Source organism: Chiloscyllium punctatum, chromosome 26 (assembly GCF_047496795.1).
Source record: "Chiloscyllium punctatum isolate Juve2018m chromosome 26, sChiPun1.3, whole genome shotgun sequence".
In the NCBI taxonomy this organism is placed as follows: Eukaryota; Metazoa; Chordata; class Chondrichthyes; order Orectolobiformes; family Hemiscylliidae; genus Chiloscyllium; species Chiloscyllium punctatum.
This window is the reverse complement of record NC_092764.1, coordinates 31,725,222-31,829,529: the sequence shown is the minus strand read 5'-3', so window position 1 is coordinate 31,829,529 and position 104,308 is coordinate 31,725,222. Positions and strand designations below refer to the sequence as shown.

Below are 104,308 nucleotides of genomic sequence, written 5' to 3'. Positions count from 1 at the left end.
CAATGAAGCTGGCTCAGCAGCCAATCCAATTGAACAACACTTTCAAACTGGAAAGCAGGTTAGCAGTGTCCCTTGTTTTCTGGATTGAAAAGGTCTGTGATGATCTGCCAGATTATATGTTTTAATTTTTAAAAAATTAAATCCTCTGAACTCTTGAACCTCTGGCAATGGTGGTAAATTTTGGAAGAGTCCGGTGAGGTGTCCAGTGAAGCCATTCTTGACATCAAGGCCAAAATGTCACTTTTTCAACCAAGTGTTTGCCTTTGAGATGAGATTCTCACTAGTGAGTATTGAGAGGTCTCTTGGCATGATTGTCACTCATTAACAGCCTAAACACACCTCATTAATCTGGAACCACCACTGGATGGAAACTATACACCAAGGATTCCTGAAAATCAAGTTAGTTTCCTAGTGACTCAAACTTCTCTTTCATTCCTCCCAACCTCTGACTTGGACACCTGGCACCAGCATCTGAGGGCATGGTCCATGGGTAATGCTTGCGTGTGTCCCATGTCCATGATCACTGGTTTTGATACATATCTGCCTCACTGCACAATCATGGCATATCCCTGATCCATCTGCAATAGTTTTCTGCACTTCAGAGCAATGCAGCTGCAAGGACAGTTTGCACACTGACAGGCATCCAGTTCATTCACTGAACAAATGTGTATCTCTGTTCTAGTTTCTGAGCGCTCGCATTGTTGCTTTATGCCTATTTGGATGCTCACAGCCTTGCCCTGCTTTCTGTTCTTTAGCCCCTCAGCCAGAGCCAACAGGGTGACTGTGCTGCTGTCCTTCCTTTTGTCTTTCAGCAGAGACACAAAGCTAGTCAGCTTGTCATGGTTTGTAGCAGTTATCTCGGACAGACATGGTCATATTGCTTTAGTCTAGATTAGAGAAGTGCTGGAAAAGCACAACAGGTCAGGCAGCATCCGAGGAGCAGGAAAATCGACATTTTGGGCAAAATCCCTTCATCAGGAATGAAGGCTTCATTCCTGCTGAAGGGCTTTTGCCCAAAACCTCCCTATTTCTTTTTTCCCTGCTCCTCAGATGCAGTTTGACCTGCTGTGCTTTTCCAGCACCACTCTAATCTTGACTATGATCTCCAGCATCTGCAGTCCTCACGTTTTTACCATGTTGCTTTACAGCACCATTCTACATCAGTGTTATGCAGTTGGGTTGGAGGGGCCCTTGCCCAAGGCCTGTTGACCTTTAGAATTTTGGTTGAGCAATCCTGGGATTGCTGGTTGGTACAGCACCCAGAAACAGGTGTGCCCTGCCCAGATTCTGTTCGATGGTGGCAATGGGAGAGCAGCATGGCCCTTTACAATGGATTTTACTTGGTTACTGGGACAGGAAGATCTCTGCATCACTACATTCACAGCCTGCTCCTGATCAGGTAAGGATGTTCTCCTTGATTAAATGGATGTCAGGCACCCCACATCCTGTCTTGGCTCCCACCACCATACTGTGGGCAATCAGCCAAAGGGAGGGATTGAGTGAGATGAAAATGGTTGGTACAGCTGTTAGTGTTGGTGCACCTCCCAGGGGGAGAGGGAAGCTAATGAGGTGTCCTGAGTGAGTAGGCATTGCACAGGGGATGCAGGGTAGGGACAAGGGTTGGTGATCCCAAGTGCTTGAAGAGGTTGCATATAACAGAGTGGTAGACTGTGAGCCTTGATGGGAGGTTGGTGTCGTGGCAGAAATGAGTATGAGGTAGCAGAGAGAAGATGGTGGCAGAAGGTCATCAGCCTTCCTGTACTGGTGGATCACCAGCAGGGACAGTGGTACTAGACCCTCCTACCCTGGTCTAAAATTGCCACAGGGGTTAGCAAAGTGTCCATTGTCTGGAGGAAAGATGACAGCTCTACTCTGTACCATCCCATCCACCAAGACCTCCCAGTCCCTGTCAGAAAAGCACTGTGCCAACTTCCTCCGCCATCTCTGAAACAACCCTTCAAAAGCAGGAACTGTGGGTAACTCCTGGCTGCCAGGGTTTGACCTGGTGCATGACTGCAGTTTAGAAATGGTGCTGGTGCGAGAACACTAGGAGATCCCAGTTGTCACTCTGCCATTGAGTACTCCATAGTGCCCGCAGAATGTGTTTGAGATGTGGTGCATACATAGAAGGGAACAATGGAGAATGGTATTAGATATAACATCCGATCTCATGGAGAAAAACCTCCACGAAACCCTGTCTATTTCTAAGCTTTACCCACGAGATTGAATTTGCTTATTATTAAGAATATTCTGATGGACGGGATAAAGGAGTTCTCTTGTTACTGTTTGTCACTATGCTGTCCCTAAGAATCCACTAGATTCAGGCCTTTTTGAACTGATATTTGGGCACGAGACGAGAGAACTTATTATGTTATCCAAAGCTCAGAGACTACATTTCCAATTGGTGTCAAATTTCTGAGAAACCAAGTAAACCTAACCTAATTATTTATGTTGGCTAAAATGCCCTTAAACTGCTCAACATACAACGAAACCTACTACAGATGCAAAGGTCAAAGGTTCGAATATTATTGATTGAGACATAGGTGTTAGTATGCCTTATCTACTTATGAGACTACAATAGACTATGTGTGTAGAAAGGGCAGGGGAAAATGACTGGTTATGTTTAATGCTAATGTAGGAAGTGTTACCCTAAGTAATATCATTACGTGTTTAGTTATTGAGTCAAAATAATAGTCAGCCCTTGTAACACAGTGTGAACTTTTATCAATGTAAAGTCATACTGTTTGGAATGAAAATAGACCAAAGACCTTTCAATAATTAACTAATAGTCACTGAAAGATTATCGAACTGTGTTTGATGATTGGGTTGTGTTCAGCCAAACCTGGGAAGAACGTGTAAGCCACTATAATGCATGGTTTGATGAGTTTCAAGGGCTTATTTGGGCTTTCATTTGCTCCTAAGTGAATTTGCCAAAGCAAAAGTGACTTATTTGGGCCACACTTTAGGACAAAACTAATTTTCACTGAGTAAATCTAAAATAAGATATCTTGCATTTTCCCATGACAAAATTTGTCACTAGCAGGGACAGTGGTACTAGACCCTCCTACCCTGGTCTAAAATTGCCACAGGGGTTAGTAAAGTGTCCATTGTCTGGAGGAAAGATGACCGCTCTACTTTGTACCATCCCATCCACCAATACCTCCCAGTCCCTGTCAGAAAAGCACTGTGCCAACTTCCTCCGCCATCTCGTGACAAAATTTGAAATTCTGCAATGTGTAGATTATTCAGAAATCCATTCCAAATTTCAATATTGTCCTTGCTCCTCTGATTAATTTACTATAGAAGGGCAAAACAATTCAGTAAACAAAAAAACATTAGAGTTCTTCTAACGATATGAAATCTGTGCTGACAACTTCACAAGTTTTATCAGCACTGAATTCAGAGCTTATTCATGCCAGTGACATTGATGTGAATGCAATATAGTCACAGAAGAATGAGGTGTGGATTGAACAGCCAATTATTTTTTTTAGGAAGTTTAATACAGAAGTATTGAGTAGAAAGAGATACTCAGCTGAGTGTTAGCTGTGGTTCAGTTTGAAAGTTAGATAGCCGTTAACTCTGCAGACATTATTTAAACAGATTGTACATTTTTGTTTATTTTTGGTCAGATTCAGTGACAAAATCTAAACCTGTTTCAGTTGAGTTTACTACTACAGCTATGCAGTTTTTTAAAAAATCATTCCATGTACAAAACAACAGCATAGCTTAAATTCATCAAGAGCAAATATCAGAAAATTTGACTTGTGTAAGTTATGGTTGTTATGGAAAATCATTGTTTCTTTATGTAAATTATCATTGTCAATGCAAAATAGGAATAAAAGTAGGGAAACGTTTTGGTAGACTTATCTTAAGGATACTTGTTTATATTTTGTTTGAGAGAGGGTGTGCTAAAACATAACTTGGAATATAAAGTAGAGACAAATGGGTATTTGGTTTATTTTCGTAAGGCAACTGTTTATTTTTAAGATGTCAGGAAGCCATTTGGAGCAGTGAACTAAGTACTTTATTTCCAAGAAAGTATGTGAATTAAGTGACAAGAATAGATGCTGCTAGACTTGCTGAGCTTTTCCAGTAATTTCTATTCTTGTCTCTGATTTGCAGCATCTACAGTTGTTTTTGGCTTTTATGTGACTTAAGTGCCTCACAGGAAAGCAGTGAAATTAATTTGAAGTGTTTTAAAGTTGAACTTTTATGAAAAGCAAGCCAAGACTATTAGCAATTTGAGTTCAGTTCAGATGAATCAGGTTTCAGTTTAGAATAAGTTTCATACCAGCAGAAGGACATTTAGTTTGTGAAGTCTCCACTATGTGAGGGTTTGTGTTGATGTTTTCAAGCTGTCAGAATTGGAATGAGGTTGAGGCCATCACAACTGGAAAGAAGAAAGAAAATAAAGAATTAAGATAGGATTGATGTCTCACTGGTGTGTTGCGCATGTATAAAGACTATTGCCAGAAAGATGTTAAATCTTCATTTTGCTGTTTAAGATCTTTCTAAATTGCCTTAGATAGTATTTTGTTCATTTTTTTTTCTTGCAGTAAACTTGCATTTTTATCTTAAGCACAGTGGTGTTTTCAATTAAGTATGTTCAGTGATTTAACCATCATGGTAATCAACTGCAAAAATTAAATTTATATCTATCACTCTGAATATGCTCTTGGGATCTGATTTGTTCAGAATTCCTATCAACTGGGATTAGAACATGGTTGTGATCTTCTGATGTTAAAAACATCCAAGATGCCTCTTATCCAGATGGCTTCTGTTTGTAAAGACTTCCAAAATTGTCAACCGTCAATATGGTAACAAAAAAAATCTCCTAAATGTTTGACATGGGTACTGACAAAGATGTTGTAAAAACAGTGTTAATTAAAATTGAAAAGGTGTTAAAGCTCCACAAAATGCATCCAAAATGCTCCTTTATTCCTTCAGGCAATTTCCTGAGTCTCAATTAACCTATGCTGCAGGTATTAAGTCCAAAGGGAAGTTACATTCCTGTGTAAATATTCTCATTTACATTCAATTATCAACTTTTTAATCATAATTACCTCATCAAATTAAAAACCAAAAGAGCGATGCTTCCCTGTGCTTTCATCCTGCCATCTGGTTACTCTCAGGCAGCTAAATACTCTGTGAAACCTGAAATTCAGCATTTTGGAGCAGAGTTGTGGTCAGAATTATTTGTTTTCTAACCAAGTTCTGGATCCAGCCCCAACTCCCCTGTTCATACTACTACAAGTTCCTAACAGGAAGTCAGTTAGGCTTTTAGACAGAATCTTGCAGGGTGGAGCAGCTATTATTTTTGCAAGGATTGGTTCCAAATGATCTTTTTGTGCTGGATGTGACAGTCCCCCGGAGGTAACATATGTTCTCACCTGCTCCAGATGACCATGTCATTGTGCTTTTCTCCACATTCCTATCTAGGATCAGTGTCTGTGTTCATTTGTTTTCCCTCCCATTGGGGATTTGGCTAGTGTCACAAATTCTGCGACTGAGCTCGAACTAGCTTTTAAAATCAATTTGGGACCAAAACAAATGTCCAGGATATTCTGTTGATCTACCGTGGCCACAAACAGTAATCATTTCGGATCAGAAGTCAGTGAGTCTTGAAGATCCCTGACCTACTGAATTCCCTGGGAGCTGACCATCTTTGAGTTTCTTCTTTAAGTTTGGTACGAAAGTTTACAATTTAAAAATAATCAACTCCAACAAGAAAGATCTAGCCATCACCCTGGACATTCAATGGCATTGCGATTTGCAAAATTCCCCTCTATCTATATCTTGGAGGTGACCATTGACCAGAAATTAAAGTGGGAGAGCCATATAAATACAATAGACCCAAGAGCCTATCAGAGGCCAGGAATATTTGTGGTTGAGTAACTCACCTCCTAACTCCTGAATTACATCTTGCAGAGTGATGGAGTACTCCCTACTTGCCTGGATGGGTGCAACTCCAACAACACTCAAGAAGCTTGATACTATCCAGGTCAAAGCAGCACGCTTGATTGGCCCTACAGCCTCTCCTCCTCCAATGCTCAGCAGTAGCAGTGTGTACCATCTAAAAGATGCACTGCAGAAATAAACTAAGGCTCCTCAGACAGCACCTTCCAAATCCATGGCCTATATCATTTAAAAGGACAAGAGTAGCAGATACATGCAAGCATCACCACCTGGAATCCACTCCTTTCCCCTCCCCACCTCCCCAAAAAAAGCAATTCACCTTCCTGACTTGGAAATATATATAGACCACCAGCAAGCCTCCATACCTCTACAGGAATGTCCATTACACAGTTAGCAATTCTTGTCTGCTTCCATCCCAGGGCCTGAGTGACAATTAGATTTTCAGTAATATTATCTGGCCGCCCCATAGGGAGTGGATAAACATAACTGATGATCAGGGTGAGGACTTGTTCCAAGTCCTTCTCAAGATGAAGCAAATGTCAATACTACTAGAACGTTGATGAAAAGTGGAGAGAGAGCCCAAACAACAGTGAAGCAATATTACTGAATCCAGCATGAGAGAATACGAAAACTGAACTGGAAGACATATTTCCCGGGACATTGTGATGGAAGTTTGCTGGCTGCTAGAGTGGAAATTGAGGGCTGCAGAGGGGCGAAGGTCATTTCTCTCCTGGTGGCTGTGAACGTGCCACAGCTTTGAACTTTTCTGCAACTGGCTCCGTTCAGGTACTGACGGGTGATCTGCATGGGATCTCTCAATCGTTCATCCACAGCTGGGTCAGGACAATGACCAAAGCCATTGTGCAAGAGCACACCAGTTCATTTTGTTTTCCCATGATGGGGTCAAAGCTGCAGCCTGGGCAGTAGGACTCGAGTCCCAGGTGTACGGTGCCACTGACTGAGAAAGCCATATCTCAACATTGCAGAATTCATCAATTGGGAGGGGTTCTATTCCATTGATGTTCGGGTGATTTGTGATCACAGTTACCACTATTTGCTCCTTGAAATAAATTTTTTGATCAATTTTATTTAATTAAGACACTGTCTATCTGGACCAACAAACACTGATGGCCTCAGTTTTGACTCACCGAGTTACATCGCTGATCTCAGCCTAGTTTGTTGCTGAGTTACTCCAAATACATGGGAGGAAGTAAAAAAAAAACAACTAGAGTTACAGTTTCTGATTGCCATCCAGAGATCTTTGTTAAAAAGTCAGTACAATCAGTTCTGCTATAACGCAGTAGTTCCTTTCTCCTGCAATCCCATGTTATAAGAACATTGTGGAATAGCAGCACCATTTTACGCTAATGGGGCCAGAATCGCATTATGACCAATACACCCTCTAACATTTTGTGGATTAGAAACAGTGTCCCCAATTCATCAATCATGGTGTAGCAAATTAGTATTAACAAAATGCTCATTATAGCAGAACGACCTGTATATGGTGAAGATATTTTCTTGCATTGGAACCACTGTTCTTGCTATTTCCACAGCTCCTAACTCCTGGAGCACCTGTTGTGTACCTGCTGCGTCCAGGAGTCTTACAAAAGTTGGTCCCAGGGCGATAAGGATTATCCCCTGTGACCAGGGCTGGCAACCAGGTGTCAGTAGATACAGGCATAAAATAAAGTCTTTACCCTATTTTGATCCCTAATTGTCCCAGAGTTGAGTGTCACTTGACAACAGTATTTTTTCTAGAAATTTCTTGAACTATGTATTTTCAATATAATCATTTACATGTGAAAATAGCAATCATGCGCCTGCATAATCTGCGTGGGCAAATGTTTTCTTAATCTGACATCCAATTTTCCCTAAAATGTTGATAGATATGAATAGAAAATATGTTTTTATGATTAGATGTATCAGTTTTCTGTGCCCAGTGGGCATTAACATAGAGTCATAGAGATGTACAGCATGGAAACAGACCCTTCGGTCCAACCCATCCAAGTTGACCAGATATCCCAACCCAATCTAGTCCCACCTGCCAGCACCCGGCCCATATCCTTCCAAAACCTTCCTATTCATATACCCATCCAAATGCCTCTTAAATGTTGCAATTGAACCAGCCTCTACCACTTCCTCTGGCAGCTCATTCCATACATGTACCATCCTCTGTGTGAAAAAGTTGCCCCTTAGGTCTCTTTTATATCTTTCCCCTCTCACCCTACACCTATGCCCTCTTGTTCTGGATGCTCCGACCCCAGGGAAAAGACTTTGTCTATTTATCCTATCCATACCCCTCATAATTTTGTAAACCTCTATAACGTCACCCTTGGCCTCTGACACTCCAGGGAAAACAGCCCCAGCCTGTTCAGCCTCTCCCAATAGCTCAAATCCTCCAACCCTGGGGGTGGGGAGAGAGTAGCATAGAGTACAATGGGTGAGTGGGGGAGGGGATGAAGGTGATAGGTCAAGGTGGAAAAGGAGCTAGGCAGTTCGGACAAGTCTGGACAAGTCAAGGAAACAGTGCTGAGCTGGAAGTTTGAAACTAGGATGAGGTGATACAGCCGCAACCTGTACTCCCAACTCCTGTACTCAATACTCTGACCAATAAAAGAAAGCATACCAAACGCCTTCTTCACTATCCTATCTACCTGCAATTCCGCATTCAAGGAGTTATGAATGTGCGCTCCAAGATCTCTTTGTTCAGCAACACTCCCTAGGACCTTACCATTAAGTGTATAAGTCCTGCTAAGATTTGCTTTCCCAAAATGCAGCACCTCGCATTTATCTGATTTAAACTCCATCTGCCAGTTCTCAGCCCATTGGCCCATCTGGTCAAGATTCTGTTGTAATCTGAGGTAACCCTCTTCACTGTCCACTACACGTCCAATTTTGGTGTCAGCTGCAAACGTATTAACTATACCTCTTATGCTCACAACCTAACATGTAATGATTTGGGATTTTGGTGCCTTCTGATATCTCAACAAATGCCACAACTTATGTCTGAAATAAGACAGCCAATTAATGGCCAATTCAAACATGGGACTAATATATATGAGCCCGAACTGCTTTTCACCAGTGCAAGAAAATATTTTCACCATATACTTTTTAACAAAGACCACTGGATGGCAATCAGAAGCTGTAACTTGGTTGTTTTTTTGACTTCCTCACAGAGATGGCTGAGGGTATTTGGAGTAATTCAACTATCAGATGAGGCTGAGATCAGCTATATAACTCTTGAGAATCAAAACTGAGGCTTAGTATGTGTTTTTCTAGATAGACACTGTCTGAACAAAATAAATTGATCAAAAAATTTATTTCAAGGAGCAAATAGTTAATGTAAATTAATCTAACAGGCAATTACACTACTTACTAAATATTATTAAGGTTGACATGGCAAAATGCGAAAAAAAGTTTCCTTGAACTATTTACCCTCCTATTTCTTGATCTGTTGCTTGCTCCAAATACAGAGATGAAAGGAACACAATTACGAACCAAAAAGAAAGGAAAAGGTCTGGGTGGTACAGTTGGTTGCCAAGCTGCTATTTAACTTCTGGAAACTGGGCTCGAGTCCAATGCAAGAAAATATCTTCAAGGTCTTTCTTTCTGATGGTTGTTAATCGGTTTTATTAATTGAGATGGAGCAATCTCAATCCAGCTCCAAAATTATGTAAACACTCAGAACTCATCATAATTTTCCAAAAGCTGGACCTGATTTAGGAATCTTGTCTGAATACTGATATCAGGGATCAGACAGGAAAATAAATAGTTGTACTGTTTGTAATGGGTACTGATTGACGCTGAGGTGCACAATGACAAAGAAGTAAAGGAGAATCTGTCGCTCGTCTAATCCGTTAATAAACTGTTAATAAATCATGATGCCAATAAAGTGGCAAGAGAATGGAAAGATCCATGAATAATTCTCAGATGAATTACGGGAATCTCTTATTTGATTAAGTGGCAAATTTTTTGTAGTATTGATTTGTCATGAAAGTGGTCTGTTTTCTAGAATATATCTTCATTTTCCAGAGAAGAATTTACTTAAACGTTAAAGTTTCTGACCGTTCCCTCGTTATTATTGAGGTGGCATTTAGAATGGAGCAGTGCACATTAAATTGTTCTTATTCCCTATTTTAATGCATGAATTAGAGACTTGGGTAATGACATATTCGGATCCCAGAACTCATGATTCTTTTTAACTCAGAGGATTCTCTGACTCCCCCTGTCTATAAGGGTAGACATTTCACCATCAGCTAATACCCCCTGTCATGGCACACCTAAAATTAGGAGATTCCATGCCCTGTCACTTGATAGTGTCTTACATCAGGCAAAATAACAAGAATGTGTAAATGATGCTTATTAGATTTATGGGCTATGCACTAATCAGGGATGATATTCTTGCGTCAGATTATAGAAACTTATTTCTGCAAAACATCTTAATGTTTTCCCACATTGATCAAGAGGTGATAATTGTTCTATGCCAAATTAGTTAATTGCTCTGACCAATGAGTATAGGAGTTGGGGATGTCATGTTGAGGTTGTATAGGGTGTTGGTGAGGCTACTTTTGGAGTACTGTGTACAGTTCTGGTTGCCTTGCTATAGAAAGGATCTAATATTGGTGAGGGTTCAGAAAAGATTTGCCAGGCTGTTGCCAAGACTGGAGGGTTTGCGTTATAAGGACAGGCTGGATCGGCTGTGACTTTTATCACTGGAATGTAGGAGGTTGAGGGCTGACCTTATGGAGGTTTATAAAATCATGAGGGGCATAGATAAGGTGAATAGCAAAGGTCTTTTTCTCTAGGGTGGGGGGTGTTCAAAACTAGGGGCCATATTTTTAAGAATAGAGTGGTGCTGGAAAAACACAGCAGGCTAGGCAGCAGAGGAGCAGGAAAATCAAAGTTTCGGGCAGGAGCCCTTCATCAGGAATGATGATGGGCTCATGCCGAAAACATCGATTTTCCTGCTCCTTGGATGCTGCCTGACCTGCTGTGCTTTTCCAGCACCAGTCTAATCTTGACTCTGATCTTCAGCATCTGCAGTCCTCACTTTCACCTCGCATAATGTTAAGATGAGAGAACTAAGAATTAAAAGGAACTCGAGGGGCAACCTTTTCACACAAGAGGGTGGTTCATTTGTGGAATGTACTGCCAGAGGAAGTGCTAGATAATACTTGAAAGACATTTGGGTAGGTACACGATTAGGTACAACCCACATTCCTGAAGAAGGGCTCATGCCCGAAACGTCGATTCTCCTGCTCCTTGGATGCTGCCTGACCTGCTGCGTGTTTCCAGCAACACATTTTCAGCTCTGATCTCCACCAACTGCAGTCCTCATTTTCTCCTAGGTACACGATTAGCAAAGGATATGGACCTAACGCAGGTAAGTGGAGATATTTCAGTTTGGGAAGCTTGGTGTTCTTGAACGAGTTGGACCGAAGGGCCTATTTTCATGCTGTATGATTCTGTGACTTTACAATTGTTGTCGCTTTTCAATTGATCGCCACAATTGACCTCAGTTAATTCTGGGTTATGGAAATCAATCATTTCCATGTATATCTGTAATCCTGCAACCCAGCTAGAAATATGATAAATGTGTTATTTGGTTGAAGAAAAGATTGCATTCAGCAGTACCTTGCTCACAGTCAAATAGCCTGTCAGGATTTGCTGCTGAAACCCACATGCCAATTCCAACAATCAATACCTGTAAGATATTAGAGAGTATGAAGTGTTGTGGGTGTGGTCGCATTGAAACAAAATTCCTAGATTTTGATCCGGAGGATTGATACTGTGAATTCAAATCTGACTGTGGAATTAAAATCAGTTCATTATATCTGAAATCAGTATCAGTAATGATGGCTATGATTCTGGATTAGTGGTGCTGGAAGAGCACAGCAGTTCAGGCAGCATCCAAGTAGCTTCGAAATCGACGTTTCGGGCAAAAGCCCTTCATCAGGAATAAAGGCAGTGAGCCTGAGGTGTGGAGAGATAAGCTAGAGGAGGGTGGGGGTGGGGAGAAAGTAGCATAAAGTACAATGGGTGAGTGGGGGAGGGGATGAAGGTGATAGGTCAGGGAGGAGAGGGTGGAGTGGATAGGTGGAAAAGGAGATATGCAGGTAGGACAAGTCCGGACAAGTCATGGGGACAGTGCTGAGCTGGAAGTTTAGAACTAGGGTGAGGTGGGGGAAGGGGAAATGAGGAAGCTGTTGAAGTCCAAATTGATGCCCTGGGGTTGAAGTGTTCCGAGGCGGAAGATGAGACGTTCTTCCGCCAGGCGTGTAGTGGTGAGGGAGCGGCGGTGAAGGAGGCCCAGGACCTCCATGTCCTCGGCAGAGTGGGAGGGGGAGTTTAAATGTTGGGCCACGGGGCGGTGTGGTTGATTGGTGCGGGTGTCCCGGAGATGTTCCCTAAAGCACTCTGCTAGGAGGCGCCCAGTCTCCCCAGTGTAGAGGAGACCGCATCGGGAGCAACAGATACAATAAATGATAATAGTGGATGTGCAAGTAAAACTTTGATGGATGTGGAATGCTCCTTTAGGGCCTTGGATAGAGGTAAGGGAGGAGGTGTGGGCGCAGGTTTTACAGTTCCTGCGGTGGCAGGGGAAAGTGCCAGGATGGGAGGGTGGGTTGTAGGGGGGCGTGGACCTGACCAGGTAGTCACGGAGGGAACGGTCTTTGTGGAAGGTGGAAAGGGGTGGGGAGCGAAATATATCCTTGGTGGTGGGGTCTGTTTGGAGGTGGCGGAAATTTCGGCGGATGATTTGGTTTATGCGAAGGTTGGTAGGGTGGAAGGTGAGCACCAGGGGCGTTCTGTCCTTGTTACGGTTGAAGGGGTGGGGTCTGAGGGCGGAAGTGCGGGATGTAGACGAGATGCGTTGGAGGGCATCTTTAACCACGTTGGAAGGGAAATTGCGGTCTCTAAAGAAAGAGGCCATCTGGTGTGTTCTGTGGTGGAACTGGTCCTCCTGGGAGCAGATCCGGTGGAGGCGGAGGAATTGGGAATACGGGATGGAATTTTTGCAAGAGGTAGAGTGGGAAGAGGTTTAATCCAGGTAGCTGTGGGAGTCGGTGGGTTTGTAAAAAAATGTCAGTGTCAAGTTGGTCGTCATTAATGGAGATGGAGAGGCCCAGGAAGGGGAGGGAGGTGTCAGAGATGGTCCAGGTAAATTTAAGGTCAGGGTGGAATGTGTTGGTGAAGTTGATGAATTGCTCAACCACCTCGTGGGAGCACGAGGTGGCGCCAATGCAGTCATCAATATAGCGGAGGAAGAGGTGGGGAGTGGTGCCGGTGTAATTACGGAAGATCAACTGCTCTACGTAGCCAACAAAGAGACAGGCATAGCTGGGGCCCATATGTGTGCCCATGGCTACCCCTTTGGTCTAGAGGAAGTGGGAGGATTCAAAGGAGAAATTGTTAAGGGTGAGGACCAGTTCGGCCAAACGAATGAGAGTGTCAGTGGAAGGGTACTGTTGGGGACGTCTGGAGAGGAAAAAACGGAGGGCTTGGAGGCCCTGGTCATGGCGGATGGAGGTGTAGAGGGATTGGATATCCATGGTGAAGATGAGGCGTTGCGTACCAGGGAAACGGAAGTCTTGGAGGAGGTGGAGGGCGTGGGTGGTGTCTCGAACGTATGTGGGGAGTTCCTGGACTGGGGGGAATAGGACAGTGTCGAGGTAGGTAGAGATGAGTTCAGTTGGGCAGGAGCATGCTGAGACAATGGGTCAGCCAGGGTGGTCAGGCTTGTGGATCTTGGGAAGGAGGTAGAACCGGGCAGTGCGGGGTTCCCGGACTATGAGGTTAGAAGCTGTGGGTGGGAGATCTCCTGAGGTGATGAGGTTCTGTATGGTCTGGGAGATGATGGTTTGGTGATGGGGGGTGGGGTCATGGTCGAGGGGGCAGTAGGAAGAGGTGCCCTTGAGTTGATGTTTGGCTTCAGCGGTGCAGAGGTCAGTGCGCCAGACTACCACTGCGCCCCCTTTATCCGCTGGCTTGATGGTGAGGTTGAGATTGGAGCAGAGGGATTGGAGGGCTGCGCGTTGTGAGGGTGAGAGGTTGGAGTGGGGGAGGGAGGTAGACAGGTTGAGGCAGTTAATGTCCCGGCGGCAGTTGGAAATGAAGTGGTCGAGGGCAGATAACAGGCCAGCGCGGGGTGTCCAGGTGGATGCAGTGTGTTGGAGGTGGGGGAAGGGGTCCTCTGAAGGTAGGCGGAAATCCTGATTGTGAAAGTAAGCTCGGAGGTGGAGGCGACGGAAGAATTGTTTGACATCACAGCATGTATTAAATTCATTGATGCGTGGATGGAGGGGGATGAAGGTGAGTCCTTTGCTGAGGACTGATCGTTCGTCCTCAGTGAGGGGGAGGTCTGGGGGGATGGTGAAAATTTGGCAGGGCTGGGAGCTGGGAGCTGGTGTGGGTGTAGAGCTGGGTGTGGGGGCGGAACCTGTAACTGGAGTGGGTGTGATGGTGGGGGGAATGAGGGTGGAGTCATGAGCAGGGGTAGTGTTCCCCTTGTGGTTCTGGGGGGTGGGGATAGTGACAGTGGGGTCTGTAGGGGGCATGTCAGCAGAATGCAGGTGAGTGGCGCTGGTGGGGGCGGAAGTGGTGGTGACCACGGCAGTAGGAGTGGCGGAAGTCACTGAGCATGTGGCATCAGCGATGATGTGAAAGGTGAAGTGATGTCAGGTGTGATGCATGAGGAATTGTGAGGGGTGGAAGTGGTTGTGGGAGTGGCCATGATGGGGCCGGAAGTGACATCATCAATCAGCGTGGGGGTGGTAGCTGCATCAGCCGCATGGCTAATGGTGGAATAGGTTTTGAGGCCAAAGGAATCTTCTGGAATGTTTGAGGAGCTCTGGTTATGGAGGTGGGTAGATAAAAGTTTGTTGTACTTACATTTTTTGATGTTTGAGATGGAGTTGAAGTATGAATTCATTGATGCATGGACGGAGGGGGATGAAGGTGAGTCCCTTGCTGAGGACTGATCGTTCGTCCTCAGTGAGGGGGAGGTCTGGGGGGATGGTGAAAACTCGGCAGGGCTGGGAGCTGGGATCTGGGATCTGGTGTAGGTGTAGAGCTGGGAGTGGGGGCGGAACCTGTAACTGGAGTGGGTGTGATGGTGGGGGGAATGGGGTTGGAGTCATGAGCTGAGAGTATGAATTCTCCTGAGGATGTAGTACAGAGTGGGTCCTTTGCAATTCTGAGAGAGTGTGGCCCTCAGCTGAGGCAGGGCTGACTGTAGAGAGGTTAGGTGCTGGCGCATAGCTGCAAGCGTGGAGCGGAGGATCTTGAAGGAGAATTGTTGCTGGTGTTTTTGAATCTGTAGTCTGTACTGTTTGTCCTGTTCGGGTCCGAACTCTGCTGGTTTAAAGGTGGTCCAGAGTCCGTGTGGGATGAGTCAGTTACGGAGGCAGGCACTGAGGAAGCGAATGTGGCAGCGGTAGCGAGTTTGTTTCATGACATGGTTGAAGAGAAACCAGCAGAGTTCAGACCCCAATGATGGCTATGAATCTACCAGATTATCATGACAAATTATCTGATTTACTAAATATGGAGAATTTAGTAAATGCCATCAAGTGTACCACAAATAAAACCAGGGAAGAAAAATAAGCATCCAATCCAGTTTCTGCGATGCCTTCCTAAGCAGAACTCTGCAAACACCAAGAGGGTTGTTGCACAGACTCATCAATAGTCTGATACAGTCAAGGTTTTCATTGTTGTTCCAAATCCCTACATCCCCAGTACTCAATTTGTTGTGACTCGTTGGTAAGGCATTCACAATAGTATCAGGAGGAGTGACTCTTAGACACCTCAACAATGATTTTGGAACTACGAAGTCTCAAAGCATCCGGTCAAATATGGTGAAGACTTATAGCTACCTACCACCCTCTCTCAACTGTTGAATCATTATTTCCCTATGTTGCACAACAAATGGAAGAAGCACTGAAGGTAGCAATGAGTGTATTCAGGTTGGTGAACTTCAACTTCCATCTTTAAGAATGGCTTGGTAGCACCACTACCTGTAGAAGTGGCTAAGTCCAGAAAACACATTTACCAGGGTAACGTTATGCTGAGATTAAAAAAAAACTATTTGACCTTGTCCTCACCAGGACAGTTCATTTTGACAAAGATAGAAGTGACACTGCACATTGAGGATAATTCTCATTTTGTTGTGTGGCACCTCCACTGTGTTAAATGTGAATAAATTCAGATCAGATCAAGTAGTTTAAACTAGGCATTGAGTCCCCTTGGATCAGCAACAGCAGGAGACTTCTATTCAACCCTAATCTGTAGTCTCACAGCCTGGCATATTTCTCACTCTGTCATAACCATCAAACCAACAGACAAGTGCAGTTCAATAAGGAGTACTGGAGCATATGCCGTGAGCAGCATCAGACCTATAAATGGAGTGCTAACATGACAAAGATCCAACACTGAACTGTAGATGTGCTAAACACCAGAAGCAGCATCCTGTGCAGTCCCGCTGCATTCAGTCGTGAAAGGTGGTGGGTAGCTAAATAACGAATGTGGGTAGCAGGCATCATAAACTAATGACAGCCCAGCACAAGTGCAAACATTCCCCTTCGAGTTAGATGTTTTTCTTACTTGGAAATATGTCACTCTTCCTTCAATGTTGTTGAATCAAAATGCTCAGTTGTATACCTAACAGCTCTGAAGACATTGGCTCTTTACTGTATTCTCTTAGGGTTGGGCAATAATGCTGACTTTCCAGCGATGTCAACATCCCAGGAGTGAACAATAAAACATGCAAAAATATTCCTGCATGGAATCAAGGAGAGCACTGGATGAAGTTTGTACATTCATGTTGAAAATCCAACTTCCCACAAAGCTGAAATATAATAGGCTGTAGTTAAATAAGGCAAGAGTGTATATATCTGATTTTGAGTACATCTGAAAAAAGACATATTTTGTCAAAGCTTTCATTTTGTACTCATCAGGGCAATCCAGGAGAATGCTAATATTTATACTGCATGTAAGTGTTGATTGGTTGGTAAGTGGATTCTGATTGATAGAGGTATTGCCATGGAGAATGCAATAGCTAATAAAAATTAACTGTTAACTATCAGGTATTGTTTAGGGTTCCAATCAGACAGTTTTACAATGATTGTGCAGGACAATTCCTGACAGCCATAGAATTCCCTACAGTGTTAAAGCAGGCCATTTGGCTCATTGAGTCTACACTGACCGTCCTAAGAGCATCCCACTCAGACCCACACCCCCTACCCTCTCCTGGCTTTTCCCATGGCTCATCCATCTAGCTTGCACATCTCTGGACACTATGGGCAATTTAGCATGGCCGATCCACCCAACCTGGACATGTTTGGACTATGAGAGGAAACTGGAGCACCCAGAGGAAATCAGCACAGACATGGGGAGAAAGTACAACTCCACACAGACATTCACCTGAGGGTGGAATCAAATCTGGGTCCCCCTATCCTCTGCTGTGGAGCAGCAGTGTTAACAACTAAGCATTGTTCCACCTCAAAGAAGGAGAAATGAAAGGAGGGAATGATTGTAACCTATTTTGTTGAGTTAAAACAAGTGTTGAATTTGTATTAATAATGTGATTTCCAGTAAATGCAAGTGCACCACAACGTAAACCCAAATGACAGTCCTAAATTGGCTGCCAATATAATTCTTCACACACTCAAGATTATCCAGCAAATGATCTTCAACTGCAGAATGACATTTAACTTTGGACACTATGTTGCAAGTTTTTCAACTACCATCTGTTTGGGTACAGTCAGCATCCTGTTTGTTCAAAAGTGATATGCTTCTGATATGATCCACTGAACATTGGGACTTATGGTCTGTCATCACACTAGCACTGAAATTCATATACCACAGTACCCATCTGTGTGATAGACAGCAAGTCTTTTTGACTTGACAGCATTCTGTTAGTGGTGAACACCACTCATGTTGCTACTGCCTAGTAGCAATGTGAAACAGCTAATGTCGTCTTATGCTCAAATGTTTGAGATATCCACCCTTTCAGGGTAATCTGAGGTAGGCTGAGCATGTTTCAGTACCAAGAGATACCATCTTAGGGCAGTTCATGAGTTTATGCAATATAGAGTGAGAAAAGATCTGACCTGGGTAGCCATTATCCTGTAAGATGGTTCTGATTCAGCACCAAACCTGCACAGTTAGCAAATGGTTCAGGACCTATTTGTGAGGTTATCTGGAGAGGCAAGTCTTATATGAAGTGGAAATGCAGCAATCCCAAATTATACGCTGACCTGTAAAGAAAGGTTTATGGTAAACAGCAATAAAGAACTGACTGGTGGATTTCACAAGTAAGACATTGAGGAAAAGGATTTTATTTGAGCATTCCATTCCAAACTGAATTTGAGCACAAGACGGAGTCCATTAAAACATGTAAGAAAATTATTCCATGCAGCTGGGAATTGAAATCTACTAAAGATATCATCTGCATATCTGAAATATGCAAAGTGTAGGAGATTTAGCAGTATTTCATTGAAGATGCGTTTCTCATGGAAACCATCAAAAGATATTTACAACAATTGGGTCTAACAAGAATGTCATGGCAACATCAACTAGTTTGGGATTAAAACTAAATGCACTCATTTGAGAGTTGATATTATAATCAGGTTTTATATACCTTCTTCAAACATGGTTTGTAAATTGTTGTCTTTAACTACTGTTTAGCTGCACATATATGCTTGGAACAAAGCACTTTGCACCAAGAAAGAAATCATCACTAGATAACCGAATGCAGTGAGGGTAGAAGAGACCAGAGTTGTGACATTGATATATCAGCAACTTTGACTGCCATTGCACCTCACTGTCTCTGAATTAATCTTGGCCTGAGTACCAGCTTAAACATTTTTCTTGTCTCCTTCCTGAAGGTGTTGACTCAAGATGAGACATCGATTTACAGGCAACAGGTACTTTCTGTTACTACAAGGTGGATATTGTGTAAGCATCAGTACATTGTAAGCCTCAACTTTGACATGCTGAGATACCATTTTCCACCATAAGTTGCTATTTAATGTCAAGAAATAGAAGCATCAACTGATCATTTTTCCTGTCTTGCCCAGAAAGATTGAGGCTAACCATAGTACACATTTTGTTGCTCTGACATCACAAAACAGGTGTTGGTCTTGTATGACATGTTGTGCAAGGTTAACTAAATAGACTAAGGCTAACTAAATAGACAGAAGTCTGAAGCTCAAGGGGACTTGAAGTCTTTGTTCAGGATACAGTTAAGGATAACATCCAGGTTTCGTTGACAGTTACGAAGGCAAATGCAATGTTAGCATTCATTTCAAGATGGCTGGAAAACAACAGCAGAAATGTACTGCTGAGGCTGCTACTTTTGGAATATAGTGAGCAGTGTTGGGCCCCATATCTAAAGAGGGGATGCTGGTGTTGGAGGGGGTCCAGAGGAGGTTTACAAGTATGGTCCAGGGGTTGAAGTGCTTGTCAGATGAGGAGTAATTGGGAACTCTGTTCTGTACTCGATGGAGTTTAGGAGGATGAGAGAGGATCCGATTGAAACATACAGAATACTGAGAAGCCTGGATAAAGTGGACGTGGAGAAGGTGATTTTCACTAGTAGGAGAGACTGAGACACAAGGACACAGTCTCAGGTAGAAGGGACAACCCATTAGAAATAAGATGAGGAGGTATTTCTTCAACCAGATTGTGATTAATCTGTGGAAGTCATTGAACTCATAGATAGGTTCTTGATTAGTAACGGATCAAGGGTTTGGGAGAAAGCAGGAGAAAGGGATTGAGCAACATGTCAGCCACGATTGAATGATGGAGCAGATCAGATGCGCCAAATGGCCTAATTATGCTCCTAAATCTTATGGTCTAAAGCACCTGGCCCTCTCATAGTGATCCAATTACTATTAGAATTTCATTGATGTAAGTCGTATTGGCTGTGAATAATCTTCTGAAAAATTAGGGGTGTAAATAGGTTCTAAATCACATGTGGGATAGTATTTTGATGAACACACTTACAACTTAATAATGAGATAAGCAAAAATCAGACCATTAATTTTCCCTTTGAAATATCATTGGCAAAGAATTTTGGTTAACATAAGACATAGAACAGAGAACAGTACAGGCCCTTCAGCCCATGATGTTGTGCCGAGCATTTATCTTAATGTAAGATCAACCTAACCTACACACCCCTCAATTTACTGCTGTCCATGTGCTTGTCCAGCAGTCGCTTAAATGCTCCTAATATCTCTGACCCTACTACCACCACTGGCACTGCATTTCATGCACCCACCACTCTCTGTGTAAAGAACCTTCCTCTGACATCTTCCCTATACCTTCCTCCAAACACCTTATAATTATGACCTCTCATGACAGCTATTTCTGCCCTGGGGAAAAGTCTCTGGCTATCTACTCTATCTATGCCTCTTATTACCTTGTGCACCTCTACACATTCTATCTATTCCTTCTTCTCTCCAGTGTGAAAAGCCCTAGCTCACTCAACCTATCTTCAAACATCAAGCCCTCCAATACAGGCAGCATCCTGGTAAATCTCTGCACCCTCTCTAAAGCATCTACATCCTTCCTATAATAAGGCAACCAGAAATGTACACAATATTCCAAGTGTTGTTTTAGCTAAGGTTTTATAGAGTTGCAGCAAAACCTCATGGCTCTTAAACTTAATCCCCTTGTTAATGAAACCCAAAACACCATTCACCTTCTTAAAAACCCTATCAACTTGGGTGGTAACTTTGAGGGATCTATGTATGTTCTAAGAATCCTCTCTTTAACCTTGTATTCAGCATTCAAGTTCGATCTTCCAAAATGAATCACTTCACATTTATCCAGGTTGAACTCCATCTGCTACTTCTCAGCCCAGCTCTGCGTCCTGTCAATGTCTTGTAGCCTGCAACAGCCCTCCACATTATCTATGACACCACTGATCTTTGTGTCCTCAGCAAACTTACGAACCCACCTATCCACTTCTTCATCCAAGTCATTTATAAAAACTACAAAGAGCAGAGAGCCAAGAACAGATCCCTGTGGGATACCGCTGTTTACCGACCTCCAGGCAGAATACTTTCCATCAATTACTATTCGCTGTCTTCTTTCGGCCAGTCAATTCTGTATCCAGGCAGCCAAATTTCCCTGTATCCCATACCTCATAACTTTCTGAATGAGCCTACCATGGGGAACCTTATCAAATGCCTTACTGAAATCCATGTACACCAAATCCACTGCTCGACCTTCGCCAACTTGTCCCATATATCCTTGAAGAGCTCAATAAGGCTTGTGAAGCATGACCTGTCCCTCACAAAGCCATGCTACCTTTAATCAAACTATGTTTTTGCAAATAGTTATAAATCCTATCTCTCAGAATCCTTTCCAGTACCTTGCTTACCACAGACCTAGGACTGATTGGTCTGTAATTCCCAGGGATTTCTCTATTCTCTTTCTTGGACAGAGGAACAGTATTCACCTCCCTTCAATTATTCAGTACCACCCCCTTGGAGAGAGAGGATGCAAAGATCATTGCCAGAGGTGCAGCAATCTCATTCCTCACTTCTCGTGGTAACCTTGGATATATCTGGTCTGACCCTGGGGACTTACCTATCTTGATGCTTTCCAGAATTTCCAGCACATCCACTTTCTTAATATCAATCTGTTCAAGCCTATTAACCTGGTCCACGGTGTTCTCACTGTCAACAAGGTCCCTTCCCTTAGTGAATACGAAGAAAAAAACTCATTTAGGGCCTCTCCTACCTCTTCAGACTCCAGGCACATGTTCCCTCCACTATCCCTGATCGGCTCTACTCTCTCTCTGATCATTCTCTTATTCCTCATGTAAGTGTAGAATGCCTTTGGGTTTTCCCTAATCTTTCCTGCCAAGGTTTTGTCATGCTCCCTCCTAAGTTCATTTTCAAGTTCTTTCCTAAGTACCCTGTAATTCTCTAAAGTTGTGCCAGATCTTTGCTTCCTTAACCTGAAGTGAGCTTCCTTCTTCTTCTTGACGAGAAGTTCCTCTGCTCTTGTCATCCAAAGCTCCTTCATCTTACCATTCCTTGCCTGTTTCAGTGGGACAAAGTTATCCAACACTCGCAACAGGTGCTCCTTAAACAGCCTCCACATTTGTGTTGTGCATTTCCCGTAGAATAATTGTTCACAATTTATACTCCACAGCTCCTGATCTAAAAGCATTACAATTTCCCCTCCCCCAATTAAGTATCTTCCCATATTGACTGTTCCTATCCCTCTCCATGGCTATGGTAAAGGTGAGGCAGTTGTGGTCACTGTCACCGAAATGCTTTCCCATCGAGAGATCTGACACCTGGCTTGGCACATTGCTTAGCACCAAATCCAATATGGTCTTCCCCATAGTGACTTATGTACATATTGAGTCAGGAATCCTTCCAGAACACATCTGACAAAATCGGTTCCATCCAAACCATCTGCACTAAGGAGGTTCCAATCAATATTGGGGAAGTTGAAGTCACCCATAACAACAACTTTGTTATATATGCATCTTTCCAAGATCTAATATCCAACCTGTTCTTCCACCCCTCTGCTGGTACTAGGGGAGCCTATAGAAAACACCTAAAAAAGTGACTGCTCCTTTCCTGGTTAGTGGCATCCATTTTGTTTGTTTCTATTTGAGAAATCTGATGTCCTCATTGAGCTGATACCCAAATGAGATGATACCCATAGTGACATGATGGCCTCAGTGCTGTTTGAAAGCTTTACTGCATTTAACCTAATGATGGTGCTTCACTGTACCATATGTGTTCAGACAGAGTCAACACTGTCACAGATTTTTTAAAAATCTTGATTGAATGTGTCACATGACACTGGTGCAACATCATAAACATTTCATATTCTATGTACCCATCCATATGTAATTTTTAATAATCACTGTTTCTCATACTAATAGAAAAAATATTGTGCTTTGAGGTATTTGACTTTGTTAGTTAGAACCTGATATATCTAGGACTATATCAATAGTGAGAATATTCTCCACATTGAAAAGTTTGAATTATTATTCTCTTGTTAACAGTGGCACTAAACTTTGTCATGGTTAAAACGCATTGGGTGCACAATGATATGAAAGACAATGCTGGGGCGTAAAATGGCTTTGAACCCATTCCCACTTTGTGGTGACTGGACTCCACAGATTGTAGTTTGAACTACAGGTTAGACCTGCTGATGTGAACTAAACTAAAGGGTGAAATAAAAATTGCAGTGGGCATAATTTAAAGGAATATGGAAATTCTGACGGAATGAGAACACCAGTTTTTAAAAAAAAAAAGACTTTCAAAGGCAGTTCAGTCTGATTTTAGCTATTGGAAAAACTGACGAGGGAGAAGGGAGAAGAGTAGTAAGCAGATTCAAAGAAACATACTATGGGGGCACGAATATGAGAAAGTTATTGAGTGGGTTATCTTGTGATGATTGCTGCATAGTCATGGTGCTGTTTACGGTGGTTGCAAGGTGAATGACCCAGTTTACATCTCTTGCAAGGCATCACCATAGGTCAGTACTTCAGCCTGCCAGGAAGAAACCTGATGAAGAATTTGAGCCTAACCATTGATGTCACTAGGCTTGAAGGTCTACAGTGTATGTGAGCTTCCAGTATCTGTGCAGTAGCTGGCATAGTTCCCTGGTTGTCTTTTCTGGTGGATGGAGAGCCTGCAAAACACTTTTTTTAAATTTCAAAAATATACTTTATTCATAAAAAAATTCTTTGTGTGTGTGTATATATATCTGCACAGTTGCATATCAAGTAAACACACAACACATTGGAGTTTGACCATCCACAAAATCAGAGACCTCTCTTACACATATGAGAACAACAACCAAATAAATATTAGTACTCTATCAGTCAAAGTAGTTTGGATAGAGTGATGGTATTCCTCTAAATGCTGCCAGTCAGACTATGCTGACAAGTGATGTTTGCCTATTGGACCCCTACTTGATCCTGGGGTGGGAGGAGGGATTGAAAAACAGCAGCCATGGAACAATTTCCACAAAGCCAAAAAACAAAGGACAAACTGCATGCTAAAGAACTGTGAATGCTGGGAAGGTGAAACATGCCCTTTCTAGTCTGGCGTCTTCTTTCTGACTGATGTCAGAGTCATGTGATCAGTTCCATCATTGTGATGTACATGAATATCAGCAAAATCGGTTCTGCTATAACATGTATTTCTTCAACATCGAATTGGCTTTAATGTGATTGAAGCATTTAGACCATTATTTGTAGCATGCAAACTTTCCTTATCTGTATTGGCTATAATGTGATTCCAGTCCATTAGCTTAAATGGTGCTGCTATTACACAATTTTTTTAGAACACAGCATTGCTGTAGAACGGAACTATTTTGTTACATCCTGAACAGACTGTATTACACAGGTACCATCACATGTTACTCTGAAAATAGGGCATAAAACTTTGAGGGCACATGAAACTCCTCATAGCCACATAAATATCTTACCCACCTTTAAGATTTAACTTCTGGCTCAGTTTCATTGAGAAGCTATCAAATTTCTCTCACTTGGTCTTGATAAACACATATTGAACACCTGCAGCTTGCTGAAAGATTTACATAAAGTGTAATACGTACATTGTTCAGGCCTGATGCGCACTCTTTAATGTGTGATTTGTCACTTGGCTCAGGAGAAATATTGCCAGATTTCCTGGCCTCTGCATTACAAAGGCCCAAAGGCTGAGGATTAATGGGCGGGCACTACACTTGCTTTGCCTAATATTCACCAAAAGTTAAAAATTGCTCCCTGTGTACCTTACATGGAGCAATATTTGGGTCTCTGTGTTTTGCTTTTGAAGTCAGTAAAAATCTCCTTATGGACTATTTCTAAACTACGTTCCTCAAAGAAGGAAAGAGCTGCTGTGATTTACTTTTATGAACATAAAACCATACTATTACTGTCATATGAAAGGTTTTCCCCGGGTCTACAACACAAATCAATGATGAAGCCAAAATAGTTGACAGAACAAGTGACTACATTTTGTTTTGAATGGTTCAAATGCAAAGACTAAAAAAGACCATTTCATTTCCAACCAGAGTTCAAAAATGGAGTAATGTGTTCACCAACTTCTTGCAAGGAAGACGCCAAAGGGCAGATAAAGCAATTATTTTTACCATTATGTTTGCTGCTTCCTTGGAATCCCCTGAATAATGTTTATTTTCGATGTACCAAAACACACATATTTATCCCAGTGAATCTACCATATTGAAAGGCTTCTTTGTGGGCAGTTGGGGAACTTAGTGTTAAGTAGCTAGTTTCAGTTCAACTGCACTTCAATACAAACTGTTAAAGGTCTGTGGCTTCATGCAATGTGCAAGTAGGATATTACATGTAGGGCTATCTATCTGCAATACCAAGGCAATGTTTTCATCAGTTTTTTTCTGAGACTGATACTCCTTATATACATAGAGGATGCATAAAATTAAAATAATGCAAAGTCTTACCAGGATAGTAATCTATTTTATTCAGAATAAGATCATCAGCATAGTAGAACTAAATTCAAAATTCTTAGTGGTTCAATTCAGCACTGTTGTTTACCCTGTTATAAATATGAGAGACGTAATTACCATTTAGAACTTCCATGTATTGTGGAAGTAATTCAGAAATGCAAATCAAAAATGAGCAAATACTGATCTCTCAGGCAATGCATCCAGAAAATTTGTTCAAGTAAATATGCATATTCTAAAAAGAATTGTCTTATGACTCATTTAAAAATAGCCATCATAGATGTGTTACACATGATACAAGTAATGTGAATGATGTAACCACCAACATATTAAGAGGAAGAAATGCCTAATTATTGTACTGCTTTAAGCAACACGTAAATGTAAATAACACATGAACTCACACATTCACTTAGACCTTTACATTATGCGACTGCATCACTCATTGAAAGAATCATCTTATTCAATGTGCATTTTAAATATTTTCACTATGGACTGATATTTCATATGAATGGGCAAAACTGGGTCATTATTATTCTCGTTCTTAATGCTAATAATGGATATAAAGTGTGAGACAAATGTTATTGCATGTATGGACCATCACGTTGCCTTTATTTGAATGCCCTCTACTGGGAACTACTAACTCACACATCTAAACAGTTCACGCCTTGCTTAAATAGAAATAATAGGCCATCAGTCCATTGAGACTCTGCCTCTATGCAATCAGATTACTGATCATTGCACAATTTTAGGGTGGAAGAAACATGCACCACCCATCATATTGTAAACTTGAGTGTTCATTTTATGCCACTTGGCTAATTTATTTATTTTCATAAGGTAGCAGAGGATTGCCTGGGGTAGTATGTTTCATATGATGTATATGGACTTTCAAAACGTGTTTGATTAAGTGTCATATAACATTAGCAAAGTTGAATTCTTGGAATAAAATGATTCACTGCAGCATGATTATGAAGTTGGTTAAGTGATCGGAAACATTGATAATGGTGGACAGCTGTTTCTATGACTGGAAGCAGGTATAGAATCATAGAATTCCTACAGTGCAGATAGAGGCCATTCAGCCCTTCAAGTCAGCACTGACCTTCTGGAAAGCATCCCACACAGATCCAGGCCCCCACATTTACTGTTGAGAGTGCGGTACTGGAAAAGCACAGCAGATCAAGTAGTATCTGAGGAGCAGGAGAGTCGACATTTCAGGCAAAAACCCTTCATCAGGAATGAGGCTGGGAGCCGAGGGGGTGAAGAGATAAATGGGAGGGGGTGGGGCTGGTGGGGAAGGTAGCTGAGAGTGTGATAGGTGGATGGACGTGGAGGTAATAGTGATAGGTCAGAGGGGAGGGTGGAGCGGATAGGTGGGACGGAAGATGGACAGGTCAGGAGGGCGGAGCCAAATTATAAGGTTGGATCTGGGATAAGGTTGGGGGGAGAGGACATGAGCAAACTGGTGAAATCCACATTGATGGCATGGGGTTGGAGGGTCCAAAGTCAGAAGATATGGTATTCTTCCTCCAGGTGTTGGGTGGTAAGGGAGTGGCAATGGACGAGGCCCAGGACCTGCATGTCCTTGGCAGAGTGGGAGGGGGAGTTGAAGTGTTCGGCCACAGGGCTGAGGTCCTCAGCCTATTCCATCACCACTCCCTTACCACCTGATGCCTGGAGGAAGAATATCTCATCTTCCGTCTCGGGACCCTTCAACCGCATGGCATCAATGTGGATTTCACCATTTCCTCATTTCCCCTCCCACTACCTTATCCCAGATCCTACCTTCCAATTCCGCACCCCCCCCCCCCACATCACCTGTCCCATCTGTCCATCTTCATTCCCATCTATCCGCTCCAACCTCCCCTCTGTCTATCACCATTATCCCCACCTCCACGCACCTATCAACTCTCAGCTGCATTCGCCCCTAAGACCCATCCACTCCCATTTATCTTTCCACCCCCAAGGCTCCCAGGCTCAATCCTGATGAAGGGCTTTTGCCTGAAACATCGACTCTCGATGCTCCTCAGATGCTGCCTAACCTGCTGTGCTTTTCCAGCATCACATCCTTGACTCTAATCTCCAGCATCTGCAGTCCTCACTTTCCCCACATATACTGTGGCTAATCTACCTTGCCTGCACATCCCTGGACACTATGGACAATTTAGCATAGCCAGTAATATGGTTCCCCAGGCTTTGATTTTGGGACATTGCAGTAAAGGTTTACTTGAATGGTTCTAGGGATTATGACAGATTAGCAATCTCTTTAGGAACAAGAGGTTGAGAGGGGATTTCATTGAGATGTTCAAAATCATGCCAGCTCTAGACAGAGTAAAAAAAGGAGAAATTGATGGAAATGTCAAGAATCAGACAACATCAATTTAAAGTGATTTGCAAAAAAGCCAGAGGTAAATGGAAAGTGGAGTCACAGGTAGATAGGATAGTGAAGAAGGCGTTTGGTATGCTCTCCTTTATTGGTCAGAGTATTGAGTACAGGAGTTGGGAGGTCATGTTTGCGGCTGTACAGGACATTGGTTAGGCCACTTTTGGAATATTGTGTGCAGTTCTTGTCTCCTTCCTATCGGAAAGATGTTGTGAAACTTGAAAGAGTTCAGAAAAGATTTACAAGGATGTTGCCAGGGTTGGAGGATTTGAGCAATAGGGAGAGGCTGAACAGGCTGGGGCTGTTTTCCCTCGAGTGTCGGAGGCTGAGGGGTGACCTTATATAGGTTTATAAAATTATGAGGGGCATAGATAGGACAAATAGACAAAGTATTTTCCTTGGGTTGGGGGGAGTCCAGAATTAGAGGTCAGAGGTTTAAGGTGCAGGCCTAAGGGGCAACTTATTCACGCAGAGGATGGCGCATGTGTGGAATGCGTTGCCAGAGGAACTGGTGGAGGCTGGTATAATTGCAACACTTAAAAGGCATTTGTATGGGTTTATGAATAGGAAGGGTTTGGAGGAATATGGGCCGGATGCTGGCAGGTGGGACTGGATTGAGTTGGGATAGCTGGTTGGAATGGACCAGTTGGACCGAAGGGTCTGTTTCTGTATTATACATTTCTATGACTCTAAATGAGAAAAACAAAAGTGAAGGTAAATTCAATGGTGGCTTTCAATAGAGGATTGGATAAGCAGCTAAAGTGAAAAACAATTTAGGGTAACAGGGAAAAGCCAGAGGAGTTAGGACAAACAGAGTTTCTCTCACCAAGAGCCAGCACCTGCACAATGGGCTTAATGGATTGTTCTGTGCTATAGCCATTCTATGATTCTACAAAGTGGCACCAACAAGTTTTAGACAATCTATTCCAAGATTGAGTTCCTGACAGAAATGATGACGCATATATTTCAAAAGATCTCCCTGAGCTAGTTCACTGCAACATTCCTACCAAGAGACTGTTAAAAGATTACAATGCGTGAATGCATTCATGACTTCTTGTCAAACCAGTTTTGTCTGTTTACAGAATGGCTGTCACATATTCACTCCCTCATCAGGACTACTTGGACATGGTTATGATTAGATTACATTACATTACATTACAGTGTGGAAACAGGCCCTTCGGCCCAACAAGTCCACACTGACCCGCCGAAGCGCAACCCACCCATACCCCTACATTTACCCCTTACCTAACACTACGGGCAATTTAGCATGGCCAATTCACCTGACCTGCACATCTTTGGACTGTGGGAGGAAACCCGCACAGACACTGGGAGAATGTGCAAACTCCACACAGTCAGTCGCCTGAGGCAGGCATTGAACCCAGGTCTCCGGCGCAGTGAGGCAGCAGTGCTAACCACTGTGCCACCATGCCGCCCAAACTTGGTTCTCTCTTCACCATCTGTCTTGTCAAAAAGTATACAGAATGTTTGGAAGGGTTTATCTATTGCATTTAACCAGGGTGCTGCTGTCAGTGACCAGGAAAATCAAAAACCTGTCTCATCCTAAATTTGAGGATATCAGTCAAGGAGGCAATAGAATTGCTACATACATGAGGGAAAACTAGGCCAGGATTTCAACTTCTGATCCCTATCCAATAATCTTGTCTAGAAATGTGTGTATGGATTACAGATAGATTGGTCAAATTACCTGCTGATAATATCAAGATTAACAAATAAATAAGCAACCTTTAGTATCTCTGTCTAGACCAGCATTCATTGCCCATCTGACAGTTAAGCGTTAACCACAGCACTGTCGGTCTGGAGTCACATGTAGGCTAGACCAGGTAAGGATGGTAGATTTCCTTCCCTAAATGATTTTAGTGGATCAGATGGATTTTGACAATTTACAGTGGATGCAAAACCATCTTTAGGCTATGCTTTTATTACATATCTTTACTGAATTTGAATTTCACCACCTGGGATTTGAACCCCTATCCCTAGAACACATTCTGAAGAAAAGGTGTCACTGGACTCAAAACATTAATTCTGTTTTTTCTCCACAGATGGTACCAGACCAGATGAGTTTCCCCAGCAATTTCTGATTTTGTCTCCTATACACTAGGCTGGAATATTAATCCAGTAATATTACCACTTTATCACTACCATCCACCTGTCTTAAATAGTGCACACAGCTTTGGTCTCCTCATCTTAAAAAAACAATAGAAGCTCTTCAGAGAAGATTCACTGAACTCATTTCTGGGATCAGGGGCTTACCTTAAGAATAAATGTTGAACAATGAACAATGTTGTAGCCATTGGCATTTAGAAGAGAGGTGATCCTATTGGCACATACAAGATCCTGGTTGCACTGCATTGGATAAATTGTCTCCCTTTTAAGACAAAGTTGATTTTGTTTTCAGTCATAGGTGAGTCACTGTATAGCATTTTCTTCCCCAGAAAGCGGCAGAGACTGGGTCAATGAATTTAAAACTGATTGTTAAAAGACAAGGGGGTCAAGAACTATGGGGTTTAAGATAGGAAATTAGAGTTGAGACCACAACAAAATTAGCTATGATCTTATCAAATGGTGGAGCAGGTTCAAGGAGCTTATTGGCCAACTCATATTCCTATGTCCAATACTCCTCTGTTCCTATTAACATGCCTGATAAGTGCCAGATTGCAATTTCAGTGCATCGGGCCTTCTGTACAGAAGATGTGAGGCTCTCACCCATTTTCCAAAAGGTAGGAGGGATGTTCTGTTCATTGTCTACCTCTGCCTTCATATTATTGTGTTCCAAACCCAGAGAATATAGCTTTGTGACCTTGACTCAAATGCTGTAATGATTTCCATCTGATATTTCCAACAGACTCCAATTAGCCTAATGGGGAGGCAATGGCCTAGTATTATCATTAGACTATCACAGAATCCCTACAGTGTGGAAACAGGCCATTGGGCCCAACAAGTCCACACCAACCCTCCAAAGAGTAATCCCCCCTGTCCCAATCCCCATTACCATACATTTACCCCTGTCTAATGCACATAACCTACACATCTCTAACACTATGGGCTATTTAGCATGGCCAATTCACCTAACCTGTACATCTTTGGATTGTGAGAGGAAACTGGAGCATGTGGAGAAAACCCACGCTGTCTGTTGATCCAACATGCCATTGGGGAGGGAATTCCAGGATTTTGACCCAGTGACGGTGAAAGCAATATATTTCCAAGTCAGGATGGTGAATAACTTGGAGTTGAACGTGCAGGAGGTGGTGCTTCCATGTATCTGCCGTCCTTGTCTCTCTAGATGGAGGTGGTTGCAGGTTTGGAAGTTGCTGTCTTGAGGACCTTTAGTGAATTTCTGCAGTGCATCTTACAGATAGTACACACTACTGAACTTCAGTGGTGGAAGGCATGGATGATTATGAATATAGAACTAATACCGCAGCCTGCTTTGTCCTGGATGGTTTCAAAATCCATGAGTGTTGTTGGAGCTGCAACCAACTAAGCAGGCAGGGAGTATTCCATCACATACCTGACTTGTGTATTTTTCCTAGCCTTTGAACTGCTCTTGTAGACAACGTGTTTATGTGGTGGGTTCAGTTGAGTTTCTGGTCAACGGTAATCCCCAGGATGTTGATAGTGGGGGAGTCCAATGAGTTTACTTTAAAATGTTTCAAAATCAATTTTCCGTATGCGGTTAAAAAAATTCCAATATCTACTGACAGATGGTGCAGACTCAAAGCTGGTAAATGAATGAGTATTTGGTTGAATTAGCACAAATCCTATATTTGCATGTTATCATATCTACTACTTAATGTTCATTACTGAGTATGAGACAATATCTCCAAAACATTGCTTCCCATGGAGTAATGACCAGAGTAGAGGTGTGTGGCACATACTGCTTAAAAATATAGTTGATAGTTGATCATACATGATTTCCAAGAATCATATCTTGTGACATTGGGTCTATTTAATGCTGTAACAGAAGACTGGAGTGATTAATGTTGTGCCATTGTTTAAGAAAGGCTGTAACAAGATACCTGGAGACAATAGACCTGTGAGTCCAAGGTCCGTAGTGGGTACGTTGTTGGAGGTGATTGTGAAAGAAAGAACTTACAAGCATTTGGAGAAATAAGGATTCATTAGGGCTAGTCAGCATAGTTTCCCTTGCACGGAACTGTCTCACAAACTTGACTTGAGTTTTTTTATTGAAGTAACCAAAAAGATTACTTTTTGAGAGCACAGTGATAGACATTGCAGAATGAGACTTCAGTAAAGACTTTGATAAGATTCCACGTGGTAGACAAATTGGTAAAGTTAGATCAAATGGGATTCCAGGTGAGCTTGCCAATTCAAAACTAAATTAGGCTTACAGTAGAAGATGGAGGGTGGGTGGTGGAGGATAGCTTTTCAGAATGGAGGCTTGTAACTAATGGTGTTCTGTATAGATCAGCATTGGACTCACTTTTGTTGCCATTTTATACAAATGATTTGGATAAGAATATGGCTGGGGGGGGTGGGGGGGATGCGGAGAGAAGAGACAGAGAGAGAGAGCTTTGAGGGAAGTAGATCAGTTCCCTCTGTTGTAATCACTTGGAATGCCATGATTCATCACTCAATTGTATTTGGGTTGTGAGATTTGTACATTAGAGCAAATGATTTCCTTCCTCTTTTACAAACCCAACAGTGAATTACTATTAATGTTTTAAGAGAATGGCATTTGCCAGCCCATTCTTTTACTTTATTAATACTTTACAAAGAACAAGTCTTATCAACAGCATAAATGAAAAGGAAGAACTTTAGGTAACAATATCACAGAAACATTAATGATAACAAATAAACAAAATAGCAGATTGTCTCTTGCTGTAAATGAGAAAACCCCTGCAGCAGAAAAAATGTTCACATTTCTTTCAAAGAAATCATAATTGATCTTATATGGGGTCTAAATACCACATTGCACCGTATTAACATGTTCAGTAAAATAGTAGGACAGATGAATAATTACTGTTGCATTGGAGTCACTTCAGTTTGAGTCAAGGTGTGGCAGTGACTTCAATAGCTCCAGTTCTTCCATCATCCATTTGTTTTCTTCGATGTTCAGCAGGAGGCCGTGGTGGAGGGTTTGTGGGTGGCTGATGGATACTCTTTCCAACGTGTCCTTTTTGAGTCTGCGCCGCCTGTATAGGTCTCCATTCTTCTTTTCGGAAGGCAGCCTAAATGGAGAAATACAATATTTTTTTTAAATGATGCCACCAGTCATTCGATCATCTCTCAGGACAGATTAATGTAACTTGTTCTCATAATATAACTCTTAAATGCTCTGGAATAATTATGCTGAATGAATGTATGCTTTCTGCAGTTAATATATTCTTTTGAGGTCTAACACCCAAAACTGAGTGTAGTGGAGCAGACTGTGATCTAACTTTCCCAAAGACAGATGTGCAACCTTAAAATCAGAACTTCACCATTCAGGAGTCTCAAATCAGAAAACACTACTTGCAACAATATGCATTTATATAACAGCTTTAATACGATGAACAACCAAGGTATGTTTCAGGGCCAAAAGGAAGAAAATGATTTTGGCACTAAGCTGCAAAAAATGATATCAAGAAGGATGAATAAGAGGTTGATCAAAGGCATTAAAAAAAGAGCGAGAAGAGAATGCGACAGTGAGAGCGCGCAAGTGGGAGACAGTGAAAAAGAAATTCCAGGGGGCGCATTCAAAAGTTTAGGGCATAGGCAGCTGAAAAGTACAGCCACAGATGGTGGTGAAATTTAAAACGGAGTCTGAAGGTGGAGTATGTAAAAGTTATAGATGTAGGAAGGGGCAAGGCATGGAGGGACATGGATAAGGAGTTGAATGGGATGGTCAAACTAATATCCATTATGTCTACACAAAGTGGAGTCAAAATATGGAATCGTCCATTCCTAAGAAATGAATAATAGACAAGGAGATAACAGATTTTATTGCACAAGGACATGAAGATTGATATGAAACTGAACTTTTTTTTAATCTATCATGTTCTGACTTCATGACAAGGAGGCTTGAGGGGTTGAATGGCCTATCCACTTTTTTGTGAACACAAGTTCAAAATTATTTTCTTTTACAAGGACTCCTTTTTAGCATCTTTCAAGGGGGACTTTTTGACTTTTTGTCAGGGGTATATTTTCATTCTCAGGAATTTATCAGTTATGTTGTGATGTAGTAACAACATCTTTCACATGTCTGTTGATAAATGGGTATTTGGACTCTCACATAACAGAATTAAAACAATACATTCAATGTCCTCAATAATGATCACCCCTCCATTACACTTAAAAGCCATAACAGACAAAAAAATGTAAGTTCCTGAACAATTTTGTATAAAACAAATAGGCAGAAAGTTAACAAAAATATTTTCTGCCAAACTATTGATACACACTTTGATGCACAAAAATCGATCGCCTTAAAAGACATCTGCTGAGGTCATTGCCAATGTTTTCCCATCACAAGGAGGGCACAAATCAGAAACATTTTATCCAGGTAGTTACAACCCTATTGACAGTATTCATTACGTAGAACTGCCTATATTTTCTCCAAAAGTGTGAGCTGCTGAACTTATACTAAACTAGAAAGGCCACTTTTTTTTTTGGCAAGGTATTAAATTACCTCAGTAATTTGAAACTTCCTTAGATTCTAGTTAAGAGTATTTCTTTGCTGACAGATTTAAAGCTGTACAGCTACCCTCTCACCTGATCCTTGAAACCTCCCTCTCCCACACACTATCTTTGCAGTCTCCTTCCCTGTCCAGAACCAGCCTGCAGCCACTTCACCCTCCCACCTCTGCCCTCCTCTGGCTGACTGAGGCCAGACCCAGCAGATGGAATTCCTGGACGCAATAAAAGCCCTCCCAGCCAAATATTTCTCTTGGCACTCACCTCCCACTGGATTTCATCATCATGTTGCTCCCAGACTTCACTACCTCCCCCACCATTCCTCCCATCATCCATGCTCTGTCCCCAGCTTCCGCTTTCAGCCCTTAAACCCTGGCTCTCAGCTTGTGGTCACTCGCTCTTTCCCTAGTACTGCCTTTAACTGCTCACTGCTATTCCAGTCATAAGCATGTGCTGCTGATCGGGTCAATGAACTTTTATTTGATAGGTCACACATTCTACCACTACCACAATCCACCCCCTCTCCAAAAACCCACCCACCGCCTCAAAAGCAAATGTGAACGTTCCCAGGTGGTTGAGAACTTTCAGGGTTCAATCCCTCCGCTGCCCCTACGTAGTTTGAGCATTGACTGTGTCTTTCTTTACACTATACAGACCTATCAGCACATTAGTCAGATATTCTCTGCAGCTTATACAGATTATTGTTACTAACCTTAAATTTGTGTACAACTTGTGTAAACCTAAGGTTATTAACCTTAAATTATGACCAAACACAATTTAATAAATATCATAATGTTAAATCTTAAGTCTTGTTCTAACGAAAAACATTATTGAAACAAAATAAAAGTATCTTAAATGAAACAAGCAAGGTCTTGGTCATTAAGGAACTGCCTCCCAGTGTTACTTGTCTGCATGTGGAATGGTGGTCAGTCAAAACAACCACTCCATGCAATAATTTCTGTCAATTTTTAGCATCTGTCTTTCTGAGATAGCAGCAAGACAATTAGACTGCTACTATGAGGGAACGTGAGGACTATAGATGCTCGAGATTAGAGTCGAGAGAGTGTATTGCTGGGAAAGCACAGCAGATCAGGCAACATCCGAGGAGCAGGAGAATCGATGTTTCGGGCATAAGTCTTTCATCAGGAATGAGACTTGTAGGCCAGGGCTGAGAGATTAATGGGAGGTGGGGGGGGGGGGGTTGTGGGAGGTTGTGGGAGGTGGAGTGGGTAGCTGACAAAAGTGATAGGTGGATGAAGGTGAGGGAGATGGTGATGGGTCAGAGGGGGGAGTGATGGACAGGTCCGGAGGGCAGTGCCGAGTTGGGGGCTTGGGACTGGGATAACGTGGGGGACGGGAAATGAGAAAGCTTTGAAATCCACATTTACCCAGTGTGGTTGCTGGGTCCCAAGACGGAATATGAGGCACTTTTCCTCCAGGCATCGGGTGGTAATGGTTTGGGCAGTGGAGGAGGCCTAGGACCTGCATGTCCTTGACACAGTGGGAGGGGGAGTTGAAGTGGGGTTGGTGGGTGTGGGTGTCCCAGGGATGTACTCTGCAAGATGATCTGCAAGAAGGCGTTCTGTCTCCCTGATTAGAGGAGACTACACCAGGTGCAACAGATACAGTAGATGACATTGATAGAGGTATAGGGAAAATTTCTGACAGAATGTGGGAGGATCCCTTAGGGCCTTGGACAGAGGTGAGGTGAGGTGAGTGGAGTGGGCGCAGGTTTTGCACTTCCTGCAGTGGCAGGGAAAGTGTTGGGGGGCATGGACCTGATGAGGGAGTAGCAGAGGGAATGGTTTCTCCAGAACGCTCATAAGGGTAGGGAGAGAAATATATCTTTAGTGGTGGGGTCCATTTGGAGGTGGCAGAAAATGATGCAATCCTCCACCAGCCCACACCCTATTCCTGGCACCTTTCCCTGCCACAGCAGGAAGTGCAAAACCTGCGCCCACATCACTCTCCTCACTTACCTCCAAGGCCCCAAGGGATCCTTCCACGTTCAGAGATTCACCTGTACCTCTACCAATGTCATCTATTGCATCCGTTGCACCCAATGTTGTTTCCTCTACATTGGGGAGACAGGGCACCTTGTTGAGGATCATTTGGGCTGAGAAGTGGCAGATGGAGTTTAATTCAGATAAATGCAAGATGCTGCATTTTTGGGAAAGCAAATCTTAGCAGGACTTATACACTTAATGGTAAGGCCCTAGGGAGTGTTGCTGAACAAAGAGACCTTGGGGTGCAGGTTCATAGCTCCTTGAAAGTGGAGTTGCAGGTAGATAGGATAGTGAAGAAGGCATTTGGTATGCTTTCCTTTATTGGTCAGAGTATTGAGTACAGGAGTTGGGAGGTCATGTTTGCGGCTGTACAGGACATTGGTTAGGCCACTGTTGGAATATTGCGTGCAATTCTGGTCTCCTTCCTATTGGAAAGATGTTGTGAAACTTGAAAGGGTTCAGAAAAGATTTACAAGGATGTTGCCAGGGTTGGAGGATTTGAGCTATAGGGAGAGGCTGAACAGGCTGGGGCTGTTTTCCCTGGAGTGTCGGAGGCTGAGGGGTGACCTTATAGAGGTTTACAAAATTATGAGGGGCATGGATAGGATAAATAGACAAAGTCTATTCCCTGGGGTTGGAGCGTCCAGAACTACAGGGCATAGGTTTAGGGTGAGAGGGGAAAGATATAAAAGAGACCTAAGGGGCAACATTTTCACGCAGAGGGTGGTACGTGTATGGAATGAGCTGCCAGAGGATGTGGTGGAGGCTGGTATAGTTGCAACATTTAAGAGGCATTTGGATGGACAGATGAATAGGAAGGGTTTGGAGGGATATGGGCCGGGTGCTGGCAGGTGGGACTAGATTGGGTTGGGATATCTGGTCTGTTTCCATGCTGTACATCTCTATGACTCTATTTCAGAGAACATCTCTGAGACACCCGCACCCACCAACCCCACCGCGCCGTGGCTGAACCCTTCAACTCCCCCTCCCACTCCGTCAAGGACGTGCAGGTCCTGGACCACCTCCACCGCCAAACCGTTACCATCCGACACCTGGAGGAAGAATGCCTCATATTCCGCCTTGAGGGATAAATCAAAAGGATAAATGTGGATTTCAACAGCTTCCTCATTCCCTCTCCCCCCCCCCCCCCCCCACCAAATTATCCCAGTCCCAAGCCTCCAACTCGGCACTACCCTCCGGACCAGTCCATCACTCCCCCCCCCCCCCAACTTATCACCGGTCTCCCTCATATTCATCCACTTATCGCTTTCTCAGTTACCCACCCCATGCCCCTCCCATTTATCTCTCAGCTCCCGCCCAGAAGCCTCATTCCTGATGAAAGGTTTATGCCCGAAACATAGATTCTCCTGCTCCTCAGATGCTGCCTGACCTGCCATGCTTTCCCAGAAACACACCCTTGAGGCTGCCACTATGAAACAACCACACAGTGTGCAACCAATCATATCTATTCTACACGTGCACTAAACTTCAGAATATATTTTTCTGCCAGTTTCCAGGCAGCAGTGCTGCAGTACAAATCAGGACACAATGAAACCTAATTTCTCCCACAATCTGGTAGTACAAGGAACTTCAATCTGGCAGATCAGTAATTATTCAGTTGGGGGATTGTTTGCTGCTCTTTATCAAATGTAAGTGTATTTATTCAAGGTGTTTTGTCAGAAAACACACAAAAATAGCTCAGTTTCACAGTACAACCCTACAAAGATATGCAACAGACTGAAAATGTGAAAAATCTTGATGCCCATTATTAGGGCACACATAGTGTTAAGAGATAGCTCCTATCATTTGCAATATTTTTATAAATATCCTAATGTAGCTGAGACATATGTCATTGGTGAAACTAGTATTATAAATTCAAGAAACATTTGTTGTCATTTTCCAGTTGAAAAGGTAGCATTTACTGTAGGTGTGAAATTCCTTCTCAAATGCAGTTACTCAACACCTCTTAGCACAGATACAAAGCCAAGACCTACCCCATCCATTGGCAGCCCAGAATAGAACAATTGCCTGTGCGTTTTGAGAAGATCTGTAGCTCAGGCTGAGGTTCTGGCTGAAGGTTTGCTCGCTGAGCTGGAAGGTGCGTTTTCAGACGTTTCATTACCATAATAGGTAACATCATTGGTGAGCCTCCAGATGAAGCACTGGTGGCATGGCCCGCTTTCTATTTATTTGTTTAGATCTTCTTTGGTTGGTGATGTCATTTCCTGTTCTTTTTCTCAGAGGGTGGTAAATGGGATCTGAGTCAATCTAACCGGACCTCTATCAACAAACACATTGACTTGGATCCCATCTACCACCCCCTGAGAAAAAGAACAGGAAATGACACCACCAACCCAAAGAAACCTAAACACAAACAGAAAGCAGGCCACACCACCAGTGCTTCATCTGGAGGCTCACTGATTATGTTACCTATTATGGTGACGAAACGTCTGAAATGAACCTTCCAGCCCAGCGAACAAACCTACATCCAGAACCATTGTCACTGCTATTTATAGTTCTATTCATATATTGGACATCTCTGACAACTATGGTTAATTTCATTTATTAATGAACTAAAACCACCAACCCAATATCTTCATATTTTACTTGCCAAGACTTTTCATCTCACCTTTCTCATTCAGCTATTCATATCATAGTGTGTTGTTCAAGTGGCTAATATTCACATGTGACCCTAAACAGCATGTATCAGCAGGTGATCTGATCTTGTTCTCAACTGATGCCAATAAGGATCAACTTTTAACAAATGCTTTCAAGTGGCAGACATTCACTCTCTAACTCAGAACTGTGGAAGAAAACATCAGTGTACCAAATGCTATCCTAGCTGAATTCAGCTACTTCAGCACAGGAATTAGATTTTGTCCTGGCTAATGCCTCTATTTATTAATTAGATAAAATGGCTGAATCAGCAAGAAGAAAGACTTGTATTTGTATAGTGCCACTCATGAGCTCATCTAATAGCATTTTACAGCCTATTAAATAGTTTTCAACCACACTGTGTTTTGGTGTGGGAAATATGGCAGCAAGGTCATGCACACAGTTTGTCCTAATGACCAGATGTTCTGTTTTTGTGATGCTGATTGATGGATAAATATTGGCTAAGACATGGAGGAAAAATACCACTCTTGGAAAAAGGGTACCTTTTACAGCCATCTTAGAAACCCTACATGGTTTTGTTTTAACATCTCATCTGAAAATCAGCATCTCTCACAATGCAGCACACCCCTTTAGTGTTGCACTGGAGTATCAGCGGAGATTTATGTCCTCCGGTCTCTGGAGTTGTTCAGTTCAATCTCCCATTGGGATTTTAAGAAAATCATTCAGTAATAAGAAACATTAATTACAGATTCTATACAAGTATGTAGCATTAACACAAGTGCAATATTTTTTCTGGTACCTAATGTATTCAAAAATATGTTCCTATTTTCTATAGCTTCAGTTGCACGGTCATAATTGTCTTTTTATTTATTTGGCAATCTCAAATCCAAACAATAATTGCTTTTGACCTTATAAACAAATGATTACTGTATGCAATCTGCCAGTCTTACCCAGTTTGATCTGCTTGTGAGTCTAGACCCACTGCAATGTGACCGACTTGATTGCCCTCTTCCCTAGCCAGCAATACCCACCTTCCATGAACAAAATTACAAAAAAAAATTGTCTCTCATTTCAAGAGAAAAGGATTGTTTTGAAAAGTAGTATTTAATCATTTAATGCACTAAGTCACAAAATAACCTCAATTGAAATGGTTATGGTTCAGAGTATTTATACTTCAAATACTACAAGAATAGGAACATGCACTTACAAGTAGGTAGATGAGGCTGGCAATGCCAAGGTTGACGGTGCCCAGGACTGTGGGTAATATAAAGCCTCCAGGTACTGCTAGGCTGGAGAAAATTAAATAAATAGCAAAATCCGTTAGACAAACACTTAGCAGCAGCAGCAGCAACATCACCCAGACATTCATAAATCTCTGATGTTTATGGAAAATATCACTATTTTGTACAAGTAAAAGATGAAGAAGACTGAACACTTGCAAACAAATATAAATTTAAAAGAATAAAGATGCAAAAGCAAATCTGCACAAAATCCCTTTCAGGAAAGTAACTGAGAATCTTTATAAGGATGAGTATTCCCTATTGTTTGATGGAACAGATTTCAAGTCATTCAAACCATTCATGTCCTCTCTACCGATGAGGTCATTCTGAGTCAGTCAGTCAGTCGGTCCATCCTGTCAGTCATTCTCTTTTAAAAATCAGTGAATGTTTCTTTATGGCTCAAATCTTGAATTCCTACAAAGAATCTGTGTTTGAAAATGTTAGCGACATTTGCTCTTCACAGATACGGTCAGACCTGCTGTACAATTCCATCATTTTCTCTAGCTGAAATAATATGAATGTTTCAACCCAGATAATGTAATTCACATTTTTACACCCCTACTCTTTTTTTGTTCTACCGTGCCTGCCAAATGGTCACTCTGAAGTAGACCGACGGTTACTGAAGAGCTTAGTTCAGTTATAGCTGAAGTTCAACCCATCCTGCAAGTAGTAAACTGTGTAGCATGACACTAGATATGGCACTGCCCTTAGCAGCAGAATTCCTCAGTAAGTAGGTATAGTAAATAAATGAATGCGCCAGCGCTGCTGTTTTGGAATTGTTGGTGGTTATAGAGTGTGTTTGGTGGAAAGGTGTGGGAATATCCGACCACAGGACTTCTGTAGCATAGGTAGCACTTAGTTATTAGCTTCAAATTTTCATGTGATTATTAATAAAGAAGATCAGTCAAAACTTCCTTTGAGATAAAGAATTCAAAAGACAGCTTCAAATTCAAATCATAATTATTTTGACAACAAAACAAAAAGAAACATATGAATCCTACCATGCGTGGAGAATAGCACGGACATAGTAATTCCGTGTTAAAGGTCCAAACAATTTCACAACAGCTGCCAAAAACCACTGACCCCTAGGAACAAAAAATTAACAGTAAATGAAACAAAGTATTGAAAATGCCCTGTAATTTAAAAAAACTCTTCCTATTAAAAATAACAATTTACTTCTTTCAATTATTTCCACTTGTTTTTATTCTGCTGCTTCTCTATCCTTCTTTGTACCAATCGTACTCCTTTTAAATAAATGACATATTCATAGCATTTTAAGTTCAATATAACTTCTTTATCATATTCTTTTCTCTGTCAATAATTTACTTACGGTCTCTCCATGGTTGTTCCCTTTCGTCTCTTTCCTCTGGGGTATTCCAACAAAATTACAAAGACACCTGCAGCACTGAATATTTCAAGTTAAAGAAAAAAAAAACACAATTGAATGCCACTATGATTCAGCTCAGTCAGCCTTCCATGGAGCCAGCAGTTACTTCTTCAATTTCACAACCTCCTCTCATGACCTTCAAAAGCTATCAAACTAGAAAAGATTACTTTTATTACAGCCACTACAGTCTAAACAGCTGCTAGAAATTCAGCATAAATATCAATCACAAAGTACACTCCACAAATCTACTGTAACTTTACAGTTTATTCAGTGACTTCTTGGAGAAAAAAGAAAATTATTTCCATCCTACCAAAACGTTCAGATAAACTACTGAGTTGATTCTTGTAATTAAGATGGTGACAATGGACTTAAGTTGGTATGCATTTTACTTTTGGATATCTTCATCACTTTAGTTTCCGCTCACTCCATATACCAATAAAAGTAGATCAAATGCAAAACTAAACATCTGCTTCCAAAGCCTGAAGATAGTTCAAAGCTTCACTAAAAAGTTACCATTACATTTTCATCAAAAACACCTTCTGTTCTTAAGATTACTCTATTAAAATAGGTAAAATCCAGCCATTTGATGCAGGGTCCATACATGCACAATACTGCCTTTCAAGTAAAGAAATGCTGATATAACTGAAAAAAGAGAGAATAAATAATGACTTACACATTCATCTTTTTCTAAATGTACTGTCTCCTAGTTTTGGCCAAGAGCTTTAGAGTCAGAAGAACTATTTTAAATATTTGTGCAACTATTTGGCTCACGGCTTAATATTATTGAGGGAGTTATGCATTGTCTCTTCAGTAACAACCTAAATTGAAACTTGAATTCTTCAAAGGAAAGCATGTGAATTTTCCTCCCAATATTCTGCCTGGAATTTCAACCTCAACTCCTCTAGAGTTTCTGGAGTACTACTTCTAGTTTTGATCTCCCTGTTAGAGGAAGGATATTATCATGCTAGAGAGAGAGTGTTCAGAAAAGATTTACCAGGATGTTGCCAGGTATGGAAGATTTGAGTTAAAGGGAGAGGCTGGATAGGCTGGGTCTTTTTTCAATGGAGCAGAGGAAGTCGAGGGGTTTTTCAAATAATGAGGGATACCAATATGGTGAATGGACCAATACGGTGAATGGCAGCTTTTTCCGATGGTGGGGGATTTCAAGATTTTTAAAGTGAGTGGAGAAAGACTTAAAAAGGACACGGGGAGCAATTTTTTTTTACACAAGTGTGAAATGAATTTCCAGAGGAATTGGTGGATGCAGGTACAGTTACAACATTTAAAAGATATTTGAATAAGTTCATGAATAGGAAAGGTGTGGGAAGATATCAACCAAGCACAGGCAGGCAGAACTAGGGGTACATGGTCAGCACAAATTAGTCGGACTGAAGGGTCTGTATGATTCTTTGACCCTGTAACAGCGAAGACATTGATGAGGTAATTGATCTTATTGCTGTTTGCATGTGCAAATTGGTGTTAAAATAGAACATGGAACATTTCAGCACAATGCAGGCCCTTCAGCCCGCGATGGTTCCACAAGCTGGCGCAACAATCTGAAGCCCATCTAACATGCACTATTCCATTATCATCCATATGTTTACTCAATGACCATTTAAAAATGCCCTTAAAGTTGGTGAGTCTACTACTGTTGCAGGCAGGGCATTCCGCGCCCCTACTACTCTGAGTAAAGAAATTACCTCTGACATCTGTCCTATGTCTATCGTGCCTCAATTGAACGCTATGTCCTTTTGTGTTAGCCATTATCATCCAAGGAAAAAGGCTCTCACTGTGCACCCTATCTAACTCTCTGATTATCTTACATCTAAATTAAGTCACCTCTTAACCTTCTTCTCTCTAATGAAAACAGCCTCAAGTCCCTTAGCCTTTCCTCATAAGACCTTCTCTCAATACCAGGTAACATCCTAGGAAATCATCTCTGAACCTTTTCCAAAGCTTCCACATCTCTCCTATAATGTGGTGACCAGCATTGTATGCAATACTCCAAGTGCAGCCGCAGCAGAGTTTTGTACAGCTGCAGGATGACCTTGTGGCTTTTGAAACTCAATCCCTCTACCAATAAAAGCTAACACACTGTAGGCCTTCTTAACAACCTTATCAGGCTGGATGGCAATTTTCAGGGATCTATGTACATGGACACCAAGATCTCCCTGCTCATCTACACTGCTCATCTTATTAGCCCAGTACTCTTTATTTCTGTTGCTCCTTCCAAACTAAATTAGCTCACACTTTTCCACATTAAACTCCATTTGCCACCTCTCAGCCTAGCTCTGCAGCTTATCTGTCTCTCTGTAACTTGCAACATTCTTCAGCGCTATCCAAAACTCCACTGACAGTAGTGTCATCCGCAAATTTACTAACCCATCCTTCTATGCCTTCATCCACATAATTTATAAAAATGACAAACAGCAGTGGACCCAAAACAGATCCTTGAAGTACACCACTAGTAACTGAACTCTAGGATGAACATTTCCCATCAACTACCACTCGCTATCTTCTTTCAGCTAGAAAATTTCTGATCCAAACCTCCAAATCACCCTCAATCCCATCTCTCCCTATTTTGTGCAATAACCTATCATGGGGAACCTTATCAAACACCTTACTGAAATTCATATATACCACATCAACCACTTTACCCTCATCCACCTGTTTGGTCACCTTCTCAAAAGAACTCTAAGATTTGTGAGGCACGATCTACCCTTCACAAAACTGTGTTGACTATCCCTAATCAACTTATTCCTTTCTAGATAATTATAAATCCTATCTCTTATAACCTTTTCCAACACTTTACCCACAACCAAAGTAAGGCTCACTGGTCTACAATTACTAGGGTTGTCCCTACTCCCCTTCTTGAACAAGGGGACAACATTTGCTATCGTCCAGTCTTCTTGCACTATTCCTGTAGACATTGATGACATAAAGATCAAAGGCAAAGGCTCTGCAATCTCCTCCTGCAATCTATTCCACTTCCATCAAACACAGATAATTCAATACCCTCCTCCTGCTCCTCCCCCCCCCCCCCCCCCCTCACCGGTCTTCAAAGGATGATGTATCTTCTGTCAATTGGGGAAGGTTACCATTTTTTTCACCCTCTGTTGTGATGTAAAAGAACTCCACCCAAGAATTAACCCATTCCAAAGTTGAAATTGTGTATTATCACTGGAGTAACTGGGCACCTTACTCTCTGATCAGAAATCAAAAAGCTGGCATCATTTTTCAACACATGCAACTGCTCCTCCTCAAGCAATTCACCTTTAATATAGAAGCAAACGCGTGAAGAATGTAAAAACAAAATTGAGATTGGAAATGGCAACCACAAGTTTGATCAAGGAAATAGGGAGAAAGCAGGATACTGGCAGTAGGTAACAATGTTCACTTGAAGAGCTGATATAGACTCAATGGGGCAAATGACCTCCTTCTGCACCACAACATTTCTGAACACTGATAAATTCACAGCACAAGGAAGGCTATCTGGCCCATCTCGCCCACACCATCCTGCCCTCAGCCCCTGGTGTGGCTTATAGCTACCCAGAATAGAGCTTCTCTTAAGCTGCTTACTGAAAATACATTTCTCAATGTTCAATGTAAGAGGTCTTTTTTTGTTTAAAGCCAGGACTAACATTTTGGGAGCTCTCCACGCTGAAAAGGATACACGCCATAAGCGGCAAATTCCCAATCTCTGAATTGTCCAGCCACTCCGACCACGCCTCCAATAAGCAGAACTAAAAAGGAGGAAATACAAGTCAAAAAAATCAGAGATGAAAATAATGAAGCAGCTCTAACTCATCGAAACTCTAAAACCGTCTCAATGATAGGGGATAGCACGGTTTTCAAAATGTATAAAATAAAATGGGATTTCTGTACTAGTTGATGCCAATTTGTTTTGAAAGCGATAAAATCAGCTTTAACTGACTAAAATTATGACCCCAAATGTTTCTCGCTAGTCAAAAGAAATACAAAAGCAGTAAGTGTACAATCGAGGTGATGGTGAGCATCTAAACAAACCCTGTCTATTCCGGCAGCTTGTCCATCAGTTCACAAGCGAAAAGTCCGTCCCAGAAAGTAGCATTTACAGAAGTTTCACTGTAGCACTGAGGGAAGCATACGTGGGGAAGTTTTGCAGAGTTTCGACAGTCTTTATGTTACTCACTGAGCCCCGATGCCAGAGCTTGTTCATTTGCCCACATCGCCCACTCGATCTGGCCCATGGTGCACACAACTCGCCCGACCCTGCTGAACCTCCGAATGCTCTGTATCTCAGATGCTCAAGAACTTTTGAGATCGATAAATACTCACGACCTCACGTCACTTCCTCTTTTGCACTGACTACGTGACCAATGGCGCAGCAACTGGTCTTGACCGTTTCTACGACTGCAGAAAGAGGAAGTTTAGAATAAAGATGTTGCTAGAAATTTTAAGCAGAGCTGGCAGTACCAGTGGTGATGGGGCTAGTTAATAGTTCCGCTCAGAACTGGTAATGGATAGATATGTAGTAGGTTCTAAGCAAGTAGGAGGAAGAACAACAACGAAGATCAGTGGTAACGTGGGGCAGGGAGAGATGAAATGACTAAACTGATGATGTAAGGCCAAAGGAGATGTTGCTCATAAGACAGATAAAGACACAAAGGAGTCTAGATGTAAGAAAGAAAACAGAATTGGCGCCATTAGTTGCCATTGGAAGAAATGGTAGCAATGGTTATTATCTTAAATTGTTGAGCACAAGATTGAGTTCAGAAGAATTGCCCAGCCAAAAGGTATGGAGCTTGAATTTAGGTTGAGCTTCATTGGAACAAAACAGGAAACTGAAGACAAGTCAGAGTTGGAGAATTATGGTGACAGATCATCAGAAAAGCTCAATGATTCAATTGAAATATTCCATTGAGCAGTATCTCTAATATAAATGATAAGGCATCATGAAGAGTGAATACAGTATAGTACACTGAATTGAAAGGAGTACATGTTAATCATTGTTTCACCTAGAAATATGCATTGCATCCTTGGCAGTGGCAGGGAAAAACGTGAAAGGACAAGAGATGCATCTCCTGTGTGAGATATGATTGCGCTGTGAACCAGGGTATGGTGAACGGAATAGTCCCTTCAGAATTTTGAAAGGGGAGGGGAAGGGAAATATGTGTTGATGTGACTTATTACTGGAGTTGGCAGAAAAGTAAGAATTGAATTTGGAGTCTTCTGATGTCAGTATTAAGGAGAAGAAGAACTCAGTTTTAGATTTGGGAGGAAATGGAAGTGTTGGATGGGGAAGTACTGGCAAAATAATGGACATGCTCAACAGTCCTATCCTTGTTGGGGAGAAATCTCTGTTGAGGAAAAAGGAAGATATATCAGAAGCATGGGTATGAAATGTCATCTGAATAGATATGATGAGCAAGTTTTGAGAAGATTTGTAGCTTAGGTTGAGGTTCTGGATGTAAGTTTGCTCGCTGACCTTCCAGATATGATGAGACTGAGTAACCAGTAGCGTGGAGAAGATTCCAACAGCAAACAGTGTGGGTGATGCAGGCAAGAGGGACCAAATGGCTTAATCCAGTTTTTATGTGTCAGCCAGATAGCTCTTGGTGTTAATGGGCTTGTAATGGTCATTTGTCATTGACCTATCTCCAGAAATGAGGCTAAAGAATTTGAGAAAATGAAGAGTCAGAGATGAACTATGTAAAGGTGAGGGAAGGTGGATATTGGAAGCTAAGTTGATATTTCCAGTTGACATTGAGAGCAAGAAATGGAATTGAAACAATGATCTGTGAATTGAAAAGATGTGAGGGTGGGGACCGGTTAGAACAGGAAGAAATGTTGCATATATCACTCAAAAAGGCAGCCATAGCCAGCACTCATTGATTTGCATAGCTTTATTTTGGAGGAAGTGAGTAGAGTCAAAGGGGGAAGTTCAATATGAGAACAAGCAGAGCCTGTCAGAATCTTTCAGCCAAGACAAAGGTTGAGTTTGAAAGTAGCAATGAACTTGAACACAGATCACACCAGCTTTGGGCGCAGCATGTCTTACCAACTCAGCTTTTGCATTCTAAATTCTAACCACATCAGGAGAAAATTATTTGTATTTGCTTCCTTGTTTTACTTCTCACAAATCTAATTATGACTTGTATGTAACAACATACAGCATCTGGTTTGACAATTATAGGAAGGCAAGGGTGAATTTCTCAGATTGCAAAATTTTCAATTTAGTGTGAAGTCATACATTTTGGTGGGAGGCAATATAAATAACATAGAACAATTTAAAAGGGCAGCAGGAAACTCAAGCGATGTGCACATAACTCTTTGAAAATGGCAGAACAAGTTGAAAGGGCTTTATAAAAAAACATAATAGCTTTTTTACTTTATTCTTCTATTAATAAAACCAAAGACATTATATAATTTCTTTATTAAAAAATTGTTATCACTCAGCTAAAGCACTGCGTTCAGTTTTGGGCACCACCCTTTGCAAGAATGTCAACATCTCAAGAGAAGGTGCAGAAAAAATTACGAAAATGAAGTCAGGATGAGGAACTTCAATTATGTGCAAAGACTGGAGAAACTGGCATTGTTCTTCACAGAACAAGAAGGGTTAAGAGATTTAATAAAGGTATTCAAAGACATGAATTGTTTTGATAGAGAAAATAAGGAGAAACTGTCCAGATGGTAGAGCGGTAGGTAAACAGAGGACACATTGAAGGTGGTTGACATAGGGACCAGAAGTGTCATGGGGAAATGTTTTTAAACAGCTAACCTTGAATATGTCTTGCAAAGAATCATAGAGCTATACAGCATGGAAACAGACCCTTCAGTCCATCAGATAGTCCCACCTGCCTGCGCTTGGCCCATATCCCTCCAAACCTTTCTTATTCATGTACTTATCCAAAAGTCTTTTAAACATTGTAACTGCACTTGCATCTACCACTTTCTCTGGCAGTTAATTCCACACACTAACGACTGTGTGAAAAAAGTTAGTCCTAATGTCCTCACCTTAAAAGTATGCCTCCTAGTTTTGAACTCCCCTACCCTTTTCACCTTATCTCTGCAAGACTTAGTTATACTGAAGCAATGAAGATTCAGGTCATAGAGATGAACAGCATGGAAGCAGACCCTTCGGTCTAACCCGTCCATGCTGACCAGATATCCCAACCCAATCTAGTCCCACCTGCCAGCACCCGGCCCATATCCCTCCAAACCCTTCCTATTCATATACCCATCCAAATGCCTCTTAAATGTTGCAATTATACCAGCCTCCACCACATCCTCTGGCAGCTCATTTCATACACATACCACCCTCTGCATGAAAAGGTTGCCCCTTAGGTCTCTTTTATATCTTACCCCTCTCACCCTAAATCTATGCCCTCTAGTTCTGGACTCCCCAACCCCAGGGAAAAAAACTTTGCCTATTTACCCTATCCATACCCCTCATAATTTTGCAAACCTCTATAAAGTCACCCCTCAACCTCCGATGCTCCAGGGAAATCAGCCCCAGCCTGTTCAGCCTCTCCCTGTAGCTCAGATCCTCCAACCCTGGCAACATCCTTGTAAATCCTTTTTGAATCCTTTCAAGTTTCATAAAATCATTCCGATAGGAAGGAGACCAGAATTGCACACAATATTCCAACAGTGGCCTAACCAATGTCCTGTACAGCCGATCTTTGGCAGTGCAGCAGCATTTTACATAGACCTTGGTCTGTTGCTACTTGGCACCAACCATGTTCTGAGCAGCTTCTTTGGGATTCAGTGGTATATGTTTAGGTGAGAACAATTGCTAAATGTCATTTTATATTAAGTACAGTTTGTTGTGGTTCTGTTCGCCGAGCTGGGAATTTCTGGTGCAGATGTTTCGTCCCCTGTCTTGGTGACAGCGTCAGTGCTTGGGAGCCTCCTGTGAAGCGCTTCTGTGATCTTTCCTCCGGCATTTGTAGTGGTTTGAATCTGCCACTTCCGGTTGTCAGTTCCAGCTGTCTGCTGCAGTGGTCGGTATATTGGGTCCAGGTCAATGTGCTTATTGATTGAATCTGTGGATGAGTGCCAAGCCGCTAGGAATTCCCTGGCTGTTCTCTGTTTGGTTTGGCCTATAATAGTAGTGTTGTCCTAGTCAAACTCATGTTGCTTGTCCTCTGCGTGTGTGGATACTAAGGATAGCTGGTCGTGTCGTTTCATGGCTAGTTGGTGTTCATGGATGCGGATCGTTAGCTGTCTTCCTGTTTGTCCTGTGTAGTGTTTTGTGTGTATCATTACCAGGGACACCATCACACAAACTGGCCAAAGAACTACAACAGAAACTGAAACACCTGAGCAGCGGATCCAGACACTCTATATTATCAACATAGGAATTCTTGGACATCATCAGAAATATACACATAGACAAGGAAGAAACCATGGTCTCATTCGATGTAATGGCACTGTTCACCTCTATCGACAAAACCCTAGCCAGAGAAACAATAGCCAACTTGCTGGACATACAGAACAGACAACAGGACATTGATCCTATCTACAAAGATGGCATACTCAAACTACTGGACCTGTGCCTCACAACACACTTCACATTCAACAACCAAATATATGAACAAATCAATGGCACACCCACGGGCTCACCCATCTCTGGACTCATAGCAGAAGCGGTAATGCAAAGGTTAGAACAAACAGTCGTACCGCAAATTCACCCCAAACTCTGGGTCAGATATGTGGATGACACCTTTGTAATTATTAAAAACACCGAAATAGAGAACACACACCAGATCATCAATGCCACCCTCACAGGAATCCGATTCACTAGAGAGGAAGAAAAGGACAACCAACTCCCATTCCTAGACGTGATGGTACAGAGAAGACCTAACGGAGAATTCACCACAAAGGTTTACAGGAAAGCCACACACACAGACCAAGTCCTGAACTACAAAAGCAATCACCCCAACACACACAAAAGAAGCTGCATCAAGACACTGTTCAAAAGGGCCACAACACACTGCAGTACACCAGAACTGCAAAAAGAGGAAGAAGAACACCTATACAATGTATTCGCCAAAAACGGATACCCCCGCAATTTCATCAACAGATGCCTAAGGGAAAGACAATGGGTAAGGAGGACATGCCACAACCCAAAGGACTAGCCAGATTACCATACATCAACAGCATTTCCGAACTGACAGCCAGACTACTGTGACCACTAGGACTCATAACAGCACACAAACCAACAGCCACACTCAGACAACAACTCACCAGGACAAAGGACCCAATACCCAGCATGAACAAAACCAATGTAGTGTACAAAATCCCATGCAAGGATTGCACAAAACTCTACACAGGACAAACAGGAAGACAGCTAACGATCCGCATCCATGAACACCAACTAGCCACGAAACGACACAACCAGCTATCCTTAGTATCCACCCATGCAGATGACAAGCAACATGAGTTTGACTGGAACACTACTATTATAGGCCAAACCAAACAGAGAACAGCCAGGGAATTCCTAGAGGCTTGGCACTCATCCACAGATTCAATCAATAAGCACATTGACCTGGACCCTATATACCGACCACTGCAGCGGACAGCTGAAACTGACAACCAGAAGCGGCAGATTCAAACCACTACAAATGCCGGAGGAAAGATCACAGAAGCGTTTCACAGGAGGGTCCCAAGCACTGAGGATGTCACCTAGACAGGGGACAAAACGTCTGCACCAGAAATTCCCAGCTCGGCGAACAGAACAACAACAACGAGCACCTGAGCTACAAATCTTCGCACAAACTTTAAGTAAAGTTTCTTTGACCTAAGCATACCCTATTTTTCTGTTACACTTGGTGTATGAAAAGTATAATTTGCATTAAAACTAGATTTCCTAAATTGTTCCTTATGGGTTTAAGCCTTTCCCGTTCACAGTAACAGCGTGTACTCACTGAGTTTCCCATTTAGGAGCCTATATCCCTCTATTAGAAGACTGAGAGTCCAACTACCCTGCAGGTCGTGAGCACACAACTAGGGTAATATTTCATTGCACTGCAATTACAACATTTAAAAGGCATCTGGCTAGGTATATGAATAGCAGGTGTTTAGAGGGATATTGGCCAAATGCTGGCAAATGGGACTGGATTTATTTAGGATGTTTGGTCGGTATGGACAAGTTGGACTGCAGAGTCTGTTTCCTTGCTGATCAGCTCTATGACTCTATGCCCTTCATGATTTTAGAAATCTCTACATAAACATCCCTTAACCTCCTACACTCCAGTGAAAATTGTCCCACCCTATTTTTATAATTTAAACCCACCATCCCAGAAACATCCTGATAAAACTTTTCTGAACCCTCTCCAGTTTAATAATATCCTTCCTATAACAGGGCAATCACCATTGCACTCAGTACTTCAGAAGAGGCCTCACCAATACCCTATACAACATGACGTCCCAACTCCTACATTCAAAAAGTCTATGTAATGAAAGCAAGCGTGCAGCACAGTGGCTCAGTGGTTAGCATTGCTGCCTCACAACTCCAGAGACCAGGGTTTGATTCCAGCCTCAGGTGTGGAATTTGCACATTCTTCCTGTGTCTGTGTGGGTTTCTGCTGGGTATTCTAGTTTCCTCCCACAGTCCAAAGATATGCAGGTTAGGTGGATGGCCATGCTAAATTGATCATAGTGTGCAGGCTAGGTGAGTTAGTCATGGGAAATGCAGAGTTTAAAGAGTGGGTCTTGGTGGAATGCTCTTTGGAGGGTCAGTGTGGACTCGATGGGTTCAATGGTCTGCTTCCACACTGTAGGGATTCTAAGAAAATTAACCATCCTGTCTATTTGTGATGCAAATTTCAAAGAATTATGTACCTGCATTCCTAGATCTCTCTTCTATAACACTCCCTAGGGTCCTACCCTTAACTGTATAAGTCCTGTCTTTGTTTGTATTACTAAAATGCAGCACCTCACATTTATCCAAATTAAACTCCATCTGCCACTCCTCAGCCCACTGACCCAATTGATCAAGATCTCTTTGTAATCTTTGATAGCCTTTTTCACTGTCCACTATACTCAATTTTGGTGTCATCTACACTTACTAACCATGCCTCCTATAATATCATCCAAATCATTTACACAACTGACAAAGAAAAATGGACCCAGTATTGATCCCTATGGAACACCACTGGTCACAGGCCTCCAGTCCAAAAAACAAACCTCCATCATCCCATCTCTCTCTGTCTCCTACCGTCAATCCAATTTTGCATCCAATTGGCAAACCTGAATCTCATGTGATCTAATGTTGTTAATTAGTCTACCGTGCGGAATCTTGTCAAAGGCTTTACTTTTAGCGCCTACCCTCCGGCAGGAGTAGCAGCTGTTGTTAGGGAGCCGTTGCTCAGGAATCTGCACCTCCGTATTCGCGGGTTCGAGTGGCTGTCAGAGGGGAGGGCTGTGGCAGTGAGGGTGACGAGGGTCGGGGACGTGATGGGTGATGGACGTGATTTGCACTCCCTTTTAGATTTTCTCAAAACCTCCTCCTCTGCTTTTGGTTGCACTTCAGTCCCACACTCCTGATCTTCGGGCACCCAGTACTGAGGAGAGAGGGTAGGTCTGAAGACCTCCACGTGGGTCTGCTCCTGGGCCCGGCCATAAATAGGTCCAGGCAGCGGGCCGTGGAGGGGGTCATTAGGGCCGTCTGCCTGCCCCTCTTCAGCAGTTACGTTAGAGCCCGGGTGTCTCTGGAAAAGGAGCACACGGTGTCCACCAACACCCTGAAGACGTTCAGGGAGAGGTGGGCGCCGCTGGGACTGGAGTGCATTATTTCCCCGTCCAACTCTATTTTGATTTAGTCCCTGCCCTCCCCTTCACTGTCTGATCACACAGCATTGCCCTTTGATGTGAAGGGTACTGCTTGTCACTGGTCACTTGGGTGTTTCTTTTCTCCCTGGTGGTGGAAATTTGAATAAAGATTCAGGAATAAAAAAAATTAAAGACTTTACTAAAGTCCAAGTAAACAAAGTCATCCGCTCTGCCTTCATCTACCTTTTTGGTTACTTCCTCAAAAAACTCAAATTTGCGAGACAGGATTTCCCTGGCACATAACCATGCTATCCCTGTTCATTCCTGATGTCTTCAAAGGGATATAAATCCTGTCACAATCACTTCCAAAAACCTACCCACTACCGATGTCAAACTCACATATCTTTGATTCCCAAGCTTCTCCTTCCAGACTTCCTTAAATACAGGCACAACATTAACCACCCTCCAGTCCTCTGACACCTCACCCATAGTTATAGATGATGCAAATATATCTGCTAGGGGCCTCCAATCTCCTCCCTAATATCCCCCAATGTCTTGGGATACACTTGATCAGGTCCCAGAGATTTATCCACCTTTATGTTTTCTAAGACATCTAGCATTTCCTCTTCTGGAATGTGAACTGTTTTCAAAATATTAATATTTATATTAGAGTTCTCTTGCCTCCATTTCCTTCTTCACAGTAAAACCCTGATGTGAAATATTCATTTAACATCTCTTGCCATCTTCTGAAGTTCAACACAAAAATGACCTTGTGGGTCTTTAAGGAATTCTACTTTCTCTCTAGTACCTCTTAATGTACTTGTAGAATCTCTTTAGATTATCTTGAACCTTATCTGCCAAGGCTATCACGTATCCCCTCTTTGTATTCCTGACTTCCCTCTTAAGAATGTCTACATCTAATAGATTTTTAAAATTCTTTAATAGAATCTCAATAACCTTCTTCATTCATTCTTCCTTAATCTTACCAGCCATACCTTCCACTCTAACAGTAATATAATGCCTTTGAGCTCTCATAATCACACTTTTGAAAGCCTCCCACTTGTCAGTTGCCTCTTTACCTCTGATCAGTCCACTCTAATCAACTTTTGAAAGTTGCGTCTCATATTAAAATTTGCCTTCCTCCAATTAAGGACTTTTAACTTTTATGGAAGGTTTATCCTTTTCCATAACAATTTTAAAATTAATAAATTATGATCGCTAGTCCCAAAATATTCCCCTAACATTTCAGGCACTTGCCCAGCCTTAGTTCCCAAGAGGTCAAGTTTTGCTGCTTTTCTAGTAGGTACATTTACATAATGAGAAAAAAAATGTTCCAAGAATTATGTTTATTCACAGAATCACAAAACCTACGTAGGAAAAACAATCTAGGTCAAGGTGAAAGAGCAAAACAATGGGACCAACTGGATAGTTTTTAAATAAAGGGCATTGAATAATTATCTGAAGAGAAAACAAAAAAAATACGGGGTTTAAGGAAAAGTCAGGAAAGTGGGACTGGCTGACTTAATTTGACAAAGAACTGCCTGCACATGACACCCAGAATTGTCTTCTTCTGTGCTGTAACCAATCTGATTCTAAGTGCTGCCATAGTAAATGGCCTCCTTTTTGTTCTCTATAATACGAAAGGATCAGCTTTAGTAATTAAGGAAGGAATTGTTTCAATAATAAAGGATAAAGAGGTAAACTGGCAGTGAAGGATAGGACTTCAGAAATAGAAAAAGAATTAAGACCATAGTGAAAATTGTGTATATGAGCCCTGATAATAGTTATGAAGTGGTGAATTGTAAAAACGAAGATATTATACAAAGATGTAGTTAGGCAGAGTGGTTTTAATGGGTTTCTAGTCTTCATATAAACAGCAACAATATTCCTAAATCAAGGGGCATGTAATGTTAGATCTAGTAATTAAAGCAGCCTAACAGTACATGCCTTTACAAAAGAAGTGAGAAACAATGTTTTCGCTCAGCAAGTAGTTAGGTTTGATATGCCTTGCCTGAAAGTGCAGTGGAGGCAGGTTCAATTGAGGCATTCAAAAGAGCATTAGATAATTATTTGAATAAAAAGGCATCTTTGGAGAAAATCCCAGAGATTAGCAGAGGTAATGATGACAATGAGGTGATGCAGACACAAAGGGCCAAATGGCCTCCTCTGTGCCATATTTCTGTGATACAAGCTTACCCACACTGAAACTTCTGCAAACACTCAGGGCGGGAGTGTCCATAATGAAACTGACAAATCAACATGTTCACTTGTTAAGTGTTTATTGGTATGCTCAGTTTTGATGAAGCAGCTTCTTGCTCCTTCTTTATACAGCTGCACACTGATCTCCTGAGTATCTCCAGCTGATCTGGTTTTCCTCTGTGTAAAATGTGCTTGTGAAAATACCTAATAAAGCCAAGATTGCTCCAAAAAGCACACTCACTGGTAAGATGAACAGATAGGAAATAGACTCAGTTATCTTGTTTAGAAACTTTCACTTCAGAGAAGATTGAAGGAAATGCGTAAAGGGAGAATTTTTCATTATAAACTCTATTTGCTGCACTGAAACAGTAGCTGCACATCCGCCTATAAAAAGCAGAATTCCCTTAGTTTTGACATAACATGCTGAAATATCAGAAGCCTTAAGAGTGCCCTGTTCTTAGTTTTTCCTGCAATTCCACCCTTATCTCTAGCTTCACAGAAGTTCAGAGAATGAAGGTTGACGAATACAGAACCTCCCCAGTGCAGATAAAGGCCATTTGGCCAATCGAATCTGCAGCAACCCACCAAAGAACATCCCAGTGGGACCTACACACCACCCTATCTCCAGAACCCCATTGCTAACCACCTAGCCTGCACATCCCTGGACACTATGGGCAATTTAACATCATCAAAACACCCAACTTGCACATCTTTGGAATGTTGGAGGAAACTGCAGTTGGTGGAAGCCCACATAGACCCAGGGAAATGTGCAGACTTCACAGTCTCCCATGATTGGACTCAAACCGACATCCCTGTCACTGAGGGGCAAACCAGGGTGCAAACCACCACATCTCTGTGGTGCTCCTTATTGACTGAAGTCTCACAGTGAGCATTGTGCAACTGAATGGATCCTAAGAATTCATTTGAAAGCTATTTTTGTAGTTATTAGATTAGATTAGATTAGATTACTTACAGTGTGGAAACAGGCCCTTCGGCCGAACAAGTCCACACCGCCCCACCAAAGCGCAACCCACCCATACCCCTACATCTACCCCTTACCTAACACTACGGGCAAGTTAGCATAGCCAATTCACCCAACCTGCACATTTCTGGACTGTGGGAGGAAACCAGAGCACCCAAAGGAAACCCACGCGGACACGGAAATAATGTGCAAACTCCACACAGTCAGTCGCCTGAGGCGGGAATTGAACCTGGGTCTCTGGCACTGTGAGGCAGCAGTGCTAACCACTGTGCCACTATGCTGCCCACAAAGTGGGTATGTGGGTATAAGTGGGTATGACATAAATGTTTAGCTTTAATTTGGTAACTGGCCCTATATTCTGGTCTTTTAAAACGTAAAAACAAGTGACATTGAAAATTACAAGAGAGTGAAATTCACCTTCAGCACTAATTCAAAAATGGGTATTGCTAGATAAGCAAATCTAGATCCTTCTAAGGATCTCAACTGAAATGAAAATTAGGCAGGGTGTAAAACAGACGACCTTAATCAGGAAAATAACAAATTGGAAACAATAAGACAAAATTGCATGTATGTACATTTCAAATAATTCAGGTTCTCCCATTGTGGCCATGTTTATTGCTGTGCGTGCATGTTAATTCATTGGCTGACATTTTTTAGTTTTCAGGTTGTAATCTATTTAATGTGCTCCCATCATCATCAATTTCTCAGGTGTTACATATTCTGGATGCTTACTTTTCTGATTATATAATACTGATAGACAGACGGTTAGATCTTAGGATTCAAGAGATATTTGTTGGCAGAAGCTAAAAATCCAGGCTGATAAGAAAATGAAAACAGCTTAATAAAATAAAATTGATGCACACAGATTATAAGTAACAGTTTATTTTTCAAGAAAATCTCACACATAGCACTGTTTTCACTTAAAATATTAGACATCTTAAAAGCACATCTCAAAAAGGCATATTCGTCATAGCTTTTTGTCTTGTATTCTTCATGACATTAACAAGAACACTAATGTAAAAGGAATCAATATACAGTGTACGTGAAGAGAGTGAATATATGTTTAAAAAGTTAAGTCATTAACACATTGATCAAGCTGTGGTAGTTTATAAAAAGTAATTTAACAAGAATTTATTCGATTCGGCTGCATTCAGTGTCTGCATCTCCTACATTTTATCAGAATTTACATAATGTTTGGGACATAACAGATACATGTCAAGGTGTCATAGAATCACACATCAACAAAAGGAAACACAGAAAAATTGGAGAAATTAGTACGAGGTGCAACAGGATAATATGCAGTTAATGTGCACCAATTGAAGTGAAAATCTGAGTTCATCATCATGAATCCCAGTTATAAATCTGAAATCACCTATACACAAAGTGGAGGAATTCGATTATCCACAAATGGTATGATGGCACAGTACCAAATTCCATTGACTCTGTCATCCCAATCCGTCCCCAATCCCTGCAAGCTCAAAGTGACAAGGTCAAACCTCGGAGATCAGGATGACTGATAGTGAAGAGAGGATTAAATGTACAAGCAACTTGTACAACACCATAATTAGAAAGGAGATCATTCAAAATGCATAAAAATTAAGTCAATTCACAGTAAAATTGTGGAAAGATTTCCAATTCCCGAACTAGAATCTAAAACATTGCAAATGAAGAATTATATACCCCCACTCCCACTCCAACAACAAGCTAACACAGGTTGTAGACTCTTCCATGAGCACTCATATTATTTAGTCTAGACCAACCACATCATCATCATCATCATTTTATTTTCAACTAGCTTTTATGTTCTGGAAGTATCTGGTTATCCCATGTGAAAAATATAAAATGCTCATAGAGCATCTTAATGTTATCTTATCTCATTATCTGAATTTCTAAGGTTAAACACAAAGTAAGTATGCAGGTGCAGCAAGTAATTAAAAATGGGAAGTTTGGCCTTTATTGTTAGGAGTTTAAAAATAAGGAAGTCTTGTTACAAATTGTTACTGTGCAGACTGTTGGTAATGCCAGCCACACACGAAATACTGTATACAGTCTGTACTCAAATTATAAACTAGCTTTGGAGGTAGTTCAAAAAGATTCACTAGGCTATTTCCTGAGAAACTTATGAAGAATGACTAAGGCCTTTATTCATTAGCATTTAGAAGAATGAGGGATGATCTTATAAAAACATAAGATTTTGAGGGGTCTTGACTGTGTAAATGATGAGGTGATGTTTCCACTCCTACAGGAATATCAAAATAGGGGACATGGTTACAGAATATGGGAACACTCATTTAAAATGGAGATGAAAAGGAATTTCTTCTCCTGAAGGTTAATGAATGTCAGGAATCCTCCACCTGAGTGTGTTCTGGAGGTTAGATCACTGGAAGTATTTTAAGGAGAGCTGGCTAGATGGATAGCTGTAAGGAGCTTACATGCAAGAGGAGTGAGACCTTCGCAGATCAGTTATGACCTTATAAAATAATGTGGCTGATTGGAGGGAACAAATGTCCTACTCCTCTTATTTGTTGAATGATACTTAACTTGGATTGGATCCTATATTTGATGGATTAATCCATTAATTTAATGGATTAGAGCAAGTTTGAGTGACAACATTCAAAAGAAAATACAAATCTATGGTATTTACAATTCAAAGATGCAAATCCCATCTGCATTTGGTATCCACCATTGATATCATTGGCATGCATTCAAATATACAAAAGATGATATTCTGTATATTAGTTCAGTAAAACTTCAGAGAACTTCCACATACTTCTAAACAATTTTGTTCGTGATTTACACATGGATGCAGCACCTTGTTTGTCAATGTTATAAAATTCAAAAGGAATTTCATCAGAAACTAAATTACATTAAAACTATATTGAACAAAAGGTCAACGTTAATGAATAAATACTAGTAATATATTACATTACTATACAGTGTAGGTTTTTTTCCCCCTTTTACACACTAAACTATACTATTAACTAAGCCAAGATCCAGGAATAAGTTTGAAATTGTATTATTAGGTTAGATATACAGGGAGTAATATGAAATAGACAGACAACAAACTTCATACGATTTTTCAGATTTCTACATTTATAGGCTTTAGTTCTTTCTTCCAAATTCAGACACGTTATGTACCAAAAGTTGAAAACATGAACCTTTGCTGATACAAACTGAAACCAGAAGTGGTCTGCATGTGCAATATAACTCAGATAAAAAATGCCACGTTTATGACAATCAATGTAAAGATCTTACAGCTCTCCCTCTAACTGCAGAAAGGTTTCTTTTAGACTCTATTGCTTGGGAAATCCATTCTCTCCAAGTAGGTGAAGGTTGGCATCTTGTATCAACTGTGGCCCCGGCCCTACCTTTGGAAAGGAAAACAGACTTTTAAAAAAAAAAGCTCAATTCTCAACAGAACAAAGTGTGGAATAAAATTAAACGAAAAATTCCCTGCACTAACAAGGAGCTCTCTCTAAAGGGAGGTAAACAAAAACTATCTATCTAAGAACAGAAAGCACCTAAATTCCTTCCAATCCCCCAGGAAAAGCAAACTAAATGTAATTCTAACATCATCCAGTTTAACTAGTTGCATTAATGTACGTTAAATGTATCCAATAAAAATGGTTTGTTCTCATTGTATTCCATGAGATCTAAGCTTGCTAACCAGTCTCCCATGGGGAGCTTTGTCAAACGCCTTACTGAAGTCCATATAGATCATGTCCACCACTCTGCCCTCATCAATCCTCATTGTTACTTTTTCAAAAAACTTAATCAAGTTTATGAGTCATGATTTCCCATGCACAAAGCCATGTTGACTATCCCTAATCAATCCTTGACTTTCCAAATACATGTAACTCCTGTCCCTCACGATTCCCTGCAACAACTTGCCCACCACAGACATCAGGCCCACCGGTCTATAGTTCCCTGGCTTGTCCTTACCACCTTTCTTTAACAGTATCACCATGTTAGGCCATCTGCAGTCTTTAAGCACCTCACCTGTGACTATTGATGATACAAATATCTCAGCAAGGGGCCCAATGATCGCTTCCATAGCTTCCCAGAGTTCTAGTGACTCAATTTCTTTAGTCATCCAGCATTCTCTACATCTACCAGCCTTGCCTTTCACCCTAAGAGGAAAATGCTATCTCCGGACTCTTGTTATCTCATTTCTGAAAGGTTCCTATTTTCCAGCTGACCCTTTACCTGTGAACATCTGCCCCCAATCAGCTTTCAAAAGTTCTTGCCTAATACTGTCAAAATTAACCTTCCTCCAATTTAGAACTTCAATATATAGATTTGGTCTATCTCTTTCCATCACTATGTTAAAACTAATAGAATTATATTGACTGGCCTTAAAGTGCTCCCCCACTGACACCTCAGTCACATGCCCAGCCTATTTCCCAAGAGTAGGTCAAGTTTTGCACCTTCTCTAGTAGGTACATCCACATACTGAATCAGAAAACTTTCTTGTAAACACTTAAATTCCTCTCCATCTAAACACCCTAACACTATGACAGTCCCAGTCTATGTTTGGAAAGTTAAAATCCCCTACCTGATATTTCTTACAGATAACAGATCTCCTAACAAATTTGTTTCTCAATTTCCCTCTGATTATTAGGGGGTCTATAATACAATCCCAATAAGGTGATCATCCATTTATTTCTCAGTTCCACCCAAATATCTTGCGTGGATGTATTTCCAGGAATATTCTCCCTCAGTACAACTGTAATGCTATCCCTTATCAAAAACGTCACTCCCCGTCCTCTCTTGCCTCCCTTTCTGTCCTTCCTGTAGCATTTGTATCCTGGAAAATTAAGCTACCAGTACTGTCCATCACTGAGCCACATTTCTGTAATTGTTATGATATCCCAGTCCCATGTTTCTAACCATGCTGTGCTTTCATCTGCCTTCCCTGTTAGGTGTCTTGCATCAAAATAAATGCACTTTAAATTATCAGTCCTACCTTGTTCTCTGCTTTGTCCTTGCCTGCCCTGACTGTTTGACTTGCTTCTTTTCTCAACTGTACCAGTCTCAGATTGATCTCTTTCCTCACTATCTTCCTGGGTCCCACCCCCCCACCTTACCATTTTAAATCCTCCTGAGCAGTTCTAACAAATCTCCCTGCCAGTATATTATTCCCCTTCCAATTCAGGTGCAATCCATCCTTCATGTACAGGTCACTTCTACTCCAGAAGAGATTCCAATGATCCAAAAATGTGAATCCTTCCCCAATACACTAGCTCCTCAGCCATGCATTCATCTACTTGATCCTCCTATTCCTGCCCTCACTAGTTCATAGCACCCAAGTAATCCAGATATTACTACTCTTGAGGACCTCCTTTTTAAATTCCTGCCTTACTCTCCATATTCTCCCTTCAGAATCTCATCTTCTTCCCTTGTTATGTAATTGTTTACAATGTGTACAATAACCTCCTAATGGTCCTTCTCCCCTTTAGAGAATTCTGCAACCTCAGGAGTTATCCTTGATCAGAGGACCAGGGAGGCAACACACCAATCTGATTTTTCGCTGCTGGTCACAGAAACATCTGTCTGTGCCTAGGACTAGACAGTCCCTAATACAATCGATTTTTTGGAATCTGACATACCTCTCATTGCATTAGAGCTTGTCTTGATACCAGAAACTTGGCTGTTCATGCTACATTCCCCTGAGAATCCATTACCCCCCTACATTTTCCAAAACAGCATACCTGTTTTAAATGCCACAGAAGACTCCTGCACTACTTGCCTACCTTTCCTGGAGTTAACCCATCTATGTGACTGTATTCTCCCTTTCTATAACTGCCATCCATCACATCCCCTTGCTCTTGTAAATTCCTCATTGCCTTGAACTGTCACTCCAACTGATCCATTAGATCTGATAGCATTCGCAACCAAAAGGTATTTATTGCAGATATAATCCTCAGTAACATTGAAACTCTCCCATATCAGACAAGAAGAGCATATCACTGCTCCAAGCTAACTTAATACTAGGGCTGGGGCTGTTTTCTCTGGAGTATCAGAGGCTGAGGGGTGACCTTATAGAGGTTTATAAAGTCATGAAGGACATGGTTAGGGTAAACAGAAAAAGTCTTTTCTCTAAGGTGAGGGAATCCAGAACTTGAGGGCATAGGTTTAGGGTGAGACGAGTAAAATATAAGAGAGACCTCAGGGGCAACATTTACACGCAGAGGGTAGTATGTGTATGGAATGAGCTGCCAGAGGAAGTGGTGGAGGCTAGTACAATTGCAACACTTAAAAGGCATCTGGATGAGTATGAATAGGAAGGGTTTGAAGGGATATGGGCCAAGTGCTGGCAACTGGGACTAGATTGGGTTGGCATATCTAGTCGGCATGGACGAGTTGGACTGAAGAGTCTGTTTCCGTGCTGTACATCTCTATGACTCTATAATGAAAATAAATAGTTCTTTTGGGAATAAAGGTGATAAACATATCAATATCCAGGAAAAATGCAGAAAATTACTGAGGAAGCAATAAACACATTATTTCCCAAGGTCCACAGAAGCTGTATCTATTTATACACCACTAATTAAAGTGGAGGTGGGGAGCACTGATCCATTAACCTGACCACTAAATAACTGAATATTCAAAAGGTATAGGTCAATTATGGAGAAATGGCTGCTCAGATGTTCCACATATGCCAATTAGCACAATGACCTTGTTCCCTGCATTGATTCACAGGCTTGGAAGCCGCTGCTGCACACCGACTTCGGAGATGCCGCAGCAGTAAAATAATTAGAGCAAATAATGACGTTGATGAAATGATCATGTCAAAGGACTAGCAATCCAGAGACTCAGGTTATTGACTTATGGTTGTCAGTTTACATCATGGCAGCTAGTAGAGTTTAATTTCAAACAGTAAATAAGGAATATAAGTCTAATGTCAGTAATGTTGACCATGACAACTATCACTATCTTGTCATTAAAAAATCCACCTGGTTCACTAATGTCCTTTAGGGAAAGAAACTTGCCATCCTGAATTGGTCTAGACTATATGACTCCAAGATAGAAGTCGGAGGGTTGCCTTTCAGACTGGAGGCCTATGACCAATGGTGTGTCACAAGGATCGGTGCTTGGTCCACTGCTTTTTGTCATGTATATATATGATTTGGGTGGGAGCAATGGAGGTGTAGTTCGTAAGTTTGCAGATGACACCAAAATTGGAAATGTAGTGGACAGCAAAGGTTACCTCTGAGTACAATGGGATCTTGATCAGATGGGCTAAATGGGCTGAGGAGTGGCAGATGGAGTTTAATTTAGATAAATATGAGGTGCCACATTTTGTAAAAGACTATTAAGCAGGACTTATACACTTGATGGTAAGGTCCTGGGGAGTGTTGTGGAACAAAGTTCATAGTTCCTCGAGTTACAGGTAGATAGGATAGTGAAGGCGGCGTTTGGTTATGTTTTCCTTTATTGGTCAGACCATTGAGTATAGGAGTTGGGAGGTCATGTTGTGGCTGTACAGGACATTGGTTAGGGCATGTTTGGAATATTGTGTGCAATTCTGGTCTCCCTTCTTTAGGAAGGATGTTGTGAAACTTGAAAGAGTTCAGAAAAGATTTACAAGAAGGTTGCCAAGGTTGGAGGATTTAGGCTACAGGGAGAGGCTGAATAAGATGGGGCTGTTTTCCCTAGAGCATTGGAGGCGGAGGGGTGACCTTATAGAGGTTTATAAAATTATGACGGATAGGGATACGGTGAACAGACACCTTTTCTCTCAGGTGGGGAAGTCCAAAACCAGAGGGGATAGGTTTAGGGTGAGAGGAGAAAAATTTAAGAGGGATCTAACGGGGCAACTTTTTTGTGCAGAAGGTGGTGCATGTATGGAATGAGCTGCCAGAGGAAGTGGTTGAGGCTGGTACAATTCCAACATGTAAAAGGCATCTGGATGGGTATACGAACAGAAAGGGTTTAAGAGAGATATATGGACCAAATGCTGGAAAATGGGACTAGATTAAGTTAGGTTACCTGGTCAGCATGGATGAGTTGGACCGAAGGGTCTGTTTCCGTGCTGTACATCTCTATGACTGTATGACACCGGAAATGAGAACAAGATGTTTTATTGAATGGCAAACAATTGGAAGGTTGGGGTCATTTCTACAGACGGAAGTATTCTGCGAAGTGGTCTCACTGTTTACATTTGGTCTTGCCAATATAAAAGGAGGCTGCATTGTGAGCAGTGAATGGAGCAGACTAGATTGAAAGAAGTACAAGTAAAACACAACTTCACTTGGAAGGAGCGTTTAGGGCCTTGAATGGTGGGGAGGGAGGAAGTGAAGGGCTAACGTTGTACCCTCTACAATTGTATGGAAAGGTGCCATGGGGGCATGAGAAAGTGTTAGACATTGAAGGAAGGTGTGGTACCTGCACAAGTCTGAAAGTGAAGGGCAAGGGAAGATGAGCTTGGTGGTGGTACCCTACTGAAGCTGGCAGAAATCAATCATGATTCTTTGAATGTGGAGACTGGTGGGTGGAAGGTGAGGGCAAGGGGAACTCGATCATTCTAAGCAAATGGGGATGGGAAGGACGGCAGAGGTACAAAGAGGTTGAACACAGTTGACAGCCCTAATCGACCACAATGGGAGGAATCTCCAGTTGAGGTAAAGAAAGAGGATATTGAAAGGAATATTCTGATGATACCAAATGTGGGAGACGATTAACATTGAGCTCAAAAAAATGCAAGAGACAGCAGTAGGGCAAATAAAACATCATCAAACAACAGAGTAAAAAAAAGCCAGCAACAGGAAGTTATGTGGAGACACTGAATTGAACATTTACCTGAGTGTTAATGATATATTGAATTCCAGACTTAATTGAATCCATCTGGATGCTGGACTTCAGATGCTCTGATACAGATACTGAATTTACAGGCAAACCTTTCAGGAATCTAGGAAAAAAGACAAGACTGTAATAGAATAGAGAGAAGCAAATGCAGTTTGTTAAAACTTTTTTCTTCTCTTTCGCAATTATACAGACTTCATCCACTTTTTGTGCACATTCATCAGAAGCAGTCATATTTTCCAAACTAAAAAATGTAAAGAAAAGAATCAGGGCTTGAAAGGAGGTAAATGCTGATTCAAAACATGGAAGAGATCGTGGAAGGACAGCTTTGTAGCCATCCCAGGAATCCTAATAACTAACTTGCATAATCCCTATCCTCCCTACCTCCCCATATATAACAAGGCTAAGATTTTGAGACAATGGGACGTTTGATGAATGAATATATGAGGAATATCATATAAAAGGCATTGTCAAACAAAACTGTTTCCTTAGGCCTACATGTTAATGAACAATATTAAGGTTAATGATAGTTTGAGTGTACTGGTATGAAAATATTTTAGTTTGCTGCTGTTGTTGCCTTATCTACTCTGGTCAGGAGATCCGCTAACATGGTATACTCCAAGTGTTTGACTTACCCTACCTTCACACACCCACTGTACGCCATCAGCAACCATCTGTGATATCCAGCATCCAAGTGAGCCTAAGTCGACCCCTCCTTCTATTGCCCTTCACTCTTCCCTCAGCAATATGCAAGCTTAACTTCATATTAAATCTAGAATCTAAATGCTCTGACTTCCATAGTTCTAATGAAGGGTGACAGACCTGAAATATTACCTCTTAACTCGCCACAGATACTGCCAGATCTGTTGACCATTACCAGCATTTTCGACTTTGGGTATAATTAAGAAGTGAAACTATTTAATGCCAAGGTTTTAAGTGTACTTAGCACAGCATTTAGTTATTGCAGTTTAAAAAAGAGAAAGTTTCAGAGAAAAATGTTACCAAAATTAATTTTCTAAATTAATTCAGTATCTATCAGAAGATTACTTAACGGTATACACAGGGCAACAAGGTGGGGGGGGGGGGGGGGGTTCAATTTCATACATCAGTGCTACATCTTGCCTTTTTGTAGTTCACATAACTTCCAGAGATAATTTGACAAAATGGTGTTAAAGTTATTAAAATTGAAGTAAAATAGGCAGATACTCAAATTTGAAATTAAAAATAGGGAGCAGGAAGCATTGGCAGAGAGAAAAGGGTTTATGTTTCAAGTTGATAACCTTTCAACAGAACCCTTCTCTCATGTTTGTGCACTTTAAAATAAAGATTTAGTTTCTTTTTCAAGTCAGGTTAATTATTCTGCAAGATACTTGTGCCCTTTTTACATAATTGCCTCTTTTCAAAATTGAAGGCTGCTTTTAATTTTAAAATTTCAAGAAATAAGTTTTCTTCATTTATTTCCCCCTTCAATTATTCAGAAAACAAGCCAACTTCAAAGCTTGCCTCTTTAGCTTGCTTGCATTTTGGAGCCAGTATCCCACAATGCAGTCCTTGTTCAGCCCAATTCTGCTTTTGTTTCATATTTCCTTGTAGCTTTTGATAACTCATTCTGCTGCCATTATCACTGATTATTTTGCTTTTTAGTTAGGAATACCAATAGTTCAGCTTCTTTATCAGCCTCACTTGCAATGCCTTTTTATTGGCTATGGTATTGCAAATTTCTTTAAATTTTCATTGTGCTTTTGCTTGAATCAATTAATTGAATAGTTTGAATTTTTCAATAGCCCCATTTTTCTCCATTGTATTTTTCAGCAGTCAGCATTTTTGTGTTTTTAGCATTTATAAAAGCCCTTACTCCTTTTTTACTTTTAACTTCATTATATTTTAATTACATTTTGTTTCATCTCCCCCTTTTTTGCTATTCTTCTGTCTTTTGTGCTTAATTTGGATTTTTCAGAGAACTGGAGAGAAAACATCTACATCATTCAAAGCCCTCTACAAACACTCAGTATCATGGGAATCTTGTTTGCACATTGCATCTCGCATTGCTGAAAACATTCGAGACAGAATGTGCCTGTTGTAAGCCGCTTCTCAAAGCACACCTTACTTCATTCTGCTATTTAATACATAGGAACAGGAGTAGGCCATTCAGCACCTGTTCACGCCTGTTCTGCCATTCAATGAGATCTGTGCTGATTTGTGGCCTAACCCCATATACATGCCCTTTGCCCTTTGGCCCATGTCCCTTAATACCTTTGCTTAAAAATTTATCTATCCCTGGTTTAAAGTTTACAACTGATTTTGCATCCAGTGCCATTTGTGGAACAGAGTTCCAAACATCCACCACCCTGTGTGTGGCGAAGTGCTTCCTAACCTCTCCAGGTGTGGCTCTAATTCTCAGATTATGGCCCTAGTTCCAGAATCAACAAGTGGAAATAGTTTACCTTCATCTACTCTGTCTTTTCCTGTTAATATCTTGAAGACTTTGTTCAGATCACTCCTTAAATTTTTAAGTTCTAGAGAAAGTATGCCTAATTTGTACAATCTCTACTCACAATGTAATCCCTGAAGAGACAAGTATCATTCCTGTAAACTTACGTTGTACTCCCCCCAAAGCCAATATATCCTCCCTAAGATGTGATGCCCAAATCTGCTCACAGTTCTCCAAGTGGCGTCTAACCAGGGTTTGCTATAACTGCAGCATAATTCCTGCATCCTTGTATTCCAATCCTCTAGATATAAAATCCACCATTCCATTATTTTTTATGATTATTTTCTGCACCTGTTTGTGACATTAAAAATCTATGCACCTGAACCCTTTGGACACCCACTAAATGTAACTTAAGATAGTCTAAAATGTAACCTGATCTATCCTTTTTGGTCCAAAATGGATAATTTCACACTTACTTACGTGGAACTCCATTTGCCACAGTTTTACCCATTCACTTAGTCTATCAATATACCTTTATAAATTTATGCGATCACCTACACTGTCTATAACAGTGCCTATCTTTGTGTTATCAACAAGTTTGAACATACGACTTTCCATGTCATTATCCAAGTCATTAATAAAAATATGAATAATTGAGGCCCTAACACAGATCCTTGTGAGTGACGATTGGTCACATCCTGTCAATTTAAGTTCCTCCCCATTCTTCCTACTTTCTGTATTAGCATGAAATGAAAGCTGCAAAAGGTGAAATCACAGATCTCTTGCTTTTCACCCAGTCTTTTTCACTACTGCATTTATACCATCAGGCACAAATGAACCACTGCTTAGTCAGCCACAGCAGCCTAACGATGAGAAGTGAGAATGCTACAGCTCTGAGGACGAAGTACCACCGTATGATGGGAATATTATAGCCACCAACTCAGATTTTAACACACCACATGGCGAGGCTTCAGGCACAAATAGATTGCAAAATGTCAATAGACTTCATATTCTTGTTTCCCACTTCTGCTACAGAGAACTCATAAGGACTTTGATGAACAGGGTACAGGAGAACTGATAAGCACACATACGGAGGTCGTTGGTAGACTTGCAAGCTTATCAAGGAGCTTGTTGTTTTTAATCAAGGAACAAGGCAGAGTCCAGCTACCTGGCAGAGTTTCTTGCAGAACTGGAAACCCATCCCAATTCCACAATGACACTTGCCGATCCAATTCATGATGATGCGTCCAGTGGCCAATACGTCATTTTCATTGGAATGTGCTGCAGTGGAAATTCAGACTGAAGTCATGGGATCCATACTTGCTGCCACGCAGCTTCAGACTGTTGCCACCAAAACTGTGAGTTTCACTTCTAAAGAGCAGGCAGGTTCTCACAGCTCTCCAGCAATTTGTCCTCTATCAGATGATTAGAACTGCTGAGGCAGGTGACCCAGGGAGTGGCAGTGGTTCTGTGGTGCATATACTTAATGTTATCCCTGAAGATGACAACATTCCTGTTCCCATTACTATTGGTCCTTCAGTACCTTTTCTGGTACCTTTCAGCCAGCCAGCCAGTTGCCATCTATGCTGAAGTGGTATAGTCTGAAGCACAGCCGTCAAGGTCCAGTGCTGCTCAAGATCTTAGTGCAAGGCCACTAGAGACTCCTCTAGTGAGGTCGGCAAGTTGCCAGCAGCCACACTGAAAGCTGTGTGTTTGAGTATGAAAACCAGGTAACATCTGCTAGGCAAGAACCATGGAATCCAGAAAAGGCGCACAATTGAGTTTTGTAGGAATTATTTGAAGTGTATTTGGTGAAGTAGTTATGATACGGTATTTTTCTTTGTTGCTAATACTTCTCAGGATTTTAGCCAAGATGATCATGATATATAGCCAATGGAGCAAAAGATGGTGGTGAATTCTGAAGCAATGCCAAGGGTGGAATGGCATTATAAAAACACCAGAATTGCATTTGCCAGTCAGAGATCCTCAGTAACTTCCCTCTCGCCTCTTGTTCCAAGGTGGCCTCCAAATCCCTGGTGCTAAAGGCAAAACCCTCATGTTTACGGATCTGCTGCTTCCTCCATAGTCTAAGTTGAAACTCAACACATCTTGGTGAGTGCTGAAAAGCAACCCCAAAGCAGACAAGGCAGCAAAAGTTTTTTCTTTGAAAACAGGCTGCCACTGGTTTTCTCCATAACGTACCTTGTGGCTGCATGGCACTTGTTATGGATATGTCGTCCTTGCATGGTTAGGTGATGGACAGGGCCATAAGCCAGATGTGGTCAGTTTGCCTTTTCACCAAACACCTTTGTTTCATCCTGGGGCCCCGAAAGATGGTGAAAATGGCTGTCAGCCTGAGTGTGAAGACAGCAAGATTTCTAATGGTATGCACTCAAAAACATGATCTGGCCATTGTTACACATCAACAATTTTCTTGCAGTTCTCGTATATTTTCCTGTTTACATGTAGTCTATAACCCCTCAAACAAATTCCCATTCCCCATCCCCAAAATACCTTCAGTCTTGTTCGGATCTTCCCTGTCCCTTCACTTTAATTGTAAATTCCTAAACCAATTACTTCCCAAAAATAAGTGATATTTTCATTACCACTGCACTCTCAACTCACTTTCCCAACATACTTAATTACTGTCATGTCCTTCATAAATCCTCAAACAAAATTGCTTTATTCAGGAACAGCACTTGTACATAATTGTTTGCCTCAAGTGACATAAACACAGAAAATGTTGGATGTACTGAACAGATCCAGCCTCTGAAGAAAGAGTTTAATTTAAAATAATTTTCTTCAGAACCTGTCCTGAAACATTAGACTGAATTTCACCAGCAAATTTCCAAGTATTTTGGCGAGTTTCGTGGAAGAATTCTACCCACAAGCCCGAATGAGATTTCTCACACTATTCTCGGAAACTCACCTTACCAGCAGTGCACCACATCTCTATGGTGCACAGTTTATCCTATCTCCCCTCTCACTAGAGGAGGAAGTACTTGCCATTGCTGGAATTTCCCTGGATTCCTTGTGCCTGTACCATTTTCAAACCCTGGCCAGAAAGCAGGTCAAGTGATGCAGGCGAGGAGTTCTTGTTTGTGCACAGATTGGGAGGGAACTGAAAACTCATACAGCTGACACTTTATTGCAAATACTAGTGCACATTCTCAGATGTATTGCTATTGAAGAACAAGGTACACAGCTTACCCTTGCTTAGCCTCAACTCATTTTAGAATCAGTAGGAAAGCCTACTGATGGTTGGAATCTTTCACTTTTATACAGCAACAGCCAAAGAATGTACAAATAAACAGAAACTGCAATTACATCTGGGAACAAATACAGACTGCTTGCCATTCAAGTAGCAACAAACTTATGCTCATTATCTAGCTCTCATTTCATGTAAATGGGTGTCTATTAAACCTTGCCTGGCTTGTTGTGTTGATGATGCAATGTACCATCATGTAGGTGATATTCCTCCTGCTCACTGTCTTCACCTTCTTCTTCAAAAGACAGCTGCCACCCTCCCAGCTTGTCAGAGTCAAAACACCTGGACAATCGCAAGCATGAGAACGTCATCAGAACCTCACCTCGTCTGCTCCATGATAGCCCTGACTGAAGAATGGGCAGCATTGTAGCTTTGTTTGGTCTCAGGCATAATAGACTCATTAGCTTTGGTTTCAAAAAGTTAGCTCTCATCCCCCAGTCATCATTCTTGTAAGGTGTTCAGCCCTTGAAACAAATCAGGAATACAAGAGCTCTCAAAGATATAGGCATTATGGCAACTCCCAAGGTACCTGGCGCAGACTTCTAAGATGTGGTACTGCTGATCATGGCCAATGCGAACATTCCTGGAATTGAAGCCTTTTCTGTTCTTGAAATTATCTGTTACGATAGGGCCCACTCAATTTGACAGGCGTGCAGCACCTTGCACCAAGGGTGAGTCAGTTATGTTGGCAAAGCCTACTGCCCAACTGCAATGATGTCATCACAGGGAAATAAGATGAAGCAGTGTAATGCAAACCACATTTTTATGCTTCAAGTCTTGAAAGCTCCCCCCCACCCTCCCTCCCTAGTGATTCCTTGGAAGCAGCCAGTTACATAAAAAGTTTAGTGTAGCTGTCACCTTGACAGCCACCTGGATATGATAGCCACCCACTCTTTATCATTGAACTATGGCAACTACTGGAGCTGGACCTGCAATAGTAATGTCCTGGACTTTCTTATTTTTGTTGCAACACCATGCTTCTCTCATCTGAAGGAAATGGCATGGAGGGTGATAGACTTGTGATCTCCTCTGAATCTGAGGGAACCTCCACCTGTGACCTCATCAGCATGGTGCATATGTGAGACCAGCATAGAAAATATGTCCACCTCCTTGACTGATCACTGCTGGAAATCATGACAAGCTGCCTTGCTCTGTGGCTGCTGTAGAAGGGAAGACAGGACAGAGGTACTGTGAACTCGAGCTCTGGCAGCGTGGGGAGTGCAAAGTGCAAGAGGCCAAGTCAAGGCAGAGAAGCTTACGCATCTAAACAGGGACAAAGTGACTTGAGTGCTAAGAAAGCACATGAGAAGCTCTCGATGAGCTCATGAGCTGGTTGCCTGTCCCTGCACGCAAAGAATCCTGACAACAGCATTCCAGTGAAAAGTGTTTGTGCACTCCAAAGTGCAGCATTCCAGTGTAGATGCATACTGTAAGGAGAGCTGCCAATGAAGCATGCTCTGAAATGCTAGTGACTATTGTCTGAGATGATTGACTATTGTCTAAATGCAAGTGTCTAGCTGGAGTGGTTATATATGTGTTTGTACTTTTGCATTAGGAACTGTCATTGTCTTTTATGTTCAGCAAGTGGAAAATGAGAAGACACCATATAAATTTCGTTAAATTAGATAATAATGACATGTTAATGGGCCTCTCACTGCTCACCATTAAGATTCTTGTCTTGCTGATCAAAACTTGGTTAGAAATTTGGATTCTTCTCCAATCTAATCCTATTTTTCCAACTAACTTGCCAACGCCCCCACTATTCCGGGCGGCAAGATTTCACCCTTTAACTTGGTTTCTCTCGTCTGGTTTTCTTTTGTTCATTTTTCCAGCAGCCACAGCTTCATGTGATGTATTGCCTTATTAAATGCCATTTCCTCAGAATCCCTACAAGCAATACATGGGAAAACCACTGATTACTAATAGTCTTGCACATAATGAGTGATTTCCCTAAGTGTTGCAATTAAGACCCACAACAACTTACGCATTGCACTTTGCTGAACTAATAGAAGAGAATGCCATGTTCGGTCATTATCTATTGCTATTACATTAAATTTACAACCTTGACAACCTTACTGGAATTTTACTGCCGAATGCCAAGAATTTATTATTTACTATAACGTAATAAATACTTTGTACACAAAGGTGACTGAGTCATGCTTAGTGGACAGCTTCCAAATTGTTCATCTGGAATGTTAAGAGAGAAAGCCACCTGGATATTCGAAACCTGACGAACATTCATTTCCAGATGAACACATGAAAGGGTGAGACTGGGGGGGGGGGGGCGCAACCAGAGAGGTCAGCGAGGAGGGAGCAGTGAGGGTGAGGCCGGGAGCGAAACAGACAGACATAGGGTCATACACCACGGAAACAAACAGACCCTTTGGTCCCACTCATCCACATTGACCAGATATCCTAATCCGACATAATCCCATTTGTCAGCACATCCTTCCTATTCATATGCCCATCCAGATGCCTTTTAAATGTTGTAATTGTGCCAGCCTCCTCCACTTCCTTTGGCAGCTCATTCCATACAAGCACCACCCTGTATGCAAAAATGTGCCCTAAGGTCCCTTTTAAATCTTTCCCCTCTCACCCTAAACCTATGCCCTCTAGTTTTGGATTCCCCCACCCAGGGAAAAGATCTTAGCTACTCATCCTATCCACGTCCCTCAGGATTTTTAAAACCTCTCCAAGGTCACTCCTCAGCCTCCAATGTTCTAGGGAAAACAGCCCCACCCTAATCATCCTCTCCCTATAGCTCAAATCCTCCAACCCCAGCAACATCCTTGTAAATCTTTTCTCAACTTTTTCAAGTTTCACAACAACTTTCCTAAAGCAGGGACAGCAGAATTGAAATCATATAGGCAACCTACACATTAAGAATGCTGCAGTATGACCCCATCTGTCCACTGCCTCCATGATATCAGATGGCTTGTCAACCATCCTTGTAAATCTTTTCTGAAAGTTTAACAACAACCTTCCTGTGAAAGGTCTACCCAAACTGACAATCACATGATGTCCTAAACTCCTATACGCAGTGTTCTGACCAATGAAAAACAAATTGTGCCAAATGCCTTCTTCAGTATATAAATGATGAAAAGCAGTGGACCCAGCAGCAATCCTTCTGGCACACCACTGGTCATAGGCCTCCAGTCTGAAAAACAATATTCTATCACTACCCTCTGCCTCCTATCTTGAAGGAAATTTTGTATCCAATTGGTTAGCTCCCCAATCCCACGTGATCTAACCAGTCTACCATGTGGAAGCTTGTCAAATGCTTTGCCAAAGTCCATATAGATCAAGTCTACCATTCTGCCTTCAATGTTTTTTGTCACCTCTTCAAAAAAACTGCATCAAGTTAGTGAAACACTATTTCCCCCACACAAAGCCATCAACGTAAAAACATTCCATCTCTCCACTACTGGCAAAGTGGTAACAATATGCAACACTTTACAACAACAAATTAACAAGGTACATTCAACAGAACCCAGAAAACCTGTGACCTCTGACACATTGAAGGATAAAGGCATCCGATACAAGGGGAAACAACTGCTCCAAGGCATATATCATTCTGACTTGGAAATAGATCACTGCTCTTCACTATCTTGGAGGTTAAAATCTGGGACTCCCCACAAAGGACAAGGAACAGACCTACATCAAATCCATGGGGTATTAAGGACAATTAAGGATGGGCCACAAACATTTGCCTTCTAGTGTCACACACTAAAGAATAAACAGGATGGAAGTAAAGGGCATAGCATTCAAGTGAATAGCAGATACACTCTCCTACTGCTAGACAAATAAGCATGTGTTCAGCCCTCTTTTGCAACCTAGAGCTATATACACAAGACTCTGGTCCCTAGAACACCTCTGCAGTTTTCTTTCATTGGTGAGTTTTATCTCATTTAATTTTTATCTACAATTTCTAACAACCCTCCAATTGCATTTGCCATTCCTGGTACTGTACCCTGACATTTGTCTTCCCACATTACTTGCATTAACATTACTGATTTAAATTCCTACACTACAACAACAAATGAACAGACACTGCAAGCATCGCCAGAAAGGAATGTTCCCTCCAGTCAGGGAACACTTCAGCGGGCAAGAACATTCAGCTTTGGATCTTCAGGTAAGCAGCTTCCAATGCAGCCTTCAAGATACATAACAACACAGAATTTTTGAGCAGAAACTGATAGCCAAGTTCCATACCCATTAGGGTGGCCTCAACGGTGACCTTGGGCTCATGGCACGCTACATGTAACCCCACCACTCTGTTCTGTATGTAAAATCTTCCTTACTGTTCTGTTTTGATATCACCACCTTTATGACTTGTTATTACCTCTCTACCTTAATTAGTTTGTACAGTTTTGGATGTCTTGTTCCTTTGGTTAGACCCTCATCATGCGACTCTGATACCCATTATTTTATTCCGGCCATTTGGTTCACCTCTAGCATCATCTTTTTTGAAGTTTTGTAACAATTTCTCTGCCTTAATTAAATCGGTTCATTGGTCATCCCTTCACTTGCTTTTCAGCTGTTGACACTTTACTCATACCAGTTGACACCTTTGATCACATGCAGAGACTTGTTATTCAGTCTGTCGACACTCCACTCATAATATTTGTACTTATCTGTTGACACTCTTAATTACTTGGAATTATTTTGCTATTATATCTCCGCCGATATAGTCTGTGCACTTCCCTCCACGTCACCTTATGAAGCAGCAACATTCCGAAAGCTTGTGATTTTAAATAAACCTGTTGGATTATAACCCGGTATCAAGTGATTTCTGAAGGTGTCCACCTCAGTTCAACATCAGCATCTCCACATCAAAAATCAAAGTGACATGGCTGTTTCTCTCTACCGATTGAGGACAACAAAAGTTGCAAATTGAACAAATTTCAGGTTATAATAGAAAAAAAATTGTAGGACTCACTGTTCACCATTTTCTTCAGGAGGGAAGTAATGTTTCACAACTTCCACAAACTCATCCACATGCTGCTCCCGTATGTAAATGACTGCATTAGGACCTGCATCAAATGTGTATGCTACCTAATGTAAACAAAAATTGCATCAAAAAGCAATACCAGCCCAATTTACAGATTATCTGCACATATTTTCAGTACATTCTTAATTATTAGCCATATCACAACATAGGTTATATTCCATCTTTCAGTTTCCACTGTACAATGGAGCTCATATCAATTCTGGTCAGGAACTGAAGGGTGAATTAGTAGGCAGATGTTGTTCATAAGCAGTGAGCAATTACTTTAGATTGTGACATATTAGTTGACCCAACATACAAGATGAGCTCATTTTGTCAGTGATAAAATGCATGTTTAGACCCATACTTGGCATGTACAAGTTGACCTTCCCTTAAAATTTCAGTTAACAAATGCAGGCTTAGAGCTACACTCAAATTAGGAATTGGCCCAAAATCGTTCAGCTGTATATTCACCTTTGAAATAAACGAACAGTATTAAGGGGGTAATATGACTATAATTCCATGAAGATAGGTGGGACTTTAAGACAACAACACAGCATGCTGTGCATGATGAACAGAACTGGGGTCCTCCTGCAGCACCACCAATGCTACACATTTTTACTCAGCACAAAAGTGGACCTCCAATATTAGAAAGCATGTCTCGAAGCTTCAAAATTTGACCCGTATGTGATGATCTACAATAACTTAATGTCACAACTGAATGGAAATGTTCTAATAGATTTCTAATAGATAAATTAATTATGCATAACAAGACAAATACCCAACATACTGGAATGTATACACACTTGGACCGTCAGTTTAATTATTGAGAGTAATGTTTTTAGCTGCCAGGACAAACAATTCTTTTGATATTTTAATCGTTAAATTTTTTGAAGTTGCTTTGTTTCAATTTTGCTACTTAAATAAGGTAATGCAATACCAAAAACAGGAGCTGAATTTATATGTTACCATGAATTTGTAAATTTCTTTGCAGCCAGTCCCAGTAATGGCAACCATAAATCTATCGTTGATTTTAGGAAAACCCATCTGGTTCAGTAATGCTCTTTTTATGGGAGGAAATCTGCTGTCTGTTCTTGATTGGGTATATATATGCCTCCAGATCCCAGCAATTTGTTGTCTTTTAACTGGCCTGTGAAAGGGCCGACTATGCCACCCAGTTCAAGGGCAATTAGGATTGGGTAACAAGAGCTGGCCTTGCCAGCAAAGCCCACTTTGTTGTGATCACTGACCTTCATCCCTGGTCCAAAACAAATTATCCCACTTCTCTCCCTCACTTTTTTTTTGCTTTATCGCACCCTCAAAAACTACAGGCTGAATTTTCCATATTTTGGCTAAGGATAAATTTCAGGGAGTTTTATGAAGGGTTTCCCACTGTGAGCCCTGGCGACCTTTCTCATGCAATTTTTCACTGATCACCTCAGTAATTATGCATCCAGCCTCAACAAGGCTACTCTTGCTCTGACAAGTCAGCAAAGAGGGAAGTGGTCACTGATGCCAGGACCTTCCAGCATACATACTGCAAAAGCCATGGTTATACTCCAGCTACAGACCACTTTAAATGCTGCACGTCAAGAATTGCCCTAGGTAATGTTGCTACACAAATCCAAAGTACAAAGCTGAGAAAGGGAAGTTAGCACCTTAATTCGCTAACGTGGAACTGGAGAACTTAGTGGATGGGGTGGAGGAGAGGAAGGCTGTTCTCCTTCTCCAGGACTGAGAAAGACAATCATGTACCAGATGCTGTAATGGCAGCAAGCTGGTCAGAAATTACTGAGTTGGAAACAAGGTATTTCTATCATTATTCCAGAAAAAGTTCATTTATCACTTCTAGCTTGGGAAATTAGTGGAAATTTGAATAGCTGTATATACATCTTCTAAAGTGAACACTATGTTTGGTATAGATAACAGTAAAGATCTTACCCGTGTCTCCCCAAAATGGGAGTTGTATCTGTGTACCAGGTTAATGATGCGTTTGGAAATATCATTAAGATAGATGATTGGAGGGAAGGTGTCAAGACATGTTGCATGAAACTGATTACTGTCCTTCATTGTTAGCTGTCCAAAGGTTTCAAAATCTTGCCGTTTGATTGCATCAATCATTTCTTTCATTCGTTCTGGAACAATTTCAGTACGATACTGGAAACATAAAATGCAAATTCCCATTCTGGTATGAAATGGTTTCCTGGAGTTAACTTCTCATTCAGTCATCTTTTTCACATTAACTTCTTCCAAAGAGGAAATAAGAACATTTTAGCCCTGTTCTGTGAGCCCCACTGCCAACAATGATCTTCAAAATTAATTATCATATTATGTTAAGGATATTATGTTAATTATCATATTAATTATAGATGCAGCAGAACAAAGCAACTAATTTCAACCTAAGGAACCAATGGAACCAGAACAAAGGCTTGAAAACAATCTCTATCTGAAAGGCCCAAGGTTTTAATTAATGTTGACCAGGTGAAGTATAAAGTCAGTTGTTAATGAAGTATCATTTTTATGGCTATAATTTCTAAAACCAGCAGTCAGCAGTTCCTATTCAGTATTCTGACACTTGAACGTGTGTCGTGTTTGGGGCTCTTTTGAAATGGTCCGATCTTAAACAAAGTAATTCACATCAAGTCTCCTTTAACTTATTTTTTTCAATACGGGGGCTGTAAGGCTTTGGAATGCCTGAGGCTGAGACCATGTCCACATTTAAGACTAGATTAGATATGTAATTGAAGAAAATTGGGAAATAAACCACATGGAAACATGGTGCACATATGTGGTTATGACTGCAATTTGTATGGAAGAGTAGAACTGGCATGGGCTGATGGAGAAGAACAGACTTCTTTGTTGCAATTCTAAGTTTGCAAAAGCTTGCTAATATTTCAAATGAAAAAAAAATTCATACTTTCAGTAATGGACTGGTCTTGACACTGGTTTGCATCCCAGCAGTGCTACCAATTGGCTTCTGTTCCGCACTGACCTAGAAAAGAAGCAGTAGTTAGTTGAACTTCTGGATGTGTCATTTACCACAAGAGAAACACCTTAAATCAAACCATTTAGCACAAGTTAGAATCCAAAGATTTTAGTCTAACATAGGTTGGTCAGAGTGTGACATAATGGGACTACTTTTTTAAACCTGCAGTTTAGTATAATCATGATTTCCACTAAAAAATTATAATGAAGGCAAAGAAAGTAAGTGCATGTAAAGTAATAGCTACACAACAGTTCTTTTAATGTATAGATTTAGGGTGATCTTTATGTGTTAACATGTCTTACCACACAAAAAACTCTCAAGGGTAACAATATTTCTATTTCAGCAATGAAACAACTAATGTGCTGATGACACTGACAGCCACAAAACAGAAATACATACCTATTGATATAGTAGCTACTTAGGGCCAAACTTAAGACTGTTGAGAGAGAGGAAAAATGAGGCAAATTGTAAACTGCAAAAACTCTAAAAGGTTTCAGCGCCAAGATAATTTGAGTTGCTGATTGAAATAGTTGCTTTTCATATTTCATTAATTTTGTAAATAAAAATCACCATATATCATATTAAACTATAATTAATTGAGTAGATGTCTGAAAAGTAGGCCTTAAGAAACTGTTGAGTTAGCTGATATTTTGGGGTTGCTTTCAAATATCCAGGAACAGTAATGATTTTAATGTGGCATATTGATCAAATTAAAGCAAAGTTTATAGAATTGAGCTGATGAGTGTGGAACAGCATTTCTACTGATTCAAGGAAATAACCATTACTTATTCATGTCAATCTTAGCATAATACAACACTGTAAATAATATGCCACATTTAGCCGCCCTTTGCTAATGAAGTAATACATAGAAGCAGCTTTCTCGCTCCTTAATCCCCCTCAAGATACGATCAGTAGTACTGTACCTTTTCTATCCAGAGTTGAAGGCTTACAGTCAATTATTATAATGCTTTCTTGTAGCATACATCGTGAAACAAATTATTTTGCATATTATAACAAAATGCTAAAAGAATTCTATATTATTTTTACTTATTACAAAATGGCCAACACTACTTGCTCAACCACCAACTTTTTCGCAAGAGTTATCGCATGCTATGAAAACTAACCAGTGAAGTCTGTAACACAAATGTTTTAGTCATCACCACTTATTAATAGGTCACCACATATAACCCACCCCTCCATGATAAACAGCATCACTCAAATATTTTATTACTCTCATTATTGTTTCTTTTTTCTTCATCATTCCTAATAGTCATTTACTCAACTGTTCTCAGACTAAATCATGGATCAATACTTATTACCTCCCAGCCCCCTCTTTTCAACTCTGTTTCTAATGAGTTGTTCATCTCTTAAGTCGGGCAAAACCTCATCGATTGTAAGCATAACATGATCTTCCTTGCTTCACACGTGACGTCTGATCTACTGAGTATTCCTCGTATTCCCTGTTTTAAATTTCAATGACTTTTATATTCATTACAAACATGTTGGATGAAAAGTTTTACATTTTTGTAGAATACACAATTGATTATAGCATACTCAATATGGTCTGTAAATTTAATTAACAAGTTGCAAAGTGAGAAAAGAATGTACATAAACGCATATGCAGTCTCTTGTATGGTCAGGGCCAAGAGTAGTTCCTTTCAAAAAGTTTATTTTAAGGACTCAATTTGCTGTATGTAAGCAATGTTGTGACTTACCTGGCAGTTAGTTTTCTGTGGTTTGCAAGCTCCAAATACAGAAATCAGTTGGTTATAATATGTTGTACTGTCTTAAATAAACTAACCCATTGAATCCCTGAAGAGCTACTGATTATTAGGCCACTGTCATTATCATGATAGGACTGAATCTTGAGAATGGATCTGCTCATGTTGCCATGGACTCACCACTAATATAAGGACTCGAAGCTCTGACCAATGAGTTTCTGGCTCAATTTGCTGGGCAATACTATCGCTTCCATCTTCTTTCACTCCCATCATCCATTGCACAAAGCCTCCATACATGCTTCTGCAGGCACTTCCTGACCCTTGGCGAGCAATCTCAGACAGCTCTCCTTCCAAACCATGCAGTTTGGCAAGTGCATAGACTGCAAAAAGGAACATCAATTAGTTAAACATGAAAACATAGGAAATGAGACTTACATTTCATAATGACTAGATGTCTCAAAGCATATTACAGCTAATAATCACTTTTGAAGTAGTCACTGTTGTAATGTTGGAGGGTTGGCAGCCAGTCTGCGTACAGTAAGTACCCACAATGAGCAAAAATGCAATGCCAAATAATACATTTAAATGAATGGCTATTAGCCAAAACACCTAAAAAACTGCTTTTCTTCACTAGTCTCTTGGGACCTTTCACATCCATCTGAAAAGTCAGACAGAGCCTCTGTTTAACATGTCATCTGCACCTCTAACAGTGCAACACTTCAATACTCAGGTTTGATTTTTGTGCTTAGGTCCTGAAGTTGTAAAGGTGATCACTGGACCCAGAACTTTAACTCAGATTTCTCTCTAGATGCTGCCAGATCTGCTGAGTTTTTTGAACAATTTCTGTTTTGTTTCTGGAACACAATGACGTTTTGTGCAGTACTGCCAGAATGCTGCACTGTTGGAGGTGCTGTAGCATCTCGAATTCAAAGGATTAAAAAAACGAAACAAAATTCAAACCATCATCCAGTTAATTATCTGAGCTTGGATCACTGCCAACTACAACTGAGGCTACAAAAACATAACTAAGGCCTAGGGTCTAATTTCTGATCAGCCTCAGGCCTCCGTACCCTCATACAATTAGACGATTCTCCCTGTTTCAGCCCAATTTAGTTCTCACCCCATTTTGTATAGTGTGCATGCTTTAAAGCTCTAGGTCCATCGATCATGTTGCTTACCCAGACAAGCATAACCAGCTGCAGAGGAGGCCAGGCCTGCTGCTGTAGGGAAGTTATTTACAGAGCAGATGTGAACTTTATGGTGGAGTGATAATGTGTTAGAATTCCCATCACCACTGGTTCTTCTTTTTCTTGCTAGACGGCGGACTGGGAGAGAAAATTTTAATTTCCTGAGTATTTGCAACTTAAGTATTTCTGTAATTACAGATCACACTTTAATCATTTTAGAATCATGCTAGAAAAAGGTCAGTGTTTTTCAAAAGCAAATACTACCACGTATAGCTTCAACAAAGCATAGAAAAACTATTCAGTACTCTTATTGAACCCCTGCAGTTTAAATATAAACTTTCAATTGATGTTGTGTATTTTTCCTGTTTCTAAGGAAAAAATGATTGGCAAAGTGCTAAGAATATGTAACAAACATATAAATTGATGAAAACGTATTTTTAAATGCAGTCTTGCCTGTTGTGTGTTTATGGAGTCAGAGTTATACAGCACAGAAACATATTCTTCAGTTCAACTCATCCATGCAGATCAAAATCCCAATACTGATCTAGTCCTATTTACCAGCATTTGGCTCATATCCTTCTAAACCCTTCCTATTCATACAAACCCATCCTGATGCCTCTTAAATGACAATTGTACCACTTCCGCTGATACTGGATTAGTGGTGCTGGAAGAGCACAGCAGTTCAGGCAGCATCCAAGGAGCTTCAAAATCAAAGTTTCGGGCAAAAGCCCTTCATCAGGAATAAAGGCACTGAGCCTGAAGTGTGGAGAGATAAGCTAGAGGAAGGTGGGGGTGGGGAGAAAGTAGCATAGAGTACAATGGGTGAGTGGGGGAGGGGATGAAGGTGATAGGTCAGGGAGGAGAGGGTGGAGTGGATAGGTGGAAAAGGAGATAGGCAGGTAGGACAAGTCCGGACAAGTCATGGGGACAGTGCTGAGCTGGAAGTTTAGAACTAGGGTGAGGTGGGGGAAGGGGAAATGGGGAAACTGTTGAAGTCCACATTGATGCCCTGGGGTTGAAGTGTTCCGAGGCGGAAGATGAGGCGTTCTTCCTCCAGGCGTCTGGTGGTGAGGGAGCGGCGGTGAAGGAGGCCCAGGACCTCCATGTCCTCGGCAGAGTGGGAGGGGGGAGTTGAAATGTTGGGCCACGGGGTGGTGTGGTTGATTGGTGCGGGTGTCCCAGAGATGTTCCCTAAAGCGCTCTGCTAGGAGGTGCCCAGTCAAAAACACCAGCAACAGTTCTCCTTCAAGATCCTCCGCTCCACGCTTGCAGTAATGTGCCAGCACCTAACCTCTCTACAGTCAGCTCTGCCTCAGCTGAGGGCCACACTCTCTCAGAATTGCAAAGGACCCACTCTGTACTACATCCTCAGGAGAATTCATACTCTCAACAAACAGTATTTCAATTCCATCTCAAACATCAAAAACTGTAAATACAACAAACTTTTATCCACCCACCTCCATAACCAGCGTTCCTCAAACATTCCAGAAGATTCCCTTGGCCTCGGAATCTATTCCACCATTAGCAATGCGGCTGATGCAGCTGCCACCCCCACGCTGATTGATGATGTCACTTCCGGCCCCATCATGGCCACTCCCACAACCACTTCCACCCCTCACAATTCCTCATGCATCACACGTGACATCACTTCACCTTTCACATCATCGCTGATGCCACATGCTCAGTGACTTCCGCCACCCCTACTGCCGTGGTCACCACCACTTCCGCCCCCACCAGCGCCACTCACCTACATTCTGCTGACATGCCCCCCACAGACCCCACTGTCACAATCCCCACCCCCAGAACCACAAGGGGAACACTACCCCTGCTCATGACTCCACCCCCATTCCCCCCACCATCACACCCACTCCAGTAACAGGTTCCGCCCCCACTCCCAGCTCTACACCCACACCAGATCCCAGCTCCCAGCCCTGCCGAGTTTTCACCATCCCCCCAGACCTCCCCCTCACTGAGGACGAACGATCAGTCCTCAGCAAAGGTCTCACCTTCATCCCCCTCCGTCCACGCATCAATGAATTTAATACACACCGTGACGTCGAACAATTCTTCCGTCGCCTCCGCCTCAGAGCTTACTTTCACAATCAGGATTTCCGCCTACCTTCAGAGGACGCCTTCGCCCACCTCCAACACACTGTATCCACCTGGACACCCTGCGCTGGCCTATTACCTGCCCTCAACCTCTTCATTTCCAACTGCCGCCGGGACATTAACCACCTCAACCTGTCTACATCCCTCCCCCACTCCAACCTCTCACCCTCAACGCGCAGCCCTCCAATCCCTCTGGTCCAATCCCAACCTCACCATCAAGCCAGCGGATAAAGGGGGCGCAGTGGTAGTCTGGCGCACTGACCTCTACACCGCTGAAGCCAAACGTCAACTCAAGGGCACCTCTTCCTACTGCCCCCTCGACCATGACCCTACCCCCCCCATCACTAAACCATCATCTCCCAGACCATATAGAACCTCATCACCTCAGGAGATATCCCACCCACAGCTTCCAACCTCATAGTCCGGGAACCCCGCACTGCCCGGTTCTACCTCCTTCCCAAGATCCACAAGCCTGACCACCCTGGCCGACTCATTGTCTCAGCATGCTCCTGCCCCACTGAACCCATCTCTACCTACCTCGACACTGTCCTGTCCCCCACCTAGTCCAGGAACTCCCCACATACATTCGAGACACCACCCACGCCCTCCACCTCCTCCAAGACTTCCATTTCCCCGACCCCCAACGCCTCATCTTTACCATGGATATCCAATCCCTCTACACCTCCATCCGCCATGACCAGGGCCTGCAAGCCCTCCGTTTTTTTCTCTCCAGACGTCCCCAACAGTACCCTTCCATCGACACTCATTCGTTTGGCCGAACTGGTCCTCACCCTTAACAATTTCTCCTTTGAATCCTCCCACTTCCTCCAGACCAAAGGGGTAGCCATGGGCACACGTATGGGCCCCAGCTATGCCTGTCTCTTTGTTGGCTACGTAGAGCAGTTGATCTTCTGTAATTACACCGGCACCACTCCCCACCTCTTCCTCCGCTACATTGATGACTGCATTGGCGCCACCTCGTGCTCCCGCGAGGAGGTCGAGCAATTCATCAACTTCACCAACACATTCCACCCTGACCTTAAATTTACCTGGACCATCTCGGACACCTCCCTCCCCTTCCTGGACCTCTCCATCTCCATTAATAACAACTGACTTGACACTGACATTTTTTACAAACCCACCGACTCCCACAGCTACCTGGATTACACCTCTTCCGATCCTACCTCTTGCAAAAATGCCATCCCGTAATCCCAATTCCTCTGCCTCCGCCGTATCTGCTCCCAGGAGGAACAGTTCCACCACAGAACACGCCAGATGGCCTCCTTCTTTAGAGACCACAATTTCCTTTCCCACGTGGTTAAAGATGCCCTCAAATGCATCTCATCCACATCCCGCACCTCCGCCCTCAGACACCACCCCTCCAACCGTAACAAGGACAGAACGCCCCTGGTGCTCACCTTCTACCCAACCAACCTTCGTATAAACCAGATCATCCGCCGACATTTCCGCCACCTCCAAACAGACCCCACCACCAGGGATTTCTTTCCCTCCCCACACCTTTCCACCTTCCGCAAAGACCGTTCCCTCTGTGACTACCTGGTCAGGTCCACGCCCCCCTACAACCCACCCTCCCATCCTGGTACTTTCCCCTGCCACCGCAGGAACTGTAAAACCTGCGCCCACACCTCCTCCCTTACCTCTATCCAAGGCCCTAAAGGAGCCTTCCACATCCAAAGTTTTACTTGCACATCCACTAATATCATTTATTTTATCCGTGCTCCCGATGCGGTCTCCTCTACATTGGGGAGACTGGGCGCCTCCTAGCAGAGCGCTTTTGGGAACATCTCCAGGACACCCGCACCAATCAACCACACCACCCCGTGGCCCAACATTTCAACTTCCCCTCCCACTCTGCCGAGGACATGGAGGTCCTGGGCCTCCTTCACCGCCGCTCCCTCACCACCAGACGCCTGGAGGAAGAACGCCTCATCTTCCGCCTCGGAACACTTCAACCCCAGGGCATCAATGTGGACTTCAACAGTTTCCTCATTTCCCCTTCCCCCACCTCACCCTAGTTCTAAACTTCCAGCTCAGCACTGTCCCCATGACTTGTCCGGACTTGTCCTACCTGCCTATCTCCTTTTCCACCTATCCACTCCACCCTCTCCTCCCTGACCTATCACCTTCATCCCCTCCCCCACTCACCCATTGTACTCTATGCTACTTTCTCCCCACCCCCACCTTCCTCTAGCTTATCTCTCTACGCTTCAGGCTCAGTGCCTTTATTCCTGATGAAGGGCTTTTGCCTGAAACATCGATTTCGAAACTCCTTGGATGCTGCCTGAACTGCTGTGCTCTTCCAGCACCACTAATCCAGAATCTGGTTTCCAGCATCTGCAGTCATTGTTTTTACCTCACTTCCTCTGATCGCTCATTCCACACACACACCACCCACTACATGAAAATGTTACCTCTCAGGTCCTTTTAAATCTTTCCACTCTCACCGTAAACCTATGCCCTCTAGTTTTAAACCCTCTACCTTGGGAAAAAGACTCGTCTATGCCCTTGATGATTTTATAAACCTCTATAAGGTCACCCCTCAGCCTCCGACCCTCCACGAAAAATAGCCACAGCCTATTCAGCCGCTTCCTATGGCTCCAGTCCTTGCAACATCCTCGTAAGTCTTTTCTGCACCCTATGAAATTTAACATCTTTCCTATAGAACTGTGACCAGAACTGTACACATTACAGAAGAACCTAGAGTATCCAAATACCAATTATCCGAAAATTGGATTATCCGAAGGAGATGTGAGGTCCTGATAGAAACATTACATCAAAGACGTGTTTCCAAAAGTGATCACATCTTTTGTTTATAGTGATTAAACAGGCACCATCTCCAAATGACTGATCTCCCACCCTCTCTCTCTCCCCACACTTTCTCTGTAGTTCCACAGCAAGGTGTACCCTAAACCCCCCCTTCCCCAGATATCTCTCCAACATTGTCCTGTACAGGGCAAAGGTGGAACCTGTCAAAACATTGCAGTAAAAAGTTGTATGTGTGGCTGCGCATGTGTACGTGCTATTTGGAGATTTACCCATAGGCAGCTGCAGCAGCAGTCTTGTTGTTGGTGTACAGTTCGGCTGCCCTGAAGAGGCAGGTGGACAGGGGTTGCGCATGTCGGGGGAGGTGTTGGACGGGGTTGGGGGTGGGGGAACGGTGTTGGATGAGGTTGAGGGCAGGGAGCGGTGTTGGGTGAGGGCAGTGTTGGATGGGTTTGGAAGGTGGGGCTGGCAGGGGCGGGGTTGGATGGGTTTGGGGAGCGGGGGCTGGCAGGGAGCATGTTGGACAGGGTGGGAGGCGGGGTTGGACAGGGTTTTGGGGGCAGGGTCTCGCACAACGCGTGCTGCTGCAGTCTCCTGAATGGGGAGCAGACTTTAAAAACTCTGAGCCTCACAGGAAAGGCATTTAATCGAGTAACCGATTATCTGAACAAAATAATGCCCACCCATCTTGTTCGGAGAGTTGAGGTTCCTTGTATTCTAAGAGAGGCCTCACCAATGTCTTGACAGCTGCAACATGACATCCCAACTCCTCCACTCAATGCTCTGACCAATGAAAGCAAGCATGCCAAACGCCTTCTTCACCACCCAGTGTACCTGCCACTCCACTTTCAAGGAACTATGCATTTGCACCTCTGGGTCAGTTTGTTTGTCAACACTCCCCAGGACCCTACCATTAACTGTATAAGTCTTGCCCTGATTTGCCTTACCAAAGTACAACACATCACATTTAACTAAATTAAACTCCATCTGCCACTCATTGGACCACCTGATAAGTTCCTGTTGTACTGAGCGATAACCTTCTTCACTGTCAACTACACCACCTATTTTGGTGTCATTTGCAAACTTAATATATTCACATCCAAATCATTCATATAAACAGTGAAAAACAGTGGACCCAGCACTAATCCTTGTGACACACCACTGGTCACAGTCCGAAAAACAATTCTCCACTACAACCTCTGTCTCCTATCTTCAAACCAATTTTGTATCCAATTGGCTAGCTCCACCTGGATTCGGTGAGCTAACCTTACTAACCAGGCAAAAGTGAGGACTGCAGGTGCTAGAGATTAGAGGCTTTTGCCCGAAATGTCGATTCTCCTGCTCCTTGAATGTTGCCTGACCTGCTGTGCTTTTCCAGCATCACACTCTCAAACTTTACTAATCAGTCTACCATGCAGAAACTTGTCGAATGCTTTGCTGAAGTCCATATGGATGTCTACCACTTTGCCTTCCCATGCACAAAGACATGCTGACTATCCCTAATCAGTCCTCACCTTTCCAAATGCATGCTAATCCCGTCTCTCAGAATCCCCTCCAACAATTTACCTACCACTGACTGGGCTCACTGGTCTACAGTTCCCTGATTTTTCCTTACAGTCTTTCTTAAATAATGGCAACACATTAACCAACCTCCAGTCTTCTGGCTCCTCACATGTGGCTATTGATGATACAAATATCTGAGCAATGGGGCCAGCAGTCTATTCCCCAGCTTTCCACAAAGTTCTGGGAAACATCTGATCAGCTCCTGGAGATTTATCTACCTTTATATGCTTTAAGACCTCCAGCATCTTCTCTTCTGTAATATGGGCACTTTCCAAGACATCATTATATATTTCCACAAATAATTGAGCTTACATGCCCTTCTCTACAGTAAATACTGATGCAAAATATTTGTTCAGTACTTCTATTTTCTCCCCAGTTACTCTTTTGTCCTTAATGTATTTGCAGAATCTCTTAAGATTCTTCTTAACTCTATTTGGCAAAGCTACCTCGTGTTCCTTTTTTGCCCTCCTGATTTCTCTCTTCTACTCCTTTGGGGATTCACTCGATCCTGTCTATATCTGATTTTTGCCTTTTCTTTTTCTTGACCAGAGCCTCAATTTATCTCGTCATCCAGCATTCCCTATACCTACCCGCCTTGACCTTCACATTAACAGGCACATACCAAGGATTGCCAAATTAACCCCAGGCAAAATTATAAACTGATATAAGATCTGAATGGGTTCATTTCTGCTGGGATGTAATATGAAATGAATAAGTCATCCATTTCAGTCCAATTTTTGTATTATAGTTTCCGATAACTTTAAAAATATTGTGCTCAGCTGAAAGAGTTCACTAAATTTCACGTTTGTATCCATTAACTACCTGGAAAAAAGTTTAAAAAAAACATGCATTCTTACACCATGTTCCAATGACCAAAGGATGTCCCAAGCCATTTTACAGCCATGAAGTACTTTTGAAGCATAATCACTATGTAATGTAGGAACACAGGCGGAAAACAAATATTGCTGCATTTTCTGATTAAATGTAAATCATACAGACTGTATTTTTGATGAGAAATTAGGGTATGATTTGCCCACTGGACAGCCTGTCAAAGACCTTTGCTGCCTTTGCACATGAAGGTCTGCCAAACCACAAACTAATCAGGCAGTGATGAGCCTTAATCTGGAATCAAAACTCTAGGTCTTTACTACCAAGCTGCCAGCAGAGGCCACAGCTCCCACGCTCAGCAGATTCACTGGGAAGGCCACGGTTGCTGCCAGGAAGACAGGTTCTGGAGTCCCAGGATTGTAACCCAGGCCTTGAGGTAATCAATGTGGGATGATGGAAAACGTAGGCTCATGGACAGAGGGAAGGTGTGAACAGGGGGCAGTAGATCTGCTTCTAGGATTATAAAGGAAGGGATGCTGCAGGTATGGAGGGTTTTAAGCTTTGAATTCCAGGTCATGAGATTTAGAAGCTGAAGACATCCCTGCAAACATTGGGATGAAGAGGGGCAAAGTAAACCATCAGGATTCAATGAAATGGTGAGTTTATCACAATTAAAGTCTGAGATATAAAGGCTTTAAAATGACAAATATTTCATTACACTAATTTGATGAACATTTATGGTTTATGATGTGTACGGTACCCCAAGAGGAACGTATTCCAAATGTAAAAACTGATGAGTGGAGTGTCAAATTCTTCCTCATTTGTACAGCAAGGTTTTATACTCTATTAGTCCAGTGCTTTGTCTATTATAAACCCCATCTGATAAAGACTTTAAAAATTACAATTAAATTTACAAATTCATACAATAGATTGGCAAAAAAATTGTTTAGAACGTTGCTTGTGCCGATCAGAATCCATCCGTCCAACAAACGGATGGATTCTGATTCCCAGCTGTAATGGGAATATTAGAATATTTAATAATTTGATATTACAGCAGGATTCCATCTGGCTCTCTCAGCCATAAAACATCATCCATGTCCTCCAAAGATTGCATGTTTTGACAGCTTCTTGCACTAACACACAGCTGGTTAATACCAAATCAACAAGTCTGCATTACTACACAATTAAATGAATCCCTAACATAGATCAGACTCCAAAAGAACTTTTTCCAGCGGTACAGCGTCGTTTTCAGAAACGTTACGCAGAATGCCTAACTGATACCCACTTTCTCGTAAGCACGTCTGCAGTCTTGGGTGGTTGATGTTTTCCTCTTTTCCATTTAGCCATATTCTGTCCTCCTTAAAATCCCGACTTGCAGCTACTGTAGTTGTACTCTTTAACTGAAATTACACAAAAAAAAAGTCATGTAACATTGGTAAAACTCAGCACTTGAATGCCAGTTGGATTACATAACCAGACACACCTTTCTTAAAGCAGTTAGCTTTAGGAATAATAAGTTCAATTTTTTTTTGTTCATTCATGTGATGTGGCCATCACTGGCTGGGCCATCCTTCATTACCACCTTTTCCAGGGCAATTAAGGTTGGGCAGTGAGCTGCCTTTTTGAAGCATTATAATCCAGTTGCTATAGGTAGACTCTCAATACTTTTGAGGAGGGAATTCCAGGATTTTGACCTAGTAACTCTGAAGGAACAGTATTTCCAACTCAGGACGACTTCGAGGGAAATTTGCAGGTGGTCAAGTTCCCCATGTATCTGCTGTCCTTGCCCTTCTAGATCGTAGTGTCATGGGACTGAAAGGTGCTGTTTAAGAAACTTTCGTGAATTTCTACATCACTGTTGAGCATCAGTGGTGGAGTGTCTGAATATTTGCGAATATGGTACCAGTGAAGTGGGCTGCTTTGTCTTGTGTGTTTTTGAAGCTGCGCTCAAAGCAGGCAAGTGGGAAGAATTCCATTAGATCATAAAGACATAGGAGCAGAAATTAGGCCATTCAGCCTAGAGAGTCTGCTTTGCTATTCAATCATGGCTGGTAAGTTTCTCAACCCTATTCTCCTGCTTTTTCCCCCCAAAACCTTGATACTCTCAGGCTTAAAATATACTCAGTGACCTGACCTCCACAGCCTTCCATGGAAGTGAATTCGATAAATTCACCACTCTTTGGCTGAGGAAGTTTCTCCTTATCTCCATTCTAAAAGATCTTCCCTTTACTCTAAAGCTATGCCCTGGTCCTAATCTCTCCTACTAATGGAAACATCTTCCCAACATCCACTCTGTCCAGGCCATTCAGTATTCTGTATATTTCAATTAGATCTCCCCTCATCCTTCTAAACTCCATCGAGCATAAACCCAGCATCCTGAAGTGTTCATCATGTTAAGCTGGAGCTATTCTCATGAACCTCCTCAGAAATCACAGGGCCAGTACATCCTTCCTGAGGTATGAGGACTAAAACTATGCACAATACTCCAAATGTGATCTGATCAGAGCCTTATAGAGCCTCAGAAGTACATCCTTGCTTTTGTATTCAAGTACTCTCAAAATAAATACCATCATTGCATTTGCCTTCCTAACTACTGACTAAATCTGCAAGTTAACCTTGAGGCACCCTGGACTAAAACTCCCAAGTCTCTTTGCACTTCAGATTTCTGAATTTTCTCCCCAGTTATAAAATAGTCCATGCCTTTGTTCTTCCTACCAAACTACATGACCTCACTTTCCCACACTGTACTCCATCTACCGCTTCTTTGGACAGGTTGAGTGGACAAATCCTTCTGCAGACTCCCTGCCGCCTCAATACTACCTGTCCCTCCACCTATCTTTGTACCATCTGCAAACTTAGCCAGAATTCCCTCAGTTCCTTCATTTACTTCATTAACGTATAAAGTGAAAAGTTGTGGTCCCAACACGGAGCCTTACAGAACATTGCTTGTCACCTGCTGCCATCCTGAGAAGGACCCTTTTATCCCCACTCTCTGCTTTCTGCCAGATAGCCAAGCTTCTATCCATGCTAGCACCTTGCCTCTAACACCATGAGCCCTTATCTTGTCAGCAGCCTCTTGTGCAGCACCTTGTCAAAGGCCTTCTTGAAGTCTAGGTAGATAACATCTGTTGGCACTCCTTAGTCTAATCTGTTCATTACTTCCTCAAAAGAAATCTAGATTTGTCAGGCATGACCTCCGGATGAAACCATGCTGATCTTGCCCTATTTTACCATACACTTCCAAATATTCAGAAATCTCATCCTTCACAATGGATTTCAGGATCTTACCCATGACCAAGGTTAGGCTAATCAGTCTCTAAGTTTTCTTTTGCTTAACTCCCTTTTTAAACAGGGGTGTCATGTTAGCAATTTTCCAGTCCTCTGGAACCCTACCTGGTTCTAGCCATTCCTGAAAGATCAACACGAACGATTCCAATGTCTCTTCAGCTAGCTCCTTTAGAACTCTGGGGTGTAGTCCATCTGGTCCAGGTGATTTATTCACCTTCAAGTCCTTCAGTTTTTCTAGCACCTCTTTGGTGATGGCCACCATACTCAGCCCTGCCCCATCACTCTCCAATTTTGGAATAGTAATCATGTCTTCCACTGAAGACAGACACAAAGTAATTATTCAGTTCCTCAGCCACTTAAACTCCTACCTCGTGCCTTATAGATAGTGAACTGTTGGAATATTGCGTGCAATTCTGGTCTCCTTCCTATCGGAGAGATGGTGTGAAACTTGAAAGGGTTCAGAAAAGATTTACAAGGATGTTGCCAGGGAGGAGGATTCGAGCTACAGGGAGAGACTGAACAGGCTGGGGCTGTTTTCCCTGGAGCGTCGGAGGCTGAGGGGTGACCTTATAGAGGTTTACAAAATTATGAGGGGCATGGATAGCATAAATAGACAAAGTCTTTTCCCTGGGGTCGGGGAGTCCAGAATTAGAGGGTGAGAGGGAAAAAGATATAAAAGAGACCTAAGGGGCAACTTTTTCACACAGAGGATAGTACATGTATGGAATGAGCTGCCAGAGGATGTGGTGGAGGCTGGTACAATTGCAACATTTAAGAGGCATTTGGATGGGTATATGAATAGGAAGGGTTTAAGAGGGATATGGGCCGGGTGCTGGCAGATGGGATTGGGTTGGGATTGGGATTGGGTTGGGATATCTGGTTGGCATATCTATGACTCTATAATAAACTTTGGGGAGTCAGGAGGCAAGTTACCTGTTGTAGCATTCAAGCCTCTGACCCGCTCTTATAGACATGGTATTTATAAGGTTGGTCCAGTTCAGTTTCTGGTCAACAATAATCTGATGATGTGGATAGTGGGGGAATTCAGTGATGACAACTTTGATGGCTAGATTTGCTCTTGTTGGAGATAGTCATAGCCTGGCGTTTGTGCTCCTTGCAAATGTTACTTGCAACTTTTCATTCTAAGCCTGGATATTGTCCAGGTCCTGCTGCATTTAGCTAGGGACTGCTTCAGTACATAAAAGGTGTTGCAAACAGTGCTGAATAATGTACAATCAGCAGCAAATCTCCTCACTTCTGACCTTATGATAGACTACATGAGGTCAATGTTGAAGCAGCTGAAGATGGCTCAGCCTTGGACATCACCCTGAGAAATGCCTGCAGATGTGTCCTGGATCTGAGATCACTGACCTCTAATGACCAGACATCTTCCTTTGTCCCAGATATGACTCTGACCAGAGTTTTACCAGACTCTATTGACTCCAGTATTGCTAAGGCTCCTCAATGCCACATTCACTCAACCACAGCCTTAATGTCAAGGGCAGTGTCTCTCACTTCAAGAATTTAGCTCTTTCAGCCCTTGTTTGAATAAAGGCAATAATGAGGTCAGGCAATGAGTGGTCCTAACGAAGCCCAAACTGAGCAACACCAAGCAGATTGTTGCCAAGCAGCTGCTACTCGATAGTACTGTTGTTGACATCTTCCATCACTTTACTGATGAGGCACTAATTGGGCAGATTTGGATTTGTCCCATGTACCTGCGCAATTTTTCATATTGTTGTGATAGAAGTTAGTGTCTTAGCTCTGAAACCGCTTGGGAGCAATAAAGGCTGAAGTACATCTTCAGTACAATTTCCAGAATGTGGTCAGGGCTCACATCTTTGCAGTCTCCAGTGTCTTCAACTATTTCTTGACATCACAAGGAGTGAATCGATGTGGTTGAAGACTGGCAGTTGTAATACTGGGTACCTCTCAGAGGAGGTTCAGATGATTCATATAGGAATTCATCACCATTAACGTTTTCTCTCACAAGGTCGAGTGTCTTTGGAATTCCCTTGCTCAAAACCTTTAACCTTGATTATCAAGGGACTGAAAGATTATCAGAGATATGCAGAAATGTTAAATTGAAGTTAAATCAGATCAGCCATCATGTTATCAAATGGCAGAGCAAGCTCAAAGGCCTAAATAGCCTATTCTTATTCCTTCTTCATAAGTCTCTAATACTGTAACTAGAAATTAGTTCAACTTACTGATCAACATCCCCTCAAAGTGTTTTATTGTTCCCATTCTTTGGTTAAAAGAAAAAGACAAATTCATAAAATCTTGCATTCCTCAGGATATCCAATGTGCTTTACAGCTGATTAGGTATTTTCCAATTGTCACTCCCATGATGCAAGAAATGGGGGAGGGAAATTGGGATGGTGGCATTGTAGCAATGTCACTGGATTGGGACTCTGAACACCTGTGTTCTGGAGATATGGATTCACATTTCTCCATGGCAATGGGCGAAATAAGAATTCAATTAAATCTGGAATTAAAAGCTAGACTAATAGTGACATATAACTAAAAGGCCCATAAGGTTAACTAATGGTCCTTAGTGAAGGAAATCTACCACACTAAAAAAAAAACAAAAGAACTACAGATGTTGTAAATTAGAAACAAAAACAGAAGTCCCTAGAAAAGCTGAGCAGATCTGGCAACATACGTGAAGAGAAATCAAAGTTAACGTTTTGAGTCCAGTGACCCTTCCTCAGAATTCCCTGAAGAAGGATCGCTGGACCCAAAACTTTGTACAAGATGAACTTTTCCAGCAACTTCTGTCTGTTTTGAATCTACCATCCTTACCTGTTCTGGTCTACATGTGACATCAAATGCATAGCAATGTGGTTGACTCTTAATTGGCTTTGTCAGCCATCCCGAAAGGCAATCAGTTCATGGGCAACAAATGTTAGCTTTCCTTCCTCTGTCACATCCCATAGAATAAAATAAATCTAGCACAAATTTTAACAGCACCTAATAGGTTAACATGGGAGAGAGAAAAAAAAATCAATCACAAACTCTGTCTTCACTTTTCTCCAAATAGCTGTTTTCCTCTGCAGGAGTGATTTAAAAAAATGGTACTTGGCTGCACGTGCCAATGCTTAAACAGAGGACAGACGTTTAAATTTCTGATGATATTCTGAAACGATCATATCTGACTAGCCCAAATACCGTTCCAATTCAACCAAAGCACATTACCGCGTCAACTCACTACCAAACACCACTGACAAGATAGTGATGGAAGTGAAATATTAAACTACCTTGCTGAGATGAAGTTTCAGCCTTTGCTAGGAAATAATTAGCCTGAGTGTAATGTTAAAAGATTAAGTGGGAATATCTCTATGGACATTAATGTAATAGTGCAGTTTAACTCTTTAATATCCTTGGGTGAGGACGACAATCATGAAAGAACAGGGATGACCATCCATTGTATTTCACACTTCATTCTGACAGTCATTTGTAATCACTCCCCTGCTATTGGCAAGTTAAACTATCATTCAATCTTTCATTCAGGAATGCTTTCTGGCCAGAGGTATGCAGCACCTGCACTGTCTTGGGGAAATCACTGAGTCAGAAAACTGTCTGCATAACAATTTCCCAGGATTAGCATTTGCATTATCTCCGAGGATGATCTCATCCTGCCATTGTACCTGGGGTAACTTGTGGCAGAGTAACTGCGGATTGTCTTGAGTGGCATTTTAGTGTGGAGGAGTGGCCAGAGTATCTGCGCACGTCCAAATGACCTGAATAAAGGGGATGTGTTTTCTTAGTTCAGGGCCTCACTGACTAAAGCTCACACACCCGCGAGGGGGGTGAAAAGGGGTCACCTAGCTTGTACAAACTTTAATAAACTTTAACCGTTTGCAGAGGTTGGTGTGTGCAAAACCTCAGTAAAGAACCTAACACAGGAAGGAATTCAACATTACATCAAGCCATACCAACATGGCATGAAACTGCCTAATGCTGACCCTGAGCTAGAGAACAAATTCTATTAAACTATTTTTTTCATGAAAGTGACAATAGTGTATTTTTCCCATTCACATATTATTGATTTCTGCTAAGTCCTTTTTAAAATTCTGAATATCAAAGACAGATTTTACTTCTTCACAGAAATATGTAGAGCTCCAAGAAAGAACATCAAATCATGTTTTTATCTTTAGGCATTATTTTACTTTGCATTAAATGTTTGTGTTCATACATTCACAGGTGAGAAGCTTTAAGTAACCAAACTGAATTTCGTCACTGATGGCCCAGTAACTGGCAAATGTAGGAATATGAGAAGCATATTCTAGGGATTGGAAACAGAAGAGCACTATACACCATAATAACTATAAATTATGTTAATAGTTGTACTATTAAAATAAACACAGAAACATGGCAGAGCGTAACTTCACTGGACCTTTCTCTGTCTCATGCAATCTGACATCACTGATGATGCAGTCGAGCCAGTTGAATGTAGCTGTCAACCTTACAATACTACAGCTCTTCCCCAGTCCACCCTACCTACAACTGTTAATGTTGTGAAGTATTTACATTTCCACCCTACTCCAACATTCCACCTTTCATCAAATGTGTCAATCACCAGTGTCCTCAGCTCATTTTGTGCAAGTCAGAGATATGTTTTCTACTATCACCTCTTTGAAAAGCAAACATATCAATGGAGTGGGATGTCAACAGCTATTACCTGGATTGAGACACTTACCATGACCTGAACATCAGGATTGATTCAAGAGACAAAGCTCCAGACCCAAAACACCACAACTCCCATGTCAATGAAGACACTGAACTGGAATTCTCATTCTCTTTTTCTGTTTTGGATGCTGGGGAAGGTCAAAACACCAGCTTGAGGGAATGAACCAAGTTCAACTGCTATAAAAAGGACTTCACAGCTGTACCACCTGCAGCTACTATGACAGCAAAAGAATTATTCAACATCTTATCCAAGGATGAATCTGGTAGACAAAGTAGAACAAGGAACATCGAAAGCAGCTGTAGGGGAGAAGAAACGAAACCGTCCCTCTGACTCCTACAGAAGGAATAATACCAGTAGTATTATTTACTTCAACTTGAGGCTACTCTGCTGCAAACAATGAGATCTCAGGAACTTCTGCAGAAGATAAGACTGCACTGTGAACAGAATAAAGATGAAGCTTGGAGAATATTAGTCCCTCTTGGACTCTGTCATCAGGATTCAGCTCAATATGAAGCTCTCAATGGTGCTCGGATTCTACAGACTTGCTAAATGTGGGTCTTTCAGGATTTGGAGACCACAATTCTTTCATACTTGCTTACAAATATTTCTTCTAAGAATCGTTTCTAAATTACATGATAATGAATACTTTATTGTAGAATATCAAAGATAATTACAACATGACAATTCTACTTTAAGGTACAATTTGTTGAAAATCCACCCATAAAATGTGATTGATTATTCTATCAAATTGAGTTAAGGAAAATTAAACCAGCATAATAGAGTCATTGAGTCATAGAGATGTACAACATAGAAACTGACCTTTCAGTCCAACTCGTCCATGCCAACCAGATATTCCAACCCAAACTAGTCCCACCTGCCAGCACGTGGCCCATATCACTCCAAACTCTTCCTATTCATATACCCATCCAGATGCCTTTTAAAATGTTGCAATTGTAGCAGCCTCTACCACTTCCTCTGGCAGCTCATTCCAGACGTGCACCACTCTCTGCGTGGAAACGTTGCCCCTTCGGTCTCTTTTATATCTTTCCCCTCTCACCCTAAACCTATGCCCGCCACTCCTCCACCCCAGGGAAAAGACTTTGTCTATTTACCCTATCCATGCCCCTCATGATTTTATAAACCTTTATAAGGTCACTCCGCAGCCTCTGATGCTCCAGGGAAAACAACCCCAGCCTATTCAACCTCTCCCTATTTCTCAAATCCTCCAATACTGGCAACATCCTTGTAAATCTTTTCTGAACCCTTTCAAGTTTCACAACATCTTTCCGATAGGAAGGAGACCAGAACTGCACGCAATATTCCAACAGTGGCCTCACCAATGTCCTGTACAGCTGCAACATGACCTCCCAACTCCTGTACTCAATACTCTGACCAATAAAGGAAAGCATACCTAACGCCTTCTTCACTATCCTATCTACCTGCGACTCCACTTTCAAGGAGCTATGAACCTGCACCCCAAGGTCTCTTTGTTCAGCAACACTCCCTAGGACTTTACCATTAAGTGTATGAGTCCTGCTAAGATTTGCTTTCCCAAAATGCAGCACCCCGCATTTATCTAAATAAACTCCCATCTGCCACTTCTCAGCCCACTGGCCCATCTGATCAAGCTTCTGTTGTAATCTGAGGTAACCTTCTTCGCTGTCCGCAACACCTCCAATTTTGGTGTTATCTGCAAACTTACATATCTTTAGATTCTTTGTTTCAACCTTTAAGGGGAATTTACTGGTAAACTTGACCCTGTCATGTCTTAAGGTGACTGGCTGCAATCAAAGAAAATGGTGATCTCATTCCTTCCTTTACTGAACTATACCTCGCATCCATCCTCACTTGGATTGAGATAGTTTCTGCAGCTTAAAGTTGAATTGATGACTGTTAGAGAAATTTATGCTTTGCTGATAGTAATCATTCTGAAATAACTGATAAAGTCTGCTGCTGAATCCAATTTAAATATAAATTTCTTGCCATGGCATCTGCATACCCAAAACCATCTCGTCAATACAGAACTCCTAAGAGTACATCTTGCTCTTTAGTTTTGCCTACTTCATGGACAGTTGCAATTGTGATTTTATTTTTTTTCTCTCTGGCAGATGTATGTTTTCCTCTAGTGCTTTAGCAAATAATCTAAAAATGGCCTTTCAGACAGTACAATTAATGCTCAGCATTGATAGCTGGATCAGCTGGGTACCAGCAAGGCTCTGCCCTGACAACGCAGCAAGCAGCAATGGTGGCTACTGCCTTCCTGCACAACTCTGTTGCAGGTGCTCTGGGGCATCCAACTCTCAACTCTTAGCTGGCGCCCAATCAGATTTTGTTGCAAAGTCCTGGGAGTCCTAGACTAACTTTTCCAACTATGACAACCACCCTGTGAACACTAATATATTAATCTAGAGCTTTGATAATCTCTCCATATTTGGAAGTTTTCTGATAGATGGCATTTTGAGAAGATAGGGACTATCACAATACTTGAACATTATTCAGCTGATAGTCCAAAGGCAATAATGGCATCAGTTGAATTGCCAATATTAAGTTGTACAGTATGCAGTATGGTCAATCAATTCCATATGGTTTAGGTCCCTCGGCAGAGGAATGATGACCTCCCAACAATCATTTAGTGACTTGTCACTAGATCCTGGTTTCACTAAGTTACCTCAAGTACTACATAGGTGATTTCTGATGTGCGATTTGTCAGGTTAGAAGGTTTTCCAGTTTTTCTGCCTTTTTCAACATTGATGAGGGAACAACTCTCAGACTTCTGACACCATATAGCAAATTTGAAGCAAGATTGAAGACTTAACATCAAACAAGGGCAAACATTAAGCATTAAATTATATGCAGAAAAATAGCACAGTGGGATTTCACTGGAACCTTCTTCCTTCAGGTTCCTGTCTCATGTGATGCGAGATCACTGAAGATACAGTCTACTTCTAATGTACAGCTATCAATGCCAAATGCTTCATCAGACTGCAGTATTACTTTCTACACCACTCCAGACAATGTGTTTTGATGAAATGCTATGAAAGTTTCCCCTCCACTGAAGGCAGGAGCCTTTCTGTAGAGGTGTAGAAGGACCAAAGGCAGATCATTTGTCACAACCAAATCATTAACAGACAGATTCACATTCCAGTGAGTAGTATTAGATAATTAACACGAAAGCAACCCTGTCTGACTGGCCCCTCCTCTTGCGTAGGGAATGAGACCACTTCAATTGATGCCTTGGTTATTGTCGGTCATCTCAGGCCAGGGATCAAACTGCTTTATATAAAACCGAGAAACACTCCACGTAGCACCAGTAGTCATTAGGCCATCTGTGGATTTCTTTAACTAGAGAGTAAAGCAAAGAGCAAACCCAGAACACGAATGGGATTCACATTTGAACATCAACCCTACCCTTAATCTTTTAAAATCTTTAGAGTCTGAAACCTTACCTGATCTTGATGTAGTGTTACACTTAGAGAGGAATTAATTGGCAAAATCAGCTCTTCATCTCGTTTTCCCCCTAAGCAAAAGAAGTAAATAGCTTAAATTCTCTTTATACCTGATAACATTAAGTCTTTCCTGCTATCTGAAGTTCCTTTCACCAATTCCAATTTTTCAGACAATTTAATTTTAATTTGAATGAATAGTATTTTCACTACTATCTCAACTCATTGTTATCATTTGTGCCTGTCTTGGCATTTTCTGATCAACTGAATGAGGCAGCAGTATTTGGCAGCAAACCAAATGCCGTTCGTAGTAGTGGCCTCCACCTCACCCTATAATGCCTCTTGGGGTTGACCTCATCAACCTGCTCTGGTTCCAGTTATCCCATTATTAACATCCCCTTGGGCTCTGCTAGATGTCGTCTAACAATCTCTTCAGAATGCCCATTTACTTGTCACTAAAACTCTTCTCATCCAGAAGTTTAACAGGGATGATTGCATTAATGTGCTGACTATATAGTCTTCCACATGAAATGCCCAGTTATCACAGCAGTGGTGTGGCCTCAATCACACTTCTACCAGTCTGTTTTGTAACTTTTGCTATGTTCTGCACCCTCATATTTTCCCATTTCTTTCTCACCTGAGTAGATTCACTGCTTTTCCTCCATAAAAATATCCTTAACACATTTTAAGCCAGTCCCTTTGATCTTAAATTTGTTGATGCCCATTATTTCAGAGGCAATTTCTGACCATTCCTGTTCCTATCATCCACAGCCCTTACCCCCTGTACAAAATCACTTTCTCCCATGTTTACTGGAAAGAAATCTATTCCTCGTGACACGTCCAACAGAACCTTCAAACTCCTATCTACCAAGTCTTTTGCTGTCCAACAACCATAATACCTTGTAACCCACCATTAGCTACACCAACCTTGCCTGCACTTTTGATGCGTGTCAGGCTAAAATCTTCACATTCAGTCCAGTGTGAACAATGGGGTGCAGAATTAAACCTCCCTGTATTTATATACATCATTTGTACAAATGATTTAGATGTGAACATAGAAAGTACAATTAGTAAGTTTGCAGATGATATCAAAATTGGAAGTGTAGGGAAGAAGGTTACCTCAGAGTACGAAGGGCTCTTGATCAGATGGGCCAAGGGGCTGTGGAGTGGCAAATGGAGTTTAATTTAGATAAATGTGAGGTATTGCATTTTAGAAAGGTAAATCAGGGTAGCATTTATATACTTAATGGTAAGATGTTGGGCAGTGTTGCTGAACATGGAGACCTTGGAGTGCAGGTTCATAGTTCCTTGAAAATTGAGTCACAAGTACATAGAATAGTGAAGAAAGTGTTTAATATGCTTTCCTTTATTGGTCAGAGCATTGAGAAAATGAATTGGGAGGTCATGCTGTGGCTGTACAGGACATTGGTTAGGCCACTTTTGGAATCTTGTATGCAATTCTGGTCTCCCTCCTATAGGAAGGAAGTGAAACTTGAAAGGCTTCAGATAAAATTTACAAGATGTTGCCAGGGTTGGAGGGTTTGAGCTAGAGGGAGAGGCTGAATAGGTTGGGGCCATTTTTCCTGGAGCGTTGGAAGCTGAGGGGTGACCTTACAGAGGTTTATAAAATCATGAGGTAGGGTAAATAGACAAAGTCTATTTACCTGAGTTGGGGGAAGTCCGGGACAAGAGAGCATAGGTTTAGGGTGAGAGGGGAAAGATTTAAAAGGGGCCTAAAGGGTAACTTTTTTATGTCAAGGGTGGTGCGAGTATGGAATGAGCTGCCAGAGGAAGTGGAGGAGGCTGGTACAATAACAATATTTAGAAGGACCTTGGATGGGTATATGAATAGGAAGGGTTTAGAGGGATATCGGCCAAGTGTTGGCAAATGGGACTAGATTAATCTAGGATATCTGGTCTATGTCCATGCTATACATCTCTGTGACTCCATGACAAGGACAAGTGGCCATCCCTCACTAGTTTTTTTTGGTCCACAACCACCATCAAAAGACCTTATTCTTCTTTTCCAAAACATTCCGGGTGATTCTGAAGTACTGAAACAGCAACAATAATCATCAAGATAATAAATACAATTCCTGATTTCCTCCCCCTCTCCCTTCTGCTTGTGGGTGAGAGAAACCCTTCCTCATGGATTTGCAATGGTAACATCAAGAAGCATACTGTTGTACACCTTCACCAGTCCTCACTGATCGAGTTTTAGATTACTTAGTGTGGAAACAGGCCCTTCGGCCCAACAAGTCCACAACGACACTCCGAAGAGCAACCTACCCAGACCCATTCCTCTACACCTAACACTACGGGCAATTTTCCCACAATACAATTCAACTGGTTAAGATGTCACTTCCAATTTTACTTTGAACTCCTGAAATCATCTCATCCAGAGAAAATGGCTTGAAAAGAAACTCTTTCTAACCTCTGCCAGAAGCAATATGCAATGCTGAAACGACAATCCCACATCCCTGTTCCACAGCATTTGCATTGAGGTTATGACCATGTGATGGAGAGAATATGGTTTGAAAGGATAATGATTGCCCACCCGTTTATTTCATTAACATTAAAAATTAGGCAAATTAAATTTTAAAAAAAGTTCATGTTAAATCAGTTGAAATGAGAAGAGTCTTGTAGGACAGTGGTAAGGTCCTATTTGCCATCAGGTGTCTGCCCCCAATACAAAGCTAATCTCAGTGGTCTGCCTAGTTTACATTCCCGGCAGGCAGACAGACAGAGCGGTGCTAGCAGGTTATAAATAACTGTACAGCACGGGAAAAGGCTATTCGGTCCATCGTGGTGGTACTAGCTCTTTCCGAGTTTACTTGCATACTCAGCAGTTACCAATCCTGGCACAACAGAATAAAGAGCAGGATTTTGAATCTGTTGCTGGTTTCAGTGTCAATACTCACAGTATTTGATGACAGCGATGTTGACAGGGGCCGTGCAAGTCACCATCCACATCCTGCTGCCCTCATCCATCGCCCAAGAGCAACAACAACCGTTAACCTGCCGCTGCCGCCACCGCCGCCGCCGGCCTCCTCTCACACCACGCATATGCCCCACCACCACTCCGCGCTGATTGGCCGGAACGCCGCAGCAGGTAAATGATCCGCCAATCGGCGAAAGGTCCATCTCCCGTGGTAACGGCAATTAACCAATCAGAATGGCGACACCACCATAACATGTCGCGAACGTCACTGCGCACATTGGCGAATGAGATATTTGGGATTGTCCCCTTTTAGGGTGAGAGCGCAATGGCAGAGCTGGGGGAAGAAAGTGGATGTTGCGCATTGCAACAGCAACAACGTCCGCTACGAGTCTGCGCCATGTTTGTGCGGGGCAGGCCATCTGTGTCGGCGGGCTGCCGGTGGGGGTCGCTGGTGGACCAGCTGTTTGTTGACTGGTAGTTTGACAGTTCAGTTAAACATTGTTTAATATTTAACCCAGATTCAATGAAAGACAGGTGCGTATTCTGCTTAAAAATACTTGTCAATCCTCTACTAATGATAATTAGACAGGTCCTAAGCGTTACAAAGGGGTGCGGGTAGGTTTTGATGTTATG

General features: G+C 41.9%; 2 protein-coding genes across 3 annotated transcripts; both read right to left on the bottom strand.

Moving 5' to 3' along the window:
* Window positions 1–32,457: 32,457 nt before the first annotated feature.
* On the bottom strand, window positions 32,458–46,039 carry cyba (cytochrome b-245, alpha polypeptide). The gene is made up of 6 exons (XM_072596061.1): window positions 45,875–46,039; window positions 45,377–45,446; window positions 41,647–41,721; window positions 41,318–41,401; window positions 40,244–40,325; window positions 32,458–32,973 (listed from the first exon to the last, which is right to left on the bottom strand). The coding sequence occupies exons 1-6, from the start codon at window positions 45,930–45,932 to the stop codon at window positions 32,794–32,796; spliced, it is 549 nt and encodes a 182-aa protein (XP_072452162.1). The 5' UTR covers window positions 45,933–46,039; the 3' UTR covers window positions 32,458–32,793.
* Window positions 46,040–57,507: 11,468 nt separating this feature from the next.
* mvda (mevalonate (diphospho) decarboxylase a) lies at window positions 57,508–103,893 on the bottom strand. 2 transcript variants are annotated; one of them, XM_072596059.1, is made up of 10 exons: window positions 103,656–103,893; window positions 100,738–100,808; window positions 90,596–90,710; window positions 82,018–82,164; window positions 81,020–81,219; window positions 79,050–79,124; window positions 78,074–78,289; window positions 76,085–76,200; window positions 65,444–65,570; window positions 57,508–60,009 (listed from the first exon to the last, which is right to left on the bottom strand). In XM_072596059.1, the coding sequence occupies exons 1-10, from the start codon at window positions 103,876–103,878 to the stop codon at window positions 59,935–59,937; spliced, it is 1,365 nt and encodes a 454-aa protein (XP_072452160.1). In that variant the 5' UTR covers window positions 103,879–103,893; the 3' UTR covers window positions 57,508–59,934. The 2 variants fall into 2 exon arrangements, with proteins under 2 accessions (XP_072452160.1, XP_072452161.1); XM_072596060.1 differs by having other exon boundaries at window positions 65,444–65,552.
* Window positions 103,894–104,308: the final 415 nt, after the last annotated feature.

Bases quoted from the DNA above. Each gene is read 5' to 3' on its own strand.
- cyba (XM_072596061.1), bottom strand. From the start codon at position 45,932: ATGGGCCAGATCGAGTGGGCGATGTGGGCAAATGAACAAGCTCTGGCA. The intron at 40,326-41,317 runs GTAGGATTCATA...AATTTTCTCCAG, and splicing joins CGTGCTATTCTCCACGCATG to CCTAGCAGTACCTGGAGGCT. The intron at 32,974-40,243 runs GTAAGTGCATGT...TTCTCCATTTAG, and splicing joins CCAGCCTCATCTACCTACTT to GCTGCCTTCCGAAAAGAAGA.
- mvda (XM_072596059.1), bottom strand. From the start codon at position 103,878: ATGGACCTTTCGCCGATTGGCGGATCATTTACCTGCTGCGGCGTTCCG. The intron at 78,290-79,049 runs GTATGAATTTTT...TTATGTTTCCAG, and splicing joins AGACCAGTCCATTACTGAAA to TATCGTACTGAAATTGTTCC. The intron at 76,201-78,073 runs GTAAGATCTTTA...TGTTTACATTAG, and splicing joins CCCATTTTGGGGAGACACGG to GTAGCATACACATTTGATGC.